Source organism: Girardinichthys multiradiatus, chromosome 3, assembly GCF_021462225.1.
Source record: "Girardinichthys multiradiatus isolate DD_20200921_A chromosome 3, DD_fGirMul_XY1, whole genome shotgun sequence".
In the NCBI taxonomy this organism is placed as follows: domain Eukaryota; kingdom Metazoa; phylum Chordata; class Actinopteri; order Cyprinodontiformes; family Goodeidae; genus Girardinichthys; species Girardinichthys multiradiatus.
The window spans coordinates 33,584,896-33,729,074 of record NC_061796.1 but is presented as its reverse complement, the minus strand read 5'-3'; the positions used below and the strand labels follow the sequence as shown (position 1 = coordinate 33,729,074).

Sequence of the window (144,179 nt, the reverse complement as noted above, 5' to 3'; positions counted from 1 at the left end):
ATGCAGTAACAACCATCGACAGAATAATAGAAGCTAAATCTCTACCCAATACATGCTCAGCCCAAACAGCAGAATTATATGCTGTAGTAAGAGCATGTGAATTACATGAGGGACAAATACTTACTATATACACAGACAGCCAATACGTTTTCGGATCAGTACATCACCATGCTAAGATTTGGCAAAATAGAGGTTTTAAAACATCATCAGGGACAGAACTAACTCATTTCAACCTATTAAAGAGAAAATGTCAGATCTGCTATTTATAGACACAGACGTGCTGAAAGACGCCCAACAGTCAGCACCCAAGACAGAAATAAAGGCCTGGCTAAAGAGAGGAGCACAGAGAAAAGATGACATCTATCAGATAGAAGATAAACCAATCCTCCCAAAACATTTATACAACACAGCAGCTACAGTGACACATTGGGAAGACCCACGTGTCAAGGGGGGAATATGTCACATCTGGTAAAGCATTAATGCTACACTATAAATTTTTCTGACTATGCAAATAATTTTTGCAGATCATGCATAATTTGTTGCAAACACGGGGGAAGAAATATTGCCTAGTTGTAATAGATGAACCTAGTGACACATTTCTTCCCCACATATGGTATCCCACAGGTCATAAGGTCAGATAATGGAACTCATTTTGTAAATAAATTTATAGAACTAAGTTCTAATGCATTAGGGTTTCAGTTAAAGATTAAGGAAAACAATGGAAGAAACAGGGAGGCCATGCCTATCCCTGGTTAAATTATGGATGAGAATAACTCCAAATCAAACTGGTCTTACTCCATTTGCCACCTACTGTACATCATTGTATAACTCCACCCACTGTGTTCTGAGCCTGAGATCACGTGGCACCAAGTTGCTGATGTGAATTTGTATTCTCAAAGAAATAGTACATGGCAGACCGTTTTCTCTGCCCTCTGACATGAATGAAATAGAGAAAGCACAACAGGAACCTTCATTAGCTGAGTGGATGAATAAAATGTTGCAGACAAAAGAAGAACAAATGTCCAGTGGTCTGCCGATAATCTCTGCTCCTATCCCACAGAATGAGGCCTGGAGACCTGGTCCTGATTAAGACACTCCACCGGAAGGATTGGAGCACTCCTTGGTGGAAAGGGCCGTTTCAAGTACTCCTGACAACGCCCACAGCTCTGAAAATAGCAGAGAGGCCTTCCTGGATCCATAAAAGCCACTGTAAGCCAGTTTTGCCATTACAGGAGCCAGATCAACCGACGGGGTAGCAGAGGAAGTCCGGGTTCAAAGATGGCCCAGCGTCTCAAACCGGTGAAGAAAACAGCTGATCTGCGCCCAATTATAAAATGGCTCTCTGTAACTTGTGGACAGGACTGATAAGCCTGAGCTTAATTCTGGTAGCAGGACTCTTTCTCTATCTAAAGCAGGATCCACAGGAGGTGATACCGAACCAGAAGAGATGGACATCAGACGGGACCCATCTCAGAACACTGACGGAAGAACATGACGCACATCCATTCCTACAGAATTTCTGGTATTGTTCATGGTGGCATATGCAACACTGAACCAGGTAGAAATGCACGTAAATGAAGGGGACGATTATGATGACATGTTGTAAATAAATCACATCAAAAGCCTGAGTGTACTCATACATTGTATTTCATAAAATGACCTTACAGCAGAAAATCGAAAGAAGTTGTTGCTTAAGTGAAATGAGAAAAAGTACAATGATGACATAAACAGGGCAGATTTTTTAATTCTTTTATTTTTATGATTTCAAGTATTATTCTTTTATTTTTATGATTTCAAGTATTATTCTTTTATTTTTATGATTTCAATATTATTCTTTTATTTTTATGATTTCAAGTATTATTCTTTTATTTTTATGATTTCAAGTATTATTCTTTTATTTTTATGATTTCAAGTATTATTCTTTTATTTTTATGATTTCAAGTATCATTCTTTTATTTTTATGATTTCAAGTATTAATCAACATTTAACTTTTAATGGTCGCCGAGGGCCGTATGAGTATTTCCCACAAAATATAATCTGTTTACCGTCCGTGGGTTTTCGCTCATACAAAGTATTTTTCTTACTCGTTTTTATATTAAATGTTTTTACTTGTGATAAAAGGAGGGACTGTTGGATGGGTGCAAAAACTTGTTATCACTCATATAAAAACCTTGTGTTGCAAGGCACCTGCACTATGCCTTCCTCCCTGTGTGTGTGAGATCATTGTTATCTCTGTGTGAACCAGCCTCCTTTCCGTCTCACACACACACACCCTGTCTGAACTGTCTGTTGAACTGTGCATATAAATAAAGAGATAGGGTGTCAAAAACTTTGTAGTTTCACTGCAAAGTGGGCTACCCTTGTTGCAAGTAACTATGACTGTATCGTTCTTACCTCTGAGTTGACTAAATAATACCCAACATTTGCTTATATGTTGGTCTAACCTTCAGCAATCTTCAATTCATGCCAAACGTGGTAAGACATAAGTGGACATTCAGTATGAAAAGTTCACAATCCCAAGCTGGCTCTCATATGCAGACACAGTCACACAGCAGCATACTGTTTACAGAAGTAATACTGAATGTCGCTGTCTCTGTGTTATTATTAAGATGTTATGGGAGCTGACAATATTATAACCACATAACAAGATGAGGAAAGACAAGTTAGAGAGCACAACTACAGGTCCTTCTCAAAATATCAGCATATTGTGATAAAGTTCATTATTTTCCATAATGTAACGATGAAAATTTAACATTCATATATTTTAGATTCATTGCACACTAACTGAAATATTTCAGGTCTTTTATTGTCTTAATACAGACGATTTTGGCATACAGCTCATGAAAACCCAAAATTCATATCTCACAAAATTAGCATATCATTAAAAGGGTCTCTAAACGAGCTATGAACCTAATCATCTGAATCAACGAGTTAACTCTAAACACCTGCAAAAGATTCCTGAGGCCTTTAAAACTCCCAGCCTGGTTCATCACTCAAAACCCCAATCATGGGTAAGACTGCCGACCTGACTGCTGTCCAGAAGGCCACTATTGACACCCTCAAGCAAGAGGGTAAGACACAGAAAGAAATTTCTGAACGAATAGGCTGTTCCCAGAGTGCTGTATCAAGGCACTTCAGTGGGAAGTCTGTGGGAAGGAAAAAGTGTGGCAGAAAACGCTGCACAACGAGAAGAGGTGACCGGACCCTGAGGAAGATTGTGGAGAAGGGCCGATTCCAGACCTTGGGGGACCTGCGGAAGCAGTGGACTGAGTCTGGAGTAGAAACATCCAGAGCCACCGTGCACAGGTGTGTGCAGGAAATGGGCTACAGGTGCCGCATTCCCCAGACCTGGGCTACAGAGAAGCAGCACTGGACTGTTGCTCAGTGGTCCAAAGTACTTTTTTCGGATGAAAGCAAATTCTGCATGTCATTCGAAAATCAAGGTGCCAGAGTCTGGAGGAAGACTGGGGAGAAGGAAATGCCAAAATGCCAGAAGTCCAGTGTCAAGTACACACAGTCAGTGATGGTCTGGGGTGCCGTGTCAGCTGCTGGTGTTGGTCCACTGTGTTTTATCAAGGGCAGGGTCAATGCAGCTAGCTATCAGGAGATTTTGGAGCTCTTCATGCTTCCATCTGCTGAAAAGCTTTATGGAGATGAAGATTTCATTTTTCAGCACGACCTGGCACCTGCTCACAGTGCCAAACCCACTGGTAAATGGTTTACTGACCATGGTATCACTGTGCTCAATTGGCCTGCCAACTCTCCTGACCTGAACCCCATAGAGAATCTGTGGGATATTGTGAAGAGAACGTTGAGAGACTCAAGACCCAACACTCTGGATGAGCTAAAGGCTGCTATCGAAGCATCCTGGGCCTCCATAAGACCTCAGCAGTGTCACAGGCTGATTGCCTCCATGCCACACCGCATTGAAGCAGTCATTCACTGTACATGATTATTTTAAGGTTGACCTTTTTTGTATTAAAAACACTTTTCTTTTATTGGTCGGATGAAATATGCTAATTTTGTGAGATAGGAATTTTGGGTTTTGCCAATGAAAGTATGCAGTGAAAGCTAAATATTTAATCTAGACAAATCATTTCCTATATGACCTATAAAACATTTACAAGTAAACTTGAACTTTTGGACTTCCCTAATCAATTATTAAACCTACTTCATGACGTGACGTTTTAGATCAGGTAATTGAAGTAATTAAAGGTGCACACAGGTAATAGCAATACTTTTGACTGGACTGTATAGAAGGGATGCATCTTTACAGCATACCTTGATTCAAGAGTTTCAATATTGAAAGTCAGTCCAGACATATCATGGGGATAAAAGGCTACATTCTTCTTATAGTGAACTTGGCTGTTTCATCGTCACTCTCTATCCCAAGAGTAAGTATTTTGTTTATTGTTAAGTTATACTAAATGTAGCATCTATTTTCATCATTTAGAAAAAGATTTAAATGAACCTTGAACTTGCAGTTTTAATTTTTCATTTATGTTGTGTGAGTCATTTTCCATGTAACGTGTGACATGTCTATTAATGCTTGCGATGATAAATGGGGAAAAATTTACAAAATACATTTTTAAGAAATAAATACATTTAAGTATTTCTGTCAGTACATCACTTATTTGCATTCTTTTCGCTGTGGCTTTAAAGTGTCTACCTTTGAATAAAAAGCGTATTACATTTTTTTTTATTTCATTTATTTATTTAACTTTTTTTTTTATGTTTAGACCCAGGACGACGTAGAGATAGTGGGTAAGTTCTGTCAGTTTTTTTCTTCATATTAAATCACTTTAAGTAATTTTCTTAAATGTTTGTGAACTCAAGAGGGTGATTTTTTTTTTTTTTTAGATGTTGGCGAAAACATCAGCACAGAAGGTAAACCTAATTTTGTTTTTGTACCCAAAATTGACTGTTTGGTGAGATTTTCATGCCACCCTATCATTAACGATGCATTTAAAATAACCTTAGTATGTTTTTTATAACTGACTCCTGTGATTTCTCTCAGATGTAACACTTGATGATATCCGTGAGGTAAGTTCTGCAGTTTTGCAGGCAGTTCATTAAGATGTAATTGTACACATTTTGGGGTCTTATATGTTTTATAATGCACTTGTATCTCAGCCTTCAGACATTCAAAAGAGTAGCATTCTTCCTGGGGACAAACTATGGACATCTCCAGTCCCCTACGTGTTGGACCAAAGTCTTGGTAAATATCTTTTTTATTTTATATAAGAATATTTGTGAATATGTATTCAAATTGTTTGGAGAACGTGTAGACAGTTTATAGGACATAAAATTATTAGAATATTTAGTTCAGTATCAACAAGGTTTTGTTGCTACACAGAAAGCGCAAAGGAAAAAAATACTAATTGCACATCTTTTACATTTACAGCTTTCTTGCAATGAATTCAATATAACTCTCAGAAAAATGTTAAAGAGCACCACTGCGTAATGTGTTATCTGAAATAAACTGAATTTTTTTTTTCTTTACTTCCATGTAAAATGAAAGACTTGAAAGCTAAAGGAGTCATCTTGAGAGCTTTAGATCAGTTCAGGATGAAGTCATGCATTGACTTCAAACCCATGGATTCTGAGGAGTATTACATTGACATCAAAAAGTTAGATGGGTATGTATTCATTTTTCTCTCTGCTTTCTTCCTTTATTTAGTTTCAAATACATATTTTCTCAATGCATTCCAACCTAAGGTTAAAAAAATGAAATTTCAATTAAATTGTTCATAACCATGTGATTCAAACATATTGAGTGTAAAGATCTTCATATCAGTAAAATGTCTTTGCGCCACCTCCTGTTGCCACAAAAATATCACATCAGCACGAAGGTTCTCAGTTCGACTCCTGGCCGGGGATCTTTCTGCATGTTTGCATGTTTTCCCCGTGCGTGCCTGGGTTCTCTCCGAGTACTCCAGCTTGTTGCCCTGCGATGGACTGGCGAACCGTCCAGGGTGTACCCTGCCTCCCACCCATAGACTGCTGGAGATAGGCACCAGCTTCCCCACGACCCACTATGGAAGAAGTGGTATAGACAATGACTGACTGATTGATTTTACCTGTGGGTACCAGTGCTGAAATACCTGTACAGTCAGGATCCTTCAGTATTGCTCATGGTTACTACAAACATAATCAGACTCGGAGCCTGTGAAGTGTGTTGGCTGACGGAAAGCTGAGGCCCTGCATGAATATGTGTGTAGATGCATGTTGTTTGTGTTGTTAATCACAAACTGATTTAAATCAAAATCCAACATCACCCTCCCACACACTACCAGTGTTTTATCAAATATTACCATGTAACTTTTAATTTGAAAATTTCTTCACTATTTCTTATATTTCTCATCACATTTATGCTAAATTAAAAAAACACCCATATGGAAAACGTACCCTTATCAGGGATCCCCTATACACCTTGAAGTTGTATCGCAGAAATTTCTAGTTTTGTGGTACTTATTGAGATAGAGGTTTAAGTTAATATAATAAAAGAAAATAAAATAAAATAGTACATTTGTCAATGGCATTGTAGATATGAATATATCACTACATATAATATAAAGCCTTACATGCAGAAACACACCTCTAAAAATAAAATGCACCCATTATGAAATATACAACTTTAAAAAACCAATTACACTGAGTATGGCAGCTGTGCTGCTAAACATTATGCAATAATGATTCTAATCACTAATATTTTGAAACATAGCATTTACACATAAACATAGCATTTATTTGTGCTCCTTATGACCCAATTAAGAAGATATATCAGCAAAAGTAATAATGCCAACACTATCAGCTTTGGAGGTTTTCAGACGTCATCAACTAGGACTAATCTTTATCTTTATGACAAGATAACTCAATTTTATTACAGTCAAGGTTTTTCCTGTTAGTATAAGTATAATATGTCCATACTACTTCTAACTGCCAGAACAGTGTCATATACCAGGAAATCATATCATAGTCATCACAATATAAGCATTCAAATAAGGGTGAAAATATTTTTAATCCTTAAAGTTTTGAAGAAAAAAATTACATTTCCACAAAAACTAAGATCAGCACATTATACTGCAAATATGCCAACAACCCAACACAGCACAACTGTTGCAATAAATACAGATTAATGCATGGACCGCTTTCTTTTACAAGTTTATTAGTTTTTGGCTTCCTCTTTAGTCCTGTGTCCAAGGCTAAGCTGTCATTGCTTGACCCCTCTACCTGGGTTATGGCAGCAGAAACTGCTGGAGGCTGAAAGCTAACTAATTCTCATAAAACGCTGATCTGTTTCGTCACTAGCTTTTCTTTACATCAACATTTTCATGAATTCCTTTTTTACTTTACTATTGATGTCTTGATATTAGAGCAGAACAGGTCCTAAGTCATCCAAACATGAGTTGTAGTCACATGATAATTGGCTTAAAAAACGGTTCTTGAATCAATGAAAATAATTCATGCATTCATTCATTCATTCAAAGATCTTCATATCAGTGAAATGTCTTTGTGCCATCTCCTGTTGCCACAGAAATATCACATTAGAACTTTTTTTTCAAGTGCTTTTACCTGCATGGTAGCACTGTTGCCTTGCAGCAAGAACCTCGGTTCGACTCAGGGCCGGGGGTCTTTCTGCGTGAAGTTTGCATGTTCTCCCTGTGAATGCGTGGGTTCTCTCCGAGTACTCCAGCTTGTTGCCCTGCAATGGACTGGCGAACCGTCCAGGGTGTACCCTGCCTCCCACCCATAGACTGCTGGAGATAGGCACCAGCTTCCCCACGACCCACTATGGAAGAAGCGGTATAGACAATGACTGACTGACTGATTTTACCTGTGTTTACCAGTGCTGAAATACCTGTATGGTCAGGATCCTTCAGTATTGCTCATGGTTACTACAAACATAATCAGACTTGGAGCCTGTGAAGTGTGTTGGCTGACGGAAAGCTGAGGCCCTGCATGAATATGTGTGTAGATGCATGTTGTTTGTGTTGTTAATCACAAACTGATTTAAATCAAAATCCAACATCACCCTCCCACACACTACCAGTGTTTTGTCAAATACAGGTCCATCCATATATAAATTGCTGTCATGATAATTGGCTTAAAAAAGGGGTCTTGAATCAATGAAAATAATTCATTCATTGGACATTAAATGCCCCAGACAGTGAATTTGAATTGATAACTTCAGCAGTCAATAAAAATCCAGTGTCCCACATAACTACTCAACTTCATGATAGAAACAGTTTTCATTTAATTCTGTTTAACTAAATTCAGTTTATTTACATAGTGCCAATTCAGAAGAGTCTTTAGAGGGTGGATGTACTTCATACACAGAAATATATAACCAAATCAATCTTAAAAACAAATTCAAATTCAAATACATAAACTCTATATTGATTATAGTTATGGTGCAGTTCAGTCCAATTCAGTTTAAAGTGCTGATTGGGTAAAAAAAAGATCCTCTTCTTGAGCAAGCAAGTGGTGACGGTAGAAAGGAATGATTCCCTTTTAACATTAAAATTCTGGTCTTACCTCAGAAATGTTTTTTATCTGTCACCATGGGCCCTTGGGTACATTGGCATTATGCTAGTAGGAATGGTAATTTTCTGGGGTTGAATGTGAGTTGTTTTAAACAGAGAAACTGGGGAAGCAGATAAATTGTGAGGGCATCACTGTTTTGTTGCAAAGTTTGTCCGTATGTGCCATATTTATTTGTACAATGTAACAAAAAAAAGTTTTACCGGAAGATGTGTTCTGTACTGCTTATGTTTTGACAAATAAGTTGTTTGAAGTGAGTGAATGTTAATCCAACAATCATTAATAAACACTTTTCCATTGTAGGTGTTGGTCATATATTGGTAGACTATACACCAATGGACAGGAGCTCTCCATTGGGCTGAACTGTGATTCCATTGGCGTTGTTGAACATGAGATTCTTCATGCTCTTGGCTTCTACCATGAACAATCAAGATATGACAGAGACAGTCATGTGCAGATTGTATACAACAACATCATAGCAGGTTTAATATTTCCTTAGTCTTTTTCAACTTTTTTGATATGTCATGTAGTTGTTAGATTAGAAGGAAAATACAAAAAAAGATATGCCTAAAAGTGTTTAATATGTCTAATGTTGTCTACTCATAAATATAATGCTACATTTTTAACAGTTTTTCCTCTTCTTAGATTGTTTCTGCATAGCATTTTTCAGTGAATATGAGGTTTTCTACACCATCTAGGTAAAGAGAATAACTTCAGGAAGGTTGCCAGTCAAGACAGCACCACCCATGGAGCTCCATATGACTACATGTCAGTGATGCACTACCACAAAAATGGATTCAGTAATGGCAATGGTCCTACAATTATTACCATAGATCCAAAATTTCAAGATCTCATTGGTCAAAGACTGGATATGAGTCCTAGTGATGTTCAAGAGCTGAACGCTCTCTACCAATGCAGTAAGTGCTTGATTAAGGGCTTTTTTGCAGGGATGACTTTTTAAGCTCGCAGAAATCCAACTGTTTCACTATTCAGATATATTCAAGTTCAAACCCATTTTGGTTATTTACAAGATATATTTTCTTTTGCATATCTGAAAATTCTCCAGTTTAGATTGCAGTAGACATTTGTGGAAGAATTTGGTTCCTTTGGGTTGTTGTTTTTCATCTTAGACAAGTAAAACAGATTAATTGAAAATTAAATGGTAAACCAGAACTATTTAACTGAAACTGATTTCCCTTGCCTCTGCTAATTTAATTTCTAAAATTAGATTTTTTTTGTAAGTAATAAAATATATCCATATTTTATCTAAGCTGTAAAATACAAGTCTAACCTATTATTACAGTACTAAATACAGGATAGTGTTGAACTGTCTTGTTAGGACTGGTTGAACCTTAGAAATGAATTAACTTGCAAAATCAATTTCTTGTATTCCCTTTTTTGCCTCCTCAGAATCAGCCGTGGCATTTAAGTTTTACTGTGGCTTTTCTAATAAGGATTTGTGCCAAATGAGTCATTGTTCACAAAGTGGGAATGGCTGGGAAATGGTTACACAAGTTAACGGGGGTCCAAGCTCTGACCACACCAGTCTAACTAATGGAAATGGAGATCAAGGTAAGCTTTCAAATGTGATTTGCATTTTCTTGTTGCTAAATGTTGAATAAAACTAAGTATTTGTGATTTAACAGATTTTTCATTGTTGTTTTTACCCTCTACCCAAATTAAGCTTCTAAAAATTCCTTAAGAATTACCTTTATTATGTAAAAAACAAAAACATTATAAATATATTTTTTTTGTAAAATGTTCTCCAGCAAAAATGTATTCATGATATAAGGTTAGGCAAAATATCTCGATATTTATTTATTTCAAGCACCTTCTATGTTGTGACATGATATATGATTAATCAATCATGTTAATTCTAATTAAAACTAAGAAAAGCAGTGGAAACCATTTTTATACATTGACCTGTCATGCATGTCATACGTCCTAGTGGAAATGAGGGAACAGGCAGGAAAATCTAACCACAAACTGAGCATTTTGCGTGAATAGCTGAATATCTTTAACAAACAATGTTGTAACAAAATGACTATTATGTCTCAATTATATCAGCAAAACTTTGACTTTCCCTTTATGAAGGGCCCTCTGAACATTTAAAGGTGCTTTTATTTGATTCCATTTGTTCCACTGCAGAACTGTAATTTCCTAAAGCTGTAAAGATGTACGTTTAATTAACCTCAGAGGTAATTGAAATGTCTTCAGTCATGTAACATCTTCAATATCTTCGTGTACTTTATTTTAGGTGAAGAAATAGGATATTTTATGCATGCCAGCACAGCATCAGGCTGGGAGGGACAGTCAGCAAGGCTGGAGACCCAGATCCTGCATCCTACAAGGAGATGCAATGTCCAGTGTCTGCGGTTTTACTATTTCCATACTGGAAATGAAGCTGATAAACTTAATATCTGGGTTAGAGAGTTTGATGAACAAGACACTGAAGGAACTCTCCACCTCATGGAACAAATCACTGGTAGTGTATGAATACTAAGTAAAATGTAATTATTGTTTAAAGTAATAAGTAAAATATAATTGTTAATATTTGAATTAATAACTATATGCATTTTTACATGTGCATGTAGGTATGTTTAAATATTTCAAATATTTCCAAAATTTCCCCCTCCAGGCCCACAAACATCTCACTGGAAGCTCCAACATGTTCCTCTGAATGCCACCAAGGACTTCCAGGTGGTGTTTGAAGTTCGAAAAGGAGCAGGAAGCTCCACAGGAGGTTTCTCAGTTGATGACATTAATCTCTCTGAGACTGAGTGTCCACATGTAACTTTGCAGATTGATGAAATTGAAAAAATGCTAAGTACAAGTGCCTCAGGAACCAGAATATACAGTCCACGGCAATACTCCAAAGAAGGCTATGCCTACCGAGTATCAGCAATTCTGTCCAAGACATATGTTGGAATGTTTGTTCAGCTCTTGTCTGGTAAATATGATAACCAGCTGACGTGGCCTTGCTTGCAAAGAGAAATGACTTTCCAGTTGCTGGATCAAACCCCCAGCATGCAACTGCAAATGTCAAAACAATGGAGTTTTATTTCTCTCCAGACTCACTCGGACTCTAGTGGTAGGTTTATGAGAAATACGAAAATTAGGATAAAAATAAGGCAAATGGGCACAGTACTTATCTGATGTGTATCATATGTTTTTCATATACACAGGTACTCCTGTCTGGGGAAACCCTCGTGAGACTGGAACTGGACTTTTTTATGAGAATGATGAGTTAGTCTATGGTGGACCTCTGCTTGGGTACCAGAAATTTGCAACTTTGGAAGAACTACAATCCAACGAGTTCCTCAAAGGAGGGAGTGTCATTTTCATGTTTAACTTTGAAGGCAAGTTGAATGTTTTCATTAGTTAAAAACAAATGTGGGATGAAACTGAATTTAGAAGCACTATGGGGTCGTTGTTATAAACACGCATATGATGCTTCAGATAGCTATGTTTTTATTGTTTTTTATTTTATTTTGACTTTTGTCCCTATTGTTTCCTTTTTTAACTTTTTATTAGATTTTACTTGTGAAGCACTTTGTTGCAGCTGTGGTTGTTTAACAGTGCGTTATAAATAATGTAGTAGTGGTAGTAGTAGTAGTGACCACAGTTCCCAAATTGACTAACAACTAATAGTGAAACAAATTTTTCCTGTAGCGGAAACCAAATTTAGCTATCGCTGAAGTTGTTTTTACCAACTTTAAGACCACTAGTTTGCTCCTTTCTGTTGTGGGCATGTCCATTAGACATGCTATCGGCTACTCCCTTTGCTTGTTTTTTTTTTTGTTTGTTTCTGACTGAGTGGTAGAAATGTGTGTGTTTATGTGTTTCTGAGTGTGATGTGTGTGTGTGTGTGTGTGTGTGTGTGTGTAGGTATGTGTGTGTGAGCACATGTCAAAGAAAATGTCAGAACACACAATGAGGTCGGGGCTTATAGCAGTGGCAAGCGTATAATATATATAGTATAGCGTCCAGTTGTCTTTCCTCCAAAACAAAAAGCAACCAGGCCTAAGCAATTAAATTCAGTTTATTTATATAGAACCAATTTACAACAAAAGTCATGTCAAGGCACTTTACAAGAAAACAAGACCCAATTTATATATGACATACTGTACATAATCAAGTCATTCCAATCATATAGACAAACTTCACCTATTTACCACCCTTTAGTGGGCAAAAAGAGCTTCCTTCACAGGGTGACTGGACCCAGCCTTAGAGATAGGGGGAGACGAGCTCCATCATCCGAGGGGGGGCTCAAAGTAGAGCATTGAAAGGAGTCAGCTGAGGTGGTTTGAGCATCTGATCAAGATGCCCCTTGGATGCCTCCCTTTGGAGGTTTTTTGGGCACATCCCACTGGGAGGACACCCCTGGAAAGATCCAGAACTTGGTGGAGGAACTAATTTTGTGTCCCGTCTGGCCACCCAGAATGAGCTAGAGAATATTGCTGAGGATGGATGGATGGATGGATGGATGGATGGATGGATGCTAGAGAACAGTAGATTTGCTAACTAGAGCAGTCAGACTGAGTGGTGTCCATGTTTAGTTTAAACATTTCAGTTATATTTAGAGGCAGCGGAATTGCCTCAGAATTTAGAGGCAACACACAGAATAATTGCTATATGATAGGACAATCAGATGCTACAAAAATAAATACCAGTTAGTTTGAATAAACGTGTTATACATTTTAAAGAATAACATATTCAGCACATTGGCCTTAGCAGGTTTTAATTGAGAAGCAGGATTTGAATGCATTGAAAGGGGGGATTTGTTGAAATGTGAAACTATTCAACCTACTGAAATTGTATTTGTTTTCTGTGATGACTTTATCTTTTGACAGATCTGACTCCGCTAAATACTGGATCTGCTCTCCCATGTCCTCAATTAAGACCGGTAGACATTACAAATCCTCCCACAAACCTGGATGAAGGCCCATGCTCATCACAGTGAGTGACTTTTTCAAATAATGATGTGCAACATGCAACATCGTCAGAGTCCTAAATTGTTTACCACAAAAAGTTTTAATTTATTGTGAAAATTATTATATACTTTTTCTGTTAAATGGTTCCTTGTGTCAACGAGTCCACGACAGCTGGAAACAGCTAACAAAATAAAAGTCTTATAAACGTTTTGACTTCTATTGGATCTCCTGCACCATCTTTCCATAACTGGCAACAAGAGAATAAATGTGTTCCCAAGTTGGGCTTTTATAACCCAAGGCTTTACAGGTAGCATGGCTGTGATAGGTAAATGTGATGGGTACATTTTTATTATTCTGTCTGCTGTTCAATGTTTTGCTGTAATTTTTACAGGATCCTATCCATCAGTACGACTCCTCTAAAAGACAACAACAGGTATACCAAGATATGATCATACACACACACACAAGATTATTAGTTAATTAATCAAAACTGAATAGAAACGATTATATTATACTCCTTTGCAATAATATTAATGCCCACTAGTAACACAGATTCCTACTTCCACACTGCAGACACACACATACTTCGGTCCTATAACTAGTATAATAGTGCCAGACTTAAGACCTAAACACTGACTTTATTACTCAAATGTCTTTATGTAGTTTATGTTGCCCATTTATTTAAAAATCTTTTCTGTTTATTTGATGTTTTACTTTGCTTATGGCTCATTATTTGCAGAAACAAATAGCCTGGTGAATAAAAACACAATCCTTAAACATGTTTAAAAGAACAACAACAGGACTAAAAATTGCTTTGGAAGAGGGAGAGTGTTGCATGTCTACTTGCAGAAATGAGGAAGCTCCAACGGACTAGCCTTTATCTGTTGTAGCTCAAATAATGGGTTCTGAGTTGGTCAGTCTGCATTTGTTAAAAGGTCCCAAGTGGGTGCCACTATTGTTAACTATTTTGCTTTAAGATTTCTTGTTCCACATTGCACCATGATCGACCTGCATAGGGTTCTCTTCTCTGCTTTTCCTGCCTCTCCGTCCAGTCCTGTGGACATCTCGAAGGTTGATCAGCAAAGCTTCCAGGCCTTTTATTCCTTTTTGCTTGTCTGGTACTTTTGTTTATGCCCCTTGTACCAACCAGTTTAGACATGCTTGGGGGTAGCAATAGTTAGGTTGAAGAAAGAGGGTGGTATACTGTGTTGATCTTTAGGTTTTGTTTTTTGGTTTAGTCTCTAGGCTGTGGAACATCCTGTTTTGCGTTTCTACATCTTGTGATTTCTTTGTACTGTTACTGATTTAAGTTTCCTCTTTTATATCAGGTTCCCCTTATTTACATTACATTATAATTTTGTATCAAACACATGGGCTTTGACTGACTACCAGCTCTTTCCCTTTAGCCATCTTCTTACCTGGTATAAAAGGTTTGACGGCTTCTCTGTATATCAGAGATTCATACTATCTGCCTCCTTTGTCCTCATGTATTTGCTTTTTGGTTTTGATTTGAAACACCTAAATTGTCTTATTTTGTTAAACTAGCGTTTATGATCTTACCCAACATCTACATGCCTGCATTTGGGTCCATGAACTATTCTCTGCAATGCCAGAAACTGGCTCCTCACTATCTAGCACTAGACTTAAAACCTAAACACTGACTTTATCACTCAAATGTAGTGTATGTTGTCCATTTATTGAAAATCCTTTCTGTTTATTTGACGTTTTATTTGATGTTTTGCTTGTGGCTCATCATTTGCAGATACAAATAGCTTGGTGACTCAAACACAATCTTTAAACATGTTTAAAAGAACATTAACTGGACTCAAAATTGCTTTGGAAGAGGAAGAGTGTTGCATATTACAGGCATAAATCCTCTTAAAAACTGGCCCAAGAGACATAAAACTCATGAAACTCATAAAACTCATTTATGCAGGAGCTGCTATTCAATTTGTTTGAGGGACACATTTATTTAATTATATATAAATTATATAAATTAACAGACACACAAAAGAGCAATAGCTACTTAATTTATGATTATTTACCACCACAAATCCCAACATCTGTACATAGTATGTGTAGTTCTCTGTGAAAGACAGTCAGGATAGAAAAAATGCTTAGCCGTAAACATCTGTTGTAAATGTTTTTCTTTTTGATAATTCTTAATATTTGTACCTGCAGTGCTGAAAATAGTATTGAATAGTTATTTTGGTGTCATAACTGCAGCCTGTATGAGAGATCACACTCATAATTTTTTCAAGAACATTGTACAATACATAACGTCTAAAATAAATAATATATTTAATCTTGTAGCATTTATGGGTTTTCTCCTGCTGTGGTGCCCTACCCGGTCCTCACGCTCCTGCTGGCTGTGATGACGCTTCTGGTGCCATGATGTAAACATTCACAACTCTGCTGTTTTTACATATACACCATCAGTCAAATCCTTTAGTTTTTCTGTCTTGTTTGATCTTATATGATTAAAAGAAACAAATACCATGAAAACTGATGTTTGCATATAGGTGTATTGTATGACGATTTTAAAGTAGTTCTTTATGTTTTCTAAATGTAATGCTTTAATTTATTTGTTAGCGATAATATTTGGTGATATAATTTTCTTTGAAACATTCAGATGTTGTTTTGGAATATTGTTTAGATATTACAGTTTCTTTTTGTAAATGCATTTAGTTATTAAGGGCTAATTATGAGTAATCCACAATATTCAGGCATAGTAGCATCTTGGTAGCATATTTTACAATATGTTTTGGTTCTTTGTACTATGTTTTAATAAAAGAGGTTAAAAACTAAATATGTGTCATTTGTTGCTTAACACATATTTATTAAAAATTCAGAAAATCGTTAAAATCCATTCAGTTCAATGCAGTTTCTTTAAGGACATCTGTGTTTGATGTTACAGTTTTTCTGCACACATCATTGCCCTTGACATTTTCTTTTTGAAGTCAACCAGACTGTCACTTCCAATTGCAGCTTGCAGGGAATCTTATGTTGATTAGGAGACACATATCTGAGGCCTTGAGCCAGGATGGGTGCAAAGCAAAAGTATTCCTGTTTTATAAACAAATAAGACTATTAGCTTCTCTTTTTATGTTTCTATCATTTTAAAAAGATTTTTCAGTTTAATTGTTTGGAATAATTGCACCACCGTACTTGATACATTTTGGTTGAGGATTTTCACAGAAAGGTTAACCATCTTTTACCAACACATCACCCTGAGCGTCCCCTGATATTACACATCATCGTTGGTTCGTGCATATTCCTTATTGGAGCAACACTTTGGACGTGGCAAAGATTTGGGAGAGAAACTTTGAAAGATTGTCACATCAGAGAGATCAGAACGAAAGACAAAGAAGTACAGAAGAGATGTGAAAGCTTCATTATGCCTGACACATCCCGTCTGATCAGCTGTGCTTAGCGTGACCGTTCATTTGGTTTTTGCCAACACCCCTATTTGTTTGAATGCTACACTCCTTAGCCTTTTGCTCTTCAAATAATCCTGTAGAGCAGAGTTTTCTGTGCAGGACCTAACATCCTTTATCATCTACTGGGAACTTCCAGAGATTTATGTGGTCCTGGCTGGGACTCCAAACATTCAAGTCTGTTGGACGAACTTCTGCTGTGTTGCTCATCCTCAGAGCAACACAGGTCAGCCATAAGGGTGTCAGACTGAGGGTCCTTATGGAGAGAAAGAAGGAGCTTTTATCTGGCCAGGTGGCTGACAGGCTGGAATTCAAACAGCAATTCACATTTGCAAATGGTCATGACACAAAATGTTAAGTTAGTCTGTGCATTAACTGTACAACATTGGATGTGCAATAAAAAAAAAAAAACATTTCTCCTTTTTCCTTCTTAGGTCAGAAAAGAAATCAAAATAGAAATTGGATAGGTGGTTATTTTCATGATGGGTTTTTTAAGGGGACAAACAATGCAGAAAGCAACTCGATAGGATCATGGTGACAAGGATTTGATAAAAAAAACTACAATGTACAGGTCCTTCTCAAAATATTAGCATATTGTGATAAAGTTCATTATTTTCCATAATGTCATGATGAAAATTTAACATTCATATATTTTAGATTCATTGCACACTAACTGAAATATTTTAGGTCTTTTATTGTCTTAATACGGATGATTTTGGCATACAGCTCATGAAAACTCAAAATTCCTATCTCACAAAATTAGCATATTTCATCCGACCAATAAAAGAAAAGTGTTTTTAATACAAAAAACGTCAACCTTCAAATAATCATGCACAGTTATGCACTCAATACTTGGTCGGGAATCCTTTTGCAGAAATGACTGCTTCAATGCGGCGTGGCATGGAGGCAATCAGCCTGTGGCACTGCTGAGGTCTCATGGAGGCCCAGGATGCTTCGATAGCGGCCTTTAGCTCATCCAGAGTGTTGGGTCTTGAGTCTCTCAACGTTCTCTTCACAATATCCCACAGATTCTCTATGGGGTTCAGGTCAGGAGAGTTGGCGGGCCAATTGAGCACAGTGATACCATGGTCAGTAAACCATTTACCAGTGGTTTTGGCACTGTGAGCAGGTGCCAGGTCATGCTGAAAAATGAAATCTTCATCTCCATAAAGCTTTTCAGCAGATGGAAGCATGAAGTGCTCCAAAATCTCCTGATAGCTAGCTGCATTGACCCTGCCCTTGATAAAACACAGTGGACCAACACCAGCAGCTGACACGGCACCTCAGACCATCATTGACCTTGTGTACTTGACACTGGACTTCTGGCATTTTGGCATTTCCTTCTCCCCAGTCTTCCTCCAGACTCTGGCACCTTGATTTCCGAATGACATGCAGAATTTGCTTTCATCCGAAAAAAGTACTTTGGACCACTGAGCAACAGTCCAGTGCTGCTTCTCTGTAGCCCAGGTCAGGCGCTTCTGCCGCTGTTTCTGGTTCAAAAGTGGCTTGACCTGGGGAATGCGGCACCTGTAGCCCATTTCCTGCACACGCCTGTGCACGGTGGCTCTGGATGTTTCTACTCCAGACTCAGTCCACTGCTTCCGCAGGTCCCCCAAGGTCTGGAATCGGCCCTTCTCCACAATCTTCCTCAGGGACCGGTCACCTCTTCTCGTGCAGCGTTTTCTGCCACACTTTTTCCTTCCCACAGACTTCCCACTGAGGTGCCTTGATACAGCACTCTGGGAACAGCCTATTCGTTCAGAAATTTCTTTCTGTGTCTTACCCTCTTGCTTGAGGGTGTCAATAGTGGCCTTCTGGACAGCAGTCAGGTCGGCAGTCTTACCCATGATTGGGGTTTTGAGTGATGAACCAGGCTGGGAGTTTTAAAGGCCTCAGGAATCTTTTGCAGGTGTTTAGAGTTAACTCGTTGATTCAGATGATTAGGTTCATAGCTCGTTTAGAGACCCTTTTAATGATATGCTAATTTTGTGAGATAGGAATTTTGGGTTTTCATGAGCTGTATGCCAAAATCCTCCGTATTAAGACAATAAAAGACCTGAAATATTTCAGTTAGTGTGCAATGAATTTAAAATATATGAATGTTAAATTTTCATCATGACATTATGGAAAATAATGAACTTTATCACAATATGCTAATATTTTGAGAAGGACCCTGTAAATTTGCAGAAAACATGACGGAAACTCAGGATGGGGGTAACACTAGAAACCAGTATGGAGCAATGAAAACTAGGGAGCTTAAATACAGTTGAGGTGGTATTGTCACATACCAAACCAGGTCACTATAATGGAGATAGATAGATAGATAGATAGATAGATAGATAGATAGATAGATAGATAGATAGATAGATAGATAGATAGATAGATAGATAGATAGATAGATAGATAGATAGATAGATAGATCCTTCACATCACAAAGACTAAACATCCCTCGTTTTTTGCTTTATCTCTGCAAAAAACTGTATTTACCTAATACATTGTTTTAAACACATTTATTTTCCGTAAACAATGGTTCTGTTAGTTCTCTGATCGTAACACTCAGAGAAGTAAGTAAAGGTTCAAATAAATTCAATACCCATCAACGGGAAGTTGTGGTCCACACATCAAACAATTAAAAAAGGAAAATGTAGCATGTTAAAGTAGAAACTGTTTTTTTTTTAATTTGACAAATACTTCCTTTTTTCCCATTTAGTTGGAATTTGATAACATGACTTTGTTCTCAGTACCTATAAATTTTATATTAAGTGTATATTTGAACTCACCAGGGACTTTATTATGTACCATGCAAGTACCAGATTTGAACCCTTTTGGCCCTGAGAACCACCTTAAGTCTTCATGGCATGGTTTCAGAGAAGGTGGTGGAAACATTCTTGAGGAAATTTGGTCTATAATGCCATGAAAGCATCACACAATTGCTTCAAATGTTGTAGTGAATTAAGATTAGGGGACAGTGGGGGCCATTAGCAAACATTAAACTTGTCATATTAAAAACTGTTTTTGTTGATTTGAGCTTTGTGAAATTTACTGGAAGACAACCAAGCTGTGGTCATAAAAGAATGGACATGATCAACAAAAATGCTAAAGTAGGCGGTGGTGTTGTAATTGTACTCAGTTGGTATTAAGGTTCTTAAAGTGCATCAGCAAAATATCCTCTAGGCCATTATACCATAACCTGGAGTTTGATGCATTGATACAAACCAGAATGAAACCATGCTTTCATATTTATGCAACATTAGACATTCTGATCATGTTCTCCTGCCTCAGCCATCTGTACTGAAACTATGAATAAATATGTCAATTATATCTGAATGATTATTTCCAGCCCCTATTAATACATTGCATTTGGAGCTTGATGTTGGTAGATTGCTGCACCTGAATCAGATGCTAAAAGAAATTCTGTCTCACAAGTCCATTTTGGTCCATCTTGAGGCAACTTTTTTCCTAGTCTGATCAATAGTTGCTAAACTGGGCAATTAGAGTACCGACACTATACCAAGATGTTCTCCAGTGTGTGCTGTATGTGAAGCCACAGACAGAAGCTAGTTTTTTATGTGTACTGTAGCTCAAAGACTTTAAACAAATGCTGTAAATCATCTGCATTTATTTCTCTTGTATCTCTTAAGGTCATTATAAAGTTAAATGTATACTTATCTTTCATTAACAAAGCTAAGTCATCTTTATAGTTTGATCAGTATGAGTAATAGTGGCCTAACAAGCTATTTTTGATACATCATTAATTTTGGTGTATAAAATGGTGATCCAGTGACCCGCCTGAGCCCCATTTGTGTTTTCTGCTGCACCAAATTTAACCAGTGAGTTATATGCCTAATTCTGAGGCCACATCACCATTTCCTACAGTATAAAAGGCAAGAATAAAGAAAGAAAGGCCTTTGCCTAAGGTCTAGCACATTAGGATGGTGTCTCTCCATGTCTTTTGCATTCTATTGAGCAAGCTCTGGTGGACTAGCTTCTATCTATTGTAGCTCAATAAGGGGTTTTGAGTTTGTCAGTCTGCATTTGTTAAAAGATCCCAAGTTGGTGCCACTATTGTTAACCATTTTGCTCTACTGATTTAAGTTTCCTCTTTTATATCAGGTTCCCCCTATTTATATTATATTATAATTTTGTATCAAACACCTGGGCTTTGACTCACTACCAGCTCCTCCTGTTAAGCCATCTTCTTACCTGGTATAAAAGGTTTGACGGCTTCTCTGTATATCATAGATTCATGCTATCTGCCTCCCTTGTCCTCGTGTATCTGCTTTTTGGTTTTGATTTGAAACATTTGCATTGGGGTCCTTCAACTACTCTCTGCAACACTAAGACTAACCAAGAAGATGCAAGGCAGCATTTTTCTTGTGGTTAGCTTGGTGGTTTCATCCACTCTTGCCACAGTAAGTATATGTATATACTATACATGATATACTACATATGATACCGTTAATTGTTGACTAAATATAATCAGCTTTAGCTTTGAGAAGAAAAATTGGGACAGAGACTATACGCAGATTTAACCAATTACTATGTAACTGTAATAACTTGATAAATAGTTGTATCTTGGTTTTTTTGTAACACATTTAAAACATATCTTATCTACAAATCCTAAACACAACTGTGATGATACATTTTCCACAACAGTCACCAAAAACACCCAACTTTATTGCTAATAGTTAAATTAGTTAGATTGGTTTTCAGGTACCTTGAATAAGGTGATAACCTCTTTTTTACAACATGTGTGTATTAATATCATTGATTTTTTTCTGTACATAATTGGTGTAAAGAAGAGATAGGGGCATTCTTTATTTTAAGGAAAGGGCAGGAATGACTGCAACAACCAAAAAAACAATTTGTTCAAGTAACCATTTTGATTCAATTTTAAATAAAAATATTTAAATTAATTCTTTTGTTGTAACATTTTCTAGAGTAATTAAGAAATTCACAGCTCTTTTTCCAAATGTTTAAAACCATATTTTAGCTATTTAATGTTTGCTCACATTAAAAACTGTCAATGATTTTTTTAAAATCTTGTTTTCATTTTTTATTTAGGGAGAATTAAATATAGTTGGTAAGTTATATTATATTTAACTTTTCAGATTATTTTATAAATGTAACTTTGTTCACTGGTTTTATTTACCATGAACTTCAAAGGAGCCATTTTATGTGTTTTGTGTAGACGTTGGTGAAAACAGGAACATAACGGACGGTAACACAGATTTTATCTGGTATTATAAATGGATCTTGAGTACTTGATTGCTTTAAAAAAATCACTAACGTTTATTTTTTATCTTAGATTTGTTAGTTGATGACATTCATGAGGTAAGTTCATTATTTCTACAGGCAAACTTTGAAGTTATATTTTTCTGAAAATATTGGCTTGCAAACATTGTCACACAATCTATCTTGTGATATTTATTTTAGCTGCCAAACACTGGAAGAAGTAGTACCTTGGGAAAAGACAATCTGTGGAACTCCCCAGTTCCATATGTGTTGGACAAAAGCCTTGGTGAATATCATTGTCTGTCTGTATATATATATATATATATATATATATATATATATATATATATATATATATATATACATATATATATATATATATATCTTTGGCGATTAGCAAGACACACTCAATAAAGGAGTGGTTCTGCAGGGGGGCACAACAGACCACTCCTCAGTACCTATGCTTTCTGGCTGATGTTTTGGTCACTTTTGAATGTTGGTGGTGCTTTCACACTCGTGGTAGCATGAGAGGGACTCTACAACCCACACAAGTGGCTCAGGTAATCCAGCTCATCCAGGATGGCACATCAATGTGAGCTGTGGCAAGAAGGTTTGCTGTGTCTGTCAGCAGAGTGTCCAGAGCCTGGAGGCACTACCAGGAGACAGGCCAGTACACCAGGAGACGTGGAGGAGGCCGTAAGAGGGCAACAACCCAGCAGCCGGACCGCAACCTCCGCCTTTGTGTAAGGAGGAACAGGAGGAGCACTGCCAGAGCCCTGTAAAATGACCTCCAGCAGGCCACAAATGTGCATGTGTCTGCAGAAACCGACTCCATGAGGATGGTATGGGGGCCCGACGTCCACAAATGGGGGTTGTGCTCACAACCCAACACCGTACAGGACGATTGGAATTGGCCAGAGAACACCAGGATAGACAAATTTGCCACTGGCGTCCTGTGCTCTTCACAGATGAAAGCAGATTCACACTGAGCAAACGTGACACACTCTGGACACACCGTGGAGAGCGATCTGCTGCCTGCAACATCCTTAAGCATAACCAGTTTGGCAGTGGGTCAGTAATAGTGTGGGGTGGCATTTCTTTGGAGGGCCGCACGGTCTTTGGAGGGGGTGTTGGAGAGCGCTCCTCTCGGGGACTCCCTTGTTCTGCTGGGGGACTTCAAGGCTCATGCTGGCAATGACAGTGAGACCTGGAGGGGTGTGGTTGGGAGGAATGGCCCCCGAGTGGTGTTTTGTTATTGGACTTCTGTGCTTGTCATGGATTGTCCATAACTAACACCATGTTCAAGCATAAAGGTGTTCATAGGTGCTCTTGGCACCAGGACACCCTAGGCCGCAGTTCGATGATCCACTATGTTGTCATGTCATCTGATCTGCGGACACATCTCTTGTACACTCGGGTGAAGAGGGGAGCGGAACTTTCCACTGACCACTACCTGGTGGTGAGCTGGCTCCAATGGTGGGGGAGGATGCCGGTCAGACCTGGCACACCCAAACAAATCTTGAGGGTCTGCTGGAAACATCTGGGGGAGTCTCCCGTGAGGCGGAGCTCCAACTCCCACCTCCGGGAGAGCTTCAAAGAGGTTCCAGTGGAGGTGGGGGACAATGAGTCTGAGTGGGCCATGTTCCGCGCCTCCATTGCAGAGGTGGCTTCACTGAGTTGTGGTCACAAGGTTGTTGGTGCCTGATGCGGCGGCAATCCTCAAACCCGCTGGTGGACAGCGGCGGTGAGGGTGCTGTCAGGCTGAAGAAGTAGTTCTGTTGGGTCTTTTTTGGCCTGTGGGACTCCAGAAGCAGCTGATGGGTACCGGCACTCCAAGCGGCATGCGGCTCGGGTGGTTGCTGAGGCAAAAACTTGGGCATGGGAGAAGTTCAGAGAGGCGATGGAAAACGACTTCCATATGGCTTCGAGCCGATTCTGGTCCACCCTCCGGTGTATCAGGGGGGGAAGCGGTACACCACCAACACTTACAGTGGGGAGGGTGTGCTGTTGACCTCAATTCAGGATGTTGTGGGTCGATGGGCAGAGTACTTCGAAGACCTCCTCAATCCCACCGGCACGTCTTCCACTAAGGAAGTGGAGCCTGGGGAGCTTGGGGCGGACTCTCCAATCTCTGGTGCTGAGGTCACCGAGGTGATTAAAAAGCTCCTCGGTGGTAAGGTCCCGGGGGTGGATGAGATTTGCCCGGAGTTCCTTAAGGCTCTGGATGTTGTAGGGTTGTGTTGGCTAACATGACTGCAGCATTGCGTGGACACCGGGGGCAGTTCCTATGGATTGACAGACCGGGGTGGTGGTCCCCATATTCAAAAAGGGGGATCGTAGAGTGTATTCTAACTAGGGGAGTCACACCCTTAAGCCTCCCTGGTAAGGTCTATTCGGGGGCTCTGGAGAGGAGGGTCCGTCGGATAGTCGAACCATGGATTCAGGAAGAGCAGTGTTGTTTTCGTCCTGCCCGTGGAACATTGGACCAGCTCTACACCCTCAGCAGGGTCCTGGAGGGTGCATGGGAGTTTGCCCAACCAGTCTATGTGCTTTGTGGATTCGGAGAAGGCGTTCGACTGTGTCCCTCGGGGAATCCTGTGGGGGATACTCCGGGACTATGGGGTACCAGGCCATTTGATACAGGCTGTTAGATCCCTGTATGATCTGTGTCAGAGCTTGTTCCCGCATTGCCGGCAGTAAGTCGGACTCATTTCCGGTGAGGGTTGGATTCTCCAAGGTTGCCTTTTGTCACCGATTCTGTTCATAACTTTTATAGAATTTCTAGGCGCAGCCAAGGTGTTGAAGGGATCCCTTTTGATCCCTTTAGGATTGCGTCTATGCTTTTTGCGGATGATGTGGTCCTATTGGCTTCATCAGCTCAAGATCTACAGCTCTCGCTGGAGCAGTTCGCAGCCGAGTTTGAAGGGGCTGGGATGAGAATGAGTGCTTCCAAGTCCAAGGCTATGTTCTTGAGCTGGAAAAGGGTAGAGTGCCTTCTCCGGGTCGGGGGACAAGGTCCTGCCTCAAGTGGAGGAGTTCAAGTATCTTGGGGTCTTGTTCACGAATGAGGGAAAAATGGAACGGGAGATTGAGAGACGGATTGTTGCTGCAACAACAGTGATGCGGGCGCTTTACTGGTCTGTCATGTTGAAGACAGAGCTGAGTCAAAAAGCAAAGCTCTCGATTTACTCGTCGATCTACATTCCTACCCTCATCTATGGTCATGAGCTCTGGGTCGTGACCGTAAGAACAGGATCACGGATACAAGCGGCCAAAATGAGTTTCTTCCGCTGGGCGTCTGGGCTCTCCCTTGGAGATAGGGTGAGAAGCTCGGCCATCCGGGAGGGACTCAGAGTAGAGCCGTTGCTTCTCCATGTCAAGAGGAGCCAGTTGAGGTGGCATGGGCATCTGGTGAGGATGCCTCCTGGACGCCTCCCTGGTGAGGTTTTCTGGGCATGTCCCACCGGGAGGAGGCCTAGGGGAAGACCCAGGACAAGCTGGAGGGACTATGTTTCTTGGCTGGCCTGGGAACGCCTTGGGATTCCCCCGGACGAGCTGGCCCAAGTGGCTGGAGAGAGAGAAGTTTGGGTCTCTCTGCTTAGGCTGCTGCCCCGTGACCTGACCCCGGAAAAGCAGAAGAGGATGGATGGATGGATGGATGGATGGATGGAGTTATAATACCTCATTTATCAATTGTTGGATGTGTGTTACTGTTTTAGTTGTTTTTTTCTAAACTACTATTTGGTTTTTAAAAAAATTATAGACCTGAACGCTAAAGGAGTCATCATGAGAGCTTTGGACCAGTTCAGGGTGAAGTCATGCATTGACTTTAAACCAAGGGATACTGAGGAGTATTACATTTCATTCGTAAAAAAAGATGGGTATGTATGCATCTTCATTTTGTCAGTTAACTGAATTGCAGGTCATCAGCAATGTGTGTTAAATATTTTGGTTGATCTCATTATTATTGCTATAGTATAACGACCAGTCAAATAGACTAGTTAGGTGGGACAGAATGTCTAAAAATGTTACTTTTAATTTGCTGATAAATCCCTATGCTCTCAGTCGTGACTGTGTGCCAAGACAGGGACTCTGTGGCTGGAGCAAAGTAAGACAAATGCAACTCAGTATAAACCGTCATTTTGACTCCATCCCCGAGGTGCTTAACAACACACAAATTAATTCAAAAATGTTATTATTCTAAGTAGAATTACTGTTAACCAGCAAAAAATAAATAATAACAATAATTTAATTAATAAAAGAAACAAATCTGTGTAAAATACTTTTACCTATAAAATCTGTATTTCAGCTTCAATGGATTTAGATTGTAGCTACATGCAGAAATACTAATTAACAACTGAGGTGTAAAATGTTTTATTAAAGCATTTAAATTATTAGGTGCCTGAAGATTCCGTGTAATGTACTTGATTTAGTTGAGTCTCAGACACAAACTGTAACACAAAACCTCAAAATATTAAGTAGTACGCATTCCCTGTCTAATACAGAGTTAGATAAACAAGTAATGCGCACAACAGTCAGGACAGTGATGTCCATGCATTCCATCAAATATTTTATATTCCTTGTATTTGCAGATTTACTCCATAGTTCATATTCTTTCATTTGTTTATCACATTTTAGGACTCTTTCTTGTTAGGCTGAGAATATACACGCTGTGTGTAATTATCTGCAAAACCCATTTATACCAAGTCAATAAAAGCATGAAGCCATCTTGTTCTGATATGATGCCAACATTTTTAGGATAACTCATTTGTTCTTGCTCACCATCCTGCATCAGTCAAACTATGGCCTGTAATGTACATCCATCTACAACATGTCTAAGCCATTTGACTAGTTTAAAGCCGATACTGTGTTTTGTTCTCAGGAGGTGATTATAACTAATCTCCTCAACAGATTATCTGTTACCAATTTTCTAAATAATTATTTGATATGAGGTCAATAAGCCAAAACATAAAAAATTTATTTTGTAAATCAAAATCCTTCTCAATTCTACGCACTCTAATGTGGTTATCATAGCAATATACAAACTGTAATCTCGAATGCTGTGTGTGCAGCAGTGTATTGCATTTTGTAATGCTGGTAAATTGACTCCCCTCACCAGTTCAATGTATAAATAGTCCTAACTATGATATTTTATGTTCCAAATATCCATTAATGGAAGACATATTAAAGACAGATAATTTAGGGAACGTCATGACTTATGGGCCACGAAGGATTCAGTTTCGGAGAGTTACATGGCGTGTACAATTTTCAGGGTGATAAACCTTGGAAGTTATAGTGCTAAACTTTCAGTTTGTATGGTTACAGTAGCTCTAAAAAGTCTATACACCTATTTTTCCACAAAAAATGTGCCATTTATCCTGAGCAATTCAAGTGAAAAACAAATCTGCTGTAAGGAAAAAAAATAGAATATAAAAATCTGCAAAAACCTGGTTGCATAAGTGCACAAACTCATAAACTAAAAGTTTTTTTATTCAAATTCAGAATTCAGCCTTCTGGAATTGGGGTCCATCAACATCCTAAATCATGACTTGGGTCATAATTTACAGGTGTTGAGTTTTGTTTTGTGTCTGATTATGATTTATGTTTTCCAGGTGGTGCTTAGTTGTTCATCCTTTTGGTTTGTTCTTACTTCTTGTGTTTATGGTGCATTTTAGTTTGGCAGGATTTATCCTTTGGTTTTATTGTCTTTCTTTCTCTGTTTAGGTCTAATCAACTCTTACTTCTTCTCTTTCCCCTTCCACTATAATCAGCTTCATTCGTTCCACCTGCCTCACAGAATCAGTTTTACTGCTTTCATGCTCTACATATACCCTTCTGTTTTGTTTACTCCTTGCATACTGTTTGTTCATGCGAAGCCAAGTCTGTCCATGCCCTCGACTGTTGCCGTGTCAAGGCTGTCCATGTTCATTCCTGCATCTATTACCTCCTGCCTGCTTTGGGTTTTTCTGTTTTGTTAATTGCTAAACCTCTTTTTTTACTCACCAAGCCGCTCCTGCTTGTCTGTCTGGATTTGATACCCACTCTGACAACTTGACAATATTTGCCCACTCTACCTTGCAAAACTTATCCAACACTTTTAGCTTGTAAAAACACCTCCCATACCTAGCCATCTTATGACAAATTTAGTTCTGGACACTGCTAGGCCGTTCCACAGATTTACTTTTCCTCTGAAGCCATTGATTTGAATGTACCGAATGCATGGACTCACTGTGATGCTAAAAAATAAAATCCATTTTTGACTTACTGCAATTGAATGTTTTGGGCAACAACTGAGTGGTATTTTGAACTATTTGTAACTTCATCCATCTTGATAAAAACCTCTGTTTCATCTGAAAAAAGTAGCTCCAGACCATGATGCTCTCACCACTTGTTGTTCCAGGTATACTATTTGGAACAATAGCCCAAACATCTGGTTTAATCAGCTCATGAGACACACGAACTGGATGTTTTGTTGGGGTTTTTTTGGGGGTAAAAAATAAGTGTATCTCTCAATATAGACCTTAGTCCAAACTTATGGAGAATATATATAATTGTTCTTTTAGCTCCTTCAGAGGTTGCCTCCTGCCTTATGCCCCCCTTCCTGAACAGTTTTGGTCTTATTTATGACATTTCACCAATGTTAGAAAAACCCCCCATTTTTGTAACTTCCCTCTTTTCGCATAGTTTCAGATAGTGAACTTGATTGAACTTTATTTATGGTTAATCAGATTTCTATAATTTATGGAGGTGTAAACATACAAATATTTTTCAATAAAACTGGATCAAAATGCACTTCATCAAAGCATTTTTTATTGAATAGTACAAATATATATCATATTATATGTGGAATAGGTGTTAAAAGAATTTGTCAAAGTCAAATTATTTTTCCACAGGGATGTTTCCAAAGGGATGTGTTCTAAGAGCCACTGTATAATTCAAGTGCGGGGGAAAACCTGTAACCTGGTCAGCTGGATCCTACACAGAATTATTAACATATTATGTATATATGTATACACACACACACACACACTCATTTTTCTATATTTATACATATATATGAATATATATGTATGTATATTTATATGAGTGTGTATATATATATATATATATATATATATATATATATATATATATATATATATATATATATATAGAGAGAGAGAGAGAGAGAGAGAGAGAGAGAGAGATCTATAGATATACATATATAGCTTTTGCTCAATTTGGGGACCTTATAAATGCAAGGTTCACAGAAAATATTTGGCCAACATAAGAACCACTCACTACAACTCTTTCAAACACATAACAATTTAAATGTACCATAGGGTTGTTTCATAGAGCATAGCACAGCACAGCTATGGTTGTTTTGTGTTCTTTAACAAATTAAAAAGTAAAACACCTTAACTTCAAAGTCATTAAAGATTCTTTCAGGAAAACATGGGACTGCGAGCTTCTGCAGTCAATTCAATGCTATCAAAGTAACAAAAATGGCAAAGTGCTCATTTTGAGACTCTTATAGTCCTGTGTGGGGAAAACTTAATCACACCAATAAAAACACAACAAATAGACATAAACTTATATACAAGGTATATTTACTCACTGGCCATGCTATCATCACTGACCGCTAGAGTGAAATGGTAATCTGCACATTGACAAAGCTAGATGTTTCAGAATCAGAAAAGCTTTATTGCCAAGTACGTTTTTGGACATACAAGGAATTTGTTTTGGCGTAGTCAGTGCAATACAATACAAATTAAACAGTATAAACATATCTACAATATAATATAAATATATGTGCACAGTTTTAAGTGAGTGAGAGTAAATATAGAGCAGTATAAGATGCAAGAGCAATACAACAGTGCAGGTGAACAAATTCCTTGTATGTCCAAAAACGTACTTGGCAATAAAGCTTTTCTGATTCTGATTCTGATTCTGATGTTTGAGCGTTGACACTGCTTCCAATAATAATCTGTGATTTCTCTGTTCTAGGTGCTGGTCATATATTGGCCGAGTACTCACCAACGGACAGAATCTCTCTATTGGTGCAGGCTGTGACCACATTGGCATTGTTGAACATCTGATGTTTCATGCTTTTGGCTTTTACGATGAAGAGCTCAGATACGACAGGGATGACTATGTGCAGATTAATTTTGACAACGTCATAAAAGGTTTAGGCATTTTTCTGTTTTGTTATATTAAGATGTTTATGGTAAATGAGGGTATAACCATTTTTTAATTGTTAGATAGGAATTATAACTACGTAAAAACAATAAATCAGACCAATATTGTATAATCTGCCCAATGTTTTCTACTTAGTTATTAATACCTATTGGTCTAACAACTTTAAGAATGTAGGATTTTTTTAATCAAATTTGTGTCAAATGTGTGTGGTGTATCAATCACTTGGTAGATTTATAGCAGTATTAGAAGTTCATAATACATTAAACAGTTTTTAATTGGTCTAATTTTGAATATTCAGTGATTAGCAACATTTGTTTTAACAGTCTGTTTCCATCAAACTTTTTTTCTGTTCATTATTGTGTATGTTTGTCTCCTTTAGGTAAAGAAATGTATTTCACAAAAGTCAACCGTTATCTGAGCACCACTCATGATGTGCCATATGACTACCTATCTCTGATGCACTCGGACAAAAATTACTTAAGCAATGGCAATGGCTCTACAATTATTACCAAAGATCCCAAATTCCAAGATATGATTGGTCAAATGCTGGAAATGAGTCCTCGTGATGCTCAAGAGTTGAATCTGCTCTACAAATGCAGTAAGTCCTAAAATAATGATTGTTCAAATTACTAAAACACATCGTGTTTACTGTCAAAGTGTATCTTGTGCACAGATGTTCAACATAGCATTAAAATTATAATAGAGTTAAAATATCTTATGTATGACAAACATTATTATTAGGACTTTCAGTTTGACAGGTAGTTGTTTTGTTGTACTACAAGTTAATTGTTTAAAATGAGAATTAAAATGTGAAGCAGGACTGGATAACTACATTTGTTAAATGTTTGGGAAAATAGATATTATTACATTTAGGTATAAGGTAATACTGGACTCTTTAATTTCATTTTGTTGACTTTCAAGTAGATAACTATGAATTAACAAAGACACAAGATTAAGAACATACAATTTTTGACAATAATATAAAATGCAATACAATGTCAAACAGACCAGGAGCCTCATGTATAGTACAAACACTTGTGTGGATTTTCTACAAAAATATTATTTATCGTTAAATACAGAAAACAAAAAAAATACAGATGTATGAAACTTTGCATACACATGCACAAACAATGTGGAATTGAGTACACATAATTAAATACTAGATTCCTCCCTTGACACACCTCCGTTTATATGTGGAAATGTATGTAAATAAACCGTGACGTGTGATTCTCTGGTCTGTGAAATTAAAACACATGTCTACAGGCGGGTTAAAGAGGAAACCATTCAACGTAAATTGGAGAGGCTCTCAATAAGGCACGGGAAAATGCGGACTTACATTTTATGTGCAAAATCTGGCATTCATTGATGGTTTGGACACAGTTTTTGTAAATTAATGCAGAAGTGAACCAAGGAAAGAGAGAGCTTGTGACATTTCAAACGTTATGCTGTGTAACTACTGTAAACACTCAGAGGCTTGGTATAACACACTTTGAAACTCTAGTTTAACCAGCAAAAACTGGGATGAAAAACCGTAAAGACAATACGATGTCTTCACGGCCCCACTGATCCTCATTAAGCTCAGGGTACCCTGAAGTTGCTCACAAATTCACCTAATGTATTATGTGATCTAGAAATAAGGTATAGTGTTTGCTTTTAGCCAACTTGTAGTGATGAAATGATGACAATTTTGCCTAGACTAAGAGGTAAATATTCCGAATGTTTTATTCACAGATTCCACAGTTGCCTTTATGTTTTACTGTGACTTTTCTAATGGGAACATGTGTCAAATGGGCCAAATAAGCAGGTGCACACACAGTGACAATGCGTGGAAAGTGGTTACACAAGTTAAGAAGGGTCCAAAGTCTGACCACACCACTCTACCTGCTGGAAACGGAGTTCAAGGTAAGAATCGTAAGCATATTATTCACATTTTATGTTATAAAATGTTGTGTGAAAATTAATAATTTATTTTATACAGATTATTATCAGATAAAAAATGTGATTTTGTAGTCCAATCTCAACTATGCCAAAGCTGCTTGTGGATAAGTCTAAATGTTTGGTTGTTGAGCATATTAACCCACACAATTGATTGCACCATCCCCTGCCTTCTTCGAAGTGCCTGGTTGAATTTTATTTTTCATGGAAATGTGTACACATCAGAGGGGGAAACTGCTCTTTGTTTGCGAGATGCACTTCAAGTACAAGTGCTTCGGGGACCTCTGCTAGTATCCAGAAGGATTTGTCAATACTTCATCTGATTAAGGGGTCAGTTTTTTCTGTTTAAGGAAACAACGGACAGTGCAAAGCGATAAGCTGCAAATAAAACTAAAATGACAACAAACTCTATTTTAGACATGAATTTATTGTGTGTTGGTGTGACATCCTGGCCTTTGTTTTGATAAAAGTAGAATAATGCCTTCTGCTTATGTTGGCGCTGTGTGCTGCTTTTAGCTCCTTGAGGACATAACCGTACTGCGTGTTTTGAAGAGTATTATTACATAAACAGTTTACATTGTTGATGCCGTTTTTGTCTTGGGGAACAGATAATCCAAATGCATTCAGTGACATTCTTGACGTTTTTTGGTTCAATCATTCTTAATAAAAAAAAGCATAGATCACTACATATGTGTAAACTTCTAACTTTAAAATAGTAAGTACAAATATCTAATTGTTCTGGAATTTAGAAGTCTGAATTCTGATTATCCTAAATTTAAAACAGGAGATGTTTAATCTAACTTCATATCAGAGAGTGAGAAGAAGTGTCTTTTTAGACAGTGTGTAAAAATCTGGTTTCAGCTGAATCTGTATATATACGTCAATGAAAGTAAGATATTGAAACAATATTATTTTTTAACCTCATCATTTTAGGTCAGGAAACAGGATACTTCATCCATGCCAGCACAGGATCAGGTCAAGAGGGAGACTCAGCTTGGCTGGAGACCAAAATCATGAGTGCTAAAAGGGAATGTAAAGTCCAGTGTCTGCAGTTCTACTATTACCACAGTGGAAATGAGTCTGATGAACTGAAAATCTGGATCAGAGAGTTTCGAGATGAGCAGGACACCAAAGGAACATTCCACCTCATGGGACAGATCACTGGTAATGTCTGTGATGCACTAATCTCAGTGATTTTACAAATTTCTCTTGTTAGGGTCATCCATTTTGGGGGATAGATCGGCTGGGCTTCACAGTTTGACATGCGCAGCTCAACAAGCGTTGCAGCTCTGACGTCACCCGGGATTATAAAACCCGTGGAAAAAACTTTCATTGCCATTTCCAGAGTGTCTCACGGGATGACGCAATGGATGCGCATATCTGGAGAGACAAAAGCTCACAGGCAAACTTTTCCTCACAGGGCCGTTCCCAGAAAGCTTGAAAGCTGAAATTCTGACTGATACAAGAAGGTCAGAAGATTCATATACTGATCGAAGACCCAGACGAAAATCCGGCACAGGAGGAAACATAGAGGTTTTATATCCAATGAGACCCCTTGTTGATTCAGTCGATTAAAATGTTTTTTCATATTTTCCCCATTTTGGACAGATGAGAAGTTTACAGGTTTTTTTTTTTTTTTTTGAGTTGATCATGGACGCGCAATTCTTCGCCAAAAATCGAGACATAAGCACACCAGAAGGGCTTCTCTTTCCAAGTTAACCCAAATTGCACATTTGTCCATAAAACCGCTGGATTGATCTTCGTAGACACTCAATTCACATATATTTTCTTTTAATATTATTGTTAGGTAGTCATTTTTTCCCATTCTGTAGAATGGTGCTTGTTAGTTAGGTGAAGGTTTTTGGACCAGAGTAGTAATTATTTTCAGGGCTACGTGGTTTCAATAAATTTTCACATACATATATGTGAGAAGCGTTTGTGTTTATTTTGTGCAAAAGTGATTTATCTGTCAAAATAAGGTGAAAGTTCCCCCACCTTCAGTGAAGCAGTTGAATAAACAGTGACATTTCGGTAGTTTTGGTTAATAATTATCAATTATTAATGATAATTAACTAATTGTAATTATTATGGGCTTTGGGCCCATAATCACAACACCAGAGGACATCTCTGATTTCTATTAGTAAGTAATGGTTTATGGATAAGAAATTATTTTTCAGACTGATGATTTGTAGTTATAATTGTTGATAAATATTAATTAATCGATAATCTTAACCCTTACACTGTGTACCTTTATATTTCAATGATGAAAAAGGCTTTTCTGTTTTATTCTGTTATTGATTTGCCGTTAGCCTCTTTGATAATATCTAATTATTGTATCATAGTGATCTAAAAACTCTCTCTCCAGGTCAACCGACGTATCATTGGCAGATCCACCATGTTTCCCTGAATGCCACCAAAAACTTCCAGGTGGTGTTTGAAGTTCGGAAAGGAGCAGGAAGCTCTACAGGCGGCTTTTCAATTGATGACATCAATCTCTCTGAGACTGAGTGTCCACACGTTACCCTGCAGATTGATGACTTTGAGAGACTTTTAAGCACTAGTGCCATTGGAACCAGAATATACAGTCCGCGGCAGTACTCCAAGGAGGGCTATGCATACCGGATAGCTGCTATACTCTACCAGAACATTGTTGGAATGTTTGTGCAGCTCTTGTCTGGTGATCATGATAGCCAGCTGGAATGGCCTTCCCTACAAAAACAAATGACTTTCCAACTGCTGGATCAAACCCCTAACATGCAAAAACAAATGTCAAAGCAGTTCAGTTTTGTTACTCACCAAAGCCACATGTTAGATAGTGGTAGGTTCACCATACAATTTAGAAATATTATAAGGGAGTTAATGAAAAAAAATATCTGTACTTTTTCTTGTGTTAAATATGTTTTATATAAACAGGAATCAAATGGTGGGACAACCCTCGTAAAACTGGACACATCGTTACTTTTGAGAATGGTGAGCCAGTCTATGGTGGAGTTGTGGTTGGGTACCATTATTTTGCAACTTTGGAAGAACTGCAAACCGGGGAGTTCCTGAAGGGAGGGAGCGTCATTCTCATGTTCAGCTTTGAAGGTAAGAGTGCATGTTTTACTCAGAGTAAATTAAATGTATATAAGATAATACTAATAAAGTAGTTTGAGGGGATGCTGCTTGTGCAAATGCAGCACTGGTAATGAAATATTCAAAACGGTTGGTATTTGTGGTTGTTTTTATGTGGCAAAAACAGATTACATAAAATTTGAAGATGTTAAAACTTTTTGCCAAGTCAGAAAATGCTCAAATAAAACTAAGACTCTTCACTAAGCTATTAATTCATGCGAGGAACTAATATTCTGAACCAAAGCCAATAAATGAACAGAAGATCAACATTGTAAATCCCAGTCCTGACCATAACTGAAACAATTCCCGGCTTGGCCGTTGCATTTATAAACAAGGTCTGTGTTAAACACCTTCTTCAACATCAAGGAGAGATACATCATGATTTTAAGATTCCTTGGGGTCGGACCCATCAGCATCTCTGTCCTGTCAGTTATGATCCTTTATGATCATAACTGACATAACTGATCATAAGACATTGATTTTTGTTTCATAGTTCACATGTTCACCTTGTAGTCAGCCTGCTGCTCCTAGTGGGATATAAATTAAACAAAATAACCTGCCTATACTCTCCGAGCTCTCCTGGTAACACTTTTCTTTACAATTTAGCTGTAGATTTTCCACCAGCTACTACATTTGACAAATAGACAAAAAAATGCTTGAAGTCCACAAATCGTCTATACCTGCTTTTATTATGCAGGGTCACAGAGGGGTGTTGCTTATCTCCAAGCAGAAAGAGCCCAGGCCATAATTTGAACCCGAGACGTTTTTAATTCATTGCAATAGCGCTAACCACTATGCCATCAACAATACATGCTGCAAATCCCCCTGTTACTTTGGTGTCTTCACCTTGTTGCTTTAGTCTCTGAAAGCTCATGTACTGGTAAGTTGGTGAAGTAGTGTTTTTAGTCAGGTAGCCTGGGCTCCTGCCTGTCTGTTTCTTCTGTGTCAACATTTAGATCCTCGTTCCTTGCCACTTTATCTGTGCCATGTTTAATTTCCAATCATATATCTCTGTGTGTGTTAGAAGTAGGATGAGTGGGTGCGAAAAGTCAGGATTAAAAAGCCCTGAGAAGGTTTATTAACTGATTAGACAGCAATTTTCTTTTACATTCTGTTAACTTTTTTGCCTTTTGGCAGATCTCACCCCTCTAGTTAATGGAAGCTCCATGCCTTGTCCTCAAGTGAGACCAGTGAACATTACACAGCGTTCTACAAACTGGGATAAAGGCCCGTGTTTTTTAACAGGGTGAGATATTTTGTCAAATATAGTTTTACTGTAACAATGTGAAATTTTAAAACAAGTGAGATACCCACTTACCGATAAGCTGATTCTTGCAGTTTACACATGCAAGGATAGCTACTCTCCTGAAATGCAGATGTATATAATGCTTTGCTAAATAGATAGCTAAATCTGCAATATAAACAGTTTTTAAATGTTTTTAATCATATATTTTCTTTGGTTGTAGTACTCCTGGGTTCTCTCCTGGTTTGGTCGCTTCCCCCATCCTCACCCTCCTGCTGGCAGTGATACCTATGCTGGCTTGATGAGCTGCAGATTTTCCATTCAAATGTTTTGTCTTTGCAAAAACATTAACAGTAATGCTTCTGAATTTCTATGGATAGTTTCTTTAAAAAGAAGATTAAAAGTAAACACTATATTGCAAACAGAATTCTGATTAAGAGAAAGTGTGTGGAATGAAAAATTTACAATGTATCTTTTGGTGATGGGACTACATTTATCATTGTTGATAATGTCAAAATATTGGTAAAGAAATACTGTTGGCTTTCCTCTTCTGAATTATGAGGGCTCAACCAGTTCGAGATTTGTTTTAAATTTGAATTTTCCAATGTTGTATTTACCTCCACTCTTATATACTTTACTATGGGTCTCTGGGCTTGGTGGCTTAATAAAGTGGATGCAAATTTCAAAAACAAATATCTGGGACCTTTTCTGCACTCACAGTTGTCATAAACTACCACAAAATGTTTTTTATTCAATGTCCCATTCAGTGAATATTACTGCATTGTGTAGTGTTTTTTTACAACCATGTAACATTACTGGCTTTTGTTGACCAGAAGCTTCAACCTGCTGCTTCTTCACTGTTTTCATTAGGGTTTTTGGGGAGGTTGGATTAAACTTAACAAATTCAAATGGTTTTCTTTAACAAATAGGGACAGCATAGAAGGCAATGTGCAAATAAAATAAAAGAATTCCATTCATTTCAGTTATTTATTTAGCAGCAATTCACCAAAAATTTAGCCTCACAGCACTTTACTAAAAATCTAATATATGTATTTAATTACATGCATTTCAGTTCTATCCCCGTTATAAAGCAATCAGCTAATTCCAGTCTATTATTCCAAATGTTGATAAGATTTCTTTCTAAGGAAACCCAACAAATTCCATTGTTTACATTAGTTCTTTTTATTTCTGTATTATAAAACATAATATAGAAATATAGAGTCTCCAAAATTAGGACATATCTTTTGCCATTTTTGTAGGGTAATGATGACAAAGAACTTAGAAGGTATTTATTGCTGCTTCTCTTTCCACCTATTCACCTGAATGCTTTCATCATCATTATCAGGTTTTTCTTCATAGTTCAGCCCATGCTTGTCAAGAAAGCATATTAACTGTATAAGGCAAGGCAAGTTTATGTGTATAGCACATTTCAGCAACAAGATAATTAAAAAGCATAATAAAAAGTAAATTGAAGTGGCATGATAAAGTAAAAAAGTAAAGCAAAGAAAAGTTGGACTACAGACTGAAATTAATGTCCTCGACTTTTGTAAAATCGTAAGACTAAACAAATCTTTAACCCTTTTACTGATGCACTCTGTACTTTTTGGTCCATATGTTTTTTTTTTTTATCATAAAATTAAAGGTTTCTCCCTGAGAGGAGGTAATTCTTTAAAACCCTTCTGGTCCATTACTCGTCTGGGTAATGGGGGAACATTTCTTTAAAACTCGTTCATGTCTTGTCCGCATATAAATAAAAACCATCATCTAAACTGGCGAGTTGGGTAGACCCCAATCATAATTTTTATTGATTTTTTATGGATTTTATAGATTTTTTATAAATTTTGTAGAGCTGTCCAAAAACATTTAATTTTTTAATTAATGTGAATTAATGTGGGCTATTTTTCTATTGAACTGTGTAAATTTTTCACATTACTCATTAAAATGTGATTACTTTGTAAAAATTTGAATTAATTAACGTAAAAATGTAAAATAGTTTTTATAGGGCCCTCACATAAATGTCCAGCTGCACTCCATTAAATTACACAGATTTATTTTAATTAATCCAAATGTTTAACTTACAGACTAAGTAGCGTCTGTAAAATGCACTGTTTGACCACATGATTTTTATCTTCTTTTTTGTGCATTTAATCCAGTGTAACAAAATGTGCAATAATATTTTACGTAACATGTGGCTCAGGGTGACTGGAGGTAACCAGTGATGGCTCAGAAACTTTTCTTTCTCTTTCACTGTCTGAGATTGGTTGTCTGGTCTCTTGCATGTTTCTCCCTTTCTCTGAACATCATGGATATATAGCAACATCTTCACAGGTAGGAACGAATTAGCACAACAAAGAAAAACACAAGAAGCCAACATCATAGCAAAGTAACTTATTTCTTTACGCAGCAGCAAGGGCGTAACTTTGGGTTTGACTTGGTTTATTTTTTGTTAGTAGTTTAAGTGAAGGATGAAGAATGGAGTTTAGACAAAATTCAGAATAAAAGACTCACCTTCTTCTGTGCATCTCCCGGCCTTCCAATCAGCATCCTGTCCGCCTGATTCTCCATCCAATCACCTTCCGACGCCTTGCTTTTAAAGGAACTTCAGTGGTGTTGATCCTCGCTTGTCAGCTGAGCTCATCCCTCCTCCACACCACCTCCACCATCTTCCTTCCCATCTCCTCCCGGCTTCCTTGCCAACCCACCACCAGTGTCGTATCGGGGGGCAGACATCTCTAAATCTAAACCTTACAAATGTTCATCTTAACTCATGTCATTCCCAGCATTCATGTCTTCCTCCCAGGTCCGAGCGCCAAAGAAATAACCATGTAATTTCACATCATTAAAACTTTTCTAATTGCCATCCCTTTTCTTTGTGAGTCTTTTCAGAATGAAATAACAGTTTATAGCTGATGAAAAAACATTTGGCTGAAGCAGTTAACAACACATTTATTGGTTTTTAGAAAAAAACTTTCTGCTCAGTCTGTCCGACTAAAGTTGTTCTTAAACTCAGAGAAACTATGTTTACTGTGGCTCAAATAAATGTGCTTCTTTTCTCATCTATGTAAATGACTTTTTAAAATTTTACTCTCTCACTCCCTCTTCCTCATCTGAGGCTCCGTTGTCATAATTTCTTACATTTCTAAAACTGAAAACTGCTATAAAATTGTTTTTCTTAGATTTTAACGGAATGGGAACCACCTAAAAACACATTTATTTATTTCAATTATGCTGTGAGCTATCCCAACATTTCATTAAAATATGTTCCGTATTTCATGAACCTGTTGTTTTACTGCCATCTTTCCAGCCCTTCATCCGCTTAGTCTGTTGTTCTCCACTGAGCCGTTAGTTCAGTCTTTACCATTAAATACTTTCTGTAGAGAAACAGGTGTTTAAAATAGAACATGGAGCTTCATCCAGGACCTTTCTTGGACTCTCACCTTTTGTCCTGTTATCAGTACTGATATTACAGTTATTAATAAATGTATGTGGTATGTATGTATTACACTGAATAGCTAAAACTGTATCCTTGTTCAATGAGTTTAGTTTATCTAATATTACATATTACATGTACTATTCAGAAAAATAAATCAGTTAACTAACTAATGGTCCACCTGTGATTAATTGCTTTGATTTATTTCTTATAAATTTTGCACCTTTAAACAACCCAGAGCTGTATGTTTAGGATGTATGTTCCGAACATATGAGAGAGGGAGGCTTACTTTTGCATTTTCTACTATGGCACCAGGAGATATTTTCCTGGTTTATTGAGCAACACCTGTTTCTGTCTACATGTAGAACTTTTGGACCAGCTGCAGCCATGGGATACAATGTGATGATCTGAAGGACCTTTTAATGTGTTTAGTAACTTTAGGAATAAATGCTTTGACTTTGACTAAATATCAGATATTTTTCACATCATGATGCAGATCCAGCTAGAAGGTCACAGAGAGAGTTCTACTTTTTTCTATCACGGCCAGGCCATCCATCTTTACCTGTAGTTCAGGTAAAAGTCTCTCATCATGACCCCGATGATGCTCATTAGTGACCCTCCACCTCATGTCTTGCTGGGTGAATCAGTGATTAGCACTAGCGCTAGCTTACAATTAGCCCATTCTGAGCCAACTCTCAGGTTTACCGCTAACTTCGGTTTGGTTTAAGCCACTCTGCTTCCACCTGTTCCTGGACGCACTCATCCACCAGGCTCCCACTCTCTGGTTGGCTCCGCGGCTGCTCTGAAATGAGCCATCTCCCCCTATTGTAGACCTGTTTGATGCGCTCAGTGTAACTTTTCGGGTGATTAATAAGGTAGGCCGACGCTCCTGGACTCAACAACCATTCTGGACAAGTCCAGAAGGCTTCGGAAAAGTTTGTAGTCTAACAATTAGAGAACACAAACTATTTCTTTTGCACAGAGGACCTTTAACTAGTGCCCCAAACTGCTATGCTAAATACGGCGGACCATGAACTGATAAGCTGCTAACTCCAACTTTATCAACTTTAAAAATTGGCCTTATAATATTTAAAGAAAACATCTCCTTGTCATCTTTTGCTCATTAATCCCTCAGTGATCCCATCATACAAAACAACTTTAAAAGTCTAGGATCCATCCTGTCATTCCAGTTTCCCAACTCAGTCCAGTTCCCTTTTCGTCTTTTGGCCTCAACAAGATTTTTTATCTAAAAGCTAAAGCAAAGGCTGTAACGGTTCACATATTTTACATAGCTTACAAGGCTTGTATGACAACAAGGTACTGAAATTCTTCAAACCTGTTTTCTTTTTCTTTGGTTTGCAAGTGGATTAAAGCTCTCCTATTTCAGTCACCAGCCTCATTTCTGGCTGAGGATAACAAGCAGGCGCCATAAGACTTTTTAAGAATATAGCTACTATTCAAAATTTTCTGATCAAAAATGAATAAGAATATAATACAGAATCTTCAAATTAAATGTTTAATATTTTTCATCTTTACATTTATGTATATATTGAACTAGTTTTAGTTTACTCCATACATCATGAATGGCTAAATTTTTCTCATAGTGAGCTGGTCAGTGGCTTCTGTGTTTCCGTATATCCGGTAAGAGTTTATTTGTTGTTTTGGCGTCTGTTAATTGTTTTAACAATGAATTATGAATTTTCAAAATTAAAGGTACTCAAAATCTAAAATTTTATTTTAAATTAAGCTTAAAGAATTTTCTAAGCTCTTACATCAATTTATGAATTACAAATCTGTGTAAAATTATTTATTATACTGTGTTCTTTCTCCTATAATGCAGAATATAAAATACACACACATTGAGTTATAGAAATTGTTGTAGTTGGCATTGCGTAAGTAGTCCGTGTACTTTTGCGTCCATTCATTATTCTATTTTTGGAAGTGAAATAAAATTCTGGAAAGTGTTTTGTATGAATAAAAGAAAAAAACTGAAATGGCTCCAGTTTGCTTTTAAAAAATTCGTGTGTGGTTCGTTCTTTGGGTTTTCCGTTTTAAAATAATACGGGATAAAAACGAATAATAAACCGTTTTTCTAAGCTTTTTTTTGGTTTTGAAATTAAATTAGAAAAACGATTTTATTAGTTCACCATTTAGGACATTTTGGAGGAGGCAAGCACACAGCCCATGTGAAGCAACAGAGCCCTTGTGGAGTCAGTATACAGATAGAAAGGGGACATTATATACGGGGAACAGAATTTGGCAGAAGTTAGTGCCACCTGCCTTGTAGCGATCTGCACCGATGATACGTCACAGGTCGCTCACCTTACAGCCATCTCTTTGAGACGTCCTACTTTGGAAGTTTCATTTCTTTGAAGGTAACAGTAAGTCTTATCTAATTTATTTTGTTTCTTTTTTTGGTTAAGTTTTTGTATTCTTGTTTTCAGTTTACATGGCAGTAAGCTTGTAGCATATTTGTAAATGACTTTAGTTTGACGTCTGTAATATCGTTACTATAATGTAAACCACAAATTACACCCGAATCACAAACAAAACGAACACAGTCTATTTTGCGGACTATTTTTGCTTGTAATTATACTACTTTTCTATATTTTTGAGTATTGATTGTTCTGTATCTGTCACTTTATAATTTCAGGTGCAGTCGGCGGCCCATTTCGACCGTGCCAGAAATAATAAAAACTGTCACACAGCTTTTTCATGAACGAAGCGTTTGCAGGCATAACCTGAATTTGTAGATGTCTATTTAATTTATTTGCAATAAAAGCTAGCCTGAATGGTTTCTTTCTATAAATCTTCTTCAAGTTGGATATTTTGATGATTCATACGAATCAGAAAACCAAACTGACACCCTTTCGAGAATTTCTTTTCACTTCCAAAAATAGAATAATGAATGAACGGAAAAGTACGCAGACCTAAGTTGACATTTTAAATCTAATTTAGTTTTTGAGCATACATATTTTTTCTATTTCCAGATTGGACTAGATGGTATGTTTTACTTTTTAAATTTTTTTTGTTTGTTTAATTTGATTAAATTTAATCATTCTACAATATTTTATTGTATTTGTCAAATGTTGACATTTTTTTCATTACACTGAAACATTTTGACCAGTTTTTTTTTTTTTTATGTTTATTTTACAAATCTGTTTTTTAGACAGAGGAGAGGATTTTACGGAAGTCAACAGGGGTAACATAATCATCATAAGTTTTCAGTAAAAAAAAAAAAGATTTATTTACTTTAAAATTTACAATTCTGTTTTGTTTTTTTTTAGATTTCTGTCATAGTCATATTTTAAAGGTGAGTTTGTTCTGTTATTTTAAACACTGGTAAACCGTTGATGCCATTAAACATGTTCTATTTATGCATTTTGGTCTGTCTTACAACATTTTGCTTATCTATTTCAGTTTTGAAAAACAAAAAGGAGCACTGTTGTTGCTCAGGACTCGCTCTGGACATCTCCAGTCCCATACGTCTTTCATGCAGACCTAGGTAGATATATGATTTAATTCACAAAAACTTAAAATAATTTTACCCTGCATTTAAGAATGTGCAAGTTACAAGATTATTCAGGTTAATTCATACTTTTCCAATAGATACTATAACATTACACAAATAACGTGATAAAATAGCAGCAAAGTAATATTTTTCACCAAATAATCATTGTATTCAGTGCATTAAATTGTTTGATGTGTTCCTGTTCATTTATGCAACACACTTTGCATTAACACTGGAAGAGCCGAATGCTAAAGGGGTCATCCTGAGGGCCTTTGAATATTTTAGAGTGAAGTCTTGCATTGACTTCATACCAAGAGTGGCTGAGGATCATTTAATCCATGTGAAAAAGTTAAAAGGGTAAGTTCTTTTTCAAGTTTTCTAAACTAAGGTACTCCCTTAGCCATTTTAGTAAAGTACTAAAAACAACAACCCATCAAACTGAAACAAGATTTTGGTTTCCAGAAGAAATTGTTATCTTAATGTACTTACCTATATTTAGTGCTGTCTTCCCATTTCAAGGTGTTTTTCAGAAGTTGGAAAACAAGAAACTAATGGACAGGATCTCTCTCTTGGAAGAGGCTGTGATCATGTGTTTACAGTTGAACACGAGTTTCTTCATGATCCCGGCTTCTTCCATGAACAGTCCAGATATGACAGAGAAAAATATGTAACTATTTTGGGTGAAAACATCCTAAAAGGTATGAGAATGAGTGCATTATATAAAACTGTGTGAATGATAAAAACACTTATAAACAACTTAATTGATTAATTTATGTGAAAGTAGCATTCAGTAATTGAATTTTACCTTTTTGAAATATTATCTAGGTAATGAGAAAAATTTTGATAACATGAGCAGTGAAGAGAGCAGCACCCATGGAGTCCCATACGACTACTGGTCAGTGATGCATTACGGTAAAAACACAGAAAGCAATGGAAAAGGCCCTACAATTATAACCTGAACCTCCTTTACAAATGCAGTAAGTGTTTGAAGATTAACCAAGAACCTAACGCACATGTTTTGTGGCTTCTTGTTTGAATGCTAAGTGCCTTTACCCAAAGAACAGTAACATTTTCCATTGTCCAGATTTTCAAATGACTGATTTTTCATCACTCCCATATACTTTTGAGCTGTAGATTATATTTTTAATCATAACTTATTAAAAAGTAGTCCCTAAAGGCTATAGTAGTCCCTATGGGGTTTACCTGATGTAAATGTATTGCATACTGCATTGCATCTTCCACTGTCAGAGTTACAAAATAACTGGTAATAAAATACTTCTCTTGCCTTTTTTACTAACAGAACATTTAAACATAAAGGTTTGGGTGAATTTTGTCCACTGAATAAGCAAAACCAAAGAATTTGAAGCTGCTTATCTTATTGTGCCTTTCTTTGCTGTAGACTCTGAATGGACTAGCTCCCCTCCCACATTTCACAAACGGGCATTTTTGAATAATTGTGTTAGAGTATGTGGCTGTTGAAAGCTGCAATAAACTGGTGACCTTTTCAGGGTGTAACCAACCACTTGTCCGTTGACTTCCAAAGACTGTTAACAAGGAGCTACAGTTAAACTGGCTTAGCAACAGCAGTGCCTGCCAGCCAGCACCTCTAAGGCTCACTAATCAGTTATAAGATACACTGTTGTTTAGTAAAAAAATGTCAATGGCACATTTGGTAAGGCCTGGGAGGTGGAAGTGGGATATGCAAGTTTTTTCATCTGCCCCTGCACACTAGAAACTGCCTGGTTCCTCTGCAGACAATGTCATGTACCTCAAATTTCTGACTTCAGACTGAAAGCTTCTATTTAAATGTAAAAAACAGACACCTAGGCATGGATGGGTTACTTACATCAACGTAGACCAAGGTTTTAAAACTGGTAAAATGTTCTGTTCTGACAGTTTAAAGTCCTTTTAATGACATGGCAGAAAAATTGCTGGGATGACTGTTGTGGAAACTGAAGGAGCACAAAATTAAAGCGGCCATCGTTAATGTCTGTTTGGAGGTTTTGAACAGCCTGTTTGGTAAGCAGGCTGGCTACCCAAGTGTGTAACCCTGATTAACCAGCAAATACTGTTAATAATGTCAGTGTTGCCTTATAAAGCATTGGTTCCCAAACTTTATTCATTATAACCAACAAAATACCAGTGGAAAGGGACTATTGTTAATTTTGTCAGCAAACATTTTCATCATAATTTTAGTGAACAGCTTTTTTTTTTCAAACAAAAATGAGGCAAAAGCTAAACAGAAACTAATAGTCAATGACTTAAACAATGACACAAATCATGATCTATTCTGTCAACTAATAGAAACAAGAAACACATATAAGGTGAGAGATGAAATCCCATCAGACGGATTTTTAATCATTTAGAAAAGAGTTGAAACAACAGCCAACGATACATTATCTGTGTAAACAGTCTATTAAAAATGCAAATCAATGTAAACCGCTTCAAATATCTAAATTCAGTCTGTCTTCGTAAAATGTAACTTTTCTCAGTTCAGTACATCCTGAGTCTTGCCTACTTCATTCACCTTCACAGACTCAACGGTTGCATTTAAGATGTACTGTGGCTTTTCCAATGGCACCATGTGTGAAATGAACAGCTGCTCACAGAGAGGCCATGGTTGGGAAGTGGTAAGACAGGTTTCTGGAGGTCCACAATCTGATCACACCAGTCTACTCAGTGGAGACGGTGATCCTGGTAAGGTTTTACAAATTTCAAATTGCAGTTTGGAATTTTTACAGCGAAATGTTTAATTGTGTAATGTTTCTGGCAGATCTACTTCTGCTGTTTTTAATTTTAAGATTTTATCAGTTATAATTATTTAGGCAAGCTTTTACTGGAATTGCACGTTCTAGTTATATGTAGTTATTAAATGAGGCGAACCAACATTTTAGGCCAAGAAGAAGGATACTTCATGTATGCAAGCACAGCATCAGGCCAGGAGGGAGACTCAGCACAACTGGTGACCCAGAGAATGGATCTGAAAAGGCCGTGTCCTGTGCAGTGTCTGCAGTTCTACTATTATCACAGTGTGAATGAGAGTGACAAACTCAACATTTGGATCAGAGAGTTTCAAGATGAGCAAGATAATACCAGAAGCCTTCATCTCATGGGGCAGATCACTGGTAATAGATAACATCTCATATAAATTTGTGGACCTAATAACACTGAAGTAGATAAACAGCCCAAAATCCTCCTTATAGGTCTACTAACATCACATTGGAAGCTCCATCATGTTTTCTGAATGCCACAAAGAATTTCCAAGTGGTATTTGAGGTTCGGAAAGGGCCGGGAAGCTCATCAGGTGGCTTCTCAATAGACAACATCAATCTCTCTGAGACCGAGTGTCCACACCTGAGCCTGCAGATTGATGATTTTGAGCAGCGCCTTAAAACCAGTGACAAAGAAACCATTGTGTACAATCCACAACAGTACTCCACAGAAGGCTACGCTTATCGAGCAGCTGTTTTACTCAACCAAACGGCTGTTGGACTGTTTGTGCAACTTTTGTCCGGTGACCATGATAACCAGCTGAGGTGGCCTTGTCTCAATAAACACATAACTTTGCAAATGCTGGATCAGACTCCCAACATTCAGCTGGAGATGTCAAAGCAAAGAAGTATCACAACCACTGAGAATCAGACAACTTCTGATGGTGAGCTTACAAAACATCTAAACAATTTGTTTATACAGGTCCTTCTCAAAATATTAGCATATTGTGATAAAGTTAATTATTTTCCATAATGTAATGATGAAAATTTAACATTCATATATTTTAGATTCATTGCACACTAACTGAAATATTTCAGGTCCTTTATTGTCTTAATACGGATGATTTTGGCATACAGCTCATGAAAACCCAAAATTCCTATCTCACAAAATTAGCATATCATTAAAAGGTTCTCTAAACGAGCTATGAACCTAATCATCTGAATCAACGAGTTAACTCTAAACACCTGCAAAAGATTCCTGAGGCCTTTAAAACTCCCAGCCTGGTTCATCACTCAAAACCCCAATCATGGGTAAGACTGCCGACCTGACTGCTGTCCAGAAGGCCACTATTGACACCCTCAAGCAAGAGGGTAAGACACAGAAAGAAATTTCTGAACGAATAGGCTGTTCCCAGAGTGCTGTATCAAGGCACCTCAGTGGGAAGTCTGTGGGAAGGAAAAAGTGTGGCAGAAAACGCTGCACAACGAGAAGAGGTGACCGGACCCTGAGGAAGATTGTGGAGAATGGCCGATTCCAGACCTTGGGGGACCTGCGGAAGCAGTGGACTGAGTCTGGAGTAGAAACATCCAGAGCCACCGTGCACAGGTGTGTGCAGGAAATGGGCTACAGGTGCCGCATTCCCCAGGTCAAGCCACTTTTGAACCAGAAACAGCGGCAGAAGCGCCTGACCTGGGCTACAGAGAAGCAGCACTGGACTGTTGCTCAGTGGTCCAAAGTACTTTTTTTGGATGAAAGCAAATTCTGCATGTCATTCGGAAATCAAGGTGCCAGAGTCTGGAGGAAGACTGGGGAGAAGGAAATGCCAAAATGCCAGAAGTCCAGTGTCAAGTACCCACAGTCAGTGATGGTCTGGGGTGCCGTGTCAGCTGCTGGTGTTGGTCCACTGTGTTTTATCAAGGGCAGGGTCAATGCAGCTAGCTATCAGGAGATTTTGGAGCACTTCATGCTTCCATCTGCTGAAAAGCTTTATGGAGATGAAGATTTCATTTTTCAGCACGACCTGGCACCTGCTCACAGTGCCAAAACCACTGGTAAATGGTTTACTGACCATGGTATCACTGTGCTCAATTGGCCTGCCAACTCTCCTGACCTGAACCCCATAGAGAATCTGTGGGATATTGTGAAGAGAACGTTGAGAGACTCAAGACCCAACACTCTGGATGAGCTAAAGGCCGCTATCGAAGCATCCTGGGCCTCCATAAGACCTCAGCAGTGCCACAGGCTGATTGCCTCCATGCCACGCCGCATTGAAGCAGTCATTTCTGCAAAAGGATTCCCGACCAAGTATTGAGTACATAACTGTACATGATTATTTGAAGGTTGATGTTTTTTGTATTAAAAACACTTTTCTTTTATTGGTCGGATGAAATATGCTAATTTTGTGAGATAGGAATTTTGGGTTTTCATGAGCTGTATGCCAAAATCATCCGTATTAAGACAATAAAAGACCTGAAATATTTCAGTTAGTGTGCAATGAATCTAAAATATATGAATATTAAATTTTCATCATGACATTATGGAAAATAATGAACTTTATCACAACATGCTAATATTTTTGAGAAGGACCTGTATGTGTTTTTTTTTTTTTTGTTCTATACTTTTCGGTTTTTTTGTCAACAGGAACCCCTTACTGGATGAATCCTCGAGAGACTGGAAATCCTGCTATAGATGAGAAACAGAGCATAATCCATGTTGGACCCATGTTTGCATCTTTGGAAGAAATTAAATTAAGGAATTTCCTTAAAGGAGGGAGCACCGTTTTTATCTTCAACTTTCAAGGCAGGCTGAATATTTTTCCTACAAAATTATATTATTTAAATACTTAATGTAAATTACTCCACACCAAAGTGGATTTTTTAAACAAATATGATTAAATATTTTTATTTTTAATAGATCTTACTCCTCTACTAACTGGAAGTACTCTACCATGTCCTCAAGTCCAACCAGTGAAGGTGACACATCCACCAACACGTCAGGATGAAGGTTCATGTCAACCACGGTAGGACATTATGTAAACTTAAGCAAATTTTTCAACTAGAAATGCACATAATGCAAATAATGCAAATAATAATAATAATAATTGGTACCAAGTGGAGCAGACAATTCTTCAGTTTGGAAGCTCGGTAGATCCGTTAGCTTTTTAGGGATGAAGTTAGAAAAACAGTGCTATTTAAATAAAAACTGTATTTTTCCATGACATGTTAGGACATTGAGAAATCTCTGCTTCCCTGAGGCTCCCAGAGAACGAGAGAGACTTCCCACAGATTTGTTTTAAAATACATTTTACAGCGAATGCTCTCAAACACATTACTTGTATTTCTGAGACTTCTCCTGTACCTCTTTAATTTAGTACTTTCCTCAAGACCTGCTGTATTGAGTACATAAGCTGCAAAATTTGCACATCGCCACATCTGAAGGTGAAAAAAAGAATCCCTTTGGTTGTAAATGCATACATTACCATTAAAGCCTAATCATTTATGATTTGACAAAAGGCGCCATTTAAAAATCTAAATTTCATGGACAATTGTTTCTTGTATTAGCCATTAAAGAGAAATCAAATTGTCCAACATTGGTATCAGCAGCAATCAGACATGAAATTTAAATCAGTGCGTCTCTAGTGTCACTGAAATAACTTCTGAAAAGTGTTTAAAAAAGAAACTTTGTATTCAAATTAAATGCTGGTTACCCTATAAAATACTTGTTACAGGATCTCAACCAATAATGCTGCTCAAGCCATCCACCACAACAGGTATAACCATTTACTCACGTTACACTGTTATATATGCTGTCTAGCTGTAACAACTGAAGCGAAAACCATTATTTGTCTTAAGTTGTTCTAGCAGCACAAGGATATAAAGGAATTTATTTGGTGCTTTACCTCCTGCACTCACTATTTCCACTATAGTTAGGGCACCAAGAGGTCATCAACAACACCACCTTGGAAATGTCAAAATGAATAAGCACCAGTAAGTTGCACAGGTCCATTCCAGTAAAGATGAGGCAAGAGACATGGTTCCAAATTTCAACTCCAAAATTCACTGCAGGCTTAAATCATCTTGCTACATGTTGAAATGGCACCAGAACAAAAAGGGCAACTACAGGATTTTTACACCATAAACCAACAAACTGTAAGATGTTCCCAGTCTTTAGTACCAAAATGGATTCAACACAATAAAAAAGTGAAACATTTACAGAGTCCTAGGCAAGGATGGCCAATATTTATGCATAAGGATTGGTCTTTGTTTTCTCGTGGTGCTAAGATGATTATTATTCTGGCAGACAAATATCAGAAAATAGGTTATGTTATGGCAAGCATTAAATATGCAAGAGTATGCAGAATGTCATCTAGGAATGAGTAACAGATTTATATGGCCATTATCACCTTTCATCACATATGATCATAACATAACACGTCAGATTTAATTTTCCCTCACACGGCACATTGAAGCCCAGTGTGCTTGGATTAGTTGTTTCAGGGAAATACTTCATATAATCTGTTCCTGTCCTTGTGTTGCAGCATCTTCAGCTCATCTCCTGCAATGATGGCTTCTCCTGTCCTCACCCTCCTACTAGTCCTGAAGCTTTTTGAGCTTTGATTAGCATATTCCATCTGAAAATCACCTCTTAATGTGGAAAGCAACAGCAAATGTTCTAAGCTGCTGTCATATGTGTGTTGCTTTTGTTTATCTAAATATTAATAAAAAAGATGAAGACCATTCATTCACTTTGTGATGGGAAAAATTGGTTTGTGTTGAATTACAACCAGGATTTTTAATTGTGTTGGTGAGAATGGTTTCCTGCTCTACTTTTTCGATTGGCCATGTCTAACTAAACTAGACTACACAAAGCCATGTTATTGGTTAGTTTTATTTAAAACATTTTAAGCTTATTTTCAACAGTTTATTTGATGTGTTTACAGTGTAAAATTATGGAATTATCTTTAATCTTTTAAAAAGGTTTGACGATTTTATTGTTTTCCTTTTTTAGTCCAAAGGAAATTAATGCAACTCTGGCAAAATGAAGCATTTACCAACAGTATAAAAACAGGGGTATCTGGATGGACGAAAGCCTAAAAATCAGACTTTCTTGTGCCCCAACGTTCCCTTTTGGCTCCAGTTTTTTTAAAGACGTTTAAACTAAATTCCACCTTTAATTTTTACATTTACAAAACTTCAGTCTGCATTTCAATCATTTGAAATTGCTTTAAAAGGTTTAAAATTAGTTTTCAAAATGCAGAAAAGAAAGTGTATGATATTATCAGCAATTGCAAAACTTTGACAAGCTAGGACTTTTTATGTGGTAGTTTTATTGAAAGGGTGTTATGTAAGAATTTGAGAATATGTTTTGATAAAGGGCTTTAGAGATATATACATTAAATGAATTAATCTAGTTAACAAATTAAAAATAATTGGTGTTTTACATTCCTTGCAAAGAGAAAACTGGTTAAAGACGCCTCTGTCTGTGATTGATTATTATTCTAGTGTAAATGTGTTCAACTTCCTTCTTTTTAAGAAACCTTGATTCTGTTCATCACGCTTCTTTACAATTTTTAAATGCAAAATCACTGCATTTTCCATGACTTAGTTGGCTGGAGATCAGCCATCCAGAGTGAACAACACTGGTATGTCTTTATGTATATGTTTGTGAGCATTCTTATGGTTGCAAAAAAAGCATTTTCCTACCTTGCACTACAGTCAACAAATAATCTACCATAGTTCTTAAACTCATAACACAAAGATCCAATAATGATCTCAATATCTTAAAATGCATTGAAGGAGGAATGTTATTTCTTTGATTAATTTTCTTCTCATGTCACTGTTGCATTTATTGCATATTATTTGTTTTCTATAGTTCATTTGTGTGGCTGCTGTCTTGGTCAAGTCTCCCTTCTAAAAGAGATTTCTGATCTTAGTGGGACTTCCTGGTTAAATAAAAGTATATTAAAAATAACATTTGGTGTATGTTGTAAAATAATCCTGTAATTCACTTTTTCTTCTTCAACAATTGCAATGCAATCTTTTTTTTCCCCTTTGTACCCAGTTTGTGCTTTAATAAAACAAAATTTCTTTAATGTGAAATACACCGAGATTACATGCAATAAAATTGGTTTTAAAAATTTGATTTTTATTGCTATGACTCTATTTTGCTGTGCAACTTTTAATTCCTTGTTAAATTTGATTATATTATGGCTTACTATTATTAAATATCCAAAACTGAGTTGCTCAAAGAATTAATTAATTAATAAATAAGACCAATAGAAAAAGGGATTTCTAATATAGAAATGTTACAGCTATGTTATGATCTAAAGAATCATGGGAAAAACGTCTGACTTCAGAAGTGTCCTGCATTCACCAAAACCAACAAGAAGCATAAGCCACTATGTCAATGATAAAGCTATTTGATTACAGCATGATGTATCCAAGCATATAATTGGAAAGTTTAGTAGAAGCGAACAATGCAGAAGGAAAAAGAAGCCCAAACATCAGGGATTACAATCTTCTCGAAATGATTGTTATTGGATGAAGAAAATCTCATCCCAGTTTTGGGGAATTTAACAAGGGGTCGACTACAGCTGGAGTCGGCGTTTAAGATCCGCCACACACAGACACATCAAAGAAATCAGCTACAACTGTTGCTTTGTTTGTGTCAATTCACTCTAGAACCTTTAAGTTCAGGAGAAGTAAAAAATCTCCAAATCTGGATTAAGAAGTGAATTTTGGATTTTAATTACCTGTGATCCATAATCATCAAAATGATCAGAAATAAGGATAAATGTGTCCATTAAATCAAAGTATCACTTTTGGAATTGATTTCAGAAAATACATTTTTTGAAATTATAAATTGAGATGCATCTGTACATGTTACAGGAGACCTTTTCATCAGATAAAGCCAATATCCTGTGTAAAATCTATTCATTTGTGAATACAGAAAAAGGTCAGACTAACTTAAAAAAAAAAAGGTAAAACTGCTTTGTTGCTTAATTCAGTGTTATTCACTGATAACCAGTTCTTAGAAACACCCCAGATCCAGTTTTTTTTTATGAAAAATCTCATCAACTTGTACAAAACGTTATCACATTTATTTCAATCCATACATGACAATATATTATGTCTTACTGTACCACTTACTTTAATTTTCACATCACATGATCTCATGCATCACCTGAAGCCCTCTGATAAACATCATTACAGCCTCCAACACACCACACAGAAAGACATTTGTGCTACAGTATGTAGGCATGGCTTGGCCAGTCCTGGCTCCTTAGTAGTTCTCTTTTTTTCTCCCCATCATCCACAGAAATCACTGTTGTAAAAGAGTCTTTGAATCCAATTCCTAAAACGTAGTTCAGGTTCCTGTGTGTCTCTCTGCCAGTCCAAGCCTTGGTCTGTAAGCTGGTTCCAGGTGGCCCGTGCACCTTTAGCCAATAGTGACTCCAAAGCCACACTGGAACTTGTTTTTGCGATGGTTGAGGAAAGCCCCCAAAGCCAACGTAAGAGGAAGAGGTACTAGTTTCTTTTCAAGGGTTGCCCCAACCATCCAATTACTATCAACTGTTCCTATAGAGACAAAAAATAATGAAAGAGAAAATAATTTGTCTAGTTTTCCCTTGTTGACTCAGTGTTACAGAGGCTGAAATCAAAACTTTCATATTTACCTTTAAAAAGCAAATTAGCTTTGGGAAGGTCCAGCTGGTAACCAAAGGATGTTGTAGTGTCTTGCATCCTTGTGCTGGCTTCAAATTCAACTCCTACCTGTAACTGTACCACAATGAAGTAAAATAATATGTTAGAGGAATGTTAATACTACATCCAAGAGTCAATGTGCACACAAATAATTTGTAGAGAATGTTTTATTATTTTTCTTGTGCTGCTTTAGTATGAGATTCCAGCTCATGAGTAAAAGGCCCGTTTGGTGCAGAAACAGATTCTCTTATTCCAAGGTTCTGAAACTGCAATTTACTTTAGTGCCCTCTGGTGGTAAACAGTTTTTTATTCTCTTATTTTCAAGTTGGTTGGTAGCTTAAGGATTTCATGTAGTTTTCATATCTGTAACCTAGAAATGCACAGTAAGGCTATTAGATAATACTAACTTATGATCTGCTGTGGAATGATTAGTACAACTCCACATTAAACTAACTGGGGAGTTTTGGATACACGTGTTGTGTTTATGTTATGTTGGGCCAAAGAATTTCTACATTACATGTGGATGGCCCCAGAGGAACCTAATCAGAAGATTTATGTCACTGCAGACTCAAGTTAAGCCAATCCACCAATCTTACTGCTGGATTGATGGTTTAAGAGAAACTGAAAAGGTAAATTTATAGCATTCTACAAATGTTCAGGTATGCTTGTCTTACTCCAGGTATTTTGCACAAAGACTTTGAGATGACTCAAATGTGTTTTTTGCACTAATCATAAAGGTGTGTGATTGGTTAAGTCTTTTGAGCTTGTAAATAGTCTAAAGATCTGACCTAATCTAAGCTGCTAAAGCCTAAAAACTAACTTGAGACGGACTTTAGAGGAACTTTTTGCTATCAGAAGCCTGTGTAAAATCGTAGTTATTGTAGAAAATAATGTTAAGAATTTTGTTAAATGTATACAAGTACATAAAACCTAGAGAAAGGACAGCCAATACTTTGAGCCAGTGCATACAAATATATCCTCACGAACCGTAATATTCAGTACCTGGTCGTTAGCTTTGTGATAGTATGTAGCATGAGCTCCAGCACCTCCCAAAGTTAAAGTAGCAACAAAGTTGTCACCTGAGGATTAAAAACAAAACCCAAACTATTAAACATCACATGAAGCAAAAAGATGCAAACCAATGTTCTGTTCAATGGATATGTTTGCACTTATAGCCACATGCAAGGTTTACTCTTACAAGAAAACAAATAAAGAATTATATCTTTACCTGTGTACCTGCCCAAGAATGATGTTACAGTTCCTTCCTCCCCTGGTCTCTTGTGATAAACCAGTTCTCCACCTAAAACCAGGGCTGGGGTAATTGACTGGAGAATGTGGGCCACCACAATGCCTGGAATTAAATCACAGCAGAGCGTATACAGAGAGTGTATATGTACACAACATGTACATATGTGTTTCTGTGGGAATACTGTTCATTTTTCAGTTCTTCATTAACTCCTGGTTTGTTAGTGCTGTGATTAGGACAAAACCTTATCATTTCTGTCCCTATCATGCATTTTCTCTGCTCTGTGCTTTTTTTTCCCCTGTATTTTGTAATGGAGCACAGTAGAGAATTGGACTATATCTTTCTATTTTTTTGTCTGAAATGTTCTTCAAGCAATGCTGTTACCTGCAGTTCACCATCAGCATCAACACACTGAAACTGTATTGCCAACACAAAAACAAACATTAACACTGATCTAACAACATACATACCAGATCCAACAAGTACATCCGGGTTTCCAAGAGTCACCGCAGAGGTGAAGTCTTGACCGCGATACTCAAAGTCACATTGCCAATTGACAAACTTATGCTGCTGAGTCTACAACAAAAACAAAACAACAGATTACACCTTATTGATAGTAGGAGAAATTATGTAAAAGATAGGATCAATTATCATTTGAACTGTTTTTACATACCTGAATGGCTATTTTGGAGCGTACAGCGTTAGTGAGCTGGTGGATGACCTGGGCATTTAGACTGCCAGTGTTGTCCATATCCCCGACCAAAACTGGAAAAGACTAGGAACAAAAACAACAAAAGGCACAGAGTATAGAACATAATTAGATAGTACAAATAGTACACAGCAAGACAAAAACTGGATTTAAAAATACTAAATGGATGATAAAATAGCAAACATTTAAAAAACAGAAAGGAAAGAAAGTTAAAATTACCTCTGCTGGTCCAGTCTGTTTACTTCCAATATATGTAGAACCAAATCTGTATCCAGAATCGCCCAGGGTGCTGAGGGTTATAGTGTGGCTGACCTGGAAGTGGTTACTCAGGCCCTTGTTAACCAATAGTCGCACTCCTTCCATCTGCATAGGGAATACCTCTAAAACAAGAATAACCAACAATGGTTATTTAAACGGATTCTTTTAAGTCACTGCAAAACTATTATACTGCAATATTCTGCTAAATGCAGATGTAGAAACACTAGATCTCATTACCTTTACATTTCCTGTGACACTCCTCATATGTGCCAGGGTTTGGAAGTGGGGAATCTGCATCTGCTTTCTGCTGGTCAGACACGGACCCTGGAGGGACGGAAGACACTGAGGGCATAGTGAAGCCAGGGGGTACGGACACCAACCCCGGGACCCCTTGAGCACCACCAGCTGCAGCTGGGGCCGGACTGGGTGAGGCGGCAGCTAACACACTGCCCATAGTCTGAGACTGTAACAGACTGGAAGAAAGACAGGTAAGAATAAATATTTTTTTTTTATTTTGTCACTGGCATCAGTGGTAATTTAACTCAGAAAACAAAATACGCAGGAGTGTTTCTCAGTACACACAGACTTACATGATCTGCAAGATTTGGTTTATTTAAATAAATATTCCCATAAAAAAAACAAAAACAAACAGATACTACATTACACAGCATATCATTAGGTACATTATGATCAGTGAATCTGTGGCTGCCGTTTACACTCCAATCACTTGACTGGTGATTTTGTTACTGGCTGTGGCAACCTGTAAAAAGCTGCTCTTTTGTTCTAGCAGTTTCAAGGATTCCCATTGATAACATAAAGGAAAGATAGCCAGAATAGCACCTAGTATCTGTTTTGTCATTCCTGTTAGAGACTAAGTCGGTTCTTCTTGCTGAGGTTTATGTCCGATTTATTTACCTGAAGTACTTCTTTCTATTAACCTAATAGCCTGCTAGACAATGCCTTTGAGTGTCTAAAGGTTAAAAAATGACTACATCAAAAAATTGGAAATAACCTTTATCTTAATTTCAGAATGTAAGTATAGTGTTTTAATAAAAAATAATAATAACTTAAGCCTAAGCAGAATAACTTTTTGTTTCAAGGGAGAAAATTACTTAGGACCTACTTTAAATTGTTACAAAGAAACAGGACTTTTTACATAAATAAAGTTACTACTACAGATCACTTTTGAAATGTTTCATGGCAATATCTAAAGATATTCACTTTAAAATCGAGGCAACCTTCATCCCCCCGATTTCAGCTTTTAAAATGTGGTTATTCCTCATTTTAAACATACACCCATGTTCTTGATCTCACTTTAGAGTTACATGTATGTTCCTTTAGATAGAATATGTTGTTTTGAACTTCAACTCTTCTAAATGCTGTCAACATTTCCAACAGCAAACTATCAAACTTGCAAGAACTGAACTTGCATTAAATTCCCATGCTACACTGACCGCTGCACTGTACCGGATGTAATTGTAGCACAGGCTAATTGTAGCCAAGGCCTACTCTGGTCAAATTCTACACATAAAATACCGGAACGTAAGAAGAACAGATATCAAACTGCAGCGTGTGGCATTTTTAAAAGAGGTTTCATGTGAAGATAAGCGACCAGCTAGGAAAGCCACCAGAAAGCTATATTTAATCAGTTATGGCTAATGTAAGGTAACATGGTTGGTGCTAGCTAGGCGGCTATGTAGCCATGTGGAGGCAAACCACGAGATGTCTTCGTTTACAAAGACAAACAGAAATTTTAAATACTAACGCTAGCAAAGGGATACTATCAACCCCGCTTAGTTTATAACGCCTATATGAAGTATTATAATTCTGTTACTTACAGAAACGATTAGGGTCCAGGGGGTATTGGAACACCGGTAAAGTTCGCGACAATGTCCGTGAACCGTACTTCACAAGCGCCCACCCATTTTCCGCTGCCGACACTTGGATTGGCTGATTGGGATTTCATTTGAACCACGATTGGCTAAGAGGGATAAGCTGGGAGGGCTCAATGTTGGTGACGTACGGCAAGGTTCATTCGCTGAACATTGGATTATTTCAGAGTCGCACTGAATGACATTCCAAGGGTACGCCTAGTTTTGGTTCCTTAGCTCACTTATGAAACTACAGAACTTGTAAAGCTAAATTTATTATGACTACATCTGGTACGTAGGTTTTTAGACTCCTGAGGCTGATAAAAACTACAGAGTAAAATAGAGTAAGCATTCATTAAGAATATCATTTAGGGTGAGATGAAGTCTTCACCCAGAGGTAAAATTTATTAGCCGTAATGCAAGCAATAGCACGTTACTTGGGATTGTGGTTTCAGCCAAAATAAAATCTGATTCAGCAAATAATTTCATTGCAGATTTGTTTTTGACTTAGAATAAAGGGACTAGCTCTGATGTGTTGATGAAATCAGCACATTTGCATGCTTGATATCTGAATTTAGCACAGAAATTCGATTAATTTCTGTTGATTGTTTTGGTGTTTTTAACAATGCTGCTTTATAAACAAATCTTTATATTATATTTATAATCTAATATTTCAAAGCTTGTTTAGCATTGGTGGATTGAACAGCAGACTTGAGTATGTGATTTGTGCCATGATAACCTACCATATCCTCTCTGTCCATGCCAAACTGCTTGTTGGAGGCAGTTTGATGGTATAGAGCAGCATCTCCTTTACTGGAAAAACAAAGCTTGTCATCATTTGAGGTAATCTCAATAGCAAAAGATCAAGATGATGTTCTGTGACCCGCATGAGGAGAAGGTGCCAGGCTATTGTAGTTGGGTACAGGTCTCCAACACAATATTGAGGTCCCTGTTTATTAAATGAAGAAGTTGTTAAGCTGCCAGTGTGTCTTCTTAACTCATAATGAAATCATCCAATCCAATAAACAACATGAATTAAGATCAATCGCAAGGTTTTAATGGGTGCAGTCCACATTCCCAACTGTGCTACCCAACGCATAACTGCATTGTCCTGACAAATGTAGCATTATTATACCGGAAATAAACAGGGTTTTCAATTATATAAGATTAATTTCCAAATAAAGCTGTTACATTAAAGGAATGACACAAAATTCCTCAGTTGCTGTGCTAAGTTTCTATAACGTGCAAATAAAATACTTCCTCTAAATAAAATGCGGTCCTGTGCTTGTCCTTCACCTTTTCAAGTCAAAATATGTGTTGTGAAATGGGTTTCCATTACTTCAGAAGGAAATAATTCTGAAAAGACATCCCTAAACCAGAAACAACAGATAGGAGAAAAGACCAGTTCTTATTTTTATTTCTATTTTTTTTTTTTACAATATGCTGTTTTAAGGCTGAATCTGTTTGAACTATTTGTGTATGCATTCTGTTTAAAAGAAATTCTAACAGAATGTAATTCAAATACTCCAAAAAGACAAACCAAGATTGGGTCAAGTGGGTTTTATGCATTTTATGCATACATTCAGAAAATCCTTTGCCTGAAGCCATTGGAGTATCGTTTTAGTTAATTTACTAAATAAAAAAACATCTTAAAATAAATGTGTTTTTGAAAAAAACCTGTTTGGACATACTGTTTTCATGCTTTTTTAATTTTTATTACTTTCTACATTGTAGATACATACCTTCAGTATTTATTCCATATGAAGGAAAGGTAGAAATCTACCAGAGGTAGGAATAAAAAAAAGACAGACCATTGAATGAGAAGGTGTGTCCAAACATTTGACTGGTGGTGTGTATAGTTTTTAAAGAAAATGTTCTGAATTTTCCATTTTGATATGACATTTCTTTGTAGTGGGCATACTAGGAAACCTAAGAGTGAAAAAAAAAACTCAAGAGTGCAACAACGTTATAGTTTAAGCTTTAGATGATTATTTATTACATTTACTTTCAGATCCACAAGGTGCCAGAGATTTATTTCATTTTGAGGGGTTTTTATAACACAAGGATTGAAGGCTGTGGAAATATATTATGTGTGTGCATCCTTACTATGTTCAAAACCAGTGTGGGAAATAAAATGTGTAACATGTGTTAGTATAAGACATTGTGTGGCCTGCAGAAGTATCAGGGGTATGGTGAAAGTGGAAAATTACTGAGAACTGCATGTGTGTGAAAATTAGAGATAGTACAGGTCCTTCTCAAAATATTAGCATATTGTGATAAAGTTCATTATTTTCCATAATGTCATGATGAAAATTTAACATTCATATATTTTAGATTCATTGCACACTAATTGAAATATTTCAGGTCTTTTATTGTCTTAATACGGATGATATTGGCATACAGCTCATGAAAACCCAAAATTCCTATCTCACAAAATTAGCATATCATTAAAAGGGTCTCTAAACGAGCTATGAATCTAATCATCTGAATCAACGAGTTAACTCTAAACACCTGCAAAAGATTCCTGAGGCCTTTAAAACTCCCAGCCTGGTTCATCACTCAAAACCCCAATCATGGGTAAGACTGCCGACCTGACTGCTGTCCAGAAGGCCACTATTGACACCCTCAAGCAAGAGGGTAAGACACAGAAAGAAATTTCTGAACGAATAGGCTGTTCCCAGAGTGCTGTATCAAGGCACCTCAGTGGGAAGTCTGTGGGAAGGAAAAAGTGTGGCAGAAAACGCTGCACAACGAGAAGAGGTGACCGGACCCTGAGGAAGATTGTGGAGAAGAGCCGATTCCAGACCTTGGAGGACCTGCGGAAGCAGTGGACTGAGTCTGGAGTAGAAACATCCAGAGCCACCGTGCACAGGCGTGTGTAGGAAATGGGCTACAGGTGCCGCATTCCCCAGGTCAAGCCACTTTTGAACCAGAAACAGCGGCAGAAGCGCCTGACCTGGGCTACAGAGAAGCAGCACTGGACTGTTGCTCAGTGGTCCAAAGTACTTTTTTCGGACGAAAGCAAATTCTGCATGTCATTCGGAAATCAAGGTGCCAGAGTCTGGAGGAAGACTGGGGAGAAGGAAATGCCAAAATGCCAGAAGTCCAGTGTCAAGTACCCACAGTCAGTGATGGTCCGGGGTGCCGTGCCAGCTGCTGGTGTTGGTCCACTGTGTTTTATCAAGGGCAGGGTCAATGCAGCTAGCTATCAGGAGATTTTGGAGCACTTCATGCTTCCATCTGCTGAAAAGCTTTATGGAGATGAAGATTTCATTCTTCAGCACGACCTGGCACCTGCTCACAGTGCCAAAACCACTGGTAAATGGTTTACTGACCATGGTATCACTGTGCTCAATTGGCCTGCCAACTCTCCTGACCTGAACCCCATAGAGAATCTGTGGGATATTGTGAAGAGAACGTTGAGAGACTCAAGACCCAACACTCTGGATGAGTTAAAGGCCGCTATCGAAGCATCCTGGGCCTCCATAAGACCTCAGCAGTGCCACAGGCTGATTGCCTCCATGCCACGCCGCATTGAAGCAGTCATTTCTGCAAAAGGATTCCCGACCAAGTATTGAGTGCATAACTGTATATGATTATTTGAAGGTTGACGTTTTTTGTATTAAAAACACTTTTCTTTTATTGGTCGGATGAAATATGCTAATTTTGTGAGATAGGAATTTTGGGTTTTCATGAGCTGTATGCCAAAATCATCCGTATTAAGACAATAAAAGACCTGAAATATTTCAGTTAGTGTGCAATGAATCTAAAATATATGAATGTTAAATTTTCATCATTACATTATGGAAAATAATTAACTTTATCACAATATGCTAATATTTTGAGAAGGACCTGTATAACTGACTGAGTTACTCCCTGCTTATATCAGTAGATATGGGATGCAGCTGTGGGACAATACCTGTCTAAATATGGTAAGCCGGAAAAGTGTGTACACGACTATGTGTAGAAAATATTGTAAACAAGGGCGCTGCCCAGTTTCGTGTGTGTTTTAATAAAAGAAATGAGCCCAGTGAGAGAGAGTCAGAATAAATCTCGGTGTGTCCTGACCACATGAGCTCTCTCTTCCCCTGAGCCCAGGTATTTAAATTGAATACAACGGTGTTTGAGTGTGATTTATTCTAATGTGTTGTGAATTCCTCTAGGTTACGGTGAATAAGCGAACGCGCAGAAGGCCCCGTTAAAGGGACACTTCAACAATTTGGTGATCCCCGACGTGATTCACGGCTGAATCAGGAAATTCGGATAAAAAGAGAGTGTGACATCCGAACCTCCTGACATCTAGGGCGCCCATAAATCATCAAAGGTAAGGTAGAGCCTATTTTATTAAACTCTCCGATTGAATTTATATATAGGCTAAATTAACCAGGGTGTCAGTTGGTTCTGAATGTCATTTTACTCTGCAAAACTGTAAAAGAGTGTGCGTTAACTGAACGTGTTAAAATGGAGTCAGATAAGAATTGCTGAGAGTGGCGTCTCAACTTATTGTTTGACGAATCAGTAAGAAATAGCTGGGTTAAAGGCCTGTGACTTGGCAAACCACAAAGAATATTTTTAATGGGGGTTAAAGGCCCCATAGAAGTCCATCTGAATATTCTTGACGGGTGACAGGTTCATTCAGAAATTTTACGAAGGGTTAAAGGCCCATCTAGTGGACACACGGAGGAACTACGGTCCTCACAAGCGACGGGTAGTGGAGTTGATGTTAAATAATTGGGCAATAATTCTGAATTAAAAATGCAGTTGGATTTTTTAGGTGATTGGTTTAGAAAGAAAATGAACACAGCTAAGAAACACAGACAGGAAGAACAAGGTAAGTTGAATGAAGCTACTGTGTGGTCCAAAGGTAGACCAACAAAGAAAAATGTGAAAAAGAGGAATACATCTGGGGAGACATGCTTTTGATATACCGAGGAGGAAGGCACACAATGAAGCAGAAAGAACCCAGAGGAGGAGACAAGAAGGAGGGGTCAAAATCAGCTCAGGGGACAGCCCAGACAGACCGCCCCCATATAGACCCTCCTCCCCATGCAGCTCCCTCACTGGTGCACCCACACCGCCCCCTGGTGGATTGTACCCCATATTGGAAGTAGAGAATGGAACACTTGTAGTGCAGGGCTTGGACATTCCAGAAGGGGGGGCTGGATTTGTCAGGGGAAGTTCCAGATTATCTATGTCAGCATCTGCTGGCTCATTTCAGGATGCGGAAAAAGCAGCCTTTCAGGACAGAGAGGTAAGAGAAAGAAAAGAAGAACAACAACAAGGAGGAATCAATCTAACAAATCCCTTTCGCTCACCCCCACAACAATCCTCCCAACCAGCTTCTCTAATTTCACAGGCTGGGGCACCGGGGACACCCGGGACACCCGGCCCAAGCTCTGGCTTAGAAGGAGCAGGGACTGATCCGGTGGGATCAGTGGCTTTACTGCTAAGTGAATCCTGGAGGCCAGATAGGGTTTTGTGTCCCACTCCTTTTCTCACACCCACACCTTGTTACACCTCTACCCCAGCTGTAGAGCTGCAGGAAAACAGGCACAGCATACCACAGGAAGATGGAGAACACAGAGCAGATCCGCAGCAAAACCATCCTGAGGACGGACCCCCAATACACAGTCAGACAGTTGTACAGTCCAGAATCCATTTAGCCCGCAAAGCTGCAGCTAAACCAGAAGGATTTAATTACGCCCCAAAAGCCAATTATCCCCTTTTACAGCAACAAGGCTCTAGAGCCCCCCCTAGGTATAAACCTTTCTCTCTGGGTGACATTACGGCTCTCTTTGACAAGTTGCCCTCCATAACTGAAGGAGCAGCAGTGTGGCTCCAGACTTTAGACACCCTGACGGCAGGCACCACACTAGCACTGGGAGATTATAGAGCAGTGGCAGGACGGTGCATGCCACACCACACATGTAGAGAGATTGAGACTGCTGCTTACACCTCAGGAGCCCCGGATTCTGACCTCTTCACCCAGCATGTCCACTGGCTAGGTGATGCATTGAGAACAGCATACCCTGTAACCAGGGGACGCACCATTCCTAAGTTTGAATGGGACCCTAAGATTAACCCCAGGGAATACCTGCACCAGTGCAAATCCATGTGGCAAACTCAGACAGGAACTAACCCAGCTAATGAGGGGGCACAATGAGACTGGTTCAGAGATGCTGTCCTTAAAGGACTGCCCCAACAGGTGAAGGCCAGTATGGACGACAATCCTGACATGGCTGGAGCGGACGCTGGAACTTGGGATCACCATCTGATCCATCACCTGTCCAAAATAAGAGAGGACCATAAGAAAGATGAGGAGGAACTTAAGACCCTGCAGACCCAATTGCTAAAAATGCAGTTAGCCGAAGCAAAGCAGAAAGCAGGAGAAAAGAAGAAAGACAACAAAACTCCCAAAATTATGTATGAAGGTGCGGTTTCTCAGGGCCCCCAGACTCCTCCCTTTCCTGGCCACCAGGACACGAGTGCACCGAGGTCTGCAACCTCTGGTCCTTATCAGGCCCAACCAGGCCGGTTCAGGGGCAGGGGCGGGCCAAGGGGCCGTGGATTCTGTGGAGGACCACCAAGGTGATGGGGGGGTGCTGACGTTTGCTACCACTGTGAGGAGCAGGGTCATTGGAGCCGAGACTGTCCGTACAACCTTGAGGCATATGGGCGTGGGTATGGACCCAGAGGAGGCCCACGGCGATGCCCGTATCGAGGACGGGATGGTCCATCACATGGAGGTCAACAGCAGCAACCTTCACTTTAGCTACCAGCCTGGGATGAACCCAGTTTTGGGCCAGACCACTACTGAGGGCCCCCACAGAACCCCCCGGACAGAGGGACTGAGGACCCCTTACTGTCCGTGACAGTGTATGGAGAAACTCTTCCTTTTTTGGTGGACACTGGGGCCACATGCTCAACTATTCAACGAGCCCCTCCTACCACCCTCTCCACAAGGACTACCACTGTCATGGGGTTTTCTGGGGCTAAACAGGTCCTACCTTACACCAAACCCCTAAAAACCAAGATAGGGGGACAGACTTTGAACCACAGCTATTTGGTGTCAGCGGACACCCCTGTCAACTTATTGGGCAGAGACATGTTGATTAAAATGGGAGCCACCATTTTATGTGGACCTGATGGACTGTCTGTGCATCTGCCCAATGAAACTCAACTAGCCTGTGGCAACAATTCCCGCCTCTCTCATGGACAGTATCTCATACAACCCCTGGCTGACCCTATGGCTGACATATATTGGGTCCTCCTGCATCCAGAAACCACAGCGGGCGGAGGCATCCTCTCGTCCTTCCTTCGGTGGAAATCCTGGATCTCGACCCTGGCGCCCTACGCCCCTCCCCCTGACCCGCCACATGTCACCCTCTTCTATGACATGAATAACTGTGAGTGTTATCAGGAAAGATTTGCTGAGGAGCTGGAGGGGACTTCCTGGGAGATCGCCACCGCAGACATTTATGTAGCCCCTGAAGGTGTCGTAGCCTCCGTGCAGCTGTCTACAGAACAGGAGAACTGGTTTAAAATGTGGTCTGATGGTGTACCCCATGTTTCACTGGCGCTCCACCCTGCTCACGAAGCCCGCGAGCTGGGAGGAGTGTTAAAATGCTCCCTAGCTCTCACTGACTGGCATTCTTCATCCACACCCAATCTATCTTATTCCCCCTCATGTAACACCTACCGCATTACTAACATGTCCACAGACGTTGGCACCTTGGAACATGTGCAACTTGAAAGACATGATGGCAAAGAAAAAACAGATCATCCAATGGCTGCAGCTGTAGTTCAGAGCATGCCATCTTCACTTTGGGCTGAGGGCCCCACGGACGTGGGACTCATTCAGTGCTCTCCCATCACTTTCCAGCTTAACACTGACCGACCCATTTGGAAATCCCAGTACCCTCACAAACCAGCAGCCGAAACTGGAATTTCTGACGCCATAGAAGGGTTGTGGAACGCTGGGGTGCTGGAACCAGCTGACGGCTCTTCTTGGAACACACCCATCTTACCAGTAGAAAAGAAGGGCACTGGGAAATGGAGAATGGCCCACGACTTGAGAGCTGTAAATGCAGCACTTTCCACTCCTACAGTTCCAGTGCCCAATCCTTATGTTGCTCTTACCAATCTAAACCCCGAACATGCATGGTTCACCTGCATCGACCTTGCCAATTCCTTCTTCTGCCTGCCTCTAGTGGAAGAATGCAGAGACATCTTTGCCTTCACATACAAATCCTACAGATAGATAGGTACACATGTTTGCCGCAGGGTTTTGCTCTGTCACCCGGGATATTTAATCAGGTCCTTAAGGACTCCCTCCAAGATTGTCCCCTCCCACCAAACACCACATTGATCCAATACGTGGATGACATTCTTTTGGCAACACCCACTGTTTCTGAATGCTTGGAGGCCACGGCTATGGTACTCTCACACCTAGCAAAAGCTGGGTACAAGGTCAGCAAAGCCAAACTACAAATTTGCCGGAAACAGGTGGATTTCTTGGGCATGGTAATCTCTCAGCCCGGGACAGGAATGTCCCCTTCACATCAATCTGCTGTCCTTTCTCATCCAAAACCGGTGCGGGTGAAGGACATGCTTTCCTTCTTGGGATTCACCAGATACAGCAGGTCATTTATTGTCAGGGATACACTGACCTAACACTCCGCGACTTAGTGAAGAAACAGGGCATGCGCCATTTGACAGCGCCTTTAGAATGGACAACAGAAGCAGAGGAAGCATTTATTGCTCTTAAAACCAGCCTTTCCAGAGCTGCTCACTTGGCACATCCAGAATACACATTGCCCTTTCACCTGGATGTTTCTGTAATAGCACACACCGCAAATGGGGTGCTGTTCCAGAAAAAAGGGGGAGTAAGAACAGTGCTAATGTATATTAGCGTGATGCTTGACAACATGGAACAAAGACACTATAAATGTACCAGACATGCAGCAGGGTTGGCAAAAATAATTCAAAAAACAGCCCACGTAGTGATGGGACATCCACTACATATTTTGACATCACATGGAGTAGTGGCATTTGCCAATTCCAAAACTTTCACACTCGCACCATTGAGACAGCAGAGATTGAGTAAGGTGCTGGAGGCGCCAAATATCATCTACAGCCATGAAGGGATCAACATGGCAGACAGAATGACAGAAGGAGAGCCCCATGTATGCGCTGAAAAAGTTGAGGTAAGTGAGAAAATCAGACCAGACCTACAAGGAGAACCACTGACAGAAGCAAAAAACCTGTACACAGATGGCTGTTGTTTTAGACATGACACAGAGGGTCTGAAAGCAGTCTATGCGGTGGTGGAAGACACAGGAACGAACTTTGTGACTCTTAAGGCAGAAGGGCTGACAGACACCCAATCAGCACAGAGAGCAGAGGTGCTAGCAGTAATAGCAGCCCTAGAACTAGGGGAAGGACAAAAAGTGAACATCTACACAGACTCAGCTTATGCTACGGGAGCAGTGCACGTGGAACTTAAGCAATGGATGAGAACAGGGTTTAGAACAGCAGGACAAAAACCCATTAAACATGAGCAAGAAATGAGAAGATTAGCTGAGGCCCTACTACTTCCCCAAGAAGTAGCGGTCATAAAATGCAAAGGACATGATAACAGCTACACTAGGGTGGCTCAAGGAAATCAAGCTGCAGACCAAGCAGCCAAAACCAAAGCTGGATATCTGCCCATACACATCTTGATGAACTCTGAAGTTTAATGGACACCAGAACCGAGTAGACTGCAAAAGGGGGGCCTCACCGGAAGAGAAATCAGTCTGGAAGGCAAGAGGGGGAAGAAAAGACCAGGATGAACTATGGAGAAGTCCAGACGGACGTCCCATCCTACCCCCAGGGTTGACCACAGCAGCGCTGGAAGAAGCACATGGACCGGGACATGCAGGAGCTGCACAAATGATGAAGAGTCTTGAGCACTGGTGGCATCCATACCTGAAACAGACAGTAGGTCATTGGATAAGCTCGTGTAGCACCTGCCAACAATTCAATGTGAGACCCACTCTGGAGCCTGCACCAGGTAAGTTCCCTGTGGACCCAGTAGCAGGTAAGGAAATCATCATAGACTACACAGACATGACTGAGAGAGTAAATGGGTTCAGATATCTTTTGGTGTGTGTGGATGCATTCACGGGTTGGCCAGAGGCGTGGCCAGCAAAGAAAGAGGACAGCAAAACAGTGGTGAAGTGTCTGATTAATCACTACATCCCCAGGCACGGTTTTCCTGCGAAAATCAGGTCAGATAACGGCACACACTTCAAAAATGAAGAACTTAGAGAGGTTGAAAAGTTCTTGGGACTGAGACATTCCTTTGGAACAGTGTACCATCCCCAATCCCAAGGGAAGGTGGAAAGGATGAACGAGACAATCAAAACCAAATTGGCTAAAATCTGTGCACAGACCAAAATGAATTGGGTGACAGCATTACCTTTAGCTTTGATGTCAGTAAGAAGCTCAGTGAGCCAGACATGGGTTGATGCCCCATGAACTACAGACTGGAAGACCTTTTCCAGGCCCACATACCAGGTTGCCATTTCTGACTGAATGTGAACAATCTATGTCTCACCGTGATTATTATAGACCTCTCCACAGCTTGGTTGCAGCATTCTCAAAACAGGTGGCCACCCAACCATCCGAGGCTCGAGCCACCACCTCAGACGCGGAGTGGATCCTTCTGAAAGTCATCAAACAGAAGTGGTCAGAGCCCAGGTGGACGGGTCCATTCCAGGTCACAGAGAGAACCTCACATGCGGTGAGGGTCAAGGGCAAAGGAGACACGTGGTATCATTGGAGCCAGTGTGCAGCAGCAGAGGCACCACAGAGATTGCTGCCAGAGGTCCAGCAGAACCTGAGGGACAACACCAGCACACCAGAAGACCCTTCTCACCCAATTCAAGGGGCAGAATAATCCCCTAGGGTGAGAAAGCGTTCATTTACACTTAAAGGTTAGTCTACACCGTAGGTGCACCGTCAGATCAGTGGTCCCACCAATAGGGGCAGAATAATCCCCTGGTGAGACCACTTAGCTCCAGGTCAGTCTACACCTGTGAGTGAAGACCAGGACATCACACAGAAGAGGCGGATGTGATTGAGCTTTCCTCACTTTCACTGGTGGTCGTAGCTGCTCTCCCACCGAAGAACTTAACTGAACACTCTGAACTTAAAAAAAAAAAAAAGAGGTCTTTTGTGTTTCACCATATTGTTAATCCTTATCTTCCTTTGCAGGTACCTTTGAAATTGACAGGGCGTCTGATATGTATTACTGTCTAGGGAGCAGAAGGATGGTAGAATATTACATTGGCATATTTGGACAGACTATGGAATAAAGCACGGATAGACACCCTCCAGTTAGAGGGGTCAATACTCCCTGTCAAGACTTAGAAGGTTGTAAGCATCCTTGGGATTACAAAGGCCGGACAGGCAATAGTCCCTGGGCACATGGCATGGCATTGGAGGCAGGGTCAAGAAGCATGATGACAAACATTTCCTTCTGCTCCACAGGTTGTAATGACTGTTAAAATCTTTTATGAAGCATCTTCAAATAAGGGTGAAGTCTTAGGAGACTTCAAAAGGGGGAAATTGTGGAAACATATTATGTGTGTGCATTATTACTATGTTCAAAACCAGTGTGGGAAATAAAATGTGTAACATGTGTTAGTATAAGACATTGTGTGGCCTGCAGAAGTATGTCTCTCTAGGGTATGGTGAAAGTGGAAAATTACGGAGAACTGCATGTGTGTGAAAATTAGAGATAGTACAACTGACTGAGTTACCCCCTGCTTATATCAGTGGATATGGGATGCAGCTGTGGGACAATATCTGTCTAAATATGGTAAGCCGGAAAAGTGTGTATGTGACTATGTGTAGAAAATATTGTAAACAAGGGCGCTGCCCAGTTTTGTGTGTGTTTTAATAAAAGAAATGAGCCCAGTGAGAGAGAGTCAGAAGAAATCTCGATGTGTCCTGACCACATGAGCTCTCTCTTCCCCTGGGCCCAGGTATTTAAATTGAATACAACAGTGTCTGAGTGTGATTTATTCTAATGTGTTGTGAATTCCTCTAGGTTACGGTGAATAAACGAACGTGCAGAAGGCCCCGTTAAAGGGACACTTCAACAAGGCCTAGATGTTCGTTAATCAGTTCAATTCTCTTTTCCGTGTCTTCAAAAGACACAAAACAGGTGCTCCCCCTCCATACATGTTAGAGCAATAAGTACAGAGAAATTGGGCTTAATGTGACTTGGGCTTAATGTGACTTGTTTTATGAAAACAAGGTCCTTTAATTGTATTATAAGCCATTACAGCTTTGAGCTGACCATTTTAACATATAAAATGAAAAAAGGACAATGTAAAATACATCAATTTAATGGTGATGAAACAGTGGTCTTGTTTGATTACACTGCAAATGCCTGGTCTTGCTATTGCCCAGAAAAATCAAGACAGAAAAAGATTTTCTGAATCAGTTAATCCTTTTGCAAACCTGCTGTGAAGACAGCTGGCAATCTGTGTTTATCAGCTTTGTCCAAATCTAACCTGACTCCACTGCTGTGAGTTTAGAGAGGTCAGCCCTTTAAATCTTGTAAAACTAAAGGTAATCTGATTGGGGAGAGAGGATGCAATCCATTTACAATGTCCTATGTATTTGTTCTCCTCAAAGACAAACATGGTTTACAGTACATGTAGTAATATATATTACAAATACTCTATGGCAACAAAAATATATGATATATGTATTGATCCAATTGATGGACAACATAAACATTTCTGTTATTACTAATTTAAAATAATATATTTTATAACCAAAAAAGGGGTTAAATGAAAACAAACAAAAACTCTAGTTTTTGAAATAGTTAATCAGTGACCTCAAAAATATCACAATGTAAAATGATTTATAGACTTATGTCTTGTTTCTAAAAATATCAGATGTTTATAAATTGTATATTCATTGATTTTGGTGCATTGTTAATCAGGTTCTGGTAAATAACTTGGAACTAGTTTTTATTTCAGTCTCAGATAAAGTCATTAGTATTCACTTTAGTCATTCGTAGTCACTTTTGTTGCCCTGGATTTCTAATTTGTGTGACCTACAGTCAATTCAAGTCAAAGTTAATTTCTAGGGCGTATTTAAAACAACAATAGTTCATCAAAGTTCTACAAAGCAGTAAAAGCTACAATCCAAAGCTATTTGGACAGATGGATGGATGGAACAAAATAAAATGAGAAATGATCTGTTCCGTTTTGGTAAAAATGTTCAGTATTTAAACATACATCAGGCTAAGAAATTATTTGAAACTAAGAAATTACTACTAAAAGTAATAGTTCTAAATAGATTAAGTGCATGTTGCTAAAGAGTTTATGTGATTAAACTATGGGGACACTTTACCTTTAGTTATAAAAAGCATGCTTTTAAAATCAGCAGCTTCTGCCACATCTGCTGACTAGCTTCATTTAGAAAATGCCATAAAAACATGCAAACTCACATAATATCACATGGCAGCAGTAGGTGTTGGAACAGAAATCTCTTTGGGTTTTTATAGGTTAAAATTAGAAATAATCCATAAAAACAGAAAAATTGAAATGATAAATTTTCCAGAGCATTGGCACTGGTGAATAAATGAGTATTAAATTTTGATAAAAAAAACTTGATGAAGTGTAACCAGTTAGTGGGACTAAAAGGTTTATTTGCAATCATACCATTGTTTTCAGACTGATGCTATACAGTGCTATGTGACTGATCATTTAACTGTAATAAAACATGTTCCTGCTTAGTTGTTTCACTACATCTTGATGACATGAAGGCCACACTGGACATTTGCTCTACTCTGAGTGTCATAATGCTGTTTGGGAGGTGTTCTAGTGGCTTTTTCTGAATATGAACTTGGAAATTCAACATCTAAGTACTAACAGAATGCATTATTATAATTTAGAATGAGACTTACCTGTGCATTTATAGGTCCAAAAATTACTTCTCTCAATAAAAATGTACCCTTTGTTTATAATGTCCCTTTTCAGACTTGAACCTGAGGTCCAGACCATTAAGTTGTAAAATTGTAGCCCTTGAATGCACATTAATCACTTGCATGTGTCTGGAAGTTGGTATCATTTTAAATAAGTGACCTTATTGGACTTATGCATCACTCCGCTTGCTGCCATCTAGTGGCCCACTTGTTGAAGTACACAAATACGTCTGGAAACATCCAGAAATGCAAAGCAACTGCCTGGCCAGTCCTTCAGGATACTGCTAACATCTCACAGCTTAGGACTGTTGTGATTATGAATATATTATTTAACATTATACTTTAATATTTTATTAAATATTTCGGTCTGTTAAGGGTTGTCCTGTGAATACCAGCCCAATAAGGCAGTGGCATTAGGACAAAATTGAAAGGGATGAGCCAAGCTCTGACATTATTGAACAGCAAAACTCTGCACACACGGAATGAATTCACACAATTTCTTAAAATACAAGAATTTATTAACAAAAATAAGTCAACTCAAAGTCAAACATATTTCAATCAACAAACTCTTTACTATGCTAGAACAATCCAACTAACTACCAAGCAGAATTAAAGAATAACGAAGACTAATAGGCTATGTACAATATAAACAAGTTGATCAAAGATAGTTGAAAATCATGACCAATAAAGTGATGCAACATTACCATGCAATGTTATCTATGTTTGAGAACCAAGGATTCTCTTGAAGAATCTGGAAATGAAGTTAAGTTAGTCATGGAACCAACTTAGGCAATAATTGGTATACTTTTAGACAACCATTCACAATGCAAGATCAGAAAATATTTTAATGAAATAATATTTTAAAGAATGATTTACTGAATAAAACCAATTTTCTGGATGACCAATTCTCAATGGTGTTTAATTAGCTGTCTTTATTTATTGAAATAATGTTTAAAGAAATATTATTAAGGAAATAGTAAAATAATATTTAAGGAAATATTATTTTGAATAAGAACCACATCTTTCTGGAGAAATGAGGCTTAATGGTGTTTCTTAGTTATCAAGTTTAGTAAAATAATATTTAGGGAAATATTATTTTACTAGATTGAAAACTAACAACCCTTTTGGGTAAATTATCTTTAGTAGGCAAGCACGTGTTCTTAGCTGTTAGCGGTTGGAGCAAAATAAGCTTATAGCTTATCATCACAAACAAACACATACCTTTAAAATACCCCATAAAAGGGGTTAAAATGCATAAGCGTGGACGGCATGTTATAGCCGATCTTCTGTGTTTAAAATCACCCTTTAAATAAAGTTTATCTCAACGTTAAAAAAACTCAAACACAGAACACACCAACTGAGCACGTGTGCTGAGCAGATAATCTGCTAGCACTAAGATGGCAGAGTTTTTAACATAAACAAAACCAAACATCATAAAACGAAACACGTCTAGATTATTTATTTCTAAACTCCTTTTCTCTGCCCAAAACACAACCTCTTACGTGAACCACACTGAGAAAAAGTTGCCCGGGGCGACGAAGTTGAAGGAAGCATCCACAGTGAACAAAGGGTTAACTGCAGCTAACATCCGTAGCTGTGGGATGGGGCGGCTCGCTCTGCCGGGCCAGCCAAACTGCACGTTACAGCTGTAACCACAGTGATGCGGTCCCGTTGTCCTTCCTTCAGACCGGGAAAACTGCTCCACTCGGCGTCGCAGAGACAGGGTCTCTGCTGGGAACTCTCTGGAACACAGTTTGCTTCTGTAGACCTCAGAGAGAAAAGTCAAGCAACGCTTGTACCTTAATTACCCCGTTCATGAATGAATACTGGATACACAAACAGCAATTTATTCTTACTTAACTTAGTGCATATGATCGCATGATCGTATGACACTCTTGGATCCAGTTTGAAGAGTTATGTCTATTTGCCAGCAAAGAGACATTCGCTGGGTCCCTCCGTCCAGTTCCGCTGGGGACCTGCGTGGAAGAGGTCAATTGGTTGCAAAAGGGGGTTTTTATTCGGACAGGGACGTCACGGGAAGTCCGCTGTTATTCCCTGTTTCTGGCTGTGCTGGAAGCAGGTTAATGTGATTTATTTTGAAAGTTTCAGAAAAGTTCTTACTGGCCATTCATTTTGTACCCATGGCTGAGGTCCCAACAGGACAAATTTCATTTCAAAATTTTAAGCTGTGGGGGAAATGGCAATCAATCAGTAATTGGATTGGCTGAGCGGTGACGGTGGAGCCCGGATGATTGGTGTTTCTTCCTGGGCTGTCATTGCAGTGGTGGTGATGTGGTGGGTTTGTGTTGTTGAGGGGGGATGGTGGGGGCATGAAGGGGCAATGTGGGGGCCGTTGGCCCCAAGGTGGGTTCCATCGGCTAAGGGACTGCTTGCCGGGTGAGTTTGTTATAGGGTTGGGGGATCTGTAGTGAGTACAGTGCTCAGTGGTGTTAACCAATTTAATTAATAAACTGAATCTGACTGCACTGTTTGCTAATTAGGATAATTGGAATGTACATACTTGAATTGAAATCTGTATGATTTAAAGTTGATTCAATTGAACCGACTTTGTAAAGTTCCTTGAGACGAATTGTGTTGTGAATTGAGGCTATATAAATAAAACTGAATGTGGCGGGGTCCTTGGAGCATGGCTGTGTGTGGAGCTTTTGCTGTATGAATGTGTTTTCAACGGCTTTTGAGGATGGAGCTCTGTTGTGGGGGTGTGCCCCTGTGGGGAGCCGATTCATGGCATTTGGGTTCGGGGGCATGTGTTCAATATCTGAGTCCTGGTTGGGGGTGGCCCTCTGAGGAAATTCATGTTGGGGTTCATGGGGGTGGGGGGCTTATGGGTTTGAGATCCGAATTCATTGGGGGATTGGGACTGTTTCCTCCGAGGACGGCTCTGCTTAGTGGGCTCATTTGGACCAGGAAAACCCCTCTTTTGTTCATGGCCCCCTCTCCGGATGGGGGCAGGGGTCATTGGGGGCTGGGGTTGGAGCGAGGGGTAGGGGTCTGGGCCGGGGTCTTTCAGTTTCGGGCAGCGCCGGCACCAGTCTGGGCTGGTGCTCGGGCGGTCTGCCTGTCTCCACCCCGGAATGAAGGGGACCACCTCCTCGGTTCGGGGGCTGGTTGCCCCTCTGGGGTATAGGTACCTGGACCTGGGAGAATACAGTATGCATGGAGAGTGTGAGTGAGTGTACGGCGTCCCTTGTGTGTCTTTACGTTGGGTGAGTGGGTGTGAGTGTTTTTATGTGTACACATAAGGGTGGGAACTTGTGAGTGTGACTGTGTGTGCCTGTTTTTTTATCAGGTTGGATCTGCTCCCTCTCCTGGATCAGCTTAGGCCCTCCATCAAATGTGGGACCTATTTACTCCCCACCACACTCCCTGCCGGGGGCTGGTGTCTCTGCCCTCTGGTGTATTGGTAGTTCTCTGTGTCTGGCGCCGGGTGCTTTGGTGTGTGCCAGCTCACTCCCGGTGGCTGCTCGCAGGGGCCTGGTCCCTCTGGCTCTGTTGGGCCTTGCTTGAGGGGTGATGTGCCCCAGGGTTTCTGGGTCCATGGCGGGGGCCTCCTTTTGCAAACCCACAAAAACATAAACTTTTTAAAATCTCTTTTATTAACTATTCAATAATGAATATATTTCGTTAATGAAAGAATATTATCAAAATATGTTAGCACAATTATAATCCCACTGAATAACATTCAACAAACTGTTGAGAATAATCCCTGACCTTTCTGAGCCCCCTAGTGCCCCCTGGCGGCCCCCACTTTGAAAACCACTGTTCTAGGGTGTTATCTTGTATTCTCTTCGTCCGTCTTTCTATTTTTTTTCTCCTTCTCTCCCTTTGTCCTTTTTGTATTCACCTCTCTCTCTTTCTTTTTTTCCTTTTCGTCATTGCAATTGAAATAATCCCAAAGCAGTTTCTTATAAAGTTTATATATATATATATATATATACACATATATATATATATATATATATATATACATATTAGTACCCTGCCTCTCGCCCATAGACTGCTGGAGATAGGCACCAGCTCCCCCGCAACCCACTATGGAATAAGCGGTAGAAAATGACTGACTGACTGACTGACTATATATATATATATATATATATATATATATATATATATATATATATATATATATATATATATACACACAGGTCCTTCTCAAAATATTAGCATATTGTGATGAAGTTCATTATTTTCCATTATGTCATGATGAAAATTTAACATTCATATATTTTAGATTCATTGCACACTAACTGAAATATTTCAGGTCTTTTATTGTCTTAATACGGATGATTGTGGCATACAGCTCATGAAAACCCAAAATTCCTATCTCATAAAATTAGCATATTTCATCCGACCAAAAAAAAAAGTGTTTTTAATACAAAAAACGTCAACCTTCAAATAATCATGTACAGTTATGCACTCAATACTTGGTCGGGAATCCTTTGGCAGAAATGACTGCTTCAATGCGGCGTGGCATGGAGGCAATCAGCCTGTGGCACTGCTGAGGTCTTATGGAGGCCCAGGATGCTTCGATAGCGGCCTTTAGCTCATCCAGAGTGTTGGGTCTTGAGTCTCTCAACGTTCTCTTCACAATATCCCACAGATTCTCTATGGGGTTCAGGTCAGGAGAGTTGGCAGGCCAATTGAGCACAGTGATACCATGGTCAGTAAACCATTTACCAGTGGTTTTGGCACTGTGAGCAGGTGCCAGGTCGTGCTGAAAAATGAAATCTTCATCTCCATAAAGCTTTTCAGCAGATGGAAGCATGAAGTGCTTCCATCTTTAATCTCCTGATAGCTAGCTGCATTGACCCTGCCCTTGATAAAACACAGTGGACCAACACCAGCAGCTGACACGGCACCCCAGACCATCACTGACTGTGGGTACTTGACACTGGACTTCTGGCATTTTGGCATTTCCTTCTCCCCAGTCTTCCTCCAGACTCTGGCACCTTGATTTCCGAATGACATGCAGAATTTGCTTTCATCCGAAAAAAGTACTTTGGACCACTGAGCAACAGTCCAGTGCTGCTTCTCTGTAGCCCAGGTCAGACGCTTCTGCCGCTGTTTCGGGTTCAAAAGTGGCTTGAACCAATGTATGCGGTATGCTAATGTCAGCATACCGCCAGAAAGGACGAACCACATCCAATAGGATTAACTGTGGATGCAAGAGGAAGTTGTCTGAAAGGGATGTTCGGGTGCTAACCCGGATTGTATCCAAAAAACATAAAACCAGGGCTGCCCAAATCACGGCAGAATTAAATGTGCACCTCAACTCTCCTGTTTCCACCAAAACTGTCTGTCGGGAGCTCCACAGGGTCAATATACACGGCCGGGCTGCTATAGCCAAACCTTTGGTCACTCATGCCAATGCCAAACGTCGGTTTCAATTGTGCAAGGAGCACAAATCTTGGGCTGTGGACAATGTGAAACATGTATTGTTCTCTGATGAGTCCACCTTTACTATTTTCCCCACATCCGGGAGAGTTACGGTGTGGAGAAGCCCCAAAGAAGCGTATCACCCAGACTGTTGCATACCCAGAGTGAAGCATGGGGGTGGATCAGTGATGGTTTGGGCTGCCATATCATGGCATTCCCTTGGCCCAATACTTGTGCTAGATGGGCGCGTCACTGCCAAGGACTACCGAACCATTCTTAAGGACCATGTGCATCCAATGGTTCAAACATTGTATCCTGAAGGTGGTGCCGTGTATCAGGATGACAATGCACCAATACACACAGCAAGACTGGTGAAAGATTGGTTTGATGAACATGAAAGTGAAGTTGAACATCTCCCATGGCCTGCACAGTCACCAGATCTAAATATTATTGAGCCACTTTGGGGTGTTTTGGAGGAGCGAGTCAGGAAACGTTTTCCTCCACCAGTATCACGTAGTGACCTGGCCACTATCCTGCAAGAAGAATGGGTTAAAATCCCTCTGACCACTGTGCAGGACTTGTATACGTCATTCCCAAGATGAATTGACGCTGTATTGGCTGCAAAAGGAGGCCCTACACCATACTAATAAATTATTGTGGTCTAAAACCAGGTGTTTCAGTTTCATTGTCCAACCCCTGTATATATACGGTATATCTTAAGCAGAGCATTATAGCATTAGCCATCATGCTCCACTTGTAAATGTAAATCTCTTGGGCTTTTTCTTGGCACTCAGACAACAATTCTGAGTGCTACTCTGCCTGACAGGACATGTTATAAAAAAATGCTGAGGAAGTTGAGGATTTGCCACCTGACAGGGATTGAGGACAAACTACCACGTATCTTGAAACTGAAAAAAAAAACTGGTTCAGTTTGGGAACTTTGTTTTGGGTTCCCTATTTGTGTTGTACACTTGTATATCATTTAGTGCTGTGAAAAATGTCTTTGTAGAAATGTTCAAATGTTTTGTTAAAATACAACCAAACAAATTTTTTTTAAAAGGGTACAACACGTAGCCAAATTAGTTTAACAGCAACATTTTATTATAATTTTGTAGTCCTGACTCCATATATAAGATCATTTAATTGATTACACGTTTTTAAATCTCCAATGAATTGTTCATGTGAAAAAGTGGTCAAAAATTACAAAGAATATTCAATTAAAAAGATTATTTTCATACCCAATAATAATAATCCTGTTAGAGTTATTCATGTCACGACATAATTCATGTCTGAACTGACTGGAGAGAATCAATGGAGCCACTGGCTTATTTCTTAATTTGCGCTACGCTGCTCTCAAATTCATGAATGCAAGGGTCAAAATTAGGGCACAACAAAATCAAACCTGTTGAACAAACTTTATATAAAACAGTAAACAACATTTGACAATGTAGACAAATGGATACAGGCATACAAACACTCAAACATGGTCCTATTTCCATTTTTAGATTGTTTAAATATGGAGGGATTTTTCTGTTTGCAGTCTTTAATAATAGGAACATTTACAAAAGGAATACTGGAATCTTCTGATAAACTGTCTCAGTGTCTGTCCATTAAAGCCTTCCTTTCCCCCCCCCATTATACAGTTTATGCTCTGACAAGTACAAAAATAAAGGCAAAGAGGCAGGGATTCTGATTTCATTAAGCATTCTTTTATGTAATTTACAGATATGTGCAGGTAATATCACAAAAGTCTTTTACATTCTGCCTTGTTTACATGCAGTTTCCCCTTTCTGTTCATGCCGACATGCAAAAGTGGAAATCCCTCATTTTTGTGGCCGCTTTGCTCAGACGTTTTATTTTCATTTTTCACTACATAAGTGTCCAACATAAGCGTCCAAAACAGCAGCCGTATAAATTGAGATGCCTTGTCTGGCAAGACAAAAAAAGCTCAGAGAACCCCACATTTGGGTTGTGGTCCAGTTTGACAGTTGAATGCAATGGTGATATTTTATGGTCTCTCCTCATATGAGGCAAATCTTTTGCTGAATGTCCTGAGTTTGATGCTTAGCTGTGTGGAGGTAGTTGCAAAGTCCACTGGACACAATGTACTGAGCTAGTATAGTTCAGATGAAGTCTTTAGGGAATGGGAAGCACTAAGATGTAGGCCGAGTGGCATCGTCAGTGGTGAAGATCCACGACTGTGGTTCGAAGAAGGGGATCCTAAAAGATGAGGAAAAGGTAAAAATGAGGAATTGTGGTATTTTGATGACTGTGCACCAATGTCTGTGAACTCGTTCAGAATGTTCTCACCATTTTCCATATAGCAACTCTGATGTGGTGAGACAGACACCAAAGGTAGCTCCTGATGTCTGACCTGCTTGGAAGCTCTTCCTCGTAACACATCAGTTATCTGCAAAAGATTTTAAACTTTATTGTAGTCTTTGTGCAACACAACAATATAAATACTTAGTGACAAAATTATGCGACTGGAGAAAAGATTGCATCATTTATGTTTGGCCTCTAGAGGGAGGAATATATACATCCGTCCATTTCCGGCTCTAGCTTATTTGTACTGTTCTAAACTGAGCTGAGTCAACTTGGTTTTGCAATTGTTTGTTTTTGTTCTGATGTAATTTTTTGTGAATAGGTGGGATTTTCCATCTTCAAATTATAGTGAGACATGAAAGTGTCGACAATCACAAAACTGGAGATCCCTGGGGGTTTCCTGCTTTCTTGAAATGAGATTTTCCTAAAAGCAGCAATAAACTACCATAAAATAGAGTTAGAAAATGCTTTTATTTTTTTACTTTTTTATTCTTGGCCACCATCACTGGTGTATCGTTGTGGTAGTTCTTGAGGCTGCTGTCCGCTCCGCTCTTCAGCAGTAGCCTGACGGTGTCCACCTGACCTCGACCACAAGCGATGTGTAGGGCCGTGTTCCCGCTGTACGACTGACTGTTGACGTCACATCCATTCTTACAGATAAACAGAAGATTGTGATTCATAAAGAAAACCAGACTAGATGCTGTTGAACATAAACAAAAAAGCCCTGGCAGAGCTTGGTTTGATTTGAACGAGATAAAGTAAAGTTTCAAAGGAAATATGATCAAAACATGAAAGATCACTCCCCTTATTCTCAGTACTGCACATAAACTCTGAGAATTAAGGCTTTCTAACAATGTTTTCCCCCAATTTTCTGAAATATTTATCTATAAGCTGGAAGGAAAGGAAGCAAAGGTAAAAAGAGAAAAAGGCCTCTTTGAATATGCAGTATCTTACAAAAGTATTTATACCCCTTTGACCCTTCTAAATTTTGTTACATTACAACCATTAACCTCTATGTATTTTATTGGGACTTTAGTTGACATAACAAAACCTAGCACATATTTTTGAAAAGTAAGGAAAAATATACCTAGTTTTCAATTTATGTTACAAATACAAATGAGTGGATTTGTATCGTACCTCTTTTACCTGATATCCCTAAATAAAATCCAATGCAACTGAACTACCTAATAGTTAGCTCACCACTGATTGCAGAGTCCACCTGTGTGTAATTTAATTTCAGTACAAATACAGCAGTTTCATGAAGGCCTCAGAGACATCAGTAAACAACAAACACATCATGGACATCAATGACCACAACAGAAATGGATAAAGTTGTGGAGAAGTTTAAAGCAAGGTTAAGTTAAAAATCATTTTCCAAAACTGACACATAAACAAGCAAGAGAAAATTTATCAGAGATGCAGCCAAGAGGCCCATGGTAACTCTGGAAGAGCTGCAGGGATCCACAGCTCAGGTGAATGAACATCTTGATAGGACAATTTGTTTTGAACTTCACAAATCTGGCCTTTATAAAAGAGTGGCAAGAAGAAAGTCAAGTTTCCATTTGGAGTCTAGTACCAGCTAAGTAGGGGACAAGGCAAACATGCAGAAGAAGGTTTGAGTCCAAATTAAAACTTTCTGTCCTTCATGCACAATGCTATGCATGTTGGAAAGCCAACATTGCAAACCTAAACACACCATCTCTTTTGTGGAACATGGTAGTGGTAGTATCATGCTGTGGGGATGGTTTTCTTTAGCAGGGACAGGGAAGAAGGATAGAGCTAAATTCATGGCAAAAACTGTAAAGGTTGTGAAAAACTTGAGGCTGCAGCAATTTTAAAAACATGCAGCCAAAGGTATAATAGAATAGTTTAGAACAAAGCATGTTCATGCGTTGGAATGGTCTAGCCCAGGGATAGGCAACTCCAGTCCTTGAGTGCATCAAATTATTCCATTCAGGTGTGTTGGAGCACAGACGCATCTAAAAGTTGCAGGACATCGGCCCTCGAGGACTGGATTTGCTCATCCCGGGTCTAGCCTATGAGTTTCATTGATGCTTTCTATCTAATCTGACCAAGCTTGGGCTATTTTGACTGGTCAAAAATATTCATCTCTATATGTGCAAAGCTGATAGAGACAACCCTACCTGTAATTTCTAATGAAATGTATTCATGCGGGCTGAATACTAATGAGTTTTAATTTAAAACCAAAAGTCATTTCCCTTTCACTTTAAAAGTTTTGCCTACCACATCAAATAAGTTTGTGGTTGTAACAAAACAAAATCTGAAAACAGTCAAGGGGCTTGAACACTTTGTCGAGACACTGTAGCTGTATCTCAAATTTTCATTCCCTTCTTTGCTTCACCACAAAACCTGATTACCTCAATGAGGAAGTCCACCATATCTGGATTATTGCTTTCCACAGCATGCATGAGAGGACTCTGGCCACTCTTAATGTCCTGATAAGAAGAAAAAAAAAAACAGCATGACAGAAAGTCAAACAACACAGATTATTTACACATTAACCTTTAAATGTTGTTTAACCCATAGTACAGAGTTTGTGCAGCAGGGACTAACCATCGCATTGATGTCTGCTCCTGCGTCCAACAGCATTTTGGCCAAATCCTGACAGCCTTGTAGCACAGCCAAATGTAGAGGGCTCAGACCTGAGATCATCAACAAGCAAACCCACAGGTTGAAATAGTTGGCCATCTTGTAAAAATGTATAATTTACAACAGTATTAGAAGATCAGAGGCACAACACAACTTAAAAATAAGCCACATGCACTATTTTAGCTAATTTGACTGATATTGCAATGATATGTGTACAAAGTCACAGTGTCAAAATGATACCACTTGTAACTGTCACACAAGCAATGTCTTCTGTGCCTGTGTATATTTAAGATTAAGACGTGACAGGCACAACAGACAAGAAGAAGTAAATGTCATTCCACCTACACACCTCAAAGCTCCCACCTGAAAATCTGAAAATAAACTGACGTTTTTTACATCCCCTAGCATACTGCAATACACTACTAAGGGGGTGTTTATTTATTTTATCATGTATACTCATAATACTACAATATATATTTTATGAGAGGGCTAAACACCCCTGGAAATGTAGATCAGTCTTAAACAAAATGTACAATAATTTCCAAAGAACTAAAAACTAAGTATTAAAACAAATACAAATGAACATTTAATTTAAAGTAGAAACAAGGCATTTCAGATCGTGTAACTACAAAGGTCACAAAAACGGTTTTCTTGGCAGTAACTCCTTTAAAACATTGGGACAGAGACAAAAATGGTTGGGAAAAGTTATTCAGCATTTTTAAACAAGCACACATGAACCCACAAAGTCCCCCAATGATACAGGGGACCTCACGATCCAATCTGTGGCATCATCACGGGTAATGTGTGTTATTCTGTCTATTTACCCAATCAAGGTTTTCCCTAAACAATTTCACCCTTCACTGTGAAACTCATTTTGAAAGTGACTATATTGTTTGCTGCAGCTACCTATCTGTCTATGCCATATGTACTTCTCTGCGACATCCCGAAATAGCTTTTCATAAGGGGGAGAGCGGTTTAATGTGCAGCAACACCACATTCATTCACTAAGAACAAGTTTTTCAATAACAACCTTTGTCTCCACAAAATTAACTGGATCCCCATAGAATTATCAACAAGTCATATCAACGCAGACATTAAAAATGCTAGTGTTAGCCTAGCAGTTCACCAAACTGCTTCACAAAGTGGTTATCATCAGCAGGAGGTATGACATGATTTTATTGCTGACTCTAGTTGTATAGGTTAATCCAGACACATAAGGCCGCACAAAATATAAATATCCGTTGCAGTCATACAAAACAGACACTGCAGCATCCAGGGGGTCAGTGGTAAATAAGTTGAGTGAAAAACAGTTACACAAATGTGGAGTACATAATACTGATCAAATATAGTGCATTATGTTATTTTACTTTAAGCTAATTTAGTTTTCAAGCATATAAAGAGCATTACTTTGAATGACATAGTAAACTGAGACCTAGTAATGGTAAACACCTATTCCTAAAGGATTTGGATCAGTATCAAGCTCCAAAAAATCCTAATCAGGAAATCTCTAAATGGAACTTCCCACAACTAACTACAGTAACTATATCCAGTTGGCAAAGCGAGTTGGTACAGATCCCAGAGACGTTCAGTATTTTATGCATTTTACCCTGCATTCAAACAATGTACATTTTTAATGGATAAATTGCATACCTCCAAAGTACCTGTTTCTGTTTAAATTTATTAAAAGAACATTTGCTAGTGAAACTACTGACAAATATCAAACTAAAAAAATAAATAAATAAGAATTAAATATTTGTAGAAACTATACACCACTGTGTGACTGTGTGTTGTTAAGAGAGGAGAAGATCCAACACAGCTTCCATGCATATGTCTTTGCTCTATGAAGAGGAAGAGCATGTATATCAGAACTCACCCTCGAAGTTTCTGATCTCCAGGCATGGGGAGGACGAAGACACAGACAGCAGTACAGAGAGGCAGTCAAGCTGCTGATATTCACAGCAGAGATGGAGTGCTGTTTGGCCGTGTCGGTCCAAGACAGCAGGGTCGGCCCCTGCTCCCAACAAAATCTTCACCATGTGTGCTTGCTTGGTTATCACTGCCAGATGAAGAGGAGTCTGGAGGAGAAAAATATTACCTTTAGATAAACCAGTGTGCTTCAGTGCATGAAGTTAAAATGTATTTTGCTTTCCCACAAAACAGATGTAGTTGTAAATTCTGCAGCACACATTAAAAATGTATGCCTATTTCATAATGTTATTTTGTTCTGGTTTTAAAATTGCATTTTTCTTTCTTTCAAAAGAGTGCCTACAGGGAACTGGTACCTAAACAACTATAGTAAGTATATGTCAACACCTCAAATAAATAGAAAAAGAACTACAGTGAATAAACAATTTTAATGGAGATTTAAAGAAACTATTGCACAGTGATGTGGCATAACATCTGTTATTCAAAAATATTTATTTATCTTTAAATGTTTGCCCTAGTACCTTACAGGACCGTTTTACCTAGTACCAGATAGTTCCTCCCCTCTTCACTTTTTTGTTTCCGTCCTACAGCAAATACTATTCTGCACTGGTATTACTAAACCTAATCCCTAGCTTAGGTATAACCAAAAAAGTGATACCTACCCATTACAACTGAGAAACAGAATGTAACATATGAAATCATGTAATGATAAAATGCCAAACAGTAATGAAATAATAGTTAGTGGTGGCTAATGGCAAGTGATAAAAAGCCTTCTGAGCTAAAGGAAGGGGAATTCCCTCCTTTTCTGTGTATTCAGCAAGCAGATGGGGCATGGTAGTATTCTTTCTAGTAATGCAATGCATAATTCTGAACTAATAAAATAGGGATTGTCCAATTTTTGCAATTTCTTTAAAGCCTGAATTATTGTGGGACAAAAGAATTGCAAACTACATTTTAGGTTTATTTTTGCAACCAAGTCTAGTTGCTGCTTTTCGAAAACCACAAGCTGCAGCTGTCTATTCCTGCATATACATAAACACACTTGGTAAGACACCCATTTTAAAGTTGTTTGTCTAAAACATGTTTGCATTAATAGTCCTGAACAACAAATCAGACAGGAAATATTCACAAAAAGGAAAACAGTAACCCCCCATCCCCGCCTCATAATGTCGCTAATTAGACATGGTTAAGACTCTACAGTAACTTTAAACATTTAGCTGTAGAAAGATGAGATGTGAATAAAAATGTTAGCAGTAGCATTTTAAAAATATTGAAAAAAGTATTTAGCTTAGCTGTATCCTCTCGACATGTACATTAGTCTTAGCACAGCTGCACAGCCAAGTACTACAGAAAGTTAGAAAAGTAGCAGTGCACTTTAGAGATAGGCCTATTTATTAATTTTCAATATGTGGAAATAGTAAGGAACATAACTATGGTATTTAATATGTTCAGTAGTAGTCAGATCCTGCCAGGGTTCATAAGGCTCTGATATACTTAAAAATACCATACTCCAAATGATATATGCATCAGTTGTGGGATATGGATTTATCATGAAGCCAATTAGTGCAGAGTTTACAAACAGCCCACCCTTGAAAAAGTAGTCTATTTACCTAATTTAACTTAAAATGAAGATAGACCTGTTCTGCCTGCAGTGGCCAGAGAAGTGTCACTTGAGCAAGTGTGCAGACTCTGAACACTTTCTCATTGAAAGTACTGAATGAGATCTCGCAAAAAGAATTTAGAATGTGCCGTGGTTGAGGTCAGCATGAATCATCTTATAATGCTGTCCTATGTGGCGGAGAAGGGCAAATACCACCTGCTGTTTAAAATTAGGCCGCAATGAGTTCCAAATGTGTCATAAAGGGAAGTCTTTTATTTTGGGATTTTTAGCTGCTACTCAAAACTTCACAAAATATGAAGCAATCAGGAACAAGCTATTGTTCAAAGTTTCACTTTTGCTGTATTACCAATGTGTGTGTGTGCGTGTATGAATGAACTCGGACTGTTTGTTCCAGTAAAGACTATATAAAAAATGCTTGAGGTATAGAAGAGCTAATTTGTGGAATTCCTTCTTTGTGTCAACTTAAATGTCCCTCCCTCCAACTATTGCTTCTCTGAATCCTATGACTCACATATGAAACTATTTCCTTAAATCTCTAAATAAATTTGGCTTAGAGTTCATTGTTAAAGAACATTGAATAAAGCCACTTCTTTAAAAGAATAGTTCCCTTCTCAGTACTTGGCTAGAACTAACTGACTTTTAGGAGAAAAAAAAAACCCACAAGAACTCTCTCAAAACTGTTTGTCACAGTTGCATCACACAGGCTTAACAGTCTTTAACCTCTGTGATGTGAATATTACAATCTGTACCTGACCACAAGGGTCCCTCAGGACTCTCCGGACGTCAGCCCAGATTTTTGACTGTGGAGTTTGTGCACTGATAGCACCCTAAATCTAATTTAAAAGGGGTAGCGTCCAACACACAACTGTTCAAGAAAATTGCGAGGCAGATCATAAGTCACAGAAGAAAAACAACAGTTATTGCTAAAAAATCAAATTTGGTGAGTTCTGCTCTTTCCCCCATTTGGACCCTTCATCCCAATACTGTGCATCTGTTTGGGATCAAGGATGTGAAATTCAGCCTTCTGCTGCGTTAGGACAGGGCACATAATAGGGTTTGACATTTACACAATATTAATATTAATTTTCCATATCTAGAGACCAACTAACCCTCTGGCAATTAAAATTCAATCATTTATGAGTGTCTCCAAGTGGTCAGATTAATATTAAATGAATTAATCAGAAAGTAGGTCAAGCCATCAGTTCCACTTTCAAGCATCCTGCAAGCCAAGATTTATCTTTTTTTTTTTTCCACCAGCACGGCTTCAGTGTGTTGAATGGGAATAAATAGGGTCATATGGTGATATTTCAGTAGCAGTTGAATAATGCTAAATCAGTGCACACGTGTGTGTTATAGGCAAAGCAAGTTTATTTATATTGCACATTCCAGTAGCAAGACAATTTAATGTGCTGTACATGAAAAAAAAAGAAAAAGAGACAAAATAGGAAAAGTACATAGCAGAGGCATAAAGGTAATTAAATAATGAGAGAATAAAAATGAATAATTAAAAAGATGATAAAAAATTAATTAAATCAAAGTTTTATGATAAAATTGATCAAATGAAAGAGGGTTGGACTGAAAACCTAACTAATAATGTTTAGATAACACTTTCAAAGGCCACTCTAAACAAATAAGTTTTTAATCTTGATTTAAAGCAACTTTGGGTTTCAGCGCTTTTACAGTTTTCTGGAAGTTTATTCCAGATTAGTGGAGCATAAGAACTAAAAGCTGCGTCTCCATGTTTGGTTCTGGTTCTGGGTATGCAGAGTAGATTTGCTTTAGAAGACCTGAGAGGTCTGGGTGGTTGATACAGTAACAACAAGTCTATAATGTATTTTGATGCTAAGCCATTCAGTGATTTATAGACTAACAGAAGTATTTTAAACTCTATTCTCTGAGCTACAGAGAGCCAGTGTATGGACTTTAGAACCGGGGTGATGTGCTCCACTTTCTTAGTTCTAGTGAGGACGCGAGCAGCAGCGTTCTGGATCAACTGCAGCTGTCTGATCGACGTTTTAGGCAGACCTGTGAAGACACCGTTGCAGTAATCAATTCTACTAAAGATGAACGCATGAATAAGTTTTTCAAGGTCCTGCTGAGACATACGTCCTTTAATCCCGGAGATGTTCTTTAGGGGATAGAAGGACGACCCAGTTACTACCTTTATGTGCCTCAGAAGGTTCAGGTTTGAGTCCATCACTACACCCAGGTTTCGAGCCTGATTGGTGGTTTCTAGCTCTATTAACTGAAGCTGTGTGCTAACTTTTAAACGATCTTCCTTTGGTCAAAAAATTATTATTATTAATTTAGGCACATCCATGCATTGATTTCTTCTATGCATTTACCAAGCACTTGAATGGGTTCATGGTCACCTGGTGACATCATAACGTATAGCTGTGTGTCATCTGCATGGTTATGATAACTTACGTTGTTGTTTATTAAAATCTTAGTTAGGGGGAGCATGTAGATATTGAATAGAATGGGCCCTAAGATGGACCCTTGGGGAACGCCACATGTGATTTTTGTGGTCTCTGATGGAAAGTTACCTACTGACACAAAAAATTCCCTTTCCTTCAAGTAGGTTTTAAACCAATCGAGTGCTGTTCCAGAAAGGCTGACCAAGTTTTCGAGGCGCTCTAATAAAATGAAGTGATCAACTGTGTCGAATGCTGCACTAAGGTCCAATAATACCAGCACTGTGGTTCTTCCACAGTCTGCATTTATACGGATGTCACTGAATACCTCGACAAGAGCAGTCTCTGTACTGTGGTGAGCAGGAAGCCTGACTGGAAGACATCGAAACGACTGGCCATTGTTAAGAAGTTGTTTATAATTTTACTGATGAAGAGGAGGTTAGAGATAGGCCTGTAGTTCTGGAGTAGCAGCTTGTCCAAGTTGCTCTTTTGCAATAGCGGTTTGATTATTGCGTTTTTAGGGCCTGGGGGAACACACCTGACAAAAGGGACGTGTTTATTATTCGAGTTAAATCAGACGTTATGGCAGGCAAAGCTTTCTTAAGGAAAGCTGTGGGTAAAACATCGAGACAGCAGGAAGAAGAGCTTAGTTGCTGTACAATTTCCTCTATGTTTTGTAGTTATTTGGTGAAATTGGGAAAGTTTATCAAAATCAGTTCTAGTTGAAGACAACTTTGGTACTGGAGTTGATGTGGATGTGCCATCTTATACATGCCGTCTTAGAGCTATGTTGCTCATATTGTTTAAATTGTCTGTGTCCCCAAACTCTATGGCAGCCGGGCTATGCAGTTGTACAGCTTGTATATGCTACAGTTTTAAATGCATAGGAAGAAGATGTGAGAGTTGATTATTTAGGGCAGAGTACAGTCATATTCAATAAATTGGAAAATTCTCTGATGAGGCTCATTTGCCCGGTTAAAAGTACCTTATAAAAATAACCTTTAAGCAGGTATTAAACATACTTTTCATTAAGCCCGCCTTTTTGGTTTTTAAAAATTTTATTGGTCTGATGTAATATATTAATCTTTAATATTTTGTTTTCATGAACTGTAAACATCAATCATTTATTTTGTGAATTACGTTACTGAAATAAATGAACTTTTCAATAATGTTCTACTGTTTTGAATATGACTGTATATTCATGTACCACGGTGGGCACACAATAGTGCGAAAGCGGTGTAAGGATTTTAAAGACAAAAGTTGTGAAAGTTTTAGGAAAGAAATATGAATTACCTAAATATTTCTGTCCATAATTTCACATAAAAACTATGCACTCTATTGTTTGAGGTAAGACACGTATTTTATTTTGCTACACCAATTGGGGAAGTTTAGCATAACACAAGGAAAGAAACTAGACTTTCAATAAAGTTAAATGCTTTATAGGCTATTTTCTTGAACTGTAAATATTTTCAAATTTTTAATGTTTCGGGCACAACTTCATGATGCACGGAGAGGGACAAAGACCTAGTTAGGTGACGGCTCCAGCAACACTTGAATTACAAGGAAACAACTTTGTTTGGTCTGCTAATAAAATTGTTTCCTAGTATTTCAAGTGTTGCTGGGTGTTTACCAAATATTTGAAAGTTTGTTATTATTGTAATGCATGCTTTATTAATATGTATTTAACTGTAAAAGCATTCAAAATGTTATGATTGGTTTAAGTATGGGAAGTACTTTGCAACCCTTTGTGGCCTTTCTCAGACACAGTGGAGTTTTATACGACTTTTAGAGATTGCAGGTAGCCAAGACATAACCACCACATTATGTTACATTTGATTCATGTCTGTAAAGCAATAAATTAGTGAGTTGTTTGCAAGTTATTTTTTTCTGAATCCAATATCAAATATATATTTAGGATGAGGTATATCGAATTTCATAAGTCAACTATTTATTCCAAAATAATTAAATCCTTGCAATACTGTTAACACTCTTTTCTACCTTCCCCATTCTGTGACATTTGACTGTGCTATACACATCTCACAAAATCATCTGTCTTAATGATGCAGAGAACAAAGAATTCTCCATTCCGAAGCCTTTAATGGTCTTATAAAAAAAAGCAGTCAGAGAATCAGGCAATCGCTTCCTGTTAAAGGACTTTAGAGTGACTAAACAAAAATCCCGCATTTGATAAGTGCTGCGGTGGAAAGGGAGTGGAGGGGGAACTAGGGTGGGGAGGCACAAGAATGAGGAAAAGAGGAAGCGGCAGATGGTAGTCCAGGGGAAAGACAGGATAAGAGGGAAAATCCCTTGTCTTTCCCCTTTAGTGTGTTCTGATATACAAACATTCCTGCAAAATTAGCCAATCAGCATGTGTGAGGGAAAAGACGAGAAGAGAAGAGATTTATGGGCATGAAAAACAGCCCGGAGCCACAGGCAATGCCAAAGAGACATAAACGTGGAATGCAGTAGAAAGAGATAAAGGCCTCTGCAGTGCACACTGAAGATAGAAGCCGGTCATGTTGCAAAAATAATCACACTCTTACATCAGTACTGTTGACAGTTAGGCAGATAGCATCAAGCAGTTTATCAGTTCTGGTTAGAAACTAAGGTCTCAAAAATATATACGCAGTAACACATATGATTAAAAAAAACAACAGTGAGAGAGTGAGGCTGACAGACAGAGAAGCACGCGCAGGAAGGGAAAGTCCCTGTAAACTACCCTCTGAACCTCAGTGCAAGGTATGTTGAGAAACAGCCCTAAGCATTGCAGGCAGGGAGGGGTGGTGGCGGGGGTCATGTGACTTCTCGGAACAAGGATACTAAAACACACAAACACACGGACATTTTGTTTGTGCGCGCACACACACACACACACACACACACACACACACACACACACACACACACACACACACAGACACACACACACTTGAACAAAAAAAAAGTATTCCACCAAAATGCCATAAACAACTAACAAGTATACTAATGACAATAGCATGTGCACATAGTTGCATGTGAGATAGCAATGCGAATGAAATAACACATCAAGCCCTACCAATGTCAGTGCCATGAACAACATAATCAGCTGTCAAGCAAAAAAAATGACTGTTTGTTTTTGGTTGGCACACTGATAGCATGACCGATGTGGGAGTATCAAACAGCTGTCTCCAAACCATTCGTGTGGAAGGCAAATCATGCACCGACACTTGCACTATTGTTCAACAACGGTACCGATAGTAACACTCTGTCAAAAGGCTCCACATGCAAAACCACAGAAACCCAGGATTTCTCATCAATATTGGGAAAAAAAGACTGCATATTAATTTGTGTCTTTGGTAAGTTGCCTAATACTGGAAACCATGTCCAACCTTGTCAACTATTTGATTTTGTTATTTTGAAAAGTAAAAAGTTCCCTGGCCTCATTTAGATAAGTGCATTTTTTTCTGCCAGGTATTCAGTTAAAACCACACAATCTGGTAGGCAAATGACTATGATAGGACCTGAGCCTGTGAATCTCCCCGTTGGTTATAATTGCATATAACACAAAGTGCGTGTGTGTGTGTGTGTGTGTGTGTGTGTGTGTGTATTTTGTGTGTGTATATGCCTCTGCGAGGAGTGTGTGTGAGAGTGCGTTGCGTGCAAGCATTTTCATACACAGGGCAGGCACAGGATATCACAAAACCTATGCTGTCAAGCCTCAGCGATAAGGAAAAAGAACAACTGATGATAGCACCGGCATTATTTCTGGTAAGCATGCCTGCAGCGTCCTGTGTGGTGTGAAACCCCAGCCCTGAGAACGGCAGCTCTTTTACAGCTCAGGTGCTTTTTTCTGTTGAAGGATGAAAAAGACACAGCTGGCAGAAAGCAGATAAGGAAGGCAATGAGGTTAGAATGGACATAGAATGTGGAAGTATTGTTTTAATAGAGGTGGTTGGGAAAGGCCTTGATTGGGAAACATGCAAAGGCATTGAGCAAATCTCAAAGTCTTTTTAGAAGACTCAAATCAGTGAATGTGCTTTTGATCTATACTATTTGTCTAATATATGAGTGCAACGTGTCAAAACTCCTTACTACAGTGTAAATAAAAAAATAAAATGGCTAAATAGCTTGTTTGTAAACAGCCTACTGTATATGGTGAGTTTTTTTAAACTTACAGCAGACAGTGATTAATATCTATAAAGGTCATTGAAAGATTAGATGACTTCTACTTTCGAACCATCTTGGCATTCTCCTCTGACAACAAAGGACATCCTACTTAACAATCCCTAGAAAAATCCCTTCTTCTTATGGGTAGAGTGATTGCAAAACATTATGTGCAATAAAATAATGGGACACTGGAAACCACACAAAGCCCTTCCCAGAATGCTGATGACTTTGGTTTATGGCAAGTACAGGTGGAGAATCCAGGAAGGGTAGATTGCACCACATAAGCCTCAGACACCATGCCTGGAAGAGAATTCGATAACACAGCATAAGCAGAGGAGGAAACCAAAGCACTTCCTCTTATATTCTCTATCATGCAACTGTTATCAGCAGATAGATATGTTTTACATACTGCATTATTTGGTAAGATGTGCCCAGATAAACTTTTTGCCAATCTCAGTCACTTGTAGTGACTTAGCTTATTGTGCAATAAAATTGTTGTATCATTGTGGATTAGTATTATGCACTCAAGATCTACAAGTACACACACCAGAGATGTTCCCCCAAATCCAAGTCAAGCCTCATTTTTTGTGAGGCAAGTTCAAGTCAACCCTCGAGTCTTTGAAAGAAAGACTGTTTTTGAAAATAATAAGCAGCACATGCTACACAGTGCAGCAATTGTTAGCACTACTGTCTTGCAGCAATTAGGTACTAGGTTCCAATTCCAGTGACTGCCTACAACCCTGCATGGTTAAGCATGGTTTTGACAATAAATAGACTGGGATGTGGGGCCATGGGTCGGCCAGAATAGACTCTGAGGATGGGGGGGTACCTTCCAGGCCTGTGTGGTGGTTGTCCGTGAGGGCTTCCTTGTGGTGTCTTTCTAGGGGGATCCCTGGCCTCAGCTAGCACTGAGCTGGCACTAAGGAGGCCATTTGGGGAGCTGGGCCTCAAGGGGAGATTCATGCCGGTGCCTTGGTTCCCACCCCCTCCTCTCTCACATATGTAACCACACAAAGCATTGGGGTGTTGGGGTATGGGATGATACTCCATGTGGGCATGGCAGGAGCACCATGTAATACCCCCTTGTCTGCTATATTTGGCCTCGTCCTGCACCTCAGTTCCACTAGAGACACTTAGGGGTTGGGGTGGGGGAGACTCTGCTGTCAATAAGCAGTGGAGTCTGTTACACCCCAGGCACAACTGCAATTTTAGTGCACTTTAGGTATACACATCTGGCATTCATCACAACACTTCACATTACCAAAGACACACACGCCAACACCACGGAGATGGGTTTGTGCTGGGGAGGCTAGGTGGGAACTGGGGGTGTGTTGATGGCCATAAGGATCCCAGCAGGGGGCTGCCCGCTTTGGTGAAGTGTTATCTGTGTCTTCACTCGGGACTCATCCCAGAGTGGTAGGTCCCCATCTAGTGGTCTATGGCTCGCAGAGGTATGTTGGGCTGGTTGAGGGCTGCGGGGGCTCTGGTTGGCATTCCTTCCTCTACAGTGCCTTGCGAAAGTACTCGGCCCCCTTAAACTGGTCAACCTCTTATCACATTCCAGGCTTCAAACATAAAGATATAAAATTCAAATTTTTTGTGAAGAATTAACAACAAGTGGGACACAATCATGAAGTGGAATGAAATTTATTGGATGTGTCAAACTTTTTTAACAAATAAAAAACTGAAGAGTGGGGCGTGCAATATTATTTGGCCCCTTTACTTTCAGTGCAGCAAACTCACTCCAGAAGTTCAGTGAGGATCTCTGAATGATCCAATGTTGTCCCAATTGACTGATGATGATGAATAGAATCCACCTGTGTGTAATCAAGTCTCCGTATAAATGCACCTGCTCTGTGATAGTCTCAGGGTTCTGTTCAAAGCGCAGAGAGCATCATAAAGTCCAAGGATCACACCAGGCAGGTCCGAGATACTGTTGTAGAGAGGTTAAAAGCCGGATTTGGATACAAAAAGATTTCCCAAGTTTTAAACATCCCAATGAGCACTGTGCAAGCAATCATATTGAAATGGAAGGAGTATCAGACCACTGCAAATCTACCAAGACCCGGCCGTCCCTCTAAACTTTCATCTCGAATAAGGAGAAGACTGATCAGAGATGCAGTCAAGAGGCCCATGATCACTCTGGATGAACTGTAGAGATCTACAGCTGAGGTGGGAGAGTCTGTTCATAGGACAACAATCAGTCGTACACTGCACAAATCTGGCCTTTATGGAAGAGTGGACAGGAGAAAGCCATTTCTCAAAGATATCCATAAAAAGTCTCATTTAAAGTTTGCCACAAGCCACCTGGGAGACACACCAAACATGTGGAAGAAGGTGCTCTGGTCAGATGAAACCAAAATCGAACTGTTTGGCCACAATGCAAAACGATATGTTTGGCGTAAAAGCAACACAGCTCATCACCCTGAACACACCATCCCCACTGTCAAACATGGTGGTGGCAACATCATGGTTTGGGCCTGCTTTTCGTCGACAGGGAAGATGGTCAAAATTGATGTGAAGATTAATGGGGCCAAATACAGGACCATTCTGGAAGAAAACCTGTTGGCATCTGCAAGAGACCTGAGACTGGGACGGAGATTTATTTATCTTCCAACAAGACAATGATCCAAAACATAAAGCCAAATCTACAATGGAATGGTTCACAAATAAACGTATCCAGGTGTTGGAATGGCCAAGTCAAAGTCCAGACCTGAATCCAATCGAGAATCTGTGGAAAGAGCTGAAGACTGTTGTTCATGAATGCTCTCCATCCAACCTCACTGAGCTCGAGCTGTTTTGCAAGGAAGAATGGGCAAGAATTTCAGTCTCTCGATGTGCAAAACTGATAGAGACAAACCCCAAGCAACTTGCAGCTGTAATTGCAGCAAAGGGTGGCTCTACAAAGTATTAACGCAAGGGGGCCAAATAATATTGCACGCCCACTTTTCAGTTTTTTATTTGTTAAAAAAGTTTGACACATCCAATAAATTTCATTACACTTCACGATTGTGTCCCACTTGTTGTTGATTCTTCACAAAAAATTAGAATTTTATATCTTTATGCTTGAAGCCTGAAATGTGGCAGGAGGTTGAAAAGTTCAAGGGGGCCGAGTACTTTCGCAAGGCACTGTAGACCTCTCAGGCACTGGCCCCCCAAAGTGAAATACAATGTGCCCCTTCTACCTTGCTGGCGAGCTACTTCTGTGCTGGGCGTATGGCTGACCTAGGATGACGCTTTATGTCTGGCTGCCTGGGACTGCTGCTACCTTCCGGAGCTTGATCTACCTGCCCTTTGTTGTTCTTAGGGGGCTATGGATTGCAGGTCTTCTAGTGTCCTACACTTCCAGGTGCCAAACTCGCGCTCACACACCCCCACTCAACACAAACACACCTATTCTTATACACATGCTCACCGATACAATTGGTACTGGTAGAGCTTTTATAAAGCAAGTTGCCATCAATTCCTTTTACTGGGAACTACTCACGAGAAACATTGTGGAGAAACCATAAGCAATGTGCGTAAATTTACCATGACAAACAATAATTGGTATAGATAATGATAACTCAGAGGAGACAACATCAATCCTTTACTAAAATTATCTACATGAACATTACCGTTGAAAAGTTTAACAACGCTTTTCTCATCTAATGGTTTTCTTTATGTTTTTGACTATTTTACATTGTACTTTGATTCCCACTGAAGGCTTCAAAACAGTGAATGAACACAAATGGAATTGTGTAGAAAACTAATAATTGTAAAATAACTATAAATATGTTTTTATTTTAGATTCCTTAAAGTAGCCGCCCTTTACTGTGGTGACTGAAATGTTAACCTTTGGCCGTTTCAATGAACCTCTGGGAAGTTCTTTCAGGACTCTGGAAAACCATTTCAGGTGACCATCTCATGAAGCTCATGGAGAGAATGCCAAGAGAGCAAAGCAGTGATCAAAGCAAAGGGTGGCTATTTTGAAGAACCTAAATTATAAAAATGTTTACAGTTTTTTCACATCTTTTGTTTACTATGCAATTAAATATGTAATTATGAATGCATTTGTTTCACCTGACGAAGATTGTTGTAGATATCGAGGCCTCTGCCAGCCAACACCAATAGCTGGATGAGTTTGTGGACGATGGGCAATTCCCCCTGAACCACAGCTATATGGAGAGGTCTGCAGTGGACACAAACACAAAGATATTCACTCAGTAAACTACTACATTTTTGACCCTTTGACAAATGAACCAAGTTACTAGCATAGGTGGATAATTAGTGACAAGAATAGTGTTACTAATTTAGAAAGATCCATTGCATGCCTGGAGTTTAGACTACTTCTTATGTTAAACTCAAATATTCCCATAAGCCAAAAATGAAGTATAAACAACAATCCAACAAATATACACAATATACATTAGGCCAACAAGCGATACAATTTCGTAACAATGCTATTTACACATGCCTAACTGACTTCACTAGAAGTGTATTCATTGTACACTTGCAAGAAAACTGATAACTGAATATAGCTTGTCAGACACAAATACATAGCTCAAAACACTAATAACAGAAAAAGAACTGAAAAAAGTATGTAATATTCAGGTATAAAAATTTGCATTTAAAACTAAAAGCTTTAACATGTTTTCATTTTACAGATTGGTACAAACACACGGATATGGACCGTGTGTTTTCTTTATGCATATGTTTATTCTGAAATGGCTTGATGCTTTCTTTTATGTAGGTAAAATACTGCACACCACTATTAAGGAACACTTTAACTTTATTTCATAGTCTTAAAAGTGCTCTGAATAGTCATACAGATGCAAATAAGGAGTTAAAAAATAACGAATAGAATAAAAATTAGGCTCTAGTTTTATTTATGTGAAAGCATGCTACACAGTTCTGCACAGATGTTTTTCACTGCTTCTGTAGAAATAGGTAATTGCAAAAATATTTTTACAGAAAATAGATGTGGCTAGCCTCATTGATAATATTTATTTTATTTATTTTGACAAATTAAAGTTTATCTACTGGTTTTAGTGATGTTTGTAAGATCTTAAATCTTTTGTAGCCACCTTTTCATTTGTCGCCCACCCCATTTGCTAGTTGTAGGTTTTAGCTTCTTTTGATCAGTAAAGAGCTTTCCCAACAGTAGAAAACTCCTTCTGCTATGTGCAGTACAAGCCACATTTATTGGCATGCCTGGTAACGATGTGGGTCCTTGTCCAGTGGTCAAACCATTAGATGCCATCTTCATGCCAATCTGTTTTAGCAGGGACGGCAGAGAAAAATGCCTTCTATCTCCTATCATTACAAATGCAAATGTGTAGTTAGCTAAACTCTAGTGGGATATTGACTGGAGTCATGTGCTTTGATCAGATGAGAGTTAGATTGGACTTTTCACTGACAAACACTAATAGTGGGTTTGCTTTAAAATAAAGTATAAATGTGTGTAAAAGCACCTTATGCCCACAGTTAAGTATGGTGGAGGGTCTGTGATGCTATGGGTCTGTTTCTCTTACAAAAGACTTGGGAACCTTAGAGCTCATGGAATCATAAATTCTTTTAAACAAATGTAGACTTTAAATAAAATACATATGGCCAAATCACAGCAGAAATGGTTCACCAGACAACAGATTAACCTTATTTCATGGCCATCACAGTTCTTGAACCTAAATCCAGTGTGGGATTATGCTACTGTAATAAAAAGATTTTACTTTAAAGCATTTAAAAATTTTTACCAGGGATGCCAATAAATGTTTCCAGTGCTGTATATACACATATACATGGATGACACATAATTTCATATCAACTCAGCTGGGGAAAAAATATTTTGTTCTTTGGTTAAAACAGTCTAGTTGGAAAATAAGAGCACTAGCCTAATGGCCTAAAAGGAGATTCAACTATCAGAATCAGACACCCTGTCTAGTTTTAAGGCTAGACTTAAAACTTTCCTTTTTGATTAAGCTTATAGTTAGAGTGGCTTAGGTTATCCTGAGCCATCTCTGTAGTTATGCTGCTATAGGCTTAGGCTGCTGGAGGACATAATGACCACTTTCACCCTCTTTGCTACATTCTAATACTACTCTACAATTTTGCATTATTTGCTGTTATTTCAGCTTTCAACTTTATGTTCTCCCTCTTTTCTCTTCCTAGAAGCTACACCTGGCCTGACTGTGTCTGTCTGTGACACCTTTCTGGAGGGGGCATCATCCAAGCTTCTGCTGGCAACAACTTAATGCTCACCCTCTACTGATGATACACATGGCCCTGTCTTTCAGTGTTTAACCCTCTCTCCTAGACATAGCTACTGACAGCTTTTACTATGACTCTATGTGCTCTCTTTCATACTCTAACCTTGAAAGTTGGCTCAGAGTTTATCTGTTCTTTCTTTCTAGATTAAACGACTAAAGGAGCTACATCCATTAAATTTTCCTTCCCATAGAAAGTATTCCTGGATCAGTGCTTCTGTGTTATTTTTGTGTCTGGTTCTGCTGGAGGTTTCTTCCTGTTAAAAGGGAGTTTTTCCTCTCTCCTGTCGCTACATCCATGCTCAGTGTGAGGGATTGCTGCAAAGTGAACGCCTGTGACTGTTAACTGTCTCTACATGCTCATCCAGGAGCAGTGACTGCTACCAGTCTCTGACGCGATGCAATCTGCTGGGTTTCCTTAAATAGAAAAACCTTTTATGTAATTTGAATAAATAACTGAATCTGACTGCACAGTTCAATGCTTAGGATTAATTGGAATGTATGTACCTGACTTTGTGAGGTGCTTTGAGATGACATGTGTTGTGAATTGGTGCTATATAAATAAAACTGAATTAAATTGAAAAATAACAGCCCAACACTGTAGCCTGTAGCATAGATGTAAATTCCTGACTCGCAGTACTCTTATCAGACCACCTTATCATGACTAAAAGGAAACCACTATCTGTGGTCTATACGCTAGGCAGAAGAACAAACACAGGCCAGAGTTCAAGACAGGGAGGGTTCAGGAAACTGGGGGGGGGGAGTTATGCAGATAAAATTCAGTATAGTTTTTTTTTTTCTTTTTTTTACATTTTCTTTTTCATACCATCAGAAGAAGCTGCTTCCAGTAAGAGCCAGATTTGTTTCATGTCACATCCTGTTGTCATTGACAAGGGCTGCAATCTTTTCTTCTCTGGCTTGCTTTGTGTGCAAGAAAAATGTAGACATAAAGCTGCATGGTTGCTTATAGGGGTTTTCTGCAGGTTCACACTGTGGGTTTTATGGATTAGACATAACCAGTAAGACACTGCAATTACCAAACAGGAAATGTCTTGATAACTTAAAAGTATCAATGTACAAACCTATAAAAGGTCAGCAAGTCAGTTTATAGGTGAAAAATGCACTTCCAAAACTTCCTGTCACTGATGCATTTCAATGATATCCATCATTCTGTCTATTTTTCAAAGAAAGTTTGAAAATAGTAATACCTTTTGTGAAAAACTGAATAATTATATTTCCACCTTCACTTGCATAAAATGAAGCCAGGACTGCATAGGTTGACAGTCAGTTCACCTATACCCCTAAATAAAATTCAGGCAACAAATTGCCTTTTTAACCTCATTAGTAAGACAAGTTCATCTGTGTGTAATTTAGTCTTAGTTTAAATACAGCTGTTCTGGAATGGCCTCAGAGGTTTGTCAGAAAACCTTAAAAGAACAAACAGCATTATAAAGACCAGCAGACAGTTCAGAGATAAAATTGTGGAGAAATTTAAAGCAAAGTTGGATAATAAAAATTATTAAGTGTTGAACTTTTTAAAGCACAGTTTAATCTATCATCTGAAACTGAGAAGAGTTTGGCAAACTGCAAACCTACCAAGACATTAACTTACAACTAAACTGACTGGGTGTTCAGGGAGACCAATAATTAGAGAATCAGCCAAGAGGCCTATGATAACTCTGGGTAGAAGCTGCAGAGATCCAAGGCTCAGGTAGAAGAAACTGTCAAAAGGATAACTAACAGATGTTCTCTTAACCATCTGACCTTAATGAAGTGGCAAGAAAAAAGCCATTCTTGAAAAGCGCCAAAGGAGGCCCAGTTTGGAGTTTGCCATTAAACAAACTCAGCAAACATATGGTAGAAGACACTCTTGTCACAGGAGACCAAAATAGAACTTTTTGGCCATTTGTGGCAGAAACCCAACACTGCACATCACCCCAAACACCATTCCCACTGTGAAAAAAGTTGTGCCATGATCATGATGTAAGGGAAACTTTTGTTCTACAGGGACAGGAAACACTGGTTTAGTCAAACTTGTTTAGTCCAATGTTGTATCAGCTCTGATACAACATTGGACTAAACAATTTAATACTGAAAGAAGAGTTGCAAAAGCCTTGGTACTAAATATGTATACGGTACCTAAATATACATAGAACAACAATGGAATTGTTGAGAATATTTTTTAACATCTGTGATTTCTTCCATGCAATCCGATTGATCTTGAGCTATTTTGTAAAGAAGAAAAGGCAAAGCCACCTTTACATGTGAAGAGGTGGTAAAGGCATACTCTAAAAGACTTACAACTGTAACTGCAAGTCAAACATGGTTCTCCAAAGTACTGGCTTAGGAGTGCTAAATACAAATGCATGCCACTTTTTCAGATTTTTAATTGTAAAAAAGAGAAAATCATGTATCATTTTCTTTTCTGTTCACAACTATGTACTACTTTATGGTTGCCCCTCATATATCCCAATGAAATTTGTTGAAGTTTGTAATTGTAACATGACAAAAGTTTAAAGGGGTACAAATATTACATATACACTCCTGATCAAAATCTTGAGATCAGTAAAAACATTGCAAGAATTTTATTTTTGGACTACTGGATATGAAGAAGGTTCTAAGTGGAGCTTCAAAATACTAAAATAAAAATTGAGAACAAAAGACAAATCATTTTAAGCAGGCAATTTATTGAAAACAACAGTTAAACTGAAAAAGGCAGTTCATCAGCCATTGTTTAAAAACCCCCTCAAAACAGAAATTAAAGTGTAAAAAAGGACTCAGTGATGAGTAGCTCCACCCTACTTTTTGATCACTTCAAACAGTCATTTAGGCATGCATGATGCAACTGATCCAGGAAGTTGGTGGGAACATTGCTCCAAGTATCGAAGATGGCTTCATGAAGGGCATACACTGTCTGGAACTTATGTCTATTTTAGAAAACTTCTCTTGCCATCCAACTCCAAATGTTCTCAAATTGGATTTAGATCAGGGAAACATGCAGGATGGTCCACAAGAGTGGCATTATTCTCCTGGAACAAGTCCTTTGTCAAGCGGGCATTGTGAACTGCAGCATTGTCCTGTTAAAAAAGCCAATCAGTACCACACAGACGAGTCATGAGGGATGCCCGGAGCAACATCTTCACATAACTGGCTGCTATTTGACACACCCTGCACAACCTGAAGCTCTATTGTTCCTCTGAAGTAAAAAAAACCCAAATCAGGATCTTTAAAGAAATTCAAAGTGACTGTCTAACTGCATCCAACCTCAGCAGCGATGGCACGTTGTGAAAGACCTTGCTTACAATTGTACCACATTCGAAGACTGAGCTTTTTTGCCTTTGCCATCAGGAGATCCTGACAGTGGGAATACTTGACAGAAAATGACATGGAATTCAAATTTTTGAGCAGATTTTTGCTTTTAAAGACTGTGATTTTAAACTTTTCATCAGTTGACAAAAAAATGTTTGCACTTAAATGCAATATTTTTTGTCTCTTGCTCCCATTTCTTCTCTTAGCATTGTAAAGCTCTACTTAGAACCTTAAGATTCAACAAAGCAAAATGCAAATTCTTGCTATTTTTAACTGGTCTTAAGATTATGATTAAGAGTGTATGCACATACACTATTATTGAATGTGCTTATGCACATTTGAGCACATCTGCTATCCATCTTGTTTATAAAACCTAAGCTCTAGAGTCATGGTGAACTGGAAGTGCAACTGTAAAAGGCAAATAGATGATTTGCTCCTGATATCAAAGTAAAAAGCAGAACCTTTACATGCAGAGTGAGAATGACGGTTCTTTTCTCAGCGGATCCCTGTTCCTGTAAGTGACCTCAGCATTGTGAAAAAAAATCTGTATCAACAGAGTCTGAGTGAAGAAAAACAAGGTTTTACAGTGTGTTGCTCCTTTATGGTTTTGGTCAGTCATGGCTCTTCATAGTGTTCAGGTATGACTCAAACTGGGATTTGTCATTCAGAGTCCACTGGAAAGTGTGGTGACCTGCGATGTTCTGGTGAACAAAGACAGATGCCAGCTGCAGTTTGACTTGGTGAATAAATACTGCATCAGAACTTGGCTCCAAAAACTGAGCTCACTGAACAAGCTGCCTTCACAAAGACCTGAATTCATCCTGTCTTCTATATCAACACCCATCTCTCTCTTTTTCTTCTAAGATGAAACTGTACTGTTTCTGCTTCCTAGAAGTGGGGTAGACCATAGCCTGAGATAACCCGAGGTACAGCAGTACTGACGCAGACAGAAGTCCCAAGCCTGCTATGTTACAGGCACCCAAACCGTATGTGAAGAATTAAAAAAAGAGAAACAAGAACAGACTGAGAAAAAATAGAAGGCAGAGAAAAAAAGGCAACTTGTATGTGGTATCCTGTTTGGTATGGAGGGTGAAGATACAGCCAGACAGAGAGATCAAACTGAATGTCCTGTGGTCTGAGGACCAGCTGAGCAATGACGTGATGTGTCAGTTTGTGTGAATTGTTAAAGAAAAGGAAGCTGACAGTCCAGTTCACAAGAAAAGGTGACTTGGTCTAAAACATCCTGTGTATGTCAAGCCTGTTAAAAAAATTGCATGGTAATAAATCCAAGCAAACTTAAATGAGTAAATAAAGTTACAGTGAAAAGTTTACATGCACCTACATTACCGATCAAAAGTTTTAGACACTTTTTCATTTACTGGTTTTCTTTATGTTCATGAATATTTACATTCTACATGGATTCTAACTGAAGTCATCAAAACTGTGAATAAACACATATGGAATTATGTAGAAAATATAATATTGCAAAAGAACTTTAAATATGTTTTAAAATTTAGATTCCTTAAAGTAGCCGACCTTTGCTGTGATGACTGAAATATTAACCTTTGGCTGTCTTTCAATGAACCTCTTTGAAGATCTTTCAAGACTCTTTGGAAAACCAATTCAGGTGATCACCTCATGAAGCTCATGGAGAGAATACCAAGAGAGCAAAGCAGTCATCAAAGCAAATAGTGGCAATTTTGAAAAATCGAAAATATAAGAATGTTTCACACTTTTTGTTAATCCACGTGTTTCATAGTTTTTTTATGCCTTTGGTTAGAATCTGCAATGTAAATAGTCATGAAATAAAGAGACCCATTAAGTGAGAAAGTGTATCTAAAACTTTTGACCGGTAGTGTACTGTGGTCATGAATGTTATTTTAATTTGGGTCTTTAACGATGCATTTAAAGAATTCTTTTTTTTTTTGTTTTTTTTTTGAATAGACTGATGATACAACATCAGTTAATTTCAAACCAAAAATCACATAGACAATTTTCAAATTAATGTGGATTTTCTCTAATCCACACATGGTCAGAATTATTAATAGAGACTCAAATACACTGCTCCAAACAAAATAAAAGAACACATCAGATCTTAACTGGAAAAAAATCATGCTGGATATCCATACTGATATGAATGAGTAATGTGAACAGAAGGATTACACATCATTTGATTAAAATGAAAATTAAGGATGACCAGGGTTGAAAAACACTATATCGGAGGATTTCGTGCCCTCAGGGCGAGCTGATAAGGTTGTTTGCAATGGTTCGTTCAAAAACCTTCATCCTCCATCCTCTTGAGACAGTGGCGATTGCTCTAAGACTGCAAGGGAAGCTCAGCTTCCCCTAAAATGTCAAAAAATAAGTGATCAAATATATACTGTTCTGTGTACATGTCATTGACTAAATATGCGCTACAACATGCTCCACTTTTGTTCAGAATCAGCTTCTTATCACTGATTACAACACGGCTTTCCTCTCACTCATTCCCGCAGCTAGTGCTGTCCCAATACTCGCACTTCCACCCTTGTGTCCCTGAATTGCGCGTTCCCGTTGATGGGTTCGAGTGCGCAGTGTGTCCCAATTCTCCAGAGTCGTCCTTAGCCCCGCCCCTTTGTGCCCCACATGCAGACCTCGCCGAAGTATATTACCCACAAGTCCCTGCTGCAGATGACGTTCTGAGCAAAAACCAATCACAACCGTCAACGTAACCAGCCATCAAATCAGAATAATAAGAACTGCGTAAACTTTAGACAGCAAATATATTTTTTTACTGGTTTTCCAGGCTCAACATTGTAAGATACCACTGGGTTCAGAGTGAGTCTGGGCAGTCAGTCGGCCATAACAATGAAGTTACCTTTCAAACAAACACTGGCGCGGCGAGAGTCTGGTGTATAAGCCTCCTTCGCTTCCTGCACTTTCTTCTCCTCAAAACAATTGCTTGTTGCAGTTTTAAATAGTTTTTTTAGCAGCAAGACTGTGAAAACAGCGCTGGTTCCCGCCCTTTTTGATGTTGCAGTTACGGTGCAGAGGTGCAAGTCAATGACGTAACCCCTACTGTCCCAATTCTCCAATTTTGCACGCTTGTAACCTGCGCACTTCAACCCTTACATGCACTTGTTCATGTAAGGGTTCATAGAGGGGCGTAGGGTGTAGTGTGGGTATTGGGACAAGCCCAGGGTCTATGGGGCAGTGCGCTGGCCTCGGCTGGCCCGGACGCCCAGCTTCTGCATGATGATTGGATGATCTGTCTGAGGCTGAATCCCTTTTTGATTGACAGCAAAATGAGCGAATCAGCGATCTTGAAATTGAGCTTCCCCTCCTTAAAAGACCAGCATCCGCCGCTGTCTTGAGACTATGGCCCTGTCCCAATACCCGCACTTCCACCCTTGTGTCCCTGAATTGCGCGTTCCCGTTGATGGGTTCGAGTGCGTAGTGTGTCCCAATTTTCCAGAGTCATCCTTAGCCCCGCCCCCTTTGTGTCCCACATGCGGACTTCGCCGAAGTATATTACCCACAATTCCCTGCTGCAGATGACGTTCTGAGCAAAAACCAATCACAACCGTCAACGTAACCAGCCATCAAATCAGAATAATAAGAACTGCGTAAACTTTAGACAGCAAGCCGACAAATATATTTTTTTTTATTGGTTTTCCAGGCTCAACATTATAAGATACCACTGGGTTCAGAGTGAGTCTGGGCAGTCAGTAGGCCATAACACTGAAGTTACCTTTCAAACAAACACTGGCGCGGCGAGAGTCTGGTGTATAAACCTCCTTCGCTTCCTGCACTTTCTTCTCCTCAAAACAATTGCTTGTTGCAGTTTTAAATAGTTTTTTTTAGCAGCAAGACTGTGAAAACAGCGCTGGTTCCCGCCCTTTTTGATGTTGCAGTTACGGTGCAGAGGTGCAAGTCAATGACGTAACCCCTACTGTCCCAATTCTCCAATTTTGCACGCTTATAACCTGCGCACTTCAACCCTTACATGCACTTGTACAAAGTACACACTTCATAGAGGGGCGTAGGGTGTAGTGTGGGTACTGGGACAGGGCCTATGCTGGGGGAGACGGCAAACCATCGGGCAATGGCACGTATTGATGTGACATCCTGGTGGTGTTAGACTGCCTGTGCAACCTCTGTAGGGTCCAGGTATCACCCCTCTTCACCCCATTTCCTATCTGCCTACTTTCAATAAATGGCTAAATAAAGGCCACTAGTGCAGTAAAACAAATATCTAAAAGAAGAATAGAACAGAATAGGTTTATTTGACAGGGACCTCATTTATTAATATCATTGCTGTAAATATACCAGAGTTTGCCAAAAGTTCCCCTCTGCGGTCCCTGAACAGAGGCACTACCTCACTCAGATGTTACCTTTTAGCTAGTTACCTGTTTCACTCTAATTGGTCTGTATATGTGGAAAAACAAACCGTTTTACCCACACTGAACTGGAAGATAGGCTCACAGTGAGCGCTGGCTCCTGGAATACACCATATCTCACCAATGTCACTTCTACACTTTTGAGACGTCGGCCTCATGTGTGTTAGCACATAGGGGAACAATAGGGAGCATTCCCAGCTTAATGGAGGCATTAGGTAAGCAACTAGAAAAACTTTAAAGTCTGCTTGTCTAAAGGCCGGTACACACAGTGTGATTTACAGAAACATGGTCCAGACGTGAGCTTGTCACACTGTGTGACCTTAATATTAAAAAATCTTGAATCTAACTAGGACAATCTCACAGTATTATAGCCTTGTTGAAAAAAAATTGTTTCAAAAGGTATTGGGTTGTTTACACATATACATAGAAGAAATTATAAAATGTTTGCATTCATTGTTATATATACTTTAGGAAATAGACTAGCAAAAATAAACAGCTAGTTTAGGGTGAATTTCCGTTACAATGACAGTTTTTCTCAATGACGGCTGATGATCTCACACTGTGAACCCAGTTTTACAACCCAGTTGTAGTCATCTGAATGAATAAAAGCAAAGCTCGAAGAAATTTGCACATTTTTCACTTAAGTAAAAACAAACAGACATACTGTATTATTCTTGGTATTCCCTAACAATCTTGCTAATACTATGATTGCTTCTATATCAGTATAACACTTATTGGTCCATTTAAACTCCAAGTATTGCTAAACGTTATCTTTATCTATCAGATCAGTCAGAAAATTAGTTTCATATTAAGAAATGGATCATTTAACCCAAAATTGAGCTCTGCACATCACAAGTGCAAGAGGCAGTGTGATAAAAAATAAAAGAAGAGAGAAAGAGAGAGAGAGAGATGGGGCTGATAGAAAGAAAGCGGTAAATGAGGAAGTGGGGAGCGGATGTTTGGGTTTTTTGAGCCCATTCATTTAAAAACACAGAGAAGAGAGAGAGACATAGACACCTGAGAAAAACCGCAATCATGTTAAAAACTGAGCTCTCACTGGTTTTCCCGAAACTAAACGGCTCATTGACGTAAGAGCAGGCGTGAACATCATCACTTACATTATGCATGCACGCACAATCACACACACTCGCATACATACAATGTGAACAAAGGTATGAGAATATCTCTTTCTGAAGAATTCACACAAAGTTTCATGCAACCACAAAGCAGCACATACTGTAAGAGCTACTCGAATACCTTTGTACACAGGCTTCTCTGCAAACAGGAATTAAAACAAGTGATAACCATGTGAAAGCTCAAATATTGCAAAGGGTAAATTTATCATGCCTACTCGAAGTCCAGATAAACTGCATTCTACCTAGAATTTCATGACAAACAGGATAATCTGTATCCAGCACATCACTAGATTTATGGCTCCTTAAAATGCTGGTCATCAGAAGTGTGTTTTGAGTAAATGCAAATGCAGCGGATTCTTTTTGAAACTGCAACATAAAGTGTCATTTAATTCTTGGACATGCTTTGTTTTCAAGTCATATAACCTTGCCTGAGATTGCACTCGTGGTCACGTGTCAGTTTCTCATTTTACTTAGTGAGTGGGAAGGTGCTGAACCTGCAAACAAAAGTCGGGTAGCCATGCGTTTAAAGTTTAGTATTTGCATTCATGTGGTCTCAACACACTGTTCCCTGAGGACAGTGTCATTCCCAACCCCCTTACTCCCACATGCCAAAAGACTAGTCAGCTGGTTGTTACAGCAAACTGTACATGCAATCGCTACCTTCTCTGACAGCTCATAGCAAAAGCGTCATGTTTTAAGGTTTTGATAAAATTCTGCAGTGACATTTAATGAATCAGTCGTGATAAACACAAAATTATTTTCCCTTACGGGAAGTTAGAATTAAATCATTTCCATGGATACGATTGCTACGTGGAGTCTTTACTGACTGTAACTGCTAAATACGTAGAGTCAGGTGAGTCATTGAGGTTAAAAAAATAAACTGGGATGATACTCCAAACATTATACATCCACGTTGTGCAATATTACATTTTTAACTTATGAGGTAATGATATTTTGTGTTGAGACCACCTTACAGTAGGTAAATGAGCAAGACTACATGTTTATACTCTTGGCTGGCATGGAGCAGTAACATTGATTAAATGATTATACTTCAGATCTTCAAATTGCTCACAGTGTCCACAAATGCAAGCTACTTGAACCTAGCCAACACACAGACACCCGAAAGCATATTTCTGCTCTTTCTGAATAAGCTAAACCATAGCATTCCACTTGGAAATTCAGTGCTTTGCAAAACTACGCATATCTTTTGAACTTTTTAACATGTTGTCATGGTACAGCAACAAATGTTAATCCATTTTATTAAGGCTGTATTGAAGCATGTTATGTTATTAAAGCAAAAACAAGAGTGACTCATTGTGAAGTGGAAGGAAATGTCGTATGAAGTAGAAAGAAATGAGTTTGGCACAACTGAAAACCAACCAATCTACCCTAACTGACAGGCCAGGCAAGCAGAGCCCCATTTTACCTTTGGAGAAGCTGCAGGAGATATACAGCTCAGGTGGAAGATTGTGAACACAAAAACTATGATTTGTGCATTCCACAAATCTGGATTTTCCACAAATCTGGAAAAAGTAGCTAGAGGAAACTATCCTGTTTGCAGTATGTCGCAAACCATGTAATGGACAAATCAAATACATGGAGGTTTTTTGGTTTAAATGCAAAACGCAAAGTGTGATGGAAGAACGCACTATCCCATACATGTTGGTCGCAGTATCAAGCTAGTTGTGACTTACTTTCTGGGGTCATGAATTGACCTGGAACCCTTTGGCAGGGCAAATAAATGAATACAAGTCAGAGCTTAAGATACGGATACGTGTTCTACTCCAATTTAAAATAGTCATTTGTGGTGTGTTTGTAGTCACAAAGCCATGTTTTGTTTTATTTTAAGATTACTATGTATTTAGCTCCAGTCATCATCACCATCGCATGATCCTGCTACCCCTATGTTTCAGGGTGGTGTGCAGTGTTAGCTTTCTACCAGTTTTGAATGTAGGCCAAAAGGTCATGGACTGTTGATGTGGGCTAACCTGGCAAAAGCAAACTATGTCTTGTTTGCACTGCACCGTAGAAAGTTAGCCCCAGTGAAGAAATAGCATGCCAATGTCTGTTGTGTGGATGATTTCTGCAACTTTTGAGGCCAAATAAACACTGAATGTTGTATAAGGTCCTGCATCAAGATAATGACTACCATCAATATGCATGTAATGTATCAGTGAAACTGCTTAACTGGTCTGCCAGGAGTACTGACCTGCTAATCATTGAAATGTGCTTGTCTGATAGTGAAGAAAAAAGACAGTACAATGAAAAAAGTTCCAGAATCCCAAGGGCCTCAAATCCTATATCAAGGAAGAGTGGGAAAACATTTGATTTCAAAATTACAGAAAATACTGTCATGAGTTTTGAAAATGTTAAAACTCGTTATTGTTTTTTTTTGGGTTTTTTTTGTACCAGTACCTATTGTTTTAGTCCCTGCTCCTGAGCAGGTCGGACCGGGGCTGAGTAGGGACATGTGAAGTGATTGGCCATGGGACCAGGAGAAATGAGAAGGTTTTTGGTGAGGTACTGCAGGGAAAAATTGATAAAACTCAAGAGCGACTACAATAATATTAAGGACCAAAATGGCCAGAGCGGGTCAAACTGAAATATAATTTTACCATTTACAAATCATAAACCATGCCTGAAGGCTGAAAGAATAGAAAAGGACCCATCAGCTTTCTGAATTACATGCAGGCAGGGTGTTAATTTCATAACATCCTAAATCAGCTGATCACAAATAAAGTCAGCTGTTCACACGAACATAAATTTCCCCCATAACACAAAACAATACCGCTATGAAACAGCGTGTTAGGTTCGGTAATTTATTGACGGTCCTTAAGCGAACCACTGTCTGTAGGAGGAAGGAGCAGGCAGAGAGCAGCTGCCCGTAATCAGACATCCTGCATTGGATCAAATAGGACTGACTCACCACTCATGATCTCAGCCATACTGTATAATGGCTGTATAATGTATACTAATACATTATACAGTCTTGTCATACAGAAGTGTGAACCAGGTCTTTTTGATGTGCTGAAAATCTCATGAATATTAATCTGGTGGGATTTTAAATCCGTTCACCATGCCAGCTTTCGACTTTTTAACACAGCTACCCTTCTGACTAAACCTCTGTGATTATTAAAATCATTGGTGTGAATGAATCATGGTGACATTCTCGGTTTATGAACAACCCCAGGGTACTTGCATAAGGGATGGATATGTTCACTTTTAAAATGCACTGTAAACCACAAAGTGACACTAAATGTTCCAGTGCATATAAGCTGCTTTCAGTGCATCAACATACGTGTCTCCATCTTCATCCTGACGTGTGGCCAGAGAAATTTCCGCCAGCAGGGTGTCAGTCTGGTGGACTCGTGGGTGGTGTGGCTCTGGAAAGGAGGGTAGGCAGCACACTGGGTAGTGACCTGAGCAGAAATGACAAAAAAAAAGAGATCATAAAAGAGAGTTAGACCTAGAAGGTGGGATTCCGTGAAGTAAAAACAAATAACTGATGGCAAAAAAGACAAGTCTTCTTTTGTAAGGAGGTGCATATCTGCAGTAGGAGAGTGTGTACTCAGTTAAGAACTGACCAAGGAATAATATAAAGATGAATGGCTGCAGAATAGCTGACTGGACATATTCTCCGCTCAAGCTCCTGCTCAAATATGACTCCACTGAAGTTACCACTCCACATGGGAAGTGACCTACAAGCAGAGCCGACCCCAAGTAAAAGCAAACTTTGCAACTGCTTATGCCCACATGCTTTCCCGGAGGCCCCGACAACACCTACATGTAAAAACGTTCATTAATGCTCCACTTGAACACATAATTAAAACAATCTTTGTGATTTTAAAGTTATATGAACATTGTCATATTGATTGCCAATTTATTTTCCCATGGCTGCTTGTGAACAAAACATGAAACTTCACCCCTCATTCTTGGCTCTTTCAAGTCTGTACTCATATTTAAAAAGAGTTCAGTCCACCTTTAAATCAAATCTGACCAGCTTCTCTAACTCTGAGCAGTCCACATCATGCGTCCACCATTACGTTATAAGTGGTGATGTGCAAAATCTGCCACACATAGCGTTTTGCAAGTTGTTTTTTTTATCTCATCAGACCAGAACACCCTTTTCCACGTTTTCTGTGCCTATGTCTGTATATCTGACATGAACTTTGACTATATTTCGTCAATATGTTCGCAATTTTGTTAAAGATCTTTTTCTACATAGGAAAAACATTTTCTGCAAAAGACATATTCACAGAAATATGAAGTGTGCAAGACAAACTTGGAGCATAGCAATGCAGGTTAACAAATAAAGGCTACAGAGAAAATGAGGAAAATAACCCGTAACCGTCTGAGTGTTGGGCAGAAGCGCTTACCGTAATTAATAACAGGTAAAATGCAACAGGAATAGCCTTCCGGACTGTAAGCTGCTTGCTCGATCCGCCTGTGGGTCACCGGTGCAACGCCGAACCTGCTGTCATCCGCTGCTCTCTCCAAGCGACCAGAGGCTCCATCCCGGACTTTCTGCTCCTCTGTGGGTGAAGAACATGGTGCGCTCGCCGCTGGAGCCAGAGAAGCCGGTTTCTGGACCTCCGACTCAACGTGAAACCTGCGTTTCCTGAAAGGAAGCTTCGATGGAGTCTTTATGGGAGATTGGGCCGCTGTCCGTTTGCGGGACTGGATACTTTCCGTGTCCGGGGAGCGGCGAACCGCTGAACTTTCCGTCCCGGTGCTCGCAGGAGGCGCAGGTGAGCCGCCGGTCGCCCGGGCGTCCCCGGCGCAAAAGGTTAAGTCCCCCGTGCTCCTGCGCCCTCGAGCTGTGATGCTCAGATCCAGCGGCGCTGTGGCAACCGACTGGTGGTCAACGCTCATTGTAATAAGACTCGGCATCAACTGAGTCAGGTTTAGGTGACAGCGCAACTTTGCCCACGTCCTGAGAAAAATAGCTTGTATCAGACAAGCCAAAGTGAGAAACTCCAATATCTAAAGGGGGGGGAGACGGGAACGACCAGCGATCAAATCAAACCATTGCCCTGTTTCCCTTTTTTGTTTCTGTTCAGATAAGCGCTCAAAATGTCAGACTCATGCAAATGCAGGCGAAGGAAAACCCAGGAGAACACATCAGTGTATCCCAGCGCACCTTTCTGAGCGAGCCTCAGAGGAGCTGCGCATCTGCTCTCAATGAACGTCTGTTTGACGCTGTAGGCCTACTTTCGCTTTAAACCGAAACAATGAACTCGAAGCTCTTAATTACATCGAGCTGGGCAGGAAAGGAGTTAAACACCGCGCCGAATTCGTCGTAATTCTTTCGCATTTCCGACTTTTCTGATTATGTGTCTGTTTTGCAGATTGTGTTGAAAACATTTCGCAAGAATTTAAAGCAGGCATGTTTGTGTTCATTTTCGAGGCAGACAGGTAAGAAAATAAGGGGAGACCAGAGCAAAATAATGGGACACATAAGCTGATCCAACTACATCTCATACCATTTATGTAATGAAGCATAGTGGTCTTGCCAAGAATGAAAAAAGGATATATTTTCAGCTAAAGTTAATTAAAGTATGGTTGTAAAGTTACCAAACTCCAAAGTTCCACAATAAACTGGACGCATTTCTACATGGCCGTTTTGAAGTTATTTCCAGTGACATGTTATTAAAAGGTAAACTTCCTGTTGGAAGTTTTCATGTCCTCCTATGCTGCCTTTAATAGAATTTTGAACCTTTTGATTTGTATATTATATACAAATCATTCCGTGCCCAATGTTGATTACAGTAGCCCACTTCCACTTCTGATCTGACAATAATTTCCTGGCTGTGATGCATTACAGCTGATCTCATCTGCAGAAAATGTAGAAAGTCTTTGGTAGCAGTATGACTTCCACATTTACTCCTGCTGTTTTCTTATTTCTCATAATTTTTCATAAAAAAAAAAAACTCTCTCTTTTACCATGCCGTTCATGACAGTACAAATCTGAAATCCACATCTGATCTTAGATTTGTAAATTTTCAGTTGCTGGGGAGTTGATGACATCACCAGCCTGTGCACTCTGAGCTGAGCTTAAGAAACCACAAACAGATGAAGAGGAGAGTAACACACAGAAGATGCCCCATCTAATATGACTCATTAAGCATTGCTGCCTGTGGACCTGCTGCAACTTCACACCCAAGCACAGATAGTTTTTTTTCATTGTCTTTAATCCTGTTTTACTCCACCCTTAGCAAGGTTCTCATTACCTGGGTCAATTTGGGACTTTCCTCTTTCCACTGAAGTGTGGAGTGGGCAACGGAAAGTCAAGCTGGGTGTCTAAAGTCCCTAAAACACCCTGACACTAGGCCAGCAAGCCCTGCAGCTGTCAAAGCACTCAACCATTTAATCTGGTTTAATCTGGAATAAGGTATCATTATTTATTATTTATCAAAATTGCACATCTGCTCATACATTTAGTCTTTATTCCTGAAAACACACCTCATAAAGCCTATAGCAGAATGCAACTCTTATGATATCAACTGATCTTTCCATTCATACTGACTGTCAACAGAAAATATAATACTCTTTCATAATGTAGGGGTTCATTTTTCTGCAGACAGCTCTCAGAAAATCGGGTATCAAAGTACATAGAGGAAGAAATGAGGCCCCCTTGTGAGAGGACTGCAAAGGTGCAACTCAATTCTCAAATGATCAGTAGTTATACGCAGATAAAAAACATCTACATTTGGATTTATCTCATAGACTGCTGAGTTGTTTTGATATGTATTTTTAGCAGGTGAAGGGGCTCTTACAGACAAATGTTTGCTTTGGTTAACAAATGAAATGTGAATAAAGGTGAATAAAATCTGTTGATGACTTCCCCCTGTCCAATCAGCAAACCAAACAAGTTAAGAGCAGTGTTTGCCTCTTTAATTAAAGCATTATTTGCTACTCTGCGGTAAAACATTGAAGCTTGGTTTGCTTTTAAATTTTGTTTGAGTTGCACAAAGTTGAACCAACAGATGTTTGCTTGATATCTGGTCAATGATTGGCCAATGCAGTTTTTTTTTTATTAATGATCCTGTAAGAGGAGTTAAGGAATTTGTCAATAATGTTAAAAAAATCACACTGTAATGGCATTTAGTTGTGTGAAATTTGATGGCACTCCATTTTAGGTGGAATAACAAGCAGCAGCCTCATGATGGTGCTAGAGGAAAAGTTGGCATGTCACCAAAGTTTTTTGAATGGTTTGAAAGTATGTGTGAACAAACATGCCATTCAGGGTAAAATATTATTTTTGCGACAGCATCAACGTTGGACCTACTTACACAGCATTGCCTGAATATAAGGCAAAATAAAGGCCTTTAATTGCAGTGTAAACTGAGTTTCCTTTTGACAGCACAGAAAATATAATGGTACTTAAGCATTTTCTTTATTTTCTACACTGGTGAGCCTTCTATATGTCAGAAAGCAATGTTTTATTGCTTCTGTCCGTCAGCGGGTGCTTTTTGCTTTGATTCTAGTCAATCTTAAGTTTTGAGTCCACACCTTCCTGCCTACCTCCCTCCCATCTCTCTCTCTCTTTCTCTCTCTCTCTTTCTCTCTCTCACACTGCCTATTCATTTTTGACTGAGCAACAGAGCAAAGAAAACAGACCTGTTTGTCTCACTGAAACCAGGAAACCAATCAAAGAGCTGAAGCAACACAAGTAGGAACAGAAAGGGTAACCTGAAGAGACAGTCAGAAGAAGAAGCAGCTCTCTTTCCACTGCGCTTCATGTTGATTTGCCTGCTCCGTTGACCCTGAGAATGTAGGACTGTTATGCTGCTGAGAAAAATACTGGTAAGAACAGTATGGTGCTAAATAGTAGCTCTGTGTGTATGGTAAAAGGCAGTCAGCCCTAAACTCTACTTTTTATTGTTTTATCTGCTTTAACAGGAGATTGCATCCATTCTTCTTTTCAAGATCGGACAAAGGAGCTAGAAGAGGATAGCAGTGTTAACTTTGGTTTTGAGAACTCCATATTTTTGAGGCTGCAGTAGCATGCAAAGCCCAATACAGAACAATGTGATGTGTATTGGGTGGACCAAAAAGTTAGGATGCAGCGCATTCAGTTTAAGTTGAGGACTCACCAAGGTTATTTCACAGACTGCACACGTCAGTGTTAACAATCAAAAACCTGAATCATAAAATTGATTCATTAGCTCCACCCATCTCCTGCTTATCAATTCACGTGCATTCAAAACTGAACTTCATCACCTCATGACACAGTTTAATGTTTGTAGTTGCACGCCCTCTTATGCATACACATACTGAAACACTGAAGTTTAAGGTACTTTTTGCTTCAATTCACTTTAAAACACACAACTAGCAACTTTATGGCAAACGTTGGTCCAGGAGCCTCGAGGAGCACCAGAATGAGCTCTAAGCCAATGACCAGTGAAGACCTGCGGCTGGTGGAGAAGACCCTTAAAAGACTGGAAAGGCTTGCAGAGCAGTGCTCAAACCCCCGACTGGGCCTGAGGAACAGTCCACCATACCTGCCAGATCTGGTTCGAGAGACTTCGACTCTGCTTATGCAGGTATGGCAGCCCTATCAGGATGTTAGGTCAGGAGGAGGCCTGGCTCCACGAGGGGATGAGGCCAGGTATCTGAGAGTCCATATCAGAAACCTGCTGGATAAGACGGACAGGGCCACGCTGCTTTTTAAAGAGGGGAAAGAGAAGATGTTTGATGAGACTTCCAGCTATAGGTGAGAAGACCTTTAACTTAACTTTTAAACATGTTTTTGCTTATTGTTAGAAAACAGTCTTAACTGATATTCACAGATACAAAATGAATATTGAAATACATTCTTGCTCCTCATAAATTAGGTTTTAAAAATGTATTTTCATATATATATAATACATACACACACATAATTACAGTCATCGCTGCTGACTATAATCCCTAAAGTGGATATATTTTCAAACAGCTAAAAAGAGCTTATTTGGAGGCTCAGCAGCCTTCTCCTGTTCCTGTTGGGAATACTAACGATAAATGTGGTAAAAAGGACACAACCTTCACCATTGTGATGCTAATATAAGAGGAAACCTCAAAAACAAGAAGACGAACGTCCATTGAATTCAAACTGAATGAGAAAGAGAACGCAAGAAATAGTTTCTGAACAGACAAATTGTCTGTTTATCCCCAAGTTGACTGAGTTGAAGGACGATTGACTTTTTTAATTTTTCTCTCTCGTTTTGTTCTCATCCTTATTATGGTGAAGAAATGTTGTTTGTTCTGCATCACATGCCCAATTCTGGGAGATAAGCACATGATTAGTTTATCAATGTGTTATTTTTAACTCAAAATGGTTTATGACAAGATTCAAATCTAACCTTTCCAGTTTTTTATTGTGAGAAATACAACAGTAAAGCACTTCAGTGTATTAAAGAATTGCTAATTAGTGGAAAAGTGTGCTTTTAAATTGTGTTCATTCAGGCTGAATATACATTCTTCCTTTTTATTTTATTTGTAAACTCAAATCCTCATAATTCTCTAGTATTTAGTATAATTTTGTCTGGAAATTAAACAGCCCTTTTTGCGCCTTACACTAATGAGCAACATAGATGAGGGATTGAACTAAATACTAATTGGACTTCCAAAGCTTGACTGTAATACAGAATAAAAATCTAATCCAGTAAGCTGATGGTAAGCTTGAAATGTATCAAGCTTAGTGTAATGAAAATATATAACTTAATTTGTTTAACGTTTTAAATTGAATTTCTTAAATAAATGTACTTTACATTTATATTTTAATTTATTGAGATGCACCTGTATAATGATGCAAATGTGTCCAAGTACAACATAAGCTTTAGCAAAATCTCAGATAAGCCATCTTTTTTAACCTTTTTTCACAACAGATGGTCCTATTACCAAAGAAGACCTGCATGGGCAGCCATGTGACAAATTCTTATACTGTAATGGGTGTTGTGGCTGATATTTCAAAGTGTGTGAATATCATCTTCTGCCTTTTAAAAACTTCTCGCTCCAATATGCTCTTTGTTGCCCGCTTGTGAGCAAATTCTCAGTCTATTTACGAAGATTTAATGTTAAGTTTTAGAACAGCGCTGTCGGCCATCAAACGAGGCCCGAAGCAGAACTGAGATCCAGCTGATGGTGAAGACAACCGAAACACACCACAGAAGGTGTAGCGGTTTTGTGTATAATTGTGTGCAAGACACTGGTTGCTTAGCCTCCTCTGACAGAACTTTAAAAACAGATGCAAATATAAAACGTTTCTCTTACATAAATATTTTGTAGAAGGTCATAAGTAGGCAAAGTACCACAGAGAAACACTTTACAACCAAAGTTTTTTGTAAAACAATATTTAGGGACATGTTTTTAGTTTCAAAGTTTTTAAAACTAATTGGTAACATTTTTTTATTACAACACCATGTGACTTGCTAAAAAAAAAGGTTTTTGTTAATCCAGATTGTGTAAATGCAATACAAAGGTTTATTTGTACATAAACAAAGCACTTCCCTAAATGGATTTGCATCTCCCCACAGTATTATCTATAACAAACCAGGCTGCTTTAAGATGTAAAACTTATTTGAATTTCAGGAAGCAGGACAGCTTTCTTAAGAAAACTATAAAAGTTCATCTGAGTCCGTGAACTGAAATGCAAAAGAAAAAAGAAGATCACCCATCATGCCAGATATTGTGTTGCAAAATGTAGGTTTCCACTGAACTTACTGTAATGTTGAAAGGGTACCTTTCAAAAAAGCTTCAAAAATAAAGAAAGCCATAAAGGCATTTATTTGTCAGATTCTTACAAAAAAAAACAAAAAAAAACAACTGTGCTTGTCTCAATTTTAAGAAGTTTTGAGGCCGCAGTGCAGGATGACAGTCACAATTTGTCACAACAGAAATCTGAAGGAAAACAAAAGTAAAAAAATACATATTTTGCTTCACATGTGCACTTAGACACACATATTATGTAAACCTCTACATGTGGAGTGTACTATATTATTAAATAAGTATATAAAAAGAGAAAAATGTCATGATCTGCACCTGTTTGCTACTGTTAATAGTACCCATCTGATTTCCATGTAGCTCTTTCGCTTCAGTTTTATTTAAGTGCCTGTTTTCTGTCCCTTTGTTGTTGGGTTGTCTGCTGTAGTCATTGCTGTTGTTAGCCTTTTATTAAAATATATATATGAAATATATCCATTCGCCATGTGCCCGTCCATGTCTTGTTGCCGTTTTGGTCCATCACCACCGCAAACAATGAAAAAGAGAACTAAATAAAGTTGTTGAGATGCCCGCTTTTTGACGTCTTCAGTGAATGGCTACCAGATTGTCTAAAATTTAGCCATGGAGCCCTTCAGCGAATATCAGAGCTTTTCCAAATTTTAGTCCTTAATGTTATCTCGGAGTATGAGAAGGAAGTTGGGTTTATTTCCAGCGTAGTGCATTTGATCTGTGTGGGACAAAGGTAATAAACCTCGCCACAATAATACTGTGTACTATAAGTGCACTGGATTCACCAATTACAGGAAATACTGATAACAACGGCCCAAGTAAATTGACTGAATGGTGATATGGACTGATCAAAGCATTTTACACTAGAGCAGCAGGCAACTTGTGGTTAAGTGCCTTGTCCATGGGCAGATTGATATGTGGCAGGAGGAAGATGGAATCAAACCCATAACTTTCCCATCATAAAATGACTACTGTTCCCAATGAGCCACATTTGCCCACACTACTTCTCATTTTATATCATACAACTTTTTTAAAATACAGTTACAAAAGTAGGAAAGCATTGAATATACCTAGACAATGTGACCAGTTGTGGCGGGAGATGACTAACATCTCTTACAGAGAGGATCCACATGAGCGTACATCTTAGCAAACCTAACCTTAGACAGGTGGAGATGATGAAGTGCCTTAAAGTGAAAGAGAAGCACAAAATATTAAATGTACTTGTTGCTGTGCATCTAACTTTTTAAAAGTTAGATTCAAGTTTTGTTCTTTGTTTAAGGGAACAGTCTTAAAATAGTGAGCCGAGGTGGCACATGCTGTAGTGGACATGAAAATAGTTTGTGTTAATACTGTAAATTTTACCACAGGGTTGATGTCCTTTGAAATGTATTTTTAAATACATGGGTCCAGCCAGAGCGAGAGATGTGGCTTACACATTTCCTCCCACCTCCACCTCTACTACACCTCTCCTTAACGCTCAGCAGGGGTTTTTTGTCATTGAGACAAAAGATCACAACGGTTTCTTAAATTTATTAAACAGATTTCTATATCCTGGACAGATCTGAGAAAGCTTTCTTGTGATTGCCATCAATTGTTCTAATTTCTTGACATTGTTACATACCAATAATTACTGAACATATTCTAACTTTGTATTATTTTATAAACTACCTGACCCATAGCATTAAGGGGTGTTTCCTAAATACTCTTTTGCATCATACAGAGATGTTGTCAAAGAGCATCCGCTGCAAGTGAAAGAAAGTTGTGTTAAAGTATTTTTGAATGCACATTTTATGGTGTGACATTTTGAACTGCACGAAAGCTGCATGCATGTGAAAAGTAAAAACATATTAAAAGAAAATGCACTCATAAGAAAAACAACATGTGACACTCTAAAAGTGGTCTGAAGTCACACACTGGCCAGTGGAACAATTTGCGGTATTTTACAGACAAGCTTGCAAAGTCAGCATCCTGTTTGCAAGCTGGACTACTTGTTGAGTGTTTACCTGTGTGTGTCTGTGTGTCTATGGAAAATACCAGTAATGCTTTGATAATGCTGCTGCCGACTTAGAGCACAAGAAGCTCTCAAGTTACAGCAAGGCCTGGTTTATTATTGTGTACTGAACATGAGTGACTCGGTAGACAAAAATATTAAATAATAAATAAATTAAAATAATTATAGTACAATAAATATAGATATAATTCCAAATTTATATCACTTGAACTTTGTTACATTTTGCAATACACTAACACAAAGATGTGCATAACCTTTGAAGTGAAAAGAAAATAATACATGTTTTTATACACATAAAAATCTGTGTGGCATGAAAATTTAAAGATAGTAAATCAGCTGCAAATCTGGTGTATATCTCTACCAGCTTTACACATCTAGACTGACATATTTGCCTATGTTTCTTTGCAAAATAGCTCAAGCTAATTTTCAAGTTACCCTAGAGATTCTCAATAGAATTTAGGTCTGGACTTTGACTGGGCCATTCTGACACATGTCATTTCCATTCCATTGTAGCTCAGGCTGTACAGTAATTTAGGGCTGTTGTTAAGCTGGATGGTTCTCAAATGGTGGATTGAACGGTGATCTGTGAGATGTTCAAAGTTTGAGATACTGTTTTAGAACCTCACCCTTCTTTAAACGTCTCCACAACTTTATGCCTGATCATTCTGATGTGTTCATTGATCTTGGTACATCTCTCTCTTGGTCTAATGTTCTCTGAAGAACATTGTAAAAAAAAAAAATTCAGTCATACGAAGGAACAATATATTTTCTGCTGATGCAAAGAGACATTTTAATCAAAGCAAGTCTGTTTCTGTTTTTGTACCTGCTTCTGAAAGTTTGCTGTGTATTTAATTCTCAGGAGGAATCTGACCAAACTGTCCCTGCTGTTCAGTCACATGCTGTGGGAGCTGAAGGCCATGTTTCCAGGGGGATATTTTCAGGGTGACACCTACAAAGTGACTAAGAGTGAAGCAGATCAGTTCTGGAGACATTGTTTCGGAACCATGTGAGTTCAGATTTTTTTCTTTATCTGTATTTTGTTTTTATTATTTCGTCTGTTCCATGTAAATCTATATCGAAACGTTGCTGCGCTCTGATAGGTGTATCGTGCAGTGGAGAAAATTCAAAGAACAGCTGAAGAGTGTGCATCCATTTGAGGAATGGATGGAGGCCATGGCTCTGAAATCAACAATTGACCTCACCTGTAATGACCACATCTCAGTGTTTGAGTTTGATATTTTCACAAGGCTGTTTCAGGTAAGCAAAGGTTTTCCAAAACCAGTAAGAACTTAGTTACATCATCACACCAAGAGGAGTGCTTGATATTTTCATATCGAGTGATAGTTGCTCTGCTGGCTTATGGAAATTAGTGCCACAGATGCAGGCATATTTTATTAAACACACAAAAAACAAACTGTAAAAAAAATGTTGTGCGATGAAAAATGTCTATATCAATGTACTGCACCTCCTCTTTTAGCCTTGGAGATCACTTATAAGAAACTGGAACCAGCTCGCTGTGACACATCCAGGCTACATGGCCTTCCTCACCTATGACCAAGCCGTAACACGACTTGAACACTACCTGCACAGACCTGGGAGGTAAGAACAGGCGCAGCCTCATGCTCATGCTCCTGAAAGAAAGAAGCAATGCTCATTTCCATTCAATATGAAAGTAGAATTACATAGTGAAATTACAATATCAATGGTCTGAAAATGTGTTTAATATAACAAGAACAATGAATGATGTGTCAGTTTAGAAGCAATGTGTTAAAAATTTATACAAGTGCAGGCCATTTACCATTTAACAAATCTCCAAGGCCTTCACAAAACAGCTGAATATTTACTAGACTGTTTGCACTGGGTTTTATTCAGAGGTGTAACAGTAAAGAGAAGAGAATAAAAATGCAGGCCTGTCTTTTCAGATTTTTGTGTGTTAAAACTTTCAAGAACCATGAATCAGTTTCGTGACACTTCACAATTAGGCACTACTTTGTATTGGTAAATCACATCAAATTACCTGCAAAAAGTTTCAGGATTGTAAAATGAAAAAAATGTGGAAGGCCCTTGTATCAAAGCATCAGGAAGCCAAGAAAGGGAGGTATCAAAACATTTTACTACCAGCAAATAAAGTAAAAAAGGGTTTTGTAATTAGTTTTTCCTTTGATATGTAATTTGATCTTAAACAATCTCTTCTTCCTCCAGCTTCATCTTTCGTCTGAGCTGTACCAGAATGGGTCAGTGGGCCATTGGCCATGTGACCCCTGAAGGAGACATCATCCAGACCATCCCACAGCACACACCTCTCTACCAGGCACTCATCGAGGGCTTCAAGGAGGGCTGGTCAGCACAAGCACACACAGGTCACACAGGTTTAATTTATTTTCCATCAGTCCAAACATTTCCTGTAAGGGCTGTTCTTTTAATTGCAGCTACTTGTACCCAGATGGACGTGACATGAACCCTGACCTGACAAGCTTGTGTGAACCGACCAGCAGGGAAAAAGTCCAAGTTACAGAAGTGAGTTTATGCACATTTTTACATGTATTTTAAAGAGAATCTTAGTTTTTGATGATAAAGCTTTACTGATAATCTGCTCTGGTCTATCCCCCAACCAACAACTGACAGGAGCAGTATGAGCTGTACTGTGAGATTGGAAGCACTTTCCAGCTGTGTAAGATCTGTGCAGAGAGGGATAAGGACATTCGGATTCAACCTTGTGGACATCTCCTGTGCCAGCCTTGTCTCACAGGGTGGCAGGTAGGATTCCCATCCATTTATATAAAGATTTTCAGTTTTCAGATTTGCAGACTGAGCTGGAGCTAAAAAATGCAGATTTTCAGACTGTTACGGTTTCTGCATGCTCAGTGAAGTGAAGCAGTCTGGGTTGACTAAACTATGTTTATTTTTGTATACTTGGTTTAGTGTTTGGCTTTAATCCCATTATACTTTAATAATGCTCGCTATTTGAATGTGGTAGGAGGTTAAGGTCAAAACCGACTCTGTATTTTTTATGCAAACACTTTATGTAAATATGGAACTGCTAGGAAGTGACTCAATGTTTTTTTGGTTTTTTTTAATAAATACTAAATTCTTATCAAAGATAATGTAAAACCTTACCCAGTAAAAAAAAAAGTTTGAATCTACCATGATGCAATTTCTTAAAACATTAATTAATTCAGTTAGATTGAATATATCAATTTAGTCCTTCAAAAACCCTTTTATTGTTAAAGAGGGACCTAAATAGATTTTACAGGCAGGAAATGTGGTGTCTCTTTCTTTTTAATTAACACATATACAGGTCCTTCTCAAAATATTAGCATATTGTGATAAAGTTCATTATTTTCCATAATGTCATGATGAAAATTTAACATTCATATATTTTAGATTCATTGCACACTAACTGAAATATTTCAGGTCTTTTATTGTCTTAATACGGATGATTTTGGCATACAGCTCATGAAAACCCAAAATTCCTATCTCACAAAATTAGCATATCATTAAAAGGGTCTCTAAACGAGCTATGAACCTAATCATCTGAATCAACAAGTTAACTCTAAACACCTGCAAAAGATTCCTGAGGCCTTTAAAACTCCCAGCCTGGTTCATCACTCAAAACCCCAATCATGGGTAAGACTGCCGACCTGACTGCTGTCCAGAAGGCCACTATTGACACCCTCAAGCAAGAGGGTAAGACACAGAAAGAAATTTCTGAACGAATAGGCTGTTCCCACAGTGCTGTATCAAGGCACCTCAGTGGGAAGTCTGTGGGAAGGAAAAGGTGTGGCAGAAAACGCTGCACAACGAGAAGAGGTGACCGGACCCTGAGGAAGATTGTGGAGAAGGGCCGATTCCAGACCTTGGGGGACCTGCGGAAGCAGTGGACTGAGTCTGGAGTAGAAACATCCAGAGCCACCGTGCACAGGCGTGTGCAGGAAATGGGCTACAGGTGCCGCATTCCCCAGGTCAAGCCACTTTTGAACCAGAAACAGCGGCAGAAGCGCCTGACCTAGGCTACAGAGAAGCAGCACTGGACTGTTGCTCAGTGGTCCAAAGTACTTTTTTTGGATGAAAGCAAATTCTGCATGTCATTCGGAAATCAAGTTGCCAGAGTCTGGAGGAAGACTGGGGAGAAGGAAATGCCAAAATGCCAGACGTCCAGTGTCAAGTACCCACAGTCAGTGATGGTCTGGGGTGCCGTGTAAGCTGCTGGTGTTGGTCCACTGTGTTTTATCAAGGGCAGGGTCAATGCAGCTAGCTATCAGGAGATTTTGGAGCACTTCATGCTTCCATCTGCTGAAAAGCTTTATGGAGATGAAGATTTCATTTTTCAGCATGACCTGGCACCTGCTCTCAGTGCCAAAACCACTGGTAAATGGTTTACTGACCATGGTATCACTGTGCTCAATTGGCCTGCCAACTCTCCTGACCTGAACCCCATAGAGAATCTGTGGGATATTGTGAAGAGAACGTTGAGAGACTCAAGACCCAACACTCTGGATGAGCTAAAGGCCGCTATCGAAGCATCCTGGGCCTCCATAAGACCTCAGCAGTGCCACAGGCTGATTGCCTCCATGCCACGCCGCATTGAAGCAGTCATTTATGCAAAAGGATTCTCGACCAAGTATTGAGTGCATAACTGTACATGATTATTTGAAGGTTGACGTTTTTTGTATTAAAAACACTTTTCTTTTATTGGTCGGATGAAATATGCTAATTTTGTGAGATAGGAATTTTGGGTTTTCATGAGCTGTATGCCAAAATCATCCGTATTAAGACAATAAAAGACCTGAAATATTTCAGTTAGTGTGCAATGAATCTAAAATATATGAATGTTAAATTTTCATCATGACATTATGGAAAATAATTAACTTTATCACAATATGCTAATATTTTGAGAAGGACCTGTACATATATATACATAACACATATTTGACCTTTTTAGACAACACACTGCTCAAAAAGCACATTATTTTATAGTTCATACATTAGACTTTTTAATACACTGCAACCTCTGGTGTAAGGTTAGTTGTGAAATCTAGATGGCCAAATATTAAGATAAGTTACACATTGCTATTAACAATTACTGGGACCATCTCTGTAAAAACCATGCCATACATTCTAAATATGTAGTTGTTTATAGGAGTTGTTTATAGCCAGTATGTTCTCTCCTACCATCACAAATGGAGGGACACTCCACAAACATTGGAGCGTTTAGAAAATTCCACAAACATTTGGAGTTTGTACTTTAACTGCAACCATGTGCTTTGGTCAGATGAGACTAAGATTGTAGTTTTCATCAAGAAATACTTTAGGTGGGTTTCAGATGGAACAAAGGATGACTTTGTGAAAAAGCATGTTGTTTCCTCTGTTTACTACGCTGAAAGATCTGTGATGGTGTGAGCCCGTTTAGACTAATTGAAATGCCTGAATATTATAAAAAAGCATCTGGTTGCCCCCATGCTGGCAGAACACTCACAATATGTCATCACTGGGTCTTAGGATATATGGCCAAACCTTATGAGATGTTTTAGGAGAAGACTAAAGGTGTTAGAAGGGGTTTTGTGAATGATTGCCAGCAAGGGAGAACTAATAAACACTGGTAATTTTGTTTAAAACTATAATGTCTAATGATTTGCCCCCTGACCCTGAAAAATGTGGATTAAAAAATGTATGGGATTTTTTTCTTTTGTATAAAAACATGAATTCATTTTAATGGATTGGCCACAATTTTAAAATAAAAAGAAATGTTCTTGAATTTAAAACATGTGAATGTATATTTGAGAGATAGCATGAATCAATTCATGAATCATTGCATGAAAATACACAATATGTTATGAAGGAGTCACTCTAATCTGAGACTGTAAATCATTTTAATACAGAGGGACCTCAAGATGTTACATTATTGCCGCTTCAGGTCATGCACAGTATCCTCTGCAGTATGTTGTGTTTTTTTACAGATGATTTTTCTGCAGACATAGAGTGAGAAGAAACAGATTATCCTTTCCTCCTAGCTGACATAATTAGTTCAAGGTTTATTTACACAGCAAATCATGATGTTGCTTTATTTAATATTGTGATTCTGAACTGAAACATTTATTTTCCGAAAAACTAATTCTGTCAGACTTATTCTTTGGTTTAAACATTGGTGAAATATTATCGGTATCAGTCACTTGTTATCTAACAGTAAAGCAGCTGATCAAAACAGAAGGGATTGTACCTCTGGCTGATCCAGTCTAACTGCCCTACCTGCTCCTGCTGTGGCACAACCTCAATTTAAACTTTAAAGCCCAAAATTACATCAGAGAATTAAAGCTGCTGTTATAAAATAGAGCACAGTATGGTGCTCTATAAGAGTCTCTAACAGGGATCCAGCCCTGTACCTTGTGAATAAGGACATAATTCTTTGAAAAACGAAGGCAGTGTCCTGACATAAGGTTTAGTATTTTCTGTATGATCTCGGGGGGAAGAGAGTGAACATGAACAAAAAATTAGAAAAGCCTAATGGATGTGAGAAGACAATGGAAGAGCGAATATTTATTCTACATGGCTGTCATTCATTGCTAATTAACAATGTTGCAAAGGCATTTAGACATGATGTCAAAGCTATCACCACATCTTGCAATATAAACGTTTGACATTCATCTCCCCATCTGGCTACAAAATGGAAAACCTGAGCCAACAGTTTCTGTTGAAACTGTTGGTGTTTTCCAGCACTTTTTAAAAAACCTTCTTTGAAGCTAAGTTCAACTCTTTCCACTTTGCATAGTTCAAACAGACCTGAAGCTTTACTGACTGTACTTGACAGTGAATTGTTAAATGTGAATTGTTTGTCTGTCTCTTTGCATGTATTGGGTCCGTAATCACTATTTAGCAGAAGTCAGCCGGCCGCACTTGCCCGTACTGCCGCTGCGACATCCGGGGGACGGAGTCTGTCCTCATAGAGCCCTACCTGAAAGTCAGCCATCAGTGGGTGGATGATGATGATGATGATGATGACGACGACGACGGTGAAGAGGACCATGAGGACATTGAGGTGGTAGTAAAGGAAATGGCTGCCCTCAGGAAGGTGCGTAAATGATTTTGTGTTTTTTTGTTTTGTGTAATTTTAGCCACACTATCAAATAAAAAAATACCACTATAAACAAAGATGACTTACAATCATAGTTACTCTAAACGTAAAAAAAAAAATTATTATTATGATCAATTCTACAATTTAAATTAATATTACTGTCAAGTGTTTGCTCCTACAGATTTCTTCTATTCTTCCTTTTTGTCACACTTAAATGTTTCAGATCATTAAACTTATTTTATTATCATACCAAGATAATCAGACAAAATACAAAATGCTGATTCAAATTTGGATTTCGTTTACTAACAGAAAAAAGCTATTCAAACCTATCAGACCCCATGTCTAAAAGGGACTGGCAGTGCCACCAATAGCCATCAAGCATCTGCAGTAACTGGCCATTACTTTTGCCATCACTGTGGAGGAGTTTTGGTCCATTGAAAACTAAGCAATTCTAAAAACATTATTGTCTTTTTTTCCTGAACCGTTTAAATGTGGACTTGATGGTGTCACTCTGCATAGCCTAAATGTGCTTGAGCTTAAGGTCACAGACTGAGAAAAATGAAACGTTTCATCAAATTCAGCAAGTCATCCAGGTCCTGAAGCAAAAAGGAAGATCCAGAGTATCACACTACCACCATAATGCTTGGCTGATGCTCTGATGTTAGTTTATGCCAGATGTATCCAGATGTATACCTTCCAAAAAGTTACACTTTTGTCTTGTCAGTCCACAAAGTATTTTCTTAAAAGTAATAATCAAGATGTTCTTTGGCAAACCTGAGATGGGCATTTGTGTTCTCTCCATCAGCTGTGGTTATTTTCCCAGTCTTTTTCTTATTGGAAAATTGTAAACACCAGGTCGGTTGTGCTTTGGAAGTTGTTCTGGGTTATTTTGTGATCTCCTGAAAAAGTTGTTGATGCCCTTTTGGAATGAATTTGATAGGCTGTCCACTCTTGGAAAGGTTCACTACTGTTATGTTTTCTCGATTTGAGGACAGTGATTCTCCCTGTGGTTCACTAAAGTCCCAAAGCCTCGAAACAACTTTGTAAACCTTTCTTTCTAGACTGATGCATGCCAGTGATTTTGTTTCTCACCTGTTTTTGAATTTCTTTAAATTGAGGCATGATTTGCTGGTCTTTGAGCCTTTTTAGCCTAGTACATTTTGAAAGACATGATGATGATTTCTTGATTCTGTGTCTCTGTCAGTAGGATTGTGTGTGGCTGGTAAAATTTAACCAAACAAACAATGTGGTCAATGAAAGATAATTCATATTCAATTATATTTTTGCACAGGGCCAGGTTGGTTTGGACATTTTTTTCCATTAATAAATGAAATTATTTATTCATTAAATTTGTTTTATTTACTTAGGTAGTCTTTTTCTATAATAAAATTAGTTTGATGCACTCAAACATTTATGGGAGAAAAAGCAAAAAACAAAGAAATCTGCAAGCGTTCAAAACTTTTTCACAGCACTGTATGTAACTGTGTGTAACATTTGTTAAAACTTTTAAAATCATTTTTGGGTGGTTCACATTGTATCCTTGTCCTTAGGACAGGTTAAATACCATATACTTTAGAATAGCAATATGTATAAATGATCAGTCTCAAAGTATTTAAAATATCTGAAGCTGATTTTAAAAGCATACTTTTTAAAACATTTTGTAAAAAAGTACTTTCCTGTTCTTTTAACAAAACAACACTTTAATGTAGGTTACATTTCCAGTTCAGTTTAATTAAAAAAATATTTTATCAATCCCAAAGGGAAGTTAATAAAAGTTGCCCCTTTTCTCAAGAATCAGTAAATGAATTTTGACTCTACTGTTATTTGGCTTGCATAAAGTGTCCAGGCTTGTATTTAATAATTTGTCCTGATCTACTTACTAATTTTATGTTTGAGCAGATACTTGTTATCATTAAGTGGACTTCATTTTAGACATCTATCAGCACTAATTTAGGGGAGAATGGATGTTCTCCACTGATTAGAAACATATGTTTTCACAGTTTTCAAGTTTGGACTCTCAGATCAACAGTTCTCACCTCAGAGCTCCGCCGCTACCCCCGAAAAACATCGCTACCCTAAACTGCCCATCTCCGTCCGGCCAATCTCAGACATCGGAAACTAACGTGGTTAGCAGACATGCCCACTCTTATGATGTAAGTGAGCTCGTGTACTTGCTGTTTAGATTGACATTGTGATAAGTTTATATGATCATTGTGACCTGTTTTTGTTTTTCTGCAGGCTGTCAGTGGCAGACCACAAGCAATCAGGTAGGGCACTACTTATCTATAGGGCAGACACTGTCATGATACAACTTTCCTGGTCTCATAACACCTCTTCTCGCACTTAGACTTCAGACTTTGAGGTCCCTTTAGTTCATACAATTTATGCTAATAGGATTAAATGCAGTAAACCATCTACATTCAATGTTAATACCACGAAAGATAAACTTTTTCCACTTTTAAATAACAGAAAAAAGATACAATTCAAAGAATAATCTCAAGAATTATTCATGGATGAGGCTAAAATAATTGTAGTCTTAAAACAGCAATGACCAAAATTATATTGAAAAGTTGTTAGAAAAACAGCAGAACTTTGTTTCTACTTACTTGTAACATTCCAGATGTTGAGTTTTAGTTTTATTGTTCATAGATATTATTTGCAGGTATTTCATTTAGATTTTTATTTTTAACTTAAATTCCTTTTCAAACAGTGCTGGATTCTTCAGAGAAGCCCCTTCCTCTTCCTCCTCTCTGAATGCTGTAGAGTGTAAGTTACAACTTTGATTCCTGAACCTTGAATGCACAGCGTTGGATTTTTTAAAATGTAAAGTTTTAAACAAAACCAAAAGTGTGATTGCATTTTTAGTTGTATAGAATAGTAGGTTTCTACTCAGGTTTTAGTCATCAAATACAACGGTGTTCAAAATAATAGCATTCCTCACTGCTAGAGGAATGCTATTATTTTGTAATAACTTACACTGCAAGTCATTAACTATTAGGCATAGTAGAGTCAAATTAAATGAAAGGGTAGTGTTAAAACGATAGCACTTCAATCAATAAGGTCATTCATCGTGAGAACAAACAGGTGTCAAATAATGTAGGTGAACCTTATTCAAGATCGAAGCTAGCATGCAGCTCAATGATCAAAGAAGGTCGGCAGTTGGGCGCAGCACTGGCGCAGCGGTAGAGCGACCCATGTATAGAGAGGCTTCAGCCTTCATCGCAGCTGTCCCAGGCCACGGCGACCTGCCCTCTCTTTCACCCCATGTCCAAGGCCACTAGTACAGCAAAACAAATTTAAAAAAAGAAGAACATCTGTAGTTAGCTGTGAGAACTGCACCAATTTAAAGATGCATGTGTTAGGCAAAAAGCCTGCACAGAGTCCAGTTGCTGAAAACACAACCTGGGCCTACAGAGGTCACAATTTACCAAAGAACACATTGACTCGCCTTAAATTAAACGGGCTGCAGACAGTTTGCCAGACGACCCCTTAAACACTGAAATCAGGCAATTGTATTATTAACGATGGTTATACAACTACCTCACTGATTCACAGGAAACCTCAATCCTTAAGTCTTTTTCGGTTTAAAGAAGAAATGTTTGTTAATTGTTACCTTTTCCTCACTTTCGGTAAAGTGATAACAAATTTGATGCATTTTGCTTTAGGTTTTGATTTGTAACAGACTGTGCAGTGTTCCCAATGCATTTGCATGTCTAGAAATTAAACCTGTTGTATTTTGAGCTTCACTCACTTTTTTAAACACACTATTATTTTGAACACACCTGTGCATAACTCATTATAGAAAGTACGATAAAAAGAAAAGACATTTGAAAAAACGTATAATAAAAACATATTTTCATGATCAAAATATTTATTTTTGATATTATTGGTGTTTTTTTCAGTACTATATTTCTGTCTTAATAAATTAAGCTGACTCGAGTTAAAATGAATCAAAAATTTGTCTGGACTTTGGAAACCCATTTATACTACAAAATGTCATATTTACAACAAATGGAGGATTACCAAAGGTCAAAATAGATTTAATAATGAACACTTTCTAAATCAAATTTTGTCTTAAATTCAAATCTACAAGGTCTAAATTAAGTTTTTGCCACCTCCTGTAAAGCACTGGCTTTAACCACTTCCTGTTTCAGTCAGAACGTTTGTTGTTAATGCAGGAAGTGCAACAGAACATTTCTTTAAAAAAAAAAAAAAACAGCACATTGTATTTAGCTCTTTCTTATGAATGCAAGTGACTATTTTCCAAATAAATGTAATTTCACCTAGAATGTAAAGAAATTTGTTTTTATTATACAGGTGAGGTGAAATAGGTGCTGTCGTTACAATAGGAGTAATTCACAAAAAAAAAAGTGAGAACTTATGTTCAAAACTGATAGGTTCAGAGCCAGAAGAGGGGAAAAATATAAGTAAATAAAACAAGAAAGTTCAAACATAGCAAAACATACAAAAATAGGGCAAATTTGGAGACTAATGCATGACAACTGTACCATTTATGAAAGTGGTTATTTACAGTGACCTATTTTCTATGGTTGTTTGTAGCTGCAGCAGCATGGATTGGACCTTCCAGTCCAGTCGCAGAGAGAAGACGTCAAGAGACAGAGAAAATCAGAGCAAGACTCAGAAAAGACAAAACTAGCTTGGGAGAAATAACAAGAACCATGTCTTCCTGATTGATGTAACAAACAGAACTGCAACATCTGAAATCTAGGAAATGTTTAATAGAGAAACAAAAGGATATTGAGATAACATTTGAATGATGAGACAAAAGTGAATGTAACAATATTTTTGGCTCATGTTTGAATGATTATGCCTGCTGCAAACAGTTCCAGTCAAGGTTTACATGAACTCATTGGCAGTAATGCCATATCCACTGCTGGCTTTTAATGATTTGTTCTATTCTTTTTTTCCAGATGGATTGATAACACAACATAGAACTTTAGTGAATTTTTTTAACAAGCTTTTGATGCACACATTTACATTTATTGTGGATTGTATCTTGTCTACTCAATGTTATAAAGATATATACAGGCTCAAAAAGTGACATACACCCCTACTAATATTTCATGTTTCTTAACAAGTTGCAGAAAAGGCAAGCCATTTTCGTAGCCTTCAACAAGGTCATGGCATAATTCTTTATAAAAATGGTATATCTGATTGGGTTGATTTCCTGGCACTGGAAAGAGTCCACAAATTAAATATTTTTCTGTTTTGATACAGTAGGTTAGATTAATGTTAGCCTACTGTATTCATTCCAAAATCAGTATCGTTGTGATCTTTGTCCTAGTGGAACATCAAATTGAGTTGAAGTTTCACCCATCTGACCCAAACACACATTCAGATTGAGAGAAATAGAAGAAACCAAGCCCATCATAAATTCAAAGATGCTGGAACACCTGTCACACAGTCTACAGTGAAATGAGTTTAACATCAGTACAGAATGAGAGTGTCAAACAAGAAAAAAGTTCCTTCACAATGTCTTAAGCCAGACTGAAATTTGCCCACAAGCAAAAGACATATGTCCAAATACTGTTAAGGCTGTATTTGTATATTTGAGCCTGTATGTATTACAGAAAATCCAAAATAAGTTCCAAAAAGGATGGTTCAAATAAATCATCAAAAGCCAAAAACTAATTTGATCTTCATGTAAATAATGGTGCGTATGTAAACTTCTGATGAGAACTGCCGCTGAAAAAGAGGAGTTGGTGAGAATCCCGCTGTGGCCACCTGCTGTTCTGTAATCACATTGACATTACCAGCATGGTAAATTCAGCTCTAATTTTCAAACACAGCCTCCCACGCCATCTTCTTTGCAATCAAAGCATTTAATGAGCCTCCCAGAAATAAAATAATTGAGCTTGAAATTTGTATTATGAAGACAGAAAGAAGCTGCCTGCTTGCCAGGAGCAATTATAGGTAAATGCTATCTCATTTGTTAACCACATTCAAACATGAAAGGAAAAGCTTGTGAATTGTTTTATTGTCAGGTTCTGGAGTTTAACCCGAGCTATTTCAGACCTATTAGTATTGACTTACTAAGGAAATTGTGTTTTACACCCTTATATGTGTGTTGTCTCTAAAATATGTGAGAAAATAAGTGTGAAATGATATAAAACATCAAAACTTAAATGAGTTGAGAGGACTAAAATAGAGAAACAAGGAGAAGTTAGGGAAATTAGAAATATTTATATATTTTTTAAGGATTGGCTGCAAGAGTGTCTTCAATCCAGTAGACAAACTCGCAAACTTTAACGTAGACACCAGGGTAGTTGGGCTGAGCGCAGCCCTGTCCCCACGACACCAGGCCATGCACTTCTCCAACGCACACCAGAGGGCTGCCAGAGTCACCCTGAAAAATATCCAGAATAAGTAAAAGCGAGAAAGCACCCAACATATCCGCAGCTGTTGGTTCAGTTCTGGGAGACTCACATTGCATGCATCCCTGCCTCCGTCCATGTACCCAGCACACACCATCCTGCGAGTGATCATGCCTGGATAGGCGTTTTCACAGTCCTTGTCATCAACTATGGGCACATCCAAACACTGCAGACGGGTGGGCATGTTCACTGTAACAAGAATAATGCAGAGATTGTTACAGAAACCCAAAAGCATTTCTGCCATTACAATGTTGGTGTTTTCCTATACGAATCACCTTCTTCACCATCTGTGGCAGTGTTCCCCCATCCAGACACGGAGCAAGGGAGGCCTCCCATTGGACATCCGGTGGGCAGTGAGATGGGTGCAACAGCCTCAGTCACCTCCACAGGATGGAAGAGCTTGATCAGCATGATGTCATAGTCCAGAGTCTGGTAGTCATAGCTACACATGGAGAAAACTTCAATGCTTCTCTGCACTGATTGCATGCAGAAATTAAAGACACTGCAGATTGCTATTGTATTTTGCAGTGTGTACTGGAATATTGCTACAAGAAAGAAAGAACATGTTTTATTCTTATACTGTGCTGCTTTAGCTCTTTTTTGTTTACTGTCTCTTTAGAGCTAACTTTGTGAGCTGACTGGCCTAAGAAGTTGTTCCGTGTAATTGTTTTCTTTATGATGAAGTAAACTAGCCAATAGATCAAAATTATCTGTCGAGGTTTCCAGCTTTTTAATGCTGTTTGTGTCTTTTTTTGTGGATAATATTCCTCAGTGGTTTGGATTTTGAGTCCTTTCTCTTGATTTTGCTCACTTTTGAGCTTACCATAGACAAGAGGAAAGTAATTCCTAAGCATAACTTCTCCTTTAAGGCGAGAGGCAGAAAAGGAGGACCAGAGCTGTGGAGTGTTTACCTTGGATGCCAGATGATGGTGTCAGTCTTCATGAGCTGCTCTGTTCCCTCAAACACACGTACATCATGTTCTCCCAGGAAGATCTGCATTGAATATGGACTGAGAGAAGAAATATATAAAGCTAGATGCAGGAAAATATTTTAACAATTACAGGTGCATCTCTGTAGATGGTAAAACCAGCAAGTTGATGTATTTCAAACATTTATTTATACTAATGTTGGTGATTATAGCTTCAAGCTAATGAAAACCCAAAATATAGTTATGAGAAAAGTTTAATATTAATATTACAGGAGAACAATAAAAATTATTTTTAATACAAAGATGCTGGCCTCCAGAAATGTACATCCATGCAATAGTTGGTTGGCCCTCCTTTTGCATGCATTACTGCATCAATGTGCATGGAGGCAATCAGCCTGTGGCTCTGCTAATGTCCTGATTTGACAGCTACCTTCAGCTCATCTACATTATTGAGTCTGGTGTCTCTCAATGTCCTCTTCCCAATTCTACATATATTCCCTAAGGGGTTTGAGCCAGGTTTGCTGGTCATTCAAGCATGGTGATAAGACAGTAAACAAAACAGGCAATGATCCTTTTTACATAATGCAGCTACCAAGTTCTGAAATCAGCATCTTTGTAAAACTTGTCAGCAGAAGGAACCATTAGGTTCTCAAAATTGTACTGGTAGGCAGCTGCTCTGACCTTGGCTCTCCGAATCATCACAAGATATCATAACATTTTTCTTTTCCAGCTAAGCGGTAGTACTGTTGCCTGCCAGAAAAAAGTTCCTGGGTTCAACTTCTGGGCTGTTATGTCTCTGTATGGAATTTGCATGTTCTCCTGCTGCATGTGTGGGTTCTCTTCGGGTACCCCGGCTTCCTTCCTTCCATCCTTGCTTATTTTATAGTGCTTTACAAAAGAGCAAAGTGTACCGGAGTCAAATTCCTTGTTTGTATGCACAAACCTGGCAATAAAGCTGATTCTGATTCTGATTCTGATTTAATGTAAGAGCATGTGCAGGTATGGTTTTGTCCTGTGTATTGCTGTGTTGCCCTGTGAAGGACTGCTGACTTGTCCAGGGTTCCCCCCCACGCCCATGGATGGACTGATGGATATAGATCCTGCCCCAAAACCCTCGACCATGCTAGGACAAGCGGGTATAGACAATGGATAGATGGATAGGTGTATCTTGCCATATTCTTGTCACGGAGTGACATTTTGGACTTTGCTTGTGGCTTTGTGCTAACTTTTGTTTAGTTGTTTCCATTTTGGATTGGGCTTCATGTTTATTAGTTTCTTTTCCTCCCTCTATCATTTCCTAGTATGTATTGTAGTCCTGCTTTAGTTATTGTTTTCATTTGGTTTGTTTATTTTGTAACTTAGATTCTCCTTATGGACTCTTTGTTTATTTCTTAGGTTATTGTTTGTTTCTATGTTCCCCTCTAGTTTCTCTGTTTACTTTAGTTTATAGTTATTCTAGTTCTTTATTTCCTCCTCTGATTTATTCTCTTGCTTAGTTTGTGTTTTCTGTTGTTTATTTAGTCCTTTCACTCTTCCTCAGCCTTTGTATTTGTTTCACCTGTTTCTGCTGCTTCCCTGCCTCCTTGTCGCACCTGTTCTCAGTTCCTTTGATTACCTGCCTTTGTCTTTCCCCAGTATATTAGTTGGTTTGGTGTCTCTGTTTGTCGCTGGTTCCTTGTGTTCGTCACTACCCCTTTCCCTACCATGACTATGTTTTGTTTATGCTTCGCTTATGCTACTTTTTGTCAAGGTACCTGCAGTGTTTTGTAAGTTTTGGATTTTGTCTCTGATTCATACCTGCAGTGTTTTTGTTACGTTTTTGACCTTTTTGAGAATCAACTAAGATGCGGCTGCCAAGCTCTTGTCTGCACTCTTCGACATTGTAGGCTTTTATTCTGTTTACAGTACTGTCACACTGCTGACCATGACTATGTTGAGCATCCAGCATTACGTTTAATGTACTGGCTGTTGGGCCAGTACATTTATACAAAAGTTTGTATAAACACATGTAAATTTACTGCAGCTGTAACATTTAAGGTTACATCAATCTACACCTTTATGCCTTCTAAAATGATTTACCAGAAAAACGGACCATTGCAGCAGAAATCCTCAAACAGTAGAAATCAGGGTAATCTTTGAGCCTTGAAAGTGCTAAGGTTGAGATCTTATTTAGACTCGCATAAAAGTAAAGGATTTTTCTCTTTTTGCTGTAGTGTTTGTGTTTTTAAGGAATAATTGCAATGTAAAAACTGGAAGTGCTCCATAAAGGAAAGTGTTTCTAAGGATATTCAACCAGTTTTGATATCATATGTAAAAGAAACTAATAAACATGAAGCTCAATCCAAAATGGAAACAACTAAACAAAAGTTAGCACAAAGCCACAAGCAAAGTCCAAAATGTCACTCCGTGACAATTCTAATAATATGAGAAAAAAATAGTGCTTTATTTGGCTATAAGCCATAATCATCACAATTAACAGAGTTTAGGTACACTACTTTGTGGTTAGTAAAACATAAGGCTCACATAAATTGATATCCACCTGTACAACCTTTACAATGTAGTTAAAAACAATTCTCGAATAGGCTCATAAAACGTGCCCTCCACCCACATTTATTGTCATTTTGACAAATATAATTAAAGGGGGCAAAACAAAGCATTTATTATATGAAATAGATTATTTCATGCTTCTTTGCATACATACTTGTACCAGCAGTGTGCAACAGAGAGCACCCACTGCTTGTTGATGAGAACTCCTCCACAGAAGTGGTACCCATAGTTGAGGGACGCCATGTAACGACGAGAGTGCGGCTCACACTCATGCCCTCCGATGATCCTTCCATCATAGCGGGGAACTGCCACTGTTGCACACAGATATAGGACAAAAATTGAGGATAAATAAAACATAATCATCCTGATTTGATAGTTTTAGATTTTACTATGCAGTAATAAGGTTATGCATGTTTTTACATGGATAAACAAAACAAAGTATTAATGATATTTGTGTGCATCCTTCTGCATGTCTTGCAGCGTATTTACCAGCAGCTCCGATAATCAGAAAAAAAGAGAGCAGTCTCATGGTTTTTAGGAGATCAGATGGCATCCACCGTGGATCATATATATACACCCCACTAACCTGCTGTGCTTAGCTTATTCCCTATGTACTTTTTATTTTTTTCTGTGGAATTGTGTTATCATTCTGGGTTTTTAGATCTGGTACTAAATGTTCCACCCCTAAGTCTGCTGTCTTATCACGCTCTACATTTCTTATTCGTCCACCTCTGCCACATCACAGCACACCCGCTCATGTCATCTGTGCACCTTCTCAAGGTTTCCACACAATTAATCCCTGTTTTTAGTTGTTGAAGGGGGTCAGTAAGTTAATAAACATGTATAAAAACTATGTTTATAGAGAAATATGAATTAACGGGTTTAAAGAGAATAATTGTGGCCATGACAGTCAAAATGTTGTAAAATACAAGTTTTGGCAAAAGAAAATAAACAGTATAAGTGCTGATGTGTGTCTCTGCTTTCGGTGTTTGAGTAAAACCAAACAAGGTGAGAACAATCCCATCTGTGATCTCTGAAGCAACAAAATACCTATATATGCTGTTTTTTACACATAGGAGTCAGTGAACAATCTTACTAAAACTTACTACTACTAAGTTGATATAAATAGCTGGAAAATGTTTAGAAGACAATTCTGTGTGATGTTTACTGGTTAAGGTACTTTCTGGCTGTGTTGGCTGAAAAACAAATACAGACAAAGTTCTAGGTAGAGATTGGAGTGGTTGTGAAGGAGGGTGGAGGTGAAAAGGTGTCAAGAAGGAGGAGGGATCCAATGGAGGTCTCAGAGAAGATCAAGTATAAATGCAGAGGGTAGCAGGTAATCTGGAATCAATCTGGTTGTAGAAAGTCAGGATTCAACCACAAAATGAATATTATTTTGTTCCTGTTCCTTGGAGCTGCAGGTAAAGAGTCTCTATCTAAACAAGCTTTATGATAAAGACATGTACAGGAATTAAAAGAAGATATGTGCATTTTGCGGATGCCACAGCTGCATCTCCTCTGGATGACAAGATTGTGGGAGGCTATCAGTGTGAAGCCCACTCTCAGCCCTGGCAGGTCTCCCTCAATATTGGCTACCACTTCTGCGGGGGCTCACTCATTAATGACCAGTGGATTGTCTCTGCTGCCCATTGCTGGCAAAAGTTTGTACTACATTCTTGGCACAAAAATGTCTCAATCCAACTATCATATTTTTAGAATGATTATAATGTGTTCTCTGTCTCCTTTTCAGCCCCTTTTCACAGATTGCCATCTTGGGCGACAACCACATCTGGATGCATGAAGGTACTGAGCAATTCATGGCCATTGATGCCATCTACTGGCACGAGAGTTACGATTACCAGACCCTTGACTATGACATCATGCTGATGAAGCTGGCACATCCAGTGACTATCAACAAGTATGTGAAGCCTGTTGCTCTTCCCAAAGAGTGTCCCACACCTGGCGACATGTGCATGGTGTCTGGATGGGGAAACATCTATACTGATCAAGGTGAGATGTGCCTTATCTAGGCAAATAATATTTTTGCCTGATTTCCATCTCACATGTATTACTGGCTTCAGTCATGGCAAGACTGCACACAAATGATGTTAACTTAGGCAAAAACAAGCAATAATGCTTGTGGATTTTTACCCTTTATTTCAAATGTTACTTGTCAAGGTAGGACAATAAAATGTGATGACTTAAAATATTTCTAACAGACTTAATATAGCTCTCCATTTTTTATTTATGGAGATTTGCAAAGATTCGATTTGTCAGTGTTAATTTTAAATTTTCTTTGAAATTATACCTACCTACCTACCTACCTATCTACCTACCTACCTACCTACCTACCTACCTACCTACCTACCTACCTACCTACCTACCTACCACCTTTTGCTCAGTTAAACATTTTGCCCATTCTTCTTTCTTGGCTGCTACTTTGATTAATGCTCTCTTTGTATTAATGCTCCACTTTAGGTGGATTTCATTAAAAAGTCCCAAAATGAGAAACAATTCATAAACTAACAAGGGAAATTCTCCAATAACAAGCTGTGCAAACCCACTAACCTCTCAAACACAACAACACGAAATGTCCAACACTTAGATCACAACTTATCCAGGCATGATCACAGTAGTTCTTGTTAGAACCAACAACAAAATCTAAACATTATCAAACAAACCATTTTTCAAGCCAGTCCAACTCCAAACCTACACGCAGTGTAGCCTCCAATAATAAAACATCTTTTACTAACAGATGTGGACATGTGCAAACATCAAGCAACACATATGAGTTTAGTAAGATGAAAATACTTTACAACACCTTTAGGATTGTTAGAACAAGCCTGTGACATAACAGGGAAAACACGCCCTATGTTTCATTAGAAAACAGATTTAATGTAAATTTTGGGAAAGCTGTGAAATCATATAAGTCAGTTTACATGTTAAGTCTGAATAAGTGAAAAATTCATGGACGAGTGAGTGAATGAGAAAAAAAATAAAATACGGTAACTAAAACCTCCTGTCTTGTTCAAGGGATCTCAACCCCTGAGGCCTTCACATTTATTTATATTGAAATTCAATTACACATACTGAACCCTATTTACTAATCAAACCACTTCTGAAGGCAGTTGATAGCAGGGGATTTTATTTAGAAGGATCAGAGTAAAGGGAGGTTGAATACAAACAACTGCTTCTTATTTCTGAAAAAGATTTTCTTTCCACTAACTATGCACTATAATTTGTGCTGGTCTATCATATAAAGTCTCAACAAAACACATTAAAGTTTGTGGCTGTAATGCCGCTGACTGACATGCTCTGAAATTTATGCTTGAAATAAAAATTATTTAAAAATTTTTTTCCCTCTCTCAAATTACAGTGTTCAACCCATTTTACCTTCAGTGCGTGGAAGTTCCCATCTTGTCCAAGAAGGAATGTGAAGACTCCTACCCTGGCATGATCACTGAGCAAATGCTGTGTGCAGGATACCTGGAGGGAGGCAAGGATGCTTGTCAGGTATGTTATGCACAATTACATGAAAATGTATGACCTATAAATCTCTTCTGAAGTGTTTTCTCTTTCTCCACATTCCTTTGTCCCGCTCAGGGGGACTCCGGTGGTCCTCTGGTGTGTAATGGGGAGCTGCAGGGAATTGTGTCTTGGGGTCAGGGCTGCGCTCAGCCTAACTACCCAGGTGTTTACACCAAAGTCTGCGCTCTCCTGCCCTGGATCAACAAGACTCTTTCCAGATACAGCTAAGGCTGTGATGTCACAGGATGAACGGGAAATGAAGGGAATGAAACTGAACAGACAGAATCAGAAGGAGCTTGAAGGTGGTGCCAGAAGAAAGAATTAGCAACAGAGCAGCAAAGAAAGGCTATAAATGGAACCAGGCGGGGAGAAAAATAAAAACAGATGTGACATTGTGTGACAGTATAATCAATAAAATCTTTAAAGAATGTGATTGCTTATGATACTCACTAATGTTCTTGAAAAAACTATGTTACTAATAGAATGAATCATCTAAAACCAGTGAGATTCAACCAAATATGAACATAATCAGATAAGTATAGTTTAATTTAGTTTGCTGTATTAATGAGCATATTTTGCAGCAACATTGCCATAAGTACTTGTCCTGTCTACTGTTACATCTACATAGTCTATAAGGTCCAGTTTGTTGATGGACCCACCATTGTCAGCGATGGCAACTTTAACTCTTCAGTAAACATCTTCCAAGATTTGGGAGTGTGTTCATAGTTAGATGAGAAAACAAGAATTGCAGCCTCTGCTCTAATTCATCCCAAAGGTGTTCAAGAAGGTCGAGGTCAGTTAAGTTTCTCCACACCAAACTTATACACCTGCAGGCATGGAGGTGTTTGTAACACCATTCATACCACCAAATCACAATTCATTGATGTGGTGGTATAACCCAATTACCCATGGCAATAAAGTGTATTTTATTTTTACAAAGATAACTGAAATTGGCCCAGCCAAAGGTAAAAGAACATGCTTGATTGTTCTGGGATTCTGATATTTTTTATACATTTGCCCTTAAATCAATATTTAGAATTATTTTTCCATTATCGAGAGTTTTATAATTTAATTCAATTCAATTCAGTTTTATTTATATAGCGCCAATTCACAACACATGTTGTCTCAAGGCACTTCACAACAGTCAGGTACATACATTACAATTAATCCTAACCATTGAACAGTGCAGTCAGAGTTAGTTATTTATTCAAATTGGATAAAAAGTTTTTCTGTCTAAGGAAACCCAGCAGATTGCATCCAGTCAGTGACTTGCAGCATTCCCTCCTCCTGGATGAGCATGTAGAGACAGTGGACAGTCACTGACGTTGACTTTGCAGCAATCCCTCATACTGAGCATGCATGTAGCGACAGTGGAGAGGAAAAACTCCCTTTTAACAGCAAGAAACCTCCAGCAGAACCAGGCTCAGTGTGAGCGGCCATCTGCCACAACCGACTGGGGGCTTAAGAGAACAGAGCAGAGTGACAAAAAGAACAAAGAAGCACTGATCCAGGACTACTTTCTATGGGAAGGAAAAGTAAATGTTAATAGATGTAGCTCCTTTAGAAAGAAAGAACAGAAAAACTCTGAGCCAGTTTTCAAGGTTAGAGTCTGAAAGAGAGCACATAGAGTTTGTTACAGTTAAGCTCAGTCAATTGCCATGTCTAGGAGAGAGAAAGGGTTAAACACTGAAAGACAGGGCTATGTGGATCATCGGTAGAGGGTGAGCATTAAGTTGTTGCCAGCAAAAGCTCGGACGATTCCCCTTTCCAGAAAGGTGTCACAGGTAGACACAGAGCCAGTCCAGGTGTAGCTTCTAGGAAGAGAAAAGAGAGAACAAAGTTAAAAACTGAAATAACAGCAAATAATGTAGAATTAGAGAGTAGTGGGAGAATGTAGCAAAGAGGGTGAAAGTGGTCATTACCATTTCCAGCAGCCTAAGCCTATAGCAGCATAACTACAGAGAAAGCTCAGGATAACCTAAGCCACTCTAACTGTAAGCTTTATCAAAAAGGAAAGTTTTAAGCCTAGCCTAGACAGTTTATCCATCTACAGCCCACTGATGGCCATTGTTATACTAAAAACCACAACGATTGGGATACCTCTCTCTGTCAGATTTACCATAACCATTGGAAAAGAGAGGGGGTCATACAGGTAGCAGAAATGGAGGGTGTGTTTGCACCTCAACCATAAATGAGCTGGTTTAGGCTAAACCTGACTCCCCCTTACTCCATCCAACAGGGAGGGAAGAAGATGGAGGTAAAAAATAAGGAAGATAGCTCAGAATAACCTAAGCCACTCTAACTATAAGCTTTACCAAAATGGAAAGTTTTAAGCCTAGCCTTAAAAGTAGACAGGGTGTCTGCCTCACGGACCAAAACCGGGAGCTGGTTCCACAGGAGAGGAGCCTGATAACTAAAGGATCTGCCTCCCATTCTACTTCTAGAGACTCTAGGAACCGCCAGTAAACCTGCAGTCTGAGAACAAAGTGCTCTGTTAGGAACGTATGGAACAATCAGATCTCTGATGTATGATGGAGCTAGATCATTAAGGGCTTTATATGTGAGGAGGAGAATTTTAAATTCTATTCTGGATTAAACAGGGAGCCAATGAAGGGAAGCTAAAGTAGGGGAAATATGATCTCTCTTTTTAATTTTCATCAGAACTCTTGCTGCAGCATTTTGAATCAGCTGAAAGCTTTTAACTGCATTTTGTGGACATCCTGATAGTAAAGAATTACAGTAGTCCCGCCTTGAAGTAACAAATGCATGGACTAGTTTTTCAGCGTCACTCCTGGATAGGATATTTCTAATCTGGGCAATGTTCCGGATGTGAAAGAAGGAAATCCTAGAAACCTGTTTAATATGGGATTTAAATGACATGTCCTAGTCAAAAATAACACCAAGGTTTTTTACTTTATTACCGGAGGTCAATTTAATGCCATCCAGGTTAAATGATTGACTAAGCAGTTTCTTTTTTAAAGACTCCGGTCCAAAGATGACAACTTCTGTCTTGTCTGAATTTAGAAGCAAAAAATGTAAAGCCATCCAAGTTTTTATATCTTCAAGACATGCTTGTAGTCTATCTAACTGGTTGGGCTCCTCAGGATTTATGGATAAATAAAGTTGAGTATCATCAGCGTAACAGTGAAAATATATTCTATGCTGCCTGATAATTTGACCTATTGGAAGCATATATATAGTAAAGAGAATTGGCCCAAGTACTAAACGCTGTGGTACTCCACAATTAACCCTGGAGTTTAAAGATGATTTATTATTTACATGAACAAACTGGAATCTGTCAGACAAATAAGATTTAAACCAGCCTAGCGCTGTTCCCCTGATCCCTACAGAATATTCCAGCCTTTCTAAGAGAATATTATGGTCAACTGTATCAAATGCAGCACTGAGATCTAACAGAACCAGAACAGACAC

General features: G+C 38.8%; 7 protein-coding genes and 1 pseudogene across 10 annotated transcripts; 5 read left to right on the top strand and 3 right to left on the bottom strand.

The window, feature by feature from the left end:
* Positions 1-4,244: 4,244 nt before the first annotated feature.
* Positions 4,245-16,287, top strand: LOC124866137 (meprin A subunit beta-like). Its single transcript, XM_047361816.1, has 15 exons — positions 4,245-4,394; positions 4,740-4,764; positions 4,861-4,887; positions 5,018-5,043; positions 5,134-5,218; positions 5,522-5,639; positions 8,848-9,026; positions 9,243-9,461; positions 9,955-10,116; positions 10,802-11,029; positions 11,183-11,635; positions 11,730-11,903; positions 13,398-13,503; positions 13,870-13,911; positions 15,792-16,287. The coding sequence occupies exons 1-15, from the start codon at positions 4,326-4,328 to the stop codon at positions 15,871-15,873; spliced, it is 1,995 nt and encodes a 664-aa protein (XP_047217772.1). The 5' UTR covers positions 4,245-4,325; the 3' UTR covers positions 15,874-16,287.
* Positions 16,288-21,175: 4,888 nt separating this feature from the next.
* On the top strand, positions 21,176-37,597 carry LOC124866085 (meprin A subunit beta-like). The gene is made up of 14 exons (XM_047361744.1): positions 21,176-21,327; positions 21,980-21,998; positions 22,107-22,136; positions 22,224-22,249; positions 22,352-22,436; positions 25,914-26,031; positions 30,137-30,315; positions 30,708-30,926; positions 32,060-32,230; positions 33,197-33,427; positions 34,629-35,081; positions 35,177-35,350; positions 36,515-36,623; positions 36,844-37,597. The coding sequence occupies exons 1-14, from the start codon at positions 21,271-21,273 to the stop codon at positions 36,920-36,922; spliced, it is 1,950 nt and encodes a 649-aa protein (XP_047217700.1). The 5' UTR covers positions 21,176-21,270; the 3' UTR covers positions 36,923-37,597.
* Positions 37,598-43,801: 6,204 nt separating this feature from the next.
* On the top strand, positions 43,802-53,768 carry LOC124863065 (annotated as a pseudogene).
* On the bottom strand, positions 53,351-58,159 carry tomm40 (translocase of outer mitochondrial membrane 40 homolog (yeast)). The gene is made up of 9 exons (XM_047357326.1): positions 58,028-58,159; positions 56,427-56,662; positions 56,151-56,311; positions 55,896-55,997; positions 55,693-55,798; positions 55,205-55,327; positions 54,979-55,055; positions 53,949-54,051; positions 53,351-53,850 (listed from the first exon to the last, which is right to left on the bottom strand). The coding sequence occupies exons 2-9, from the start codon at positions 56,641-56,643 to the stop codon at positions 53,711-53,713; spliced, it is 1,029 nt and encodes a 342-aa protein (XP_047213282.1). The 5' UTR covers positions 56,644-56,662; positions 58,028-58,159; the 3' UTR covers positions 53,351-53,710.
* Positions 58,160-78,843: 20,684 nt separating this feature from the next.
* bcl3 (BCL3 transcription coactivator) lies at positions 78,844-113,114 on the bottom strand. Its single transcript, XM_047357542.1, has 9 exons — positions 111,932-113,114; positions 110,854-110,974; positions 96,552-96,660; positions 84,256-84,457; positions 82,347-82,435; positions 82,151-82,228; positions 80,255-80,422; positions 79,758-79,857; positions 78,844-79,667 (listed from the first exon to the last, which is right to left on the bottom strand). The coding sequence occupies exons 1-9, from the start codon at positions 112,443-112,445 to the stop codon at positions 79,561-79,563; spliced, it is 1,488 nt and encodes a 495-aa protein (XP_047213498.1). The 5' UTR covers positions 112,446-113,114; the 3' UTR covers positions 78,844-79,560.
* A 2,033-nt stretch (positions 113,115-115,147) lies between these two features.
* cblc (Cbl proto-oncogene C, E3 ubiquitin protein ligase) lies at positions 115,148-133,428 on the top strand. Of its 4 annotated transcripts, none has more exons than XM_047361069.1 (13): positions 115,148-115,361; positions 115,458-116,271; positions 121,139-121,285; positions 121,380-121,536; positions 121,757-121,878; positions 122,482-122,619; positions 122,709-122,796; positions 122,905-123,036; positions 127,154-127,345; positions 129,349-129,501; positions 129,587-129,615; positions 130,059-130,114; positions 131,909-133,428. In XM_047361069.1, exons 2-13 carry the CDS (start codon positions 115,898-115,900, stop codon positions 132,037-132,039), a joined length of 1,719 nt encoding a protein of 572 aa, XP_047217025.1. In that variant the 5' UTR covers positions 115,148-115,361; positions 115,458-115,897; the 3' UTR covers positions 132,040-133,428. The 4 variants fall into 4 exon arrangements, with proteins under 4 accessions (XP_047217025.1, XP_047217022.1, XP_047217021.1 ...); XM_047361066.1 differs by having other exon boundaries at positions 127,151-127,345; XM_047361065.1 differs by having other exon boundaries at positions 122,482-122,639; positions 122,723-122,796.
* A 104-nt stretch (positions 133,429-133,532) lies between these two features.
* Positions 133,533-137,956, bottom strand: LOC124865721 (trypsin-like). Its single transcript, XM_047361070.1, has 6 exons — positions 137,709-137,956; positions 137,374-137,530; positions 134,655-134,753; positions 134,019-134,185; positions 133,796-133,932; positions 133,533-133,715 (listed from the first exon to the last, which is right to left on the bottom strand). Exons 1-6 carry the CDS (start codon positions 137,770-137,772, stop codon positions 133,563-133,565), a joined length of 777 nt encoding a protein of 258 aa, XP_047217026.1. The 5' UTR covers positions 137,773-137,956; the 3' UTR covers positions 133,533-133,562.
* A 525-nt stretch (positions 137,957-138,481) lies between these two features.
* Positions 138,482-141,177, top strand: LOC124862328 (trypsin-2-like). The gene is made up of 5 exons (XM_047356179.1): positions 138,482-138,640; positions 138,727-138,880; positions 138,970-139,229; positions 140,596-140,732; positions 140,823-141,177. Exons 1-5 carry the CDS (start codon positions 138,604-138,606, stop codon positions 140,973-140,975), a joined length of 741 nt encoding a protein of 246 aa, XP_047212135.1. The 5' UTR covers positions 138,482-138,603; the 3' UTR covers positions 140,976-141,177.
* The last annotated feature ends 3,002 nt before the right edge of the window (positions 141,178-144,179 follow it).

Excerpts from the sequence above, each read along its gene's own strand:
- LOC124866137 (XM_047361816.1), top strand. The coding sequence starts at position 4,326 with ATGGGGATAAAAGGCTACATTCTTCTTATAGTGAACTTGGCTGTTTCA. Across the intron at positions 5,044-5,133 it reads CACTTGATGATATCCGTGAG|CCTTCAGACATTCAAAAGAG; the intron begins GTAAGTTCTGCA and ends CTTGTATCTCAG. Across the intron at positions 13,912-15,791 it reads CCTCTAAAAGACAACAACAG|CATTTATGGGTTTTCTCCTG; the intron begins GTATACCAAGAT and ends TTAATCTTGTAG.
- LOC124866085 (XM_047361744.1), top strand. The coding sequence starts at position 21,271 with ATGCAAGGCAGCATTTTTCTTGTGGTTAGCTTGGTGGTTTCATCCACT. Across the intron at positions 32,231-33,196 it reads TGCTGGAAACGGAGTTCAAG|GTCAGGAAACAGGATACTTC; the intron begins GTAAGAATCGTA and ends TCATCATTTTAG. Across the intron at positions 35,351-36,514 it reads TCTCATGTTCAGCTTTGAAG|ATCTCACCCCTCTAGTTAAT; the intron begins GTAAGAGTGCAT and ends GCCTTTTGGCAG.
- tomm40 (XM_047357326.1), bottom strand. The coding sequence starts at position 56,643 with ATGGGCAGTGTGTTAGCTGCCGCCTCACCCAGTCCGGCCCCAGCTGCA. Across the intron at positions 55,328-55,692 it reads GGATGTACTTGTTGGATCTG|GCATTGTGGTGGCCCACATT; the intron begins GTATGTATGTTG and ends ATTTAATTCCAG. Across the intron at positions 54,052-54,978 it reads ATCACAAAGCTAACGACCAG|TTACAGGTAGGAGTTGAATT; the intron begins GTACTGAATATT and ends ATTGTGGTACAG.
- bcl3 (XM_047357542.1), bottom strand. The coding sequence starts at position 112,445 with ATGCCGAGTCTTATTACAATGAGCGTTGACCACCAGTCGGTTGCCACA. Across the intron at positions 79,858-80,254 it reads TGGTGGCCAAGAATAAAAAA|ATAACTGATGTGTTACGAGG; the intron begins GTAAAAAAATAA and ends AATCTTTTGCAG. Across the intron at positions 79,668-79,757 it reads GAGTTGCTATATGGAAAATG|GATCCCCTTCTTCGAACCAC; the intron begins GTGAGAACATTC and ends CTCATCTTTTAG.
- cblc (XM_047361064.1), top strand. The coding sequence starts at position 115,898 with ATGGCAAACGTTGGTCCAGGAGCCTCGAGGAGCACCAGAATGAGCTCT. Across the intron at positions 123,037-127,150 it reads CTTGTCTCACAGGGTGGCAG|CAGAAGTCAGCCGGCCGCAC; the intron begins GTAGGATTCCCA and ends ATCACTATTTAG. Across the intron at positions 130,115-131,908 it reads CTCTCTGAATGCTGTAGAGT|CTGCAGCAGCATGGATTGGA; the intron begins GTAAGTTACAAC and ends GGTTGTTTGTAG.
- LOC124865721 (XM_047361070.1), bottom strand. The coding sequence starts at position 137,772 with ATGCCATCTGATCTCCTAAAAACCATGAGACTGCTCTCTTTTTTTCTG. Across the intron at positions 137,531-137,708 it reads TCTGATTATCGGAGCTGCTG|TGGCAGTTCCCCGCTATGAT; the intron begins GTAAATACGCTG and ends TGTGTGCAACAG. Across the intron at positions 133,933-134,018 it reads TGCCACAGATGGTGAAGAAG|TGAACATGCCCACCCGTCTG; the intron begins GTGATTCGTATA and ends TTCTTGTTACAG.
- LOC124862328 (XM_047356179.1), top strand. The coding sequence starts at position 138,604 with ATGAATATTATTTTGTTCCTGTTCCTTGGAGCTGCAG. Across the intron at positions 138,641-138,726 it reads CCTGTTCCTTGGAGCTGCAG|CTGCATCTCCTCTGGATGAC; the intron begins GTAAAGAGTCTC and ends CGGATGCCACAG. Across the intron at positions 138,881-138,969 it reads GCTGCCCATTGCTGGCAAAA|CCCCTTTTCACAGATTGCCA; the intron begins GTTTGTACTACA and ends TCTCCTTTTCAG.